The sequence below is a fragment of the Carassius carassius genome, chromosome 31, assembly GCF_963082965.1.
Source record: "Carassius carassius chromosome 31, fCarCar2.1, whole genome shotgun sequence".
NCBI lineage: Eukaryota > Metazoa > Chordata > Actinopteri > Cypriniformes > Cyprinidae > Carassius > Carassius carassius.
This window is the reverse complement of record NC_081785.1, coordinates 1,646,955-1,765,362: the sequence shown is the minus strand read 5'-3', so window position 1 is coordinate 1,765,362 and position 118,408 is coordinate 1,646,955. Positions and strand designations below refer to the sequence as shown.

Here is a 118,408-nt window from a genome sequence, read left to right as displayed (position 1 = left end):
TCTTAGGAAACATTTCTGTTTATTATTATCAGTGTTGAAAACAGACGTGCTGTTTCATATTTTGGGGAAACTTGTCATATAGGAAATATTGCTTACCCTAACTTTTGAATGGTAGTGCCATTCAAAAGTTTAGGATAAGCAATATTTCCTATTTTTATTTTCATACTTTTTTTAAAGGAAATGAATACTGTTATTCAGCGGGAAGTATTAAATTGATCAAAATATTATTTGTAAGATATTCATTATGCGACGAAGGATCTCCATTTCAAATAAATGCTGTTCATTAAACTTTCTATTCATCAGAGAAGCCTAGAATAGTTTTTGTGGTTTTTACAACAATTTCAACACTGATAATAATAAGAACCATTATTTATAATTGGGCACCAATAATAACTGATAATAACTGAGCAGCAAATCAGTATATTAGAATGATTTCTGAAGGATCATAAAGATTGGAGTAATGATGCTGAAAATACAGCTGCACATCACAGGAATAAATTACATTTTAAAATATATTCAATTAGAAAACAATTATGTTAAATTGTAATAATATTTCACAATATTACTGTTTTTACCGATTAAATAAATGCTTAAGATGAGCATATGAGACTTCTTAATTCTTCCACACTTTTGATTGGTCCTGAACAATAGCCCATCGCTAACAAACAAGTATCATCATCCTGATAAATGGAGCTTATGTGAAGAACAGTGTCTAGAATCCGTTTAACAATGTCAACATACCTCTCTGCCTAAAGTCCTGTCAGCAGTATTGACCCGTGGATTTATTGCAGTGATGACTATCATAAAAAGCTTGAAGCGACTGTATAGACCATGTGAGAGGATGGAATGTTATCCCGCTCAATCAATATTCCCAATAACCCTCCTTATTTGCATAATTAGGTCACATGACTCAAAATATAGCCTACTGTAAAGGGTGAATAAATACAGTAACAATGGCAATTTTATCAGTGTTTCATAAAAATAATACCTCAGTTACACTGATAAGAACTTTCACAATTATCACCAAGAATAATTTCACAACTTCATAACTCGCAGAAATAACTTTTACAATATATAACCATAAATCCAACAGACACACATTAAACCAGACAGAAGTATATCACACAGACAGTGTTTCAGGGGCAAACACTACTCACATTTACTTACTATATTATTAGTTATTATACCATCTTAGACTTTTGTTCATTCAAATCATCTGATTTGTTAGAATGTAAATATGTATTTATGAAAAACACATTTCTGTGCTATAAATCCCATAAATGACTGTTTATCTCTTGTCTGTAATACAAACTTTGTCATTTACATTTATTTTGCTTAGAAGCAACATTCACATGAAAAACCTTATCTGGTCTAACTAGTCAAAACAATATTACTGTTGTGGTACTTTTTTCTAAACTGTTTGCTTCAGTTCTTCAGTTCTACAGTACACAGTTGAGGGAATAACAGTTAAGATATATCTATCTTGTATTTTCATTGTATGTAGGGTGACCAATTTTATCATGGCTCAATGGGGGGGGGGGGGTATGTATATGTATATATATATATACATACTAACACACAGCTTTGTGTGTTTTTGACAATAAAGGTGCAACGAGAACTGACCGCAGAACTGGGATCGCACGGCCAAGACAGCGCTTCTGTGTCTGTCGTTCAGCGTGATTCTGCCTATCAATCCTACCTTTATTTACTGCAATCGTTTTCGTTTTTTTTTTTTTAGCTTCTAATAGGCATAGCTATCAAGTGTTTAAGCCATTGTATCTAGCTATCATAGCAAATTTCATCATGGCTGACAGTGTGCAACCGTCCCTTATCATAACATTGGTGTAAAAGCTTATCATATTAACAAAACACAACTGCGATTTCATGGATTAATAAATAACCCTTTCAACACCCAGGTATCCCTCCTGTTTTAAGTACACACTCTCAAACTAGGTCACAATGTAGTCTGTATTTTTCTCCGTTTACAGTATGCCACGAGAGAGGAAATGTATAATAGATAGGGGTGACCCCTTCTAGTGGTCAGTTGCAACGTTTAACTTTATCTGTTCAACTTTAAATTGTACATATATTAACATATGTATGCATGTTACAGCAATGTGGATGAGTATCTGACAGATGTGGGTTTAATGTATTAAAACTTTGGCTTTCCAGAAAAAATTGTCTCTGAGAAACTGAAGGAAATGAAAAAAGGTGTTGCAAGCATCCCCACTCTTTCTACTACTTCTTCTGATCACCAGAAATTTGGAAATACGGTACAAACATGATTTTTTTCAAAATAAGGCATTACACTAAATAGAGCTGAAATACGACAGTCCCGGGAAAAAATGGTCGTCTGGTCTCCATATTATATTTCATCAGCAACTTTTCCAACTCATTTAAAATGTTCATTTTCATTCAGTATGCAGGCACAATTTATTATTGTGTGCAAAACTTATTTCCAGCATTTAAGCGGAAGCTTAAGGTCAAAGCGAAGCTTTTGTTGTTTGAAAGAGACATTGTGTCCAAAGAAAATAAATTATGGTAAAAAATACAAAATGAAATGCATTGAACACCACAGAATGTCCCAGAATAGCTATCCCCCAGAAGTTAGTTTGAATATCAGTTTGGGGAATCAAGTTTTAAGGAAACAGACCCTTTCAACAGCAGGCTCATTCATTCACACTGGATTAACAAAAGGACCAACAGAAAAAAATGGATTTGCATTTTACCTTGCATGGCCTCATGATTTTTATGAATTGACAAACAACATTTTATGTACATTTTTTGTGCACTGTGCAAATTTTACGCCAAACCCCATGCAGATTTTAAGTTAATATTTCAATAATTTAACAATCTGTTGATGGCTTTCTGATGCTGGATGATGGTCACATGACAAGCAAATGACTCTGACTCTGATGGCAGTCAGTCTGACGGCACCCATTCACTGCAGCAAGCGATGGAAGGCTACATTTCTCCAAACATGTCGTGATTAAAGAAAAAGTGCAACATGCAAACAGCGTCATGCTGTTTTACAATGCAAATCTATCGGAGAGTAATGAAACTCGAACTCTAATCTCATTGAAGTGCACACTGTATGCTGTTACACTGTAGCATCATCTGCTTTGACTACATTGCATTTTTTTTTGTAATAAACGTAATTAAATTTCTTTCTACTTAAAATTTTTACATGTAATTCAATGTGACAAGTTTTTACTAACAATTTCTGTGTAAATTATTTCAATTTCTTTTTTTATTGTACTTTAGAATACATAAGGCAAATTAAAATTTTTTTTTAATCGCATATTAATCAGAATCATTGAGGTTGAACCATAAAGGCTCTCATCTTTGGTTGCTGTATGTTTAAGTAAAAAGTGCACATGCTCAAGTCAGCATCATGTTTTGCTAATGGATGGATAGATAGACAGGGAGACAGATGGATGTTGCACAGCTTCCACTTGTGTAGCAATTCGAGGAACCAACCACAAATGTATATTTTAATTTTAAAAGTGAAGTGGACATTTACGGCCTTTGCTCATTGGCGCCATCTGCTGGACAAACGTAGGAATAGCAAACAAAAATGCTTCTTTAATGCACTTTTATTAATACATATGCAATATAAAATAAAAAATAAGTATATCTTATACAACTTATTTTTAATTATATATTACTTATAATATATTAATATAAATGCATGTATATGCACGTGTGTCAATTTAGAAGCATATTCATTTTGCATCTTAATTGTACTAAATGTGAAACCTGTCAAGAACGTATCCAGGACATATATCACCCAATAAATACATAAGTAAATAAATGTTTTGATTATATCACTAATTTCATTACAATTAAGCAAATATGTAATATATAATTTTCTTCCCAAAATTCCCATTACAGTACTGTGAAAAGAAGAAAAATATTATTTTGATAATGTTGATTATTCTTAATGTCTTAACGCAGAAGTTAATGTTTTAGAGTTCTACTTATGTTCAGAGTTGTGAGATTCACCCAGAAAAGCCGAAGCACATGATGCACACATTTTTTTTTTATTACAAAAATTGATTCGCTGAACATTCTCTTTGTCATTTGGATTTGCACTTTACATCTTTACAGATAATGTTGTAAAAATATTTTCTTTGGTTTTATATACAGCAGCTAAACATACAAAACAATACCAATGTGACAGAAATATACAGTCCATTACAAATCTTTACACCTAGACAAACCTTTTCCTTCAAAATAATCACAGACATGCATCTCTGTAATTAGCATTACTAGTAACATATTTACAATACTTAGTGTGGAAGATAACCCGTTCTTGGTGAGTTTGCTATACGGAAGTCTCGTGCTCCACAGGAGAAACCGCATTTGATGGGAGAAATGTTTCCGTCTCTTCCTCAGTTCCAGCATCCTCCGTTACGTTTCCATTTATTTCTTTATGGTCATCGATCTGCTAGAAGCAGTTTTAGCTACATTAAAATGACCCAAAGCAACAATGCATCTTCGTGTAAAGCCATGAGACCATCTTACCGTGTGCTCGGGAGGAGACGTACAGCAAGCGCTCGGCTTCACAAGCTTGTGCACAAGAGATTGTGCCGTTCTCATCACAGGATACACTGTGCCAGACGCCACATCGTCTCCTTTTGTTGGGCCTTGGACGAATTTGTAGGAAAAAAAAAAACAGCTGCAAGTTCACTGGTTGTTGTGTTTTACATGCTGCTAACAGTGTATGTTTTGGAAGCTTGTTTCTAGCACAGAATAGAAACATCACTTCTGAGAATTGTGGGATTAATAATCAGAATTGATAGATTAAAAAGTGGCAGAAACAAGAGTGCATGTATTTTGTGTTCTATTTCAGTTAGTTGCCAAAGAAACATTTATACATTAAGTTTTTTATCCAATATTTATATTTTCTATCAGCTTCATCTCAACATTTTACAATAGGGTTTTTTATTGTTAACATTAATCCCATTAGTTAACATGCACAAATAATTAATAATATTTCTACAGCATTTAATAATATTACCCAATGTTAATTTCAACATTTACTAATACGTTAACTAAAAAATTAAATGTCTTTTTTGTAAACATTAATGCACGAACAATCAACAACTATATTTTAAATTTTAACATCAATCAATATTAATAAATGCTTGAGAATATATATATATATATATATATATATATATATATATATATATATATATATAGCTCAATGTAAGTTCATTTATGTTAGCTAATGCATCTGCTAATGTTAACAAATGGAGCTTTATTGTAAAGTATTAACTGCTTTTTTTTTTATTAACGTGAAGCACTATTTAATAGATTTTCTTGCTGAGCCATTGCAAGTCCAACTGTGTTTTCTGGCTCCTTTCTTCAGTGTAAGTGTATCGCCCCTCTCTCTAATAAGAAAGCAGTGTCTCGTTCTTCAGGTCAATGTCTGGTACCAGTCATGAAGCTGATGAGGAGTCCGATGAGCACCACGGTGGAGGAGTTGAGCGCGCTGTACCACATGTATGACAGAGAATATAACCCATTCAGCCCAACAGGTCTGCTGGAAGATGAGGAAAAGCATTTCATTATTTCCCTAAATATATACAGTACAACGCATGCTGGTACTGATCTACAAGTCACCTGGCCGCATCTATGACAGTGATGTTTCCAGAGACGGCTGGTACAGTGTTAGTAGAGTTGAGTGGAAGAACTTGTACAGAACTGGGCATCCGAGACAAAAAGCCACCAATGCCAACCCAGAAAGACATGATCAGACCTGCGGCAAGTCCTATTACAGCGCCCTGAGAGGAAAAAATACAAGTAAATAAAATGTCCTTATTTATGTGGGTGGACTGATGGATGGATGGATGGACAGGAGGAACTTACGATGCTATTTGCACATGGGAAGAAGATGCCAAGACAAAACAGACCGAGCAGCGGCCCACCAACCATCCCGAAGATACTGAGAGCTGCCTTAAAGTGAAATACAACATTCTTAAAATAAAGGTTAGAAAAGGGGGTTCCTTAAAAGAAGGGTTCATCCAAAAATTAAAATGTACTCACCTTCAGGCCATCCAATAGGAACAGATTTGGAGAAATGTAGCATAATTTGCTCACCAGTGGATCCTCTGCCGTGAATGGGTGCCATCAGAATGAGAGTCCAAACAGCTGATAAAAACATCACAGTAATCCAAACCGGTCCAGTCCACCAGTTAAAATAAAAAGGAGCGTGTTTGTAAAAAAACAAATCCTTCATTAAGGTGTTTCGACTTTAAACAGTCCTTTCTGGTCAAAATACAAGTCCAAAAAAAGTCCATTCCCTTTCATCCTCTCACATCAAAATCCACTGGCATATTTGTTTAGAACTGTTTAGGTTTATGAACGGGGCTTGATTTGTGCATATTTCTCACCTGATTCAGATTAGATTACTTTTTCACTGGAGAACACAATACTATGGATTATAGACTCTTCTGGACTAGAACAGTTTGAAGCTAAAACTTCTTAATAATGGATTTCTTACAAACACACAGCTTTTAGCTTCTCAAGGCATTAACTGATGGACCGGAGTGGTGTAGATTATTGTGTTTTTATCAGTTGTTTAGACCCTCATTCTGACGGCATCCATTCACTGCAGAGGATCCACTGGTGAGCAAGTGATGCAATGCTACATTGAGGGCTAGAACATTTCTTAACATAAGTCGATTACTGCTATAAACTTGCTTATAAAAGCATGCACGCTTACCTGAAGAACTGAACTGTTCATCAAATGGACGACGTAAGCCATAGCCACACATATAATCCCATATGATAGAGCTGGATGAGGAACAGAGGCATGCATTATAAATATGCTCACTGAGAGCTTCATTTGATCTCTTTGAGTAGAGGGAAAATCAGATGAAACATATTCTCTAATGTGCATCAGTGGGGAGACGGAAACCATTTCAAATGAAGAGATAGTGTCTGACCCAGGATCTTTGACAGCAGTGTGGCTCTGGCCTCAGTCATTGAGTAATGGGGTTTGATCAGATCCACCATCGTCACCGTGGCCAATGAGTTAAAAGCTGAGGATATTGTACTGTAAAATAAGGAGGAGATACAAATAAATATATTTCTATATTTTTATTGCATATCTCTTTTAGACCTGAGTTTATTATAGAGACTAAAATAGCAGATTTGCATGAATTCAAAATTCGGTCAGTGAGGTTTATTTTTATTCATTTCACTTTTATTCTGTAAGGATGAATTAAATGATCAGAAGTGACAGTGAAGACATTTATTGAAAACGTTTCAAAAGATTTCTATTTCGCTTAAATGTTGTTCTTTTGAGCTTTCAATTCACGAAAACAAACAAAAAAACTGAAAAAAAATAATAATTAATTATCGTTTTTACAAAAATATGAAGCAGTTCACTTTTCAAAATTGATAATCATAAGAAATGTTTCTTGAGCAGCTAATCAGAATATTAGAAGGATTTCTGAAGGATCATGTGACACTGAAGACTGGAGTAATGATGCTGAAAATACAGCATTACAACAGAACAATAAATTACTGTACATATTAACATATTCAAAGAGAAAACAGTCATTTAAATTATAATAGTATTTTACAGTATTACTGTTTTTACTGTATTATTGATTTAATAAATGCAGCCTTTGTTAGCAGACGAGACTTCTTTCAAAAGCATTTAAATATATATATATATATACACAAATATAAATAATGAGCTTATTCTCATTGGAGACTGTCATCAGATTCCTACTATAATACAGTCATTATTCAATTCAAATTTGTATTTGTCACATACATAACCGTACATAATACGATATGCAGTGAAATGTTTTTACAACCACTTGATTAAAAATAAATAAAAATAATTAAAAAAATAAATTACGGGTATAAATTAAAAAAAAGAAAAGGAGGTAAACTAGAATGTATATAAACTAGAATGTATATATATACACAATAGCTACAAAGTTAAATTATATTATATATATATATATATATACATACATACATACACACACACACACATATATACACACTAAAACGAAAAAGGAAGAACAAACATAACAAAACCAGTAAAATATAAAATAACATATGCAAAAAAAGAAAAAAGAAATTTGACTGAATATGATCTGTGAAATATGAGCGCTTCAAGCATCACGCTGTTACCTGAGAGATGCGCTGAACAAGCACGCCACAAACAGTCCAGGAAGTCCAGGGAAATTCTGTAACATGTCCATGACAAAGTAAAGCATCATCTGTGAAGTCAAAACACATCATATATCACTATTTATATCAGGGAGCCCCAAATGATCACATGTTTCTGCTGCTTCTAACCTGGTCTTTGGAGGTGATATACTGCTGTTCTAGAGGGCTGTTGTTACCATAGCAAGCGTACATGACCAGCCCCATCAGACAACTGAGCATTAGAGCCACCTGAAGACAGGGAAGCACCATATAGCAGGACCTGCTCAAGAACACAGGATGTTTCTGTGACGCATATTTCATCTGAGAGCCTTAGGGGTCTGTACATGAATGAAAGGAACACTTACATGATGGCTTCTCTCTCTGTGCGGGAGCTGAGGTACCTCTGAACCTGAGCCTGGTTCACTCCATACAGAGACAGCATCAGAAACACTCCTCCAACACCTAACGTCCAGAACGTGTGTCTCACCGTTGGGTCGGGATTCAGGCTGGATATGAGAAATGACTTTGAGAATCAGTACAATAGCATTCATGTCTGTAGCACAAACAGAACGGGAGGACTCACATGCATACATCTAATACTTAGGATTCTGGATCTATTTAGTTTCAATGATGTCTAAAAAAAATTTAAATCTCACAATTCTGACTTTTTTTCAGGTAATTCTAAGGAGAAAGATTATAAACTCAGATATAAACTCAGAATTGCAAGGGTTAAATTTGACATTTTGAGAAGAAAATCTTGAATTATGAGAGATAATCTCAGAACTGTGATATGAAAAGTTACAATTACTTTAATTTTTTTATACAGTGGGAAAAACAAGCTTTACTTTTTTTTTCAATTGCATGTTTTACACCTCACAAGTTTTATATCTCAAGTTAATGTCTTGCAACTGCCAGAACAAAAGTAGGAATTGTAAGATATAAACCCAAAACTGGGAGGAAAAACGTGAGTTTGCACTGCTGAGGCAGTCTAATTAAATTTGGCTAAATGTAGAAATTTCTCAAGGTCAAAACTTGGTACAAAAAAAAGCAAGCAGTCATTTAATAAAGGGATTTACAAAGTCAAAAAATATAAGAACTGACAATTATAAATTATTTTTTAATGATGCAAGTTAACACAAAGATATTAATTAAATAAATGTAAAACATTTACAACTTTTATAATAATTCTAGTTTCATCAAAATCATTACATTAACATCACATTTATTTTATTCTATTGACAAAAAAATCTGCATAAGGTTTATCCACTTAGGAACAATATTTATTGTGAAAAGTGGTATATAAATAAAGATTTTATTTTTTCTTACATTAATTGTGGCTAGAAAAAAAAAAGGCGTAATCTACTTAACATAAGTCATTATTTTCTAATGAAATGTTTTAATTATTTGCCGTTGGCTTAGTTCAAAAACACAATAAAACCATCTATTGTGATCATTTGGTCTAAATATTTTTTCTCATACTATATAAAGTCCATTTATAGTATATCTAAATAAACAACTGCCTAACCTCAAAAAGGTGTTCATTATTATATTTGGGGTCCTTGGCTTCAAACCATTTGAAAACCCTTGGTTTCAATAGATGGTGGTTAGATGTGCTGGCTACCAGCTGCTATACCATTTACACCATTAAAAGAGAACATACTCAATCCCTGAGATGCGTCCACCATCCCTGACTTTCACCCAGGCATCTGACAGACCACCAGCCTGATGGATGCCCACAATGATGACGGCAAGCTGACCAGTAAACATCACTACTGTCTGGAAAACATCGGTCCAGACCACTGCCTTCAGCCCGCCCTGCAAAAACATGCAAAAATAACTTTGACACATTGAAAACAAAAGTAACCAATCAACATGCAATGACATTTGCAGCCCTGTATATCCTGACATGAAATGATAGTCTATTTTTGCATGTGTTTTCAGCATGTTTTGAATCATTTATGATACAGGCTTTTATGGCCCATAAGCTATGATAAAATTAAAACATGGAACTCACACTAGGCCTAAACTGAAAAAAAAAATTTAATTTGATGCAGATGCTAATATATGTGGACAAAAAGATTAAATCATGTTGATCATTTAGATGCCCTACATATTTGCATGTCAAATATGATACAGTGGGCTTTGTAAGGTTAGTGGTTAACATTAGACGTTGTCATCCGAAAAGAAATGTTTAAGATGCAAAGCAAGCTGAAGTTTACAAAGACAAACACATTAAGACCAGATGCATGTAATCTGTAAAGTAAGCAACCTTTAACCACTGAAAATCCTCTTACCAGTGCTGTATAAAGCGTGCACACTAACCCAGTCGCCAATACTGCTCCCCATAAATGAAAACCAGTAACTAGAGACAGACATATGTTATTAGTTACAACAGGCAGTTATATTTGTGTTCATGCATTAATAATGTTAATTATGACTATATATATTTGTAACATTACCTGCATTCAATGCAAGAGCAGGTGTATAGATGCCAACACCCATATAAATGACCTGCAAAAAGGAACCACACAGGAACTCTCTCCATGCAATGCATTAAAAATGCAAAAATACAAATTTATTTCACAACAGAAAGGCTGGAACTTACCATCTGAAAAATAAAAGTAACAGTGCCACAAATTCGGACGGCTTTACAGAAGCGCAGCTCCAAATACTGTGAAGTTAATGAGACATGAACATGTTTAATTAAGTAATCAATGACAAAAGAAAACATTAATGGTGAAATAGTAGTGCCGCGATGTTAAACTATTACAGAAACTAAAGGTTCTAAGGTTTTTGTTTTTTGCAGCAATGCCATAGAAATGTTTTTTGTTCTCCAAAGAACCAGTCAGTGAACCATTTCTTAAAGGAAAAGTTAATAACATTATCTGAATATTTACTGCCCCACAGGCCATCCAAGATGTAGAGGAGTTTGTTTTTTCATCAGAACAGATTTTGAGACATCACTTGCTCACCATTGGATCATCTGCAGTGAATGGGTGCCATCAGAATTAGAGTCCAAACAGCTGATAAAAACATCACCAATAATTCACAAGTAATCCACAGCACTCCAAACCATCAAGTGAATATCTGCATGTTTGTAAGAAACAAATCAATCATTAAGATGTTTTTATCTTCAACCTTTGCTTCTGTCTAAAATACAAGTTCATAATACAATAATAAAGCTGTTAAAAAAATCCATCCCCTGTTGTCTCTCACATCAAAATCCACCCACATATTAGTTTAGATATGTTTTGGTTTGTAAACGGTGCTTGAGCTGTGCATATTTCGCTCCTGATTCAGACAAGATGACTTCTTCACTGGAGAAAACAATATTATGGATAAAGAACTTGTATTTTAGCAAGAAGAAACAGTTTGAAGATGGATTATTGTGATGTTCAGCTGTTTGGACTTTCCTTCTGACGGCACCCATTCACTGCATAGGATCCATTGGTGAGCAAGTGATGGAAAGCTACATTTTCTGTTCTGATTTCTCATCTACATCTGGGATGGCCTGAGGGTGAGCCAATTTTTCATTTTTGGGTGAACTATTCCTTGAAAATAACTTTTGTTTTCTAAGTGTAAAGAACATTTTTGTAATCTTAAAGTTCTTCCTAATAAAGAACTGGAAATATTCCACTGACATTCTTAAGTTCTTAATGGAACCACTGATGCCAATAAAGAACCAAGAGGGTCTTTAGATGATATGCAATATTTTGAAAGGATGTATACCTGGTAAACACTCGTGAGATGCAGTCTGTAGAACAAAGGAATGAAAATATGGGCTGGTATCAGGAGACCCAGAATATAAGAGCAGCCAATAAACCAGTACTGCGTGCCATTGGCGTAAACCTCAGCCGGTGTGCCAATGATGGCCACGGCCGACTGGAAAGTGGCCATGAGAGACAGAGAGAGTGGCAGGCACTTCATACTCCTGTCTGCATACAGGAACTCTTGCGTGGTGCTCTGGCGTCCTCCGGTGAAGGCGTAGTACAGCCCGATGGCCATGGAGGCCACCAACAGCAATGCAAATATCACATAATCAATAATAGTGAAGTACTTCTGCCCCGTGGGATCCATACTGAGACTGCAGGCATGAAGCGTGATATTAGAGTCTCCACTGCGTGCTCAGGACAAAGGTCAAAGCCATTGATCTGCAAATCTGACGACCTGAAACATGTCACAAATGATATAAGATCATATACTTAATCAATCAGCTTACGATTCCATGTTGTACTGGTATAGAAATAAAAATTCACCCAATCTATTTTCCAAATGCATGTTATAGGTCTGATTTCTGAATGATTCAAACTTTCATTTTTGACATTTTTAAAGTGGGTCTTTGAGTGAAAATATCAGGCTTCTCTTTGGTGACATTAGTAGGACCTTTCCAATCATTTAGTCCACTTGAAGTTGGTATAGAATAACAATTTGGAGGTATCCAAGCGTTTAGTTTGCTTAAAACTCTCTTTTTGCCTCTTAAAACATTTTTGAGGGACACGCCCACTTCGTAACATCCAACCAATAACTGAGATATATATATATATACACACACACACACACACACACTACCATGATATTAGCATCTATTTTTCTGCTGCAGGACTGCAATGGGTTAATCAGGGATGGTGAATGCTAAACCATATCATATATGGTGAATGATATGTAAAAATTGACAGCCTGAATGCACTTTAAGTTGCTTTGGATAAAAGCGTCTGCGAAAATGCATAAATTTAATTTAATTTAAACCACGAGGCACTTCAGGGTTAACAGTTTCTGGCTATTTGCAGACGCAACTGGATTTCGGTTTCAACTTTACCCCAAATGCATGGACCAGAACCATAATTTATTTAAAACATGTTCACATTTGCTCACTGATTTACCAAGTTATCCTTATAACAGTTGTCTGTGCAATTTCACTTCCTTGTTTTTGTGTGTTAGTTGCTGAACGCATGCTGTGTTTCTCAGCGTTCATACAGTGGACAGTGTTTCTCATTATAAAAAGCACATGCAGTGTGTGTTTCATGTTTGCTCGTTCTTACCTAAAGCAATCAGATCAGCTGGAGCTCAAAACACTTCATGTGTGTGATCCGGGGGCCACACAGTGACTGTCAGAGTCTCCTTCCTCCCAGCGTTAGAGCTGCCATCACGCCTGAAGGTTACTGAGCCCCTTTATCAGACACACTGTGTGTGCACTTCACAGTTTACAATCTTATGATGATCACTGATAGTTATCTTGTTTACCAGCACACATACGCAGCTGTTTTTTTCTCTACACGTATTTTTGGATGAATATTAGATTAATATTAAATAAATTAATTAATACCCGTATTCCAATAAAAATGCAACCACGTGGGGAGAAAATAGAGCGATAAAAGCAATAGTAGCACAGATTAGATTACGTGGCTGCGCAAACAGTGCGCAGCGATGATGCGCTACAGCACTGTTGTGTTAAACTTCCGAGGTCGCGCAGGACACAATAGCGCGCCAGATTTCGATTTTCGAACGTTCTATTTACAAAGAAGCAAATAAGCTACATTTAAAAATTCCCGCGTCAGGAATAAAGTCATGGACGGCCAGATTGAAACTACGGATCAAGGTAATCATATGATAATCTGCTACCAACTAAACGTGTCGAATATGTCAGAACGTTTAGAAACTTTTCAACGTCTTCTGTTTAGACACACAAAATTTATTCTGTTATTCTACCATTTTCTAGTGGTCTAAAAAAATTTACGTGTTGACGTGTTTGTCTGCATGTAATACATATTCTAGACATTTTATACAACTCAACTCTATTTTTTTGTAATTTTATTGTCATTACATGGCTCATTAGAATGAATATATATTCTCCCAATATCTTTAAATTTTTTTTTTACAAAGTTACACTGACAGAATAAACAGTTGGACAGTCCATGAGGAAATGTCGACAACAGAGTAAATATAATAAAGTGCACACAACGTTAATTTCCTATACGGATATAATAATATAGTAGAACTACAGTAACGTTATACAGTCAAACTATCCCTTGCTTTACAATCAATTCAGTTTATCCAGTTCATAAAGAATAAATAAATAGTTAAATTGTTTATGCAGCAGACATACATGACTTCTATAGAATTTTTCATAATAACCCATGAATATGAGATCTAATGTTAGTCACAGTAACAAGCTATTGAAAAATGAATATCTTTACAAAATGTTTTATTATTATTTTTATTAATGAAGTTTTGATTACTTTTCGATTATTTCACAATGTGAAAATGAGTCGCTGTGTCCACACATTTGGTAGTATAAGTGTATTTTCACATTCTCTGTATTTCTATGTTCTGTGATGTGTCAGGTGTTCTGGGTCACCTGATGGCTTTAGAGAGGGAAGGTATGGGACCGCAGGACCAGGATGAGTCTCAGAGGTTAGAGATGCTCAAGGTCAGAGCCGTGACCCTCCGTGCCCAAAGAGATCAACTCAGACATCAGGCAGACGCTGTCAAGGTGAGCTTTCTCATTGACATGAAAATATCAAAATCCAGTGTCTTTATATAGGTGCATAGTAGCATTCTATTCAGAATTCTTACTCTAAATATGTATGAGCTTTTATTATCTGCTTATTCACATTGCATGGGAGATCCTCAAAGTTAAAATCAGCAAAGATCTTCCTTTGGATGATGCGGATGCTGCAGGCGGCTACGTTGATCTACAGAAGTCTTTGTTAACAGCTTGGAGAATGCAGTTGAAAGACCTTCAGCGTGCTCATCACTTAATTGGTAATTCTGTAATAGCTAAATCATATTGAGTTCATGACTAGCTGTTGCCTGATCGATTGTGCTATCTTTCTCAGGTGGCTATGATTTGGTGGAGTGTAAGGAAGGGAAAAGCGTGTGTGTGTCTTTTCACACAGCCTTTGAGGGTGTGTATTTGGAGACGTATAACATGGAGCTGGACCTGACGCGCACCGTGCAGATCTCTCGCCATAACATCCCCCCGTCATTCCCTCTCGAGAGTATTGCCAAACAGATCCTGCAGAAAGACCTTAAGGCCTTCCTGCAAACCCTCAGCCAGAAACTCAACGCTTTAGCTGGTCGCAGACAGCAGGTCTGCCTCCTCAAGGTATTCAGGCTTCCTGCATTTACTGTAAATATTACACTGCAGATATTTGATCAAAAATACACAAAAAATAATGATGTGAAATATTATTACAATAACCTTTCTATTAGAATATATTTTCAAATATAAGTGATTACTGTGATGCATATGATACTTCCTCGTCTTTGCCGCAGGAGCTGGTTGGTTCGGTGGAGGTGATGGAGAGCAATCAGCTGTGCAGTATTCTTGTGCTTATGTGTACAGCACAAGGCGAGACTCCCAAAGCTGTTCTGTGCACACTGGAGTACGGAGATCTCACACAATGTCTGCCGACACGGGTTAGCATCGAGTGTGAAGGTACGGCATATCACAGTTGAACTGATCCTAGATAAGTTCCATTCCTCGTTTACTATTTCTCATTTAGAAAAGAACGTTCCTTTATCTCAAACAGTAAAGCAAGGAGCTTGCAACAGCAAGGTCATGAGTTAAATTTCCAGGGAGTGCAAAACCTGACGAAAAGTGTATAGCTTGAATGCAAAATAAGTCAATTGGGTAAAATAGATGTGAATATAACAGAACAAATTAATAAGAATGAATTAAAGCTCTGTCATCATTTACTCAACCTAATTTTGTTCCAAACCTGTAACTTTGGTTAATCTAAGAAACACAAATTAAAGTATTTTGAATGAAATCTGAGAGGTTCTGTCCCTCCAAAAAAAAGACATCAAGTGTTTTCTATTCCTTTATGTAAAGGTCAGAAAGACATCATAAAAGGTATCCATTTGAATCAAGTGGTTTAATCCAATGGCTTTATATAATGTGGTGGTTTGCAATGCTTCCTGTGGTTTAATTTTATGACCTTTTTAGATCTTCTATGTATTGGGTACCTGGACCTTTTTTCTCTTTGTTTAAAATATCTTAATTTTCTAGTTTTTATTTTTTTATTTTTGAGTGAATTATCCCTTAAATATGAATTTCTTTTTTCAGTTAAATCACTCATTAAGTGGCTGGAATGAAGTGTGAGATTACAAAGCATTTTTATCGTCTGTATTTCAGTTACATTGTGCTGTAACTATTAAAAAATGTGGGGAAAATATGAATTAAGTTCATAAAATCCTGGTAATTGTTACTGTTTGTCATTTTAATGCATGTGTTCTTCCTGATGTTCATTTGAAAATGAGGACAACAGTGTAATCCAAGCAGGCACTTGATTTTTCTTTTATTTTGAAGATTTGAAATAGGAAAAATAATTCGTATCAAATTCATTTGGGTTTATTTGCATTTGTTCTTGTAGATAAAACCCTTTCAGAATCTCCACAGTGGAAGAAAAACCAGTCGTTGCTCCTGGAGTCTCCAGCTCATACAGCTCTCCTGACCATGAGGAGGATGGAAAGCATCGCTTAACCAATGTGACAAAATGAACTCCATGTAAATAATGTCCTGTTACAGTGCAGTTCAAACCTGAGAGATGCACAGCTTTACATTCAGAGGTAGATTAACACGTAACTTAAGAGAACTGAGGAAACAAACAACTATTTAACATGAATCATCAGTTCAGAGTTCTCTTAATGGCACACAAATGTTCATACATACATTGTCAAATGCTCTATAGAGTTGAGAAAGCTCCTGATTTTCTGTTGTAGCTTTTCTCTCTGCAGTTGTTTCAGTCTTTCTTTATACCGTCGATAATACTCTTTCTGATACATCAGCTCTTTCTGAGAGATGCTGTCGATCAACGCCAGGTCTTTCAGCTGTAGAATGGAAAGCTGACCGTTTTCCGAAGCTTTGAGTTTCTCTGTGACTATCCTAGATGAAGAAGAATCGCCTCGCTTGACAGAGAATGATGCTGATTTAGCAAACCTGTGTTCTTCGTCATCCTCCTCACACGTTTTCACTGAGGATAGAGGTCTGAAAGCTGGAGCGGATTTTGTAAATCGTGTCTCGTGTGCATCGTTTGTCATCCTGACCTCTGATATGGCTCTCATTGTTTTGTTAATGGTTGCGTGCGGTTCACAAACCCTTAAATGAAGCAGCCGTTTCTGCTCTTTTAGCACTAGCTCTTGCTCCTGCTCCAGCAGCCTGAGGTTGAGTCTGTATTTAGCGCTGATGTTGTGTAGTTTCCACTGAAGATGGACGTCCTCTTTGTGGTTCAGCTGTCTTACGTCCATGAGACGGCAAGACTTGGGTCTCTTAATGCTTAGCTGTGTTGACATTTTGAGATGTTTCCTGAAAACAAATCAATGGAACAGACAATCAGCTTTTGGATAAGCGCGCAGATGTAGATTGTTCAAAGCTCAATTTATTTTAAAAACACACAAGGCTGCTCATATACTTACATGCATACAGTGGAGTCCAAAAGTCTTCAAAGCTTTAGCCGTTTAGACCTCAGTGAATGTTATTATATATATATATACACAAATTTATGTACAATGTATAATAAAGGTAAATTTAATGTACCTGAAACTGCTGCGTATGGTTTGTTGTTTTAAGAATCTGCTGCTATGACACTTAAACATATAAACAATGTCTTTCGTTCCGTCCCGTTTCAAGGTTTTGAATTTCAAAGTAATTTGGTCACATGATCACTATTGTGAATCTAATAACAAAGTAAAGATGGAAGGTTGAACTCTTCAGAATTTTTAGTAGCTCCCAACTCCTTTGCATTTCTATTTTTATGAAAATGTATTCTAGCAAGATTTCACATTTGAGTAGTTTGGTGTCTCTAATCTCTGCATATACTACAGCTATGCACGACAGTTGTTTGTTTGTAAGTGTTTTGTTGTATTTTTATTTATTTTATTGTATTTATTACAATTACCCACTGTGTTCCTTGTCTGCGTTTGGATGAAATTATTATTGTTGTTGTTACAAATCAGTATTATATAATATCCTTTAGCCAAGCAATTTGGAGAATGGATAGATAAAGTTAGAATACTTTATGGTATTAAGTAATGTTTTTAAGAATTTTCTACAATTAGTTCACCCTGTAATTTAGCTGTTTCCGAGATCCCAACAGATTATGTCAAGATGCACATTATTTTTAATGCATTATTGCAGTTATTTCTGCTGTAGAAGTATTACAACTACAAAACCATAAATTAATATAGGATCTTCTTCAAACTGTCTTAAGAATTTTCAGATTGTTTTGTTCTTACTGTAAAATGTGGTTCTGTTATGCAAATAATGGTATTTTGTATGGTTGACATGGTATTTTAGGGGAGAGGTACTGTACTATTGCATTTTTTCCAGTTTTTCATTTCAACGCAGTTTATGAGCAGTTCATGCGAATATTCACATCAAAACTTCATGTGATTCATTGAGGTGAGGTTAATTTAAAACTACTCTAATATGAGTTTATTGTTTTCTTTCGTAGGTAGAGTTAAATTTTTGACACATCAACAAGAAAGTGTCCTAATTTAATTAAAGTATCCGTGTTCTCCGACAACAAAACAAAGATTAAAGTCGATTATATGTCATAATTTGTGTCAGTACTTACAAACAAGCTGATCTATTCTGTTATAGATCGTTTTCATTATCATTAACCTCATATGTGCGTTGAAATTGCGCATAAAACCAAACGCTAAAGCAAGTCGCTGGTTTCAGTGCATGAGTGTCTCAGGTCAAGTTCCATTGTTATGTTGCAATACAGTGTTTTTTTCTGATGTGAAGCTTCGTTTCAATTTCTTGTTTCTTTAGCTCTAATTTTAGGTTTTAAAAGTAAAGCTGATGTCCTGTTTGTGTTCGATCACATTTAAGTGTCAAAGCAACAAATGCACAAAGACAGAACAGTAAGTAAAACAAATTATGTCTTAATGAATTATTGTATCTAATGTTCACAGTTTTATAATCAAATGAATCAAAAGTCCATTTTGTATTTATAATCACATTTCTAAACTACTGCAGGGGGAAAACGACAACAAAATGAAAATTGGAACTAGGAAGCATGGCAAACAGATTGTATTTCTTCTCATTTTTTAGTCAATGCAGGCAGTGTGTGTTGATGAATCAGGCAAACTGGATGTGAAACATATTCCTCGGCCTGAAGCCAAAGATGGGCAACTCCTCATCAGAGTCGCTGCAACTGCTTTAAACAGAGCTGACCTGCTTCAGGTAAACCATAAAATCTTGCCAATGATTGTGTCATTAATTTGAACCCAACTGACAGCTCGTAGTAATTGACAGAAAAGGGGTGTTTACCCTCCTCCTCCTGGAGAGAGTGAGATCTTGGGTCTGGAAGCCAGCGGTGTGATCGCTGACATCGGTCCTGGGGTCAAAGGGAGATGGATACTGGGAAGTGAAGTAATGGCTTTACTTGGAGGAGGGGGCTATGCAGAATATGTAGCTGTTCCAGAAGAACTCGTCATGCCTGTCCCATCACCCCTCACTCTTTATCAAGCCGCAGCTCTTCCTGAGGCCTGGCTGACTGCCTACCAACTTTTGCACTTCATAGGTAGCATTTATCTTTAAATGTGACTTTTTAACCAGAAATTAAAATTAGCTGCAAAGTTACTCGCCCCTCAGGCCATCCAAGATGAAGAAAATTTTGTGAAATTTAGCATTACATCACTTGCTCACCAATGAATGTGAATGGGTGCCGTCAGAATGAGAGTCCAAACATTTGATAAAACGTCTTGAGAAGTGAAAAGCTGTGTGTTTGTAAGAAGACATTTAGTTTTGACTTTAAGACATTCCTTCCAGCTAAAAGATGAGTCCTCTATCTATAATATTCTCCATTGAAAAAATAATCTAGTCTGAATCTGGAGAAAAATTTTCAAAAACTATGCACCGTTTGCAAACAAAAACAGTCTGAAACAAATATGTTGGTGGATTTTAATGTGAGAGCACAACAAGGGGTGGACTTTTTAGCTGGTGGAAGCAATATTATGGATTATAGACTTGTACTCTGGACAGAGCCAAAGGGTTATAGTTAAAACATCTTAATGATGGTTTTGTTTCTTACAAACACACACCCAGCTTTTGGCTTCAGAAGATGTTAATTGATGGACTGGAGATGTGTGTGTTGCTTGTAGAACATTGTGATTTATTTATTTATAAATTAACTCTTTTTCTGACGGCACCCATTCACTTTCACTGTGTGGCTACATTTCTCTAAATCTGTTCTGATTAAGAAACAAACACCTCTTGATTGGCCTGAGGGTGAGTACATTTTCAGCAAACTTTCATTTTCGGGTCACCTATTCCTTTAAATGTTCAAATGCATTTTAAGACCATTATATTTCTATAAGCTGATTTCTTTTACAGCCAAAGTGAAGCCGAATGAGACCGTATTGATTCATGCTGGAGCGAGTGGAATCGGTACTGCTGCCATTCAGCTGGTTCGCTTGAGTCGTGCGATTCCAGTAGTAACGGCAGGGAGTCCTGAAAAGCTCAGATTTGCAGAGCAGATGGGAGCAGCTACAGGAATCAATTACAAAGAAGAGGATTTTTCAGAAAAAATGCTGCAGTTTACTGAAGGTTAGTATATTAAGTGTTCTGAATGTGTTTATTCAACATTAAAAAGAACACATTTAAATGAAAGTGTGTGTGTGTGTGTGTGTGTGTGTGTGTGTGCAGGCAAGGGAGTTGATATAATTCTGGACTGTGTCGGTGGATCTTTTTGGGAGAAGAACATTTGTAGCCTTGCAATAGATGGACGATGGGTGCTTTATGGCATGTTGGGAGGTAAAACAGCAGATGGGGACTTGCTTGGCAAGCTTTTGAGGAAGAGAGGCCACCTCCTTTGCAGTCTCCTTAGATCCAGAAGTTTACAGGTCAGACTCAATAATACTACTGTAGTTATTTCAGATTGCATTGTTTCTTCATAAATTTACCAAAAAATAAAGATACTGCCATTATATAATCAAACCTCATGTCACTCCAAAACCCTTATGCTGTTTTTTTTTCTTTCTTTTTTTCTTTTGCCTGTTTCAACTCTTTTGATGATGTATAATGTTAATTTTGAAGCATTACGTGTTATGCACTTTGCATTTATGATTATTTTTTATTTATCTAGTATAAAGCAGAGCTGGTCCGGAGTTTCACGGAGCAGGTTTTGCCGCACTTCCAGTCAGCAGATCCTCCCTTGCAGCCTGTGATAGACAGCATGTTCAACATGGAGGATGTTGAAATGGCTCATCGACGTATGGAGGCCAACCAAAATATTGGGAAAATAATTCTTAAAATTGGTGTGAAATTGGAGTGAAATCATCGTTGTGTGGTTATCCCCATTTACAAAATCTATTCATGTTAAATGTTTCTTTAAAAAAAAAAGATTTCACATAAATAAATACCTTAAAGACGTTTATGAGCAGGAAACCTAATTTTGTGCATTACTTTAAACTTCTGTCTAATTGAATGTTTTATGAATCATATCCATGGTTTATGATAGTTGGGAAAATATCTAAATAGTCTTACAATTTGGCTACAAATGAGGGCTATGGTATATCATTTATATTTTAATAAACATTTTACAATAACTTGGATTGCGTGGTTAACATATGACCTTTAAATTAAAGGAGCTGAGTATCATTTTTGTAAATCTTTGATTACTATTATTCATGTGGTTAATTTTATTATTTTTATTCGGTTGTTATTGATACTTTCTAAAAAGTTTGCTTAAGTAGTTTGAAACGCCCGGTTATTTTAACGTTTTTTATTGGTTATGAGTTAACATTAAGGAAAATTTTAATTTTATGATTTTGCAAACATTCTTGTAACATTTTTATATGTTTTGATAACACGATAACAGCCACCCAGAACACCCTAGCAACCACCTAACAACAACTCATAACACCCTAACAACCGTCTTAAAACACACAGTAAGCACCATTCATAATTTCTTCAGGAAATGTACAGTAGTTTTTATGTTTTTTAACATGAAAAAAAGTACTTCAGAAAAAAACGTTTCATGTATTATATATAAAGAACGTTTTTGTGCTAACATTTTGAGAAGATTATTAAAGAGCAGATAACTTTGAACGAACTTTTTTTTAACGCTGTAAGAACATTTGTTCATAATGTTGAGAGAACGTTAGCCAGTGTTCTGAGAACGTTTCGAACGAGGTGCGCCGGATTATAAAGCAGATCCCGCGCTGCTCTCTGACACTCAGCTTTCGTACTCGACGTAGGAGAAAGTTTATTTCCTACTTCCTGGTCTAAACTCTGCTCAAGATCGATGACTCCACTTCACTTCACCGCCGTTTAAAAGCTGTAAATAGTAGTAAAAATGAATACACGCTTAACTTTATTAAAACTCGACTTCAGCTTCTTTTCATAAACGGTAAGTGATTGATTTAATTGATTATCATTAGTTCATTATTAGTTCTCTGTCAGGAGATGATCTCAACAAGCCTGAGCTCAAATCAGCGCCAGTCTACTGAAAAGAAAAATATAAAATGCTTTAGTAATGTAGTTCTCTATACTTAATATATTTTTAAATGGATAAGGAAATGGAATCATTTTTGTTTTAGTTGTGTTTTTTCAATGTACTGTATGCACATATAGCCCTATTCGGACTCCTAGGTCATAGTCTACATGTCATTGTTATTATTACTTAATGTCTTTTAATCAGCTAGTGCTTTGTTGATTTATTAGTGGATGTTTAATTTTAGGTGTTTATTTTGCTTTGATATTTTAATTAATGCAGTGGCATTCATTTTTTAATAAGGCATAAGTGTCCAAATACATTCATATAAGAATAAAAACATATTTTGACTATAAGAAAGGATGGCTTAACGACTATTTTCATCTTCAATCTCTAGTATTTTTAGCAGAATTTAACGATGACAGATTCAAGCCGACCTCAACGCAAGCTTTCCCGAGCTGGAGAGAGTTTATACCAGACATTAGGCTTGGAGAAAGGAGCTTCATCTGTCGATATTAAGAAAGCATACAGGTATTCTGGTTAATAGTTTATGTTCATCAGGTAATCACAAATGCAACTTCCCTCTAAAGGCTTTGTTTTATAAATCCCCACCATAAGAAAACTGGCACTGAAGTATCACCCAGACAAGAACCCCAACAACCCCGAAGCAGCAGACAAGTTTAAAGAGATCAACAATGCCAACACCATCCTCAACGACGAAACCAAACGACAGATCTATGACGAATATGGCTCTATGGGCCTCTACGCCGCGGACCAGTTCGGAGAGGAGGGCGTTAAATACTACTTCCTCATGTCCAAATGCTGGTTTAAAGTGAGTAGTTTGTGTGTATGTTTCTTATTTGTTTTTATTTCTACTTTTACTGTATATAAAATGTAAATAATAAAAGTCATGGCATGGTGAAATGTACACCACAATACCATTGCATCTTGAAAAAAAATCCTAATATTATCTTGAAATCAAGATTAGGCATCAGAATCATTCATACATATTCAAATCAGATGAGAATTGAAGAAATAGTTATAATCTGGTTTAGAGGGAGACAGCAATCATGTCTTTGTGCAGTCTTTGCTGCTGATTACGCAACAATACAAGAGTTCTTCACCTTACAAATGGTTGTTTAAAGCAAAAATGTGTTAGAAACCAGTACTAGATTTCATTCAGCAAATGTGATGACGAGTGGTGTAATCTCAGTTGTTTTCTATTTTTCGGTTCAGGCGCTCCTGGGATTGGGAATGATCTTCACATGTTGCTGCTGCTTATGCTGCTGTTGCTGCTGTTGTGGTAAATGTGGCGTTTCGGAGAGCGAAGACAATGGCCACTATGTGGATCCAGATGTGCTGGAGGCAGAGATGTCAGAGGAGCAGAACAGAGGTGAGGAGCAGGAGCTGTGGAGACTGCAAACACAAGCTTACCAGATATAAAGAACAGAGCAATGTAAATCATGCAATTCACTGTATTTTTTGTGATTTACAGGCAATGACACAGTAATAATAGGACAGCCTATTCCCAGTCCTGCACCTGGAAATTCAGGTGAACAACATATGTATTATGAATGGATAGATAGATAGTACAGTAAGGGGTCAGTAAGATTTTTTCTAATACTTTTATTCAGCAAGGACACATTAAATTGATCAAAAGTAAAGGTAAAGACATTTGAAAATTCAGTTTGCATCACAGGAATAAATTGCATTTGAAATTAAATTAAAATAGAAAAGCGTTATTTTAAATTGAAATATATTTTACACAATATTACTGTTTTTATCAGTACATTTACTGTATTTTTAATAAAATTCATGCAGCCTTGGTGAGCAGAACCCCCAAATGTTAGTGTATAAAAATAATGGATTTATCATATAAATAGTGCAATTCATCAATTATCAAACACTTATTGGTCACTGAAGTAACTCTTCTTATTTGGTTTTCTATTGCTTAACTATGACTTTCTTTGTGTTGTTTTACAGAAAGCTCTGTGATTGTAGGAATACCTATTCCTAAAAACTCAGGTGAATATCAGCACCAGTTTTTAGCAATAGCACATAATATTCTGTGATGTGATGTACTTTTAGGAAACAAAATGGCATTCAATTTCAGATTCTGAGTTTGGTTATTTTGCTGTGTTGTCGTGCAGATGAAGACACTTCTGTACTGATCACTCCAGATGTACATGAGGCGCATGAATAGAGCAAACAACAACCTCCAGACTTGTTAAGGAGACTGAATCTTCCCTGTTTCTGGTTGCTGTGGATGGAAATGAGGACAGTGCTCTAGAAATGTGTTTGAGCATCAGTGGTTTGTATTACACAGTGCCTGTGCGGTTTGTTGCTCATTTGACCTCCACATATAATGCTATTTTTGTTTACATCATTTTATAATTGCGTTTTGGTTGCTTGAATGTCTCATGACTTTTATTGCAGAGACACTTTATATTGTAATGCTTCATTGATGCGCCATTTAAAGCAGCTGTATGTAGTTTTGTGTATTTTTTTCAACTTTGGAACCCCCCTACAGTTGAGTGAGTTGTAAATATATCACGGTCCTGCAGTGAGTCACTGTATACAGTACATGCATTTGTTGCTGTCATAAAACATTTCATCAATTTCGCAACATTTCGTACCAACTTAAACAGATGTTTGGAAAGAAACAATAGCCGGAATGATTTGGAAACTGATATTTCAAGCTAAAAATGTACATTCAGTTGCTTTAAATGACTTTTAGAGTACAATCAAACATATCTTGCACAAAAAAAGTCAACCTGAAGTAATACCATAAAAATGTTCTGTTTATATAACAACACCAGATTCATTGATTTGCTTGATTTAATATATTTAACTCCTACACTGTGTAAATGTTAAACCGTGCTTTTACAGTGAAACCTAATAAATGCATTTTGTGCTTGTTACATCAGTAATTCTTAAGAACATAAAGTTGTTATTGTTAATACTGTATTTGTACAATGTGAAGTCATTAAGGCTCCAATACATAATAGGGAATAAGTCTTTTCTTATCTGTCTATGCACATAAACATGTATGGTTTAGTTTGGAACCGTTACAAGCAAACCTAATTTGGTATTATGTCGATTTTTTTTTAAGATTCAAGCGAATGTATAAATAATGAACATTATGATCATTAAGGTAGGGGTTCAGAGTTTAAAAGGACCACTGAAATCATGTCTCACTGGTGATAAAGCAGGTGAATGTTTTGTTTATTGTGGTAATATTACACAGCCTCAGGGATGGTTTTGTCTGAGTTTCTGTGTGTATAAAAACTTTGTTTATAATGGAAATTTTATGATTTCTATGTGGAATAATGAGAGATGAATAAATAGTCAATTATTGCATCTACTCAAGCTTTTAATGTGAGTTTCTTTATGTGAATCTGTACAGCAGTGACATTTCTCTATATGCAAGCAAAACAAAATATGCTTTAATAATGTCTTGCAAACGTAATTTCTGAATGTTCAAAAAGTTTATTCTCGGTAATGTGAATGTTAGATAAAAAGGGGATTTTCAATTTAATTTTGCAAACATTATGGAAATGTTGCTTTTGGAAGTTGTCTAGACCATCTATAACTAGTAACATTTAAAAAAAAAACATTAGTAAATGTACATGCTGAAATGATTCAGAGAAACGTTCCATGGATAATGTTTAAATAGTGTCTTTGTGCTAACGTTTTGATTGCACTTTTAGAGACCAGATAACTTTAAACAAACATTTTGTGAACTTTACTTGAAGAACGTTTGTTAAAAAATGACCTTGCCTGTTCTGAGAAGTTTCCCTGTTAGCTGTGATGTCACGTGCAAATGTGAGCATCTGTTTTCCAAACCCTCCAGTTTTTTCTTTTCTTTATCGCTAGCTTTGCAGTGTGACCTTGACGAAATCTAAACATGGTTTCACTGCACCAACACATTTTTCTGACACGTTATAACAGCAGCGTGTCAAACAGCATATGGCTTTAGTCCAACGGCAAAATTGAAATTTCATATAAGTTTATCTAGAAACCGTTTACATTTTTTTTGACTTGCTCAGTCCTGTTAATACAAGCAGGATTTATTGAAATAATTTTTTGGTAATTGTCTCCATGATGAACTTGGAGGACAAGACCTTGAAGGACTCGCTAGAACTTCTGGGGTACGTCTCTCATATTCAGTTAATCAATCGGACTTGTTTGAAGTGTTTGATCTAGATTTCTTCATTCTGTTTCTTTTAGTCTTCTGGATAATTCAGAGGAGGAATGCCTCAGCCCTCAGTTTGAGTGTAAACATGACACTCGAGCGTTTCATTGTCACAGTCTGAAAGAAACACACTTGAAGCAGCAGGGCAAAACACAGGCCCGGAGGAAGTTACTCATCACGTGTGCTTTGTGCTTGATCTTCTTGATCGGAGAAGTCATTGGTGAGAAGAAAAGGACATGCTATGTTTAAAGGACCTAATGTATAACCTGCTGATGGACATGAACTCACTGTTACCTTTAGATGCATTTAAGACTTATGTGTTGATGTTCTGCTCTTGCAGGTGGTTACGCTGCTCACAGTCTCACTATTATGACCGATGCTGCACATCTTCTCACTGACCTTGGCAGTATTTCGATCAGTCTCTTTTCATTGTGGATTTCCTCTAGGCCACCATCCAAACATCTGACCTTTGGATGGCATCGATCAGGTGTGTTTATTTATATGCACGTGCAAAGAAATGCTAACCACGGCTGCATTTATTTGATTGTAAATACAGTAAAAACTGTTTTGTGAATTGAAAAACTGAATTGTTTTCTATTTGAATATTTTTTCAAATATAATTTATTTCTGTGATGCACAGCTGAATTTTCAGCATCATTACTCCAGTCTTCAGAGTCACATGATTCTTCAGAAATCCTTCTAATATGCTGATTTTCTGCTAAAGAAACTTTTTTTATTACTAATAGTGTTTTTACTGCTTGGTATTTTTGTGGAAACTGTGCTATTTTTTTTCTTCTGCTGAATAGAAAGTTCTCAAGAGCAACATTTATTCGAAATATAAATCTTTTGTAACATTAGAAGTGTCTTTACTGTCACTTGTGATCAATTTAATGCAACCTTGCTCAATAAAAGTATTTTTTTCTTAATTCAAAATGAAAGTTTCTACAGATATGAAGCAGGACAACTTTGTTTTCAACATTGATGATAATCAGAAATGTTTCATGAGCAGCAAATCAGCGTATTATTAAAATGATTTCTAAAGGATCATGTGACAGTAATAGCTACTGAAAATTAAAAAAAATAAATTACATTTTAAAATATATTCACATAAAACAGTTCTTTAAATTGTAGTAATATTTCATAAAATCACTTTTATACAATAATTGCAGCCACTTCTCTCAAAAACACTAACAATCTTAATGATTCCAAACTTTTGCCTCATGACTATTCCATCTGCTCCACGGTGTTTCTGTCATTCGTTTTGTCCAGAGGTTTTAGGGGCTCTTCTGTCTGTTCTGTCCATCTGGACAGTGACGGTGGTTCTTGTTCTCTTTGCCGTTCAGAGGCTCATCAGTGATGATTATGAGATACACAGTGATATCATGATGATCACAGCTGCATGCGCTGTATTGCTCAACATCTTGTGAGTGATGCTGTTTGATTTATTTCGTTAGTAGTGTTTGTTGGCATCTTCTTGTACAGTGTTTTCACGTGTGTTTCCATCAGTTTGGCATTCATTCTCCATCCATCTCCGGTCCGTCACTCTCACAGTCACAGTCTCTCAGAAGAGCACAGTAACACCAGCGTGAGGGCCACTTTCATTCACGTGCTGGGAGATTTACTGCAGAGTTTAGGTGTGCTGCTGGCTGCCACCATCATCTACTTCAGGGTTTGTACTTTACCATTATTGACATACAAAAGTACTTTCACACGTGTGAATGTGAGTCATCAGATCAAGTGTCTCAAATGCTGCAGGATGTTTTCACTTCAACATTATTTTTCTTCTTCATTTGTGCTTGAATCAACTTGTTCTGGTAACTTTTAGAGGATGTATGAATTCAGTGCACCTCAAGTCCACACAGATGTAGATCATCAGTAAATTTTAGCTTGATCATTAACTAAAAAAATGTCAAATATACGTCACTTGTTTTTATATTTCATTATTTAATGCAGAGGTTTCCAAACTTTTTTCGGTCAAACTTCTTTAACCTAAATATTTATGTTAATATTTCAATCATTTTAAAACCACATTCACATGTCCATGGCTCTCTGTTGTTGGTTAATAGCTACATGACATGGAGGTAAACATACAAAATATTTCATCTTTATTGGCATGTTTTATTTATTTATTTATTTTTATTTTACATTTTTATTACTTTTATTAGCTTTTCAACACTTTGGAAAACTGTGTAAGCCAATTTCCATAATAAATTAAAGTAATTGCATCTTTTTAATCTGCATAAACCTTTATTTCTCGCAATTGTGATTGTTTTTCCCCTCTCAGAATTCATGTAACAAACTTGCAAACTATTGATAGAAACTCCTTTATTCATTGATTTTATTATTATTATTTACCTTCATTACCTTTTATTTTTTAACCTTATTATTTATTCAGAGGTGGAAAAGCTGGCCTTTTTTTAAACCACTGTATATGCAATAAAACATAAAATACATGCATAACTTTTGTTCCTCTGTCTAAACAGCCTGAATGGAAAATAGCAGATCCTATTTGTACTTTTCTGTTTTCGTTATTTGTTTTTGGAACAACATTCACCATCCTGAAAGACGTTGTGGTGTTGACACCCGTGTGGTGTTGACTTTGACACTGTGAAAGATGTTCTCCTGTCAGTGTGTGGAGTCAAATCGACACACAGTCTGCACATGTGGGCTCTCACCGCAAGCGAAACCCAGCTCTCTGTGCACGTGGTCATAGGTAGGTCAAAATACACATTCAAATGCACACACAAATAGCATTGGGAGACCAGCCTTTGTTTTTTTTTTTATTTTTATTTTTATTACATTAACATTTAATCATTTAGCAGACGCTTTTATCCAAAGCTACTTACAAATGAGAACAATAGAAGCAGTCAGGTCAACAAGAGAACAACAACAGTATACAAGTGCCATGACAAGTCTCAGTCAGTCTAGTACAGAAAGCATAGCCAGGTTTTTTTTTTTTTTTCAAGAATATGATATACAAGAAATGAAAAGGTAAGTGCTGGTATTAGTTGGTTAAGTGCTGGCAAAAAAGATGAGTATTTAGATGTTTCTTGAAAATGAGTAAAGACTCAGCTGTACGAATAGAGATCAGGAGGTCATTCCACCAGCTCGGCACAGTCCAGGAAAAAGTCAGTGAGAGTGATTATGAACTTCTTTGGGATGGTACCACAAGGCGTTGTTCACTTGCAGAATGCAAACTTCTGGAGGGCACATAAGATTTAACCAGTGAGTTTAGGTATGTTGGTGCCGTGCCAGTAGTCGTCTTGTAGGCAAGCATCAGTACCTTGAATTTGATGCAAGCGGCTACTGGTAGCCAGTGTAACCTGATGAGGAGAGGAGTATTGTGACCTTTTTTTGGCTCATTGAAGACAACCCTCGCTGCTGAATTCTGGATCAATTGCAGAGGCTTGATAGTACATGCAGGAAAGCCCACCAGGAGAGCATTACAATAGTCCAGACTGGAGAGAAGAAAAGCTTAGACAAGAAGTTGGGTGGCTTACTCTGACAGGAAGGGTCTAATCCTCCTAATGTTGTATAAGGCAAATCTGCAGGACTGGGTCGTTGTAGCAATATGGTCTGTGAAGCTTAACTGATGATCCATCACAACTCCTGGGTTTCTGGCTGTCCTCGAAGGAGTTATGGTTGAAGAACCCAGCTGTATAGAGTAGTTGTGATGAAACGATGGGTTAGCTGGAACCACCAGCAGTTCTGTCTTAGTAAGGTTGAGCTGAAGGTGATGGTCATTCATCTAGCTAGAAATGTCACTCAGACTGAAAAGAAGAGTTGAGTGTCATCAGCGTAGCAGTGATAGGAAAAGCCATGCTTCTGAATGACAGATCCTAATGACATCATGTACTTTAGATGGAGAAGAGAAGTGGTCCAAGTACTAAGCCTTGAGGAACCCCAGTAGCAAGTTGTTGTGACTTAGAATCATCACCCCTCCAAGACACCCTGAAGGATCTATCTGATAGGCAGGACTTAAACCACAGGAGTGCGGTTCCAGTGATTCCCATCTTTCTGAGGGGTGGACAGGAGAATCTAGTGATTAACTGTGTCAAAAGCAGCAGACAGGTCCAGTAAGAGGAGTACTGAGGATTTTGAAGCTGCTCTTGCCAGTCGCAGAGCTTCAGTAACCGAGAGCAGAGCAGTCTCCGTTGAGTGGCCGCTTTTGAAGCCAGATTGGTTGCTGTCCAGGAGGTTGTTCTGTACAAGGAACATAGAGAGCTGGTTGAACACAGATCACTCAGCACACTACAAGTCTGTAGTTTTCTAGAAGCGCTGGATTTAGAGATGGTTTCTTAAGCAGTGGGCTTACCCGAGCCTGCTTATATGTTGAGGGAAATGTTCCTGAGTGAAAAGAGGTGTTGATAATGTAAATAAGTAAAGATATGACTGAAGAAGAAATCGCTTGAAGGAGGTGAGTGCGGATCGGATCAAGTGTAAAAGTAGTAGGATGAATGGACAGGAGAAGTTTGGAAACGTGCGTATCTGAGAGTGGAGAGAAGGAGGAGAGAGAGTGGGCATTAGTTGTTGTGAAGGTATCCTCAGTCTTTGGTGTGGAGAATTGATCACTGATGGTTCTTGTCTTATTTGTGAAGAAAACTGCAAAGTCAGCTGTAAGAGTCGATGGAGGAGGAGGTGGAAGCGGATAAAGAAGAGAAGAGAAAGTTTTGAAGAGTGTGTGAGCGTCACAACAGTTGTTAATTTTGTAAAGTAATAATGTTTGTATGTGTGATGCCCCCTAAAGTGTTATCACATTTGTGGTAGTTACTGTAATTTTATAATTTGTTTTTGAATATTTGTTCAGTGGTATTGAACCTGGTTCCACCATCTTTGCACTAAAATATTTTATATAGAGGTCAGGAGTAATTGTGGAGTCTGCCAGCAGGGGGCAGTGTGGCGCTTATTGTGCTCCAGGGGGGCTTTACGTCAGTTTGCTCCGCTTTGCAGTTTTTCTCCACAAATGTGAACATAATAATGCTATAAAAGTAATAACTGAATAGGCCTACAGTATATGGTCACATATTTATTTTTGTAATTTGATCTGTTTGCCATTTCCAATTGTCACAATTGTTTACTTAGTGTTATTTTGGTGAATTGTATCAAAACCAGTTGGGGTCAGTTTCACTGTAAACATCATCATAATTAATAATAAAATACATGGAACCCACAGTTACAAAAATGTGTTGTTTTAAAAATGTATTGCCACGGAACTAGTAAATTGTGTTCCCTTTCATAGGTCACTTCGATGCTGCGGTGACGTCACCGCGTACGGGAACACCTTCGGTGTGACGAATGTCTGAAGCCCTATACCATCCCGCCAATCCTATTGGCCAAATAGCGCGTGGCACCGCCCATGCATGTGTACGCATATATATACCTGGTGCCGCGCGCCATTTACCTCAGATTTCATTCCTGCAGTACGAAGCGAATCTTCTGTGCCCTATTGTCTCGCGTTCAACAGCGATCATCACAAGCAGTATTCTCCTCTCCGCGGACGCGATGAGTTTCAGAAAGTGCAAAGAGCCGTGTACCAGGTACATCGTCAAGGGGGACACTCATGACAGGTGCGTAGTTTGCCTACATCACGCACAGGCGGCGCTTAGCGGCCTTTCTTCATGCCCCCACTGCGATGGCCTGCGGCTCAGAGTGCTGCGCTCTAGGGTAGATGTGTTCTCCGATGTCGCCGTGTCTAACCCCCGCCACATCACTTCTGCGACTGCTGAGGCACCCCACGAGGTGATAGCTTGGGGTGACACGTGTGACATGGATCTTGAGGACAGCTCAGCGCTGAAATTTTCTCCACATCGCTCGCTCTCCCCTACCCTAGTGCATAGGAAAACCTTTATTGACCCTGTCATCTTTTCCTGTGAGGATTTACGGCCCACACCGGAGGCATGTACTGCCATCTCCTTCGGTTGTGACCGCCATGATGACGACGTTCTATCCACCGCGGCCTCGGGGTCTGAGGACTTCGCGGCCGACACGAGCCCTCTCCCTCCTAGTGGACAGGAGAGGCTTGTTTCCCCCTCCTACAGTGAGCTGTTGGACGTGGTTTCCCGTGCGGTGGGTACATTGGGGCTGGAATGGGAGGTTGAGAAGGCCGAGGCCCAACCTTCTTCGAAGCTGGACGACCGTTTTTTGACTAGTCGCACACCTGCGCAGCCCCGGAGGCCTCTACCCTTTTTCCCGGACCTCCACCAGGAGGATTCGAGGTCCTGGAAACAGCCGTTTTTGGCACGGATCACGAACGCTGCAGCTGCGGATTTCGCCACCATTTCTGATATGGCGGACCATGGCTATGCAGCGATACCGCCGGTGGAAGAGACTCTCGCCGAGCAAGTCCCCCCCCCCTCCTTCCCTCGAAGGCGTGTCGAGTCACGTCCAGTTTAGTGGGGAAATCCTACATGGCCGCTGGCCAAGCGGCTGCTTCGCTCCATTCTATGGCGGTCCTCCAGGCCTACCAAGCGGAACTGTTAAAAGGATTGGATGAAGGGGAGGGTATTACACCTGAAGCGGTAAAAGAACTACGGTGGGCAACTGATTTGGCGCTTCGTGCTACCAAACATACTGCTCGAGCAATGGGCCGTTCCATGGCTGGTCTGATTACGGTTGAGCGCCACCTCTGGCTTAATCTCACTGACATAAAGGAGAAGGATAAATCTTTTCTTATGGATGCCCCTCTCGCGCGATGACAGCAAAGCTTTCTCTCCCGCGCGCTCCGTCGATTGCATCATGCGTACAGCACTTCAGAGCGGGTCACGCTGTAACAGTGAGAATGTGCCCTTAGACTGTTAGGTCTAATGGCGGCGCCGCTTCCCGTAGTTCATCTGGGTTTGCTTCACATGCGCCCATTTCAGTGGTGGACGAAACGACAGAATATTTCACCCCGTTGTCTTCCGCATCGAACGATCTCGGTGACACGGAGGTGTGTGATGTTGTTAAAACGGTGGACGTCAGCCAAATTTCTCCGCACCGGGGTTCGGCTGGGGATTTGTGCTTCCCGAGAGACTGTCACTGGTCTTTCTGCTGAGACCACTGAGACTATACTAAACTCTAGGGCAGCTTCTACGAGACGCCTATATGCTTTCAAGTGGAAACTGTTTATGACTTGGTGCGAAACTCATAATGTGGATCCAGTTTACTGCCCACTGGCTTCAGTACTGGAGTTTCTTCAGGACCGTTTTTCGGATGGAGTGACACCAGCCACCATGAAGGTGTATGTGGCGGCTATTTCGGCTTACCACGAGTATATAGGTGGTGTCTCAGTGGGTCGTCATCCACTGGTTTCTCGCTTCATACAGGGTGCGCGACGGCTGAGACCTTTCCGCCCTATGCGAGGTACTGCATGGGATTTATCCATTGTGTTGCTTGGTTTGTCAGGGCATCCGTTTGAGCCCCTGGAGACTTTAACGGATAAAATCCTGACTCTGAAGACACTTCTTCTCATGGCTTTATCCTCCCTCAAAAGAGTTGGGGATTTGCAGGCTCTCTCTGTCTCACCCTCATGGAGTTTGCACCGGGCTCTGTGAAAGTGTTGTTGCGACCTAGGCCTAATTACCTTTTATCAGGTCTTACAGTCTGGATGTGAGGATGGCTCCTGGCTCCCGGGTTCTCTCCGCTTGAGTAGATGCTTCCTTGGATCCCAGCTGTCAGGTACGTCAGGCGTTATGGTATAGCGTTCCCATACGTGGTGACGTTACCGCAGCATCGAAGTGACCTATGAAAGGGAACGTCTCGGTTACGTATGTAACCTTGGTTCCCTGAATAGGGAACGAGATGCTGCGGTTCTGGCCGTGCCATACCTTGATAGCTTTCTTCTTCTTCTTCACTCATGAAATCTGAGGTAAATGGCGCGTGGCACCAGGTATATATATGCGTACGCATGCATGGGTGGTGCCACACGCTATTTGGTCAATAGGATTGGCGGGATGGTATAGGGCTTCAGACATTCGTCACACCGAAGGTGTTCCCTGCGGGTGTCGCTGTTGGACAGTGTTTTCTCTACTTCCTGTTGGCCTTCTGTAGCAAATTGTAGCTCCGTGTAGCTGTTTTTATTTTATTTTTTTCTCTAGAATCTTTATCTTACTATCACTCTCTGTTTTTTAAAGTGGTAAAATATAACTTAATTCACACCATATTTCTGATATTATCGATCAATCTTATCAGATTAACTTTGATCGTTCACTTTTATTTTATTTCCGTGAGTGCAGTACACCTGCAAAGCGTTAGCACTCGTTAGCTTGTCATTAGCGTCTTCATTCGAACCTATCGCTGTTTTCTTTTCTCCTCTCCCTCGCTCCAGTTTTTCACAAGTTCATCAAACAACCGCAGTAAGAATTTTCATCAAGCACGGTGAGTAATGGCTTCTCCTATCATTGTTTCTTGCACCTCTTGCCACATGTACAGTTTATCTATCTCTGTCGCTGATGAGGGATTCACATGTGATAAATGCAGGGAAATAGTTAGGCTGACAGAGAAGATTTCAGAATTAGAGACACGCATCCAAGCTTTAATTGAGGATAGTAAAAATGTTAGGGCTCTAGATACGGCTTTGGATGCGTCTAGCTCAGGGATTCCTGTACATTGTTCGGTTCCGGAAACAGAGCCCCAGCAGCAGGGCAACTGGGTGACGGTGAGGCAGCGTAGTCGTGGGTCAAAACACCGCTCTTCTGTTCCGATCAAAACATTAAACAGGTTCTCCCCACTCAGTGATGCACCCACTGAGAAACCTGATGAAAGTGCTCTAGTTATTGGTGATTCTATTGTACGGAACGTGAATATAGAGACACCAGCCACCATAGTCAAATGTTTACCGGGAGCCAGAGCGCCTGACATCTTGGCAAATTTAAAAGTGCTGGCTAATGCTAAACGTAAATACAGTTAGATTGTTATTCATGCCGGCGCTAATGATGTTCGACTTCGCCAGTCGGAGATCACTAAAAATAACATTAAAGAGGTGTGTGAACTTGCAAGCACGATGTCAGACACTGTAATATGCTCTGGTCCCCTCCCTGCTTACCGTGGTGATGAGATGCATAGCAGATTGTCATCACTCAATGGCTGGATGTCTAAGTGGTGCCCACAGAATAACATAGGTTTCATAGACAATTGGACGAGCTTTTGGGGCAGACCTGACCTGTTTAAAAGAGATGGTCTTCATCCCTCCTGGGGTGGCGCCACTCTTCTCTCTAGAAATATGGCAAATAGTCTTAGTGTTTATACTTGACTAACTGGGGCCCAGGTCAGGAAGCAGACAGACTGGCTAAACCGACCGTCTGCTAGCTGCCTCCCGTCACAGAGGTCAGTTAATTCTCAGCACATAAAGACTTTTTCACCTAGATATCACACTATAGAGACTGTGTCTGTTCCCCGAACTAGAAAAAACAAAAAACGTCCAAACCAGGTTAAGATTAACAATTTAATTGAGGTTCAACAAATAAAAAACAGAAGCAATATGGATAAACAAATGATAAAGCTTGGCTTATTGAATATCAGATCCCTTTCTACGAAAACACTTTTTGTAAATAATATGATCACTGATCATAATATAGATGTACTCTGTTTGACAGAAACCTGGCTAAAACCTGATGATTACATTATTTTAAATGAGTCCACCCCCCAAGATTACTGTTATAAACATGAGCCACGTCTAAAAGGCAAAGGTGGAGGTGTTGCTTCAATTTATAACAACGTTTTCAGGATTTCTCAGAGGGCAGGCTACAAGTATAACTCGTTTGAAGTAATGGTACTTCATATAACATTATCCAAAGAAACAAATGTTAATGATAAATCCCCTGTTATGTTTGTACTGGCTACTGTATACAGGCCACCAGGGCACCATACAGACTTTATTAAAGAGTTTGGTGATTTTACATCTGAGTTAGTTCTGGCTGCAGATAAAGTTTTAATAGTTGGTGATTTTAATATCCATGTTGATAATGAAAACGATGCATTGGGATCAGCATTTATAGACATTCTGAACTCTATTGGTGTTAGACAACACGTTTTAGGACCTACTCATTGTCGAAATCATACTCTAGATTTAATACTGTCACATGGAATTGATGTTGATGGTGTTGAAATTATTCAGCCAAGTGATGATATCTCAGATCATTATTTAGTTCTTTGCAAAATTCATATAGCCAAATTTGTAAATTCTACTTCTTGTTACAAGTATGGAAGAACCATCACTTCTAACACAAAAGACTGCTTTTTAAGTTATCTTCCTGATGTATCCAAATTCCTTAGCATATCCAAAACCTCAGAACAACTTGATGATGTAACAGAAACTATGGACTCTCTCTTTTCTAGCACTTTAAATAAAGTTGCTCCTTTACGCTTAAGGAAGGTTAAGGAAAACAGTTTGACACCATGGTATAATGAGCATACTCGCACCCTAAAGAGAGCAGCCCGAAAAATGGAGCGCAGCTGGAGGAAAACAAAACTAGAGGTATTTCGTATTGCTTGGCGGGAAAGTAACATATCCTACAGAAAAGCATTAAAAACTGCTAGATCCGATTACTTTTCTTCTCTTTTAGAAGAAAACAAACATAACCCCAGGTATTTATTCAATACAGTGGCTAAATTAACGAAAAATAAAGCCTCAACAAGTGTTGACATTTCCCAACACCACAGCAGTAATGAGTTTATGAACTACTTTACTTCTAAAATCGATACTATTAGAGATAAAATTGCAGCCATTCAGCCGTCAGCTACAGTATCACATCAGACAGTGCACTATAGACCCCCGAGGAACAGTTCCACTCATTCTCTACCATAGGAGAGGAAGAATTGTATAAACTTGTTAAATCATCTAAACCAACAACATGTATGTTAGACCCTATACCATCTAAGCTCCTGAAAGAGGTGCTTCCAGAAGTCATAGATCCTCTTCTGACTATTATTAATTCCTCATTGTCATTAGGACATGTCCCCAAAACCTTCAAACTGGCTGTTATTAAGCCTCTCATCAAAAAACCACAACTTGACCCCAAAGAACTAGTTAATTATAGACCAATCTCGAATCTCCCTTTTCTGTCCAAGATACTAGAAAAGGTGGTATCCACACAATTATATTCCTTCTTAGAGAAAAATGGTATATGTGAGGATTTCCAGTCAGGATTTAGACCGTATCATAGTACTGAGACTGCTCTTCTTAGAGTTACAAATGATCTGCTCTTATCATCTGATCGTGGGTGTATCTCTCTATTAGTTTTATTGGATCTTAGTGCTGCGTTTGACACAATTGACCACAACATTCTTTTGCATAGACTTGAATACTTTGTTGGCATCAGTGGAAGTGCATTAGCATGGTTTAAATCGTACTTATATGACCTGCCATCAGTTCGTAGCAGTGAATGAAGATGTATCCTATCGATCACAAGTGCAGTATGGAGTACCTCAAGGCTCAGTACTAGGGCCGCTACTCTTCACGCTTTATATGTTACCCTTGGGAGATATCATCAGGAAACATGGTGTTAGCTTTCACTGTTATGCTGATGATACTCAGCTCTATATTTCTTCGCAGCCCGGTGAAACACACCAATTTGAAAAACTAATGGATTGCATAGTCGATATAAAAAACTGGATGACGAGTAATTTCTTACTGCTAAATTCTGAAAAAACAGAGGTGTTAATTATAGGACCTAAAAACTCTGCTTGTAATAACCTAGAACACTGTCTAAGACTTGATGGTTGCTCTGTCAATTCTTCGTCATCAGGAACCTAGGTGTGCTACTTGATCGCAATCTTTCCTTAGAAAGCCACGTTTCTAGCATTTGTAAAACTGCATTTTTCCATCTCAAAAATATATCTAAATTACGGCCTATGCTCTCAATGTCAAATGCAGAAATGTTAATCCATGCATTTATGACCTCAAGGTTAGATTATTGTAATGCTTTATTGGGTGGTTGTTCTGCACGCTTAGTAAACAAACTACAGCTAGTCCAAAATGCAGCAGCAAGAGTTCTTACTAGAACCAGGAAGTATGACCATATTAGCCCGGTCCTGTCAACACTGCACTGGCTCCCTATCAAGCATTGCATAGATTTTAAAATATTGCTTATTACTTATAAAGCCCTGAATGGTTTAGCACCTCAGTATTTGAATGAGCTCCTTTTACATTATAATCCTCTACGTCCACTACGTTCTCAAAACTCAGGCAATTTGATAATACCTAGAATATCAAAATCAACTGCAGGCGGCAGATCCTTTTCCTATTTGGCACCCAAACTCTGGAATAACCTACCTAACATTGTTCGGGAGGCAGACACACTCTTGCAGTTTAAATCTAGATTAAAGACCCATCTCTTTAACCTGGTATACACATAACATACTAATATGCTTTTATTATCCAAATCCGTTAAAGGATTTTTAGGCTGCATTAATTAGGTAAACCGGAACCGGAAACACTTCCCATAACAATCTATGTACTTGCTACATCATTAGAAGAATGGCATCTACGCTAATATTTGTCTGTTTCTCTCTTGTTCCGAGGTCACCGTGGCCACCAGATCCAGTCTGTGTCCAGATCAGAGGGTCACTGCAGTCACCCAGATCCAGTACGTATCCAGACCAGATGCTGGATCAGCACCTAGAAAGGACATCTACATCCCTGAAAGACAGCGGAGACCAGGACAACTAGAGCCCCAGATACAGATCCCCTGTAAAGACCTTGTCTCAGAGGAGCACCAGGACAAGACCACAGGAAACAGATGATTCTTCTGCACAATCTGACTTTGCTGCAGCCTGGAATTGAACTACTGGTTTCGTCTGGTCAGAGGAGAACTGGCCCCCCAACTGAGCCTGGTTTCTCCCAAGGTTTTTTTCTCCATTCTGTCACCGATGGAGTTTCGGTTCCTTGCCGCTGTCGCCTCTGGCTTGCTTAGTTGGGGACACTTCATCTACAGCGATATCGTTGACTTGATTGCAAATAAATGCACAGACACTATTTAACTGAACAGAGATGACATAACTGAATCCAATGATGAACTGCCTTTAACTATCATTTTTGCATTATTGACACTGTTTTCCTAATGAATGTTGTTCAGTTGCTTTGACGCAATGTATTTTGTTTAAAGCGCTATATAAATAAAGGTGACATTGACATTGACATTCCCATACGTGGTGACGTCACCGCAGCATCTCGTTCCCTATTCAGGGTACCAAGGTTACATATGTAACCGAGGTGTTTTCTAATATCAGAAATCTTTTAACCCAAATGAATACTTTATTTTCTAGATGAGCAAACCACAGACCATGCTGAAAGACATGACCAGACTACTCCAGACAGAATACAGATTCAGCAATAACTCCATTCAGACTGAGACACACACAGATGTCATGGCTGATTGCTTACAGTGCCAGAACCTGATGGATTAACATATGATTTTAGCTTCTCATATTAATCTACGCAGGTTAATTCAAGAAGTCACATACAAGTTATAAGACATACAACAAGCAGCGGTAGGTCTGGCATACTCTTTGAATGAATATATGAATGTAAACCTAAGAACACGTATTACAGTTTTCCTAAGGCACACGTTTTGTCATAAAGCATGACAATGACATGATTATGAAGTGTTCATAAAGTAATGTTTTTTTGACATTTGTCAATATATTTATTAAACAATGTGGTCAAAATTTAAAGGAACACTGACGAAAATAATTGTTTCAAACCCAACATACATAATAATGCACTGATAAAGTGCAGTAATCTTCACACTTTTAACATAGATAATTGAAAATAAGCATGACCTCCTTTAAACAAAAATGACATATAGATGCATTTGTATCTTGATCACAATTTCTGCACAACAAAACAACTTGGCTCAAAAAAGAGGACCCTTTTAATGTCAAGCTTTGATAAATATTTTCAATTTGGGGAAGAGGTGCAGGGCATTCTGGGTAGTGACCTCTATGACCTTCTCCAAGGGAACACCTTTGATTTTCGCAATATATTCGGCACCGATGCTGATGTTCTTAGGTACATTCCTCACCTAGAGTAAAACCACAGATGTAAGTACACTTCAGAAACATTGGATCATTTATGTAATCCACCGTACCTGCTTTTCAGGCCCGAGCGCAGGAGCATCCGTCTCTAAACACATGCTCTCCAGAGGAACCTGCTTCACCAGCTTCTGCTTCTTGTGAAAGGTGGACAAACATGTGATGCGTGACTAGATTCTGCACAGGTATACAAATTTGTTGGTTGACAATGATTGTGTCATTTATATATATATATATATATATATATATATATATATTTATATTTATATATATTTATATATATATATACAGTACAGACCAGAAGTTTGGACACACCTTCTCATTCAAAGAGTTTTCTTTATTTTCATGACTATGAAAATTGTAGATTCACACTGAAGGCATCAAGGGCTATTTGACCAAGAAGGAGAGTGATGGGGTGCTGCGCCAGATGACCTGGCCTACACAGTCACCGGACCTGAACCCAATCGAGATGGTTTAGGGGTGAGCTGGACCGCAGACAGAAGGCAAAAGGGCCAACAAGTGCTAAGCATCTCTCGGGGAACTCCTTCAAGATTGTTGGAAGACCATTTCAGGTGACTACCTCTTGAAGCTCATCAAGAGAATGCCAAGAGTGTGCAAAGCAGTAATCAAAGCAAAAGGTGGCTACTTTGAAGAACCTACAATATGACATTTTCAGTTGTTTCACACTTTTTTGTTATGTATATAATTCCATATATAATTCCACATGTGTTAATTCATGTTCATTTTGATGCCTTCAGTGTGAATCTACAATTTTCATAGTCATAAAAATAAAGAAAACTCTTTGAATGAGAAGGTGTGTCCAAACTTTTGGTCTGTACTGTATATATATATATATATATTTGTGTGCACTAATTAACAGAACTATGAATTTGGTTGAGAGAGTGTCTGAAGTAGAAGAGTTTTTATATGATATTATGGTTTATTCCTGATTTGTAGTATGTCTATTAGTAGAGCACATACTGTAAACAGACCTAAACGTAGGTTAGGTTTACCTGATCGCTTCTGATAATGGATGGAGGTATTGAAAAAAAATAACCAGCTTTCACACCCTCCATCGCAACCGAAGGTCTTCCGTCAAATGCATGAAGAAGTGCATTCTCTACACCTGAAAAAAGAATGCCATGATTGTAAAGAGCAACCAATTTATGCAACAATGCATTGTTTTGTTATGCATACCCAACTCCTTCAGAAGATGGATGGTTGGTCGTCCAGCAGATCTTGAGTGAACATTCCTAATAGACCAAAAACAGTGCTATGTGAAAGACCATGACATTATTAGCACAAAAACACACATCTAGAAGAGCGACACGTACAGAGGCAGATTTAACAGTTTTGCCATTTCAGCCTGTCGAATGAGCACCTGTCTCTGACCATCTTTCCCAGCATCATTGTTGACTACACGTGGCGTGAAATCCAGGCCAACCTGTATGTGATGATACACAAAACACCATAACACTAATCATTTGGACTCTCATTCTGACAGCAGAGGATGCATTGGTGAGCAAGTAATGCAATAAACTATTCCTATCTACTACATAAGTCTATTCTCTATCTATAACCCACAAATAACAACTAGTTAGACACATAATATATTTCTAACCTCACCAATAGCCACAATGTGCTCTTTGTATTTCTCGATCAGTGGTAATGCTGCATCTAAATCCTGCAGGGTAGAAAAGAAGGAAACAGTGTCAGGTGTATGACAGTAAATCAAATCATTTTGTCTTTATATGCACATATTTCAGACCTCGGGTAAGGCACTCCTGGGTTGTGCTGGATCTTGGACAGGATGAACTCCAAGACATGGCATGACGAATCCTGGGAACCTTTAAAACATTAAAGCCGCTTTATATAGAGTTTGCTAAAAAAGATATGCTGTAGTAAGAGATCAGATATACCTTTGTGAGAGCTGTATGATTTTCTCAAATTCACCAGCGTGCTCTGCTACTGCAAGAAGGGAAACAAGCCCAGCCTAAAAATGCAACAATATTATTGCACTCTTAATATGACAACATCCTAAAAGAGAATACAGACTAACAGAGCTACCTTTTTAGACTCCTGAATGACATCATCAATGTCCTAAAATATAAAACACAATCATTAAGGAACTCCTAACACAGTTGCATAGTATTATTGAATGAACCTTCCACCTTTTTCTCTTACGGTGTCAAAATCCTCGGCAGATATATGACAGTGACAATCGATATATCCTTGCATGGGTTTATAGTTTTAAGATCGTTCACAACAACTAAACAGATCGGAAGACATGTAAAAAGCGTAACCGGATTTGACGGCATACCACAAAGGGGAAGGTTTATATCATAAATATTAATTAGGTCATCCAGCGTTCCACGCCGTTCAGCCAATCGTGATTTAGAACTACTCAGCGAACGTGCAACGTAATTAATATTCATAAGCCTTCGCCGTGGAGGCGTTCATGCTGGTTTGTTTCCCGTTTCCAGTATGTGGAAGCGCCGGCAGTTTATGTATTTCAGGTTTTTTGTGTTCGTTATTTTTTGTCATTTGGCAGGTGTGCAACCAATCACGTGTTGTGTTTATGTAGCTAACAACATCATGTGATCTGAAACATCCCTCTTATGACGACTGTGATAGAATAAGGGACAGTAGCAGCACAATGCATCTGTGGAGTGTTGTCCCCCTTTGTTTACTGTTGATTGACAACTCTGTTGGTCAATATGAGCCTACGTGGGAATCAATTGATTCAAGACCTCTCCCGGAATGGTTCGATCAAGCCAAATTCGGCATATTCATTCACTGGGGAGTGTTTTCAGTTCCCAGCTATGGCAGTGAATGGTTCTGGTAAGTCAGGAAAAAAGCAATTTTTTTTTTACAACATGCTGTTAATCACCTTTAACCTTTTAAGACTAAAAAAAGATGGATTCATTGATGAGGCATGGCATAGGCCTACACAACATGCTGTATTAGGCTATATAAAGACTAATAAGTTACAGAAAGTTAAGCAAACACTGAAGAATCAAAATAAAAGTAAAATAAAAGACAGCGTCCATAACGTGAGGTAAACAGCAAAGATAAGCTTTTCAAAATGAAAACAAAACAAAAAGAGAAGTACAACTAAACTTGCTACTGGTTACAGTGCTTGCATGAGATTTTATGCCTTAAACAACGCTCACAAAATTTAGTCGGTCGTACTTTGGACACCTGCAATTAATGGTAAATATAACCAAAACAGGTTATTATTTTTTTTATTTGGATAATAAAATAAATATAAGGAAAACTCGCTCACTCAATTTTGTAATATTCTTTAATTTTGTATGTTAGCACTGCACAAAAACCGTCGCAATGTGCATTAGTGGGATTTATACGTTCGCCTGATGGCCTGGTCACACTGCACTTTTCGTTCCATTGACTTCCATTCATACGCATGCGAATGCGTCAGACCGGAAACGCAAGCTCATGCGAAACATAAAAGTAAAAGATATGGACACAGCGACCCCATTGGATTCAACGGAGACAAATGAAGTCAATTAGAAGCACGCACTTCCTGGGGGTCGGGCGTACTGCGCAGACTCAAACTGAGCTTGATGACATAGGTGTCACGTGAGCAACCTGTAAGTCTTCTAATCGCTGTGCCAAGAGAAATCTGAATCAGCCACCGAATCTTCCAGAGAAGGCAAGCGTGAACAGGAGCAAATTTTGGTAAGTATTCTGATTAATTATCTCCCTTGACTTTATGCCTCCACGTCCCCACGATTACCTCATAGACAGTAAAAGATTGTCTGCAAGCTTCTCCTCCTGTCTATACGGTAATTTCTCTACTGTGCGACAGAGAGTCGCTGGTTATGACGCAATCGTTTTTTACAAAAACTGCTTCTACGGGACCATTACGTAAGATACAAGGTAATGGAGCCTTTTATACACTTTCGTGTTTCTTTAGAAATAATTAATGGACAAATGGAGTCTTTAAACGCCTCAGATGTAAAGTTATTCGCTGTCAAAGTGACGCCAAAATGAATGGGAGTCAATGGAATGCTAACAGGAGGTGGGGGTCCGCTGGAACATTTGAATGAGGACGTTTTATAATTTTTATTGCTTAGGGTGTATATATTTATATAGAGAGAGCGCGGAGTCCGAAATAAATAATTTTGCACCTTTAAAGTCTAGTGTGACCGCCCCTGACTCCACTTCGCGAGCCTCCGCTGACTGTGCACGCAACTTCCTAAAAGGACTAGGCTTATGGAGGGCCAAAGGGGTCAAAAACATTTGAATTTTAACGTTTCAACACGTTAAATAAAAACGCCCTTGACCCTTTTGGCCTTCCATAGGCTTTTATACTTGTCGCGTTCACCGCTTTAGTGGCCGTTCACATATCGCGTCTTTTGCGCGCTCAAGTTAGTTATTTCCAATGTAGGCGCGCGGTATGCGTGCTCATAATGGAAGCAACGCGGTGCGACGCGCTCATTTTTTCCAGGCGCTTCTGCATCGAGTTAAAAACATCTCAACTTTTCAGAATGTTGCAAGCGCACCGCAGGTCATGTGACAAGAACTAACCAATCAGCTTCATCCTTTACCGTAACAACGATGAAAGGTCAGCCAAGATGAAGGAACAGCTGATCATAGTTGTATATGGATTGCCAATTTGAAATAAATTTAGTAGCAGAGCTAATGCAAGCGATTTTTAGTGCTGCAAACCCATTTATCCTTTGCTGAAATTTCCGCGTCTTCATGGAGAGAGCACGTCATGGTTGCTTAGCAACGGCAGACGCCTCAGGGGCGCAACTGCCCGAGCGCTTTGGAAAGAAGGAAAAAGCTGCACGCCTTTCCACGCGTTTTTAGGCGCGATTTGTCAACGGCCCCTTATACAGTCTGTGGTTCACCGTTGTACTATTCTTTGAGACAACAGGGGGCGAGGAGTAGTTGTCCTCTAAAACCATCGGGAATCACCGTTACTGGTACAAGATTTCTCGCGTGATGAATGAGTTGATGAATTAATCATTTCTTTACGTACAAACTGATTAAATTAATCTTAAGCTCTTATTTCACATCAAATCCAGGACAACTTTAAGCAAATAGTGTATAAATAGTATCTAAATGAATTCTATTTCTACTTTTATACAATAGAAATAAAAAGTACTTAAATTAAAAAGACTGTGAAAAACTATTCAAAACAACAACAAAACACAACAATTATGCAATGTTTTCCTGCAAAAAGTACTTGATGGAGTTTAAACTTCACATTTAAATTGTTTTTTTTTTACACAGATGCCGGTGTTCTGGTTTAACTGGTTACCCTGTTATCTGGTGACCAACTTCCTGGTTCAGGTCTCCGCTCCAGATGTGATGAAACGACCAAAGCAGATTCGCAGATTCTGATTGCACAAACTGACGTGATATTAAGTGTCTAATAATCGCAGACTTGCTCATTGCATGATTTTAATATTCTTGTAAAGATTACAATTTATTGGTATGATCACCCGTAGCGGCTGAAGTAAGTAGGATAAACAAACAAATAAAAATAAAGTAAGTCTGTGTTAATTAAAATAACAGCATATAGCATTACTTTATATTATATATTTGCAAGTAGAAAATAACGTTTATATTTCATAATATTTTAAAAAGTAATTGGCTAGTCTCAATTAGGGTACAAAGTATTGCATTTATATACAGATTTTTTATTACAGAATAAAGTTAATATTTCAGATACTTGTATAATCAAATAAAATACCATCTAGTGAACGCAGATAACAAGTTAACACGTTTATAAAGTATGTTTATACGCAGCATTTCAGCTAGCATAATCTTATACATTTACACTTAATTTAAAAAAAGTCATGTTTCCAAAGTAATGCTACGAGAAAATAATGGCAACATTTCCTTGATTCAGCCAGAATCAGATGATTCCTGAAACCAGGAAGTTGGTCACCAGATAACACGGTAAGCAGTTAAACCGTAACACCTGCACAAACGTGCATGTTTTGCTAGAATCGCCCTGAACTATGAGAGACCATTCAGGACATTATTCAAATAAATACAGACATTATTCAAATAAATAAAGACATTATTCAAATATATAAGGTCAAGGTATGTTTCTATTTATATATTTGAGGTTACTTGTACTTCATAGTTTTGTTTTCAAACAGGTGGTACTGGCAGGGCCGGAAATTCCCGTCTTATGTGAAGTTTATGGAGCAGAATTACCCACCCGACTTTACCTACGAAAACTTTGCTCCTCAGTTCCGGGCTGAATTCTTTGATCCTAAAGAGTGGGTTGACATTTTTGCCTCGTCTGGAGCCAAATATATTGTCCTCACAACCAAACATCATGAAGGTTTGCACCGACTGCAGTTTATTTCATTTTTTCACATCTGTCAACCATAATTAGTTTACATAGTTACACTGTAATAATTGTTTAAAGAAAATACTGTAAAAATTCCACAGAAAAAAACATAAGATAGTTTAACATATACAGAGTAAAGGGTAAAACAGTAAATAGTTTAACATTGAATTCTATGTAATTTTACTCTAAAATGCTGTCACTTTCTAGTTTTTTATACTTATTGACATGCCAAGGAGTCATCTCAGGACAATCAAATAAATTATATAGAAAATATATAGAGAGAAGATGCATCATTTTTGTCATGAATGCACAATAATATATATATCTATATAATATATACAATATATATATATAGGATCATGTGACAGTGAAGACTGGAGTAATGATGCTGAAATTTCAGTATTACATCACAGGAATAAATTATATTTTACAATATATTCCCATGAACAACACATTTTAAATTGTAATAATATTTCACAATATTACATTTCTTCTGTATTTTTGATCAAATAAATACAGCATTGATGAGCATTAGGGACTCATAAAAATCTCACTAATCCCAAGCAGTGTATATATAACCCAAACATGGTTTTGTAAGATTCACCCACAAATTCACCCTCAGGGTTTACACTATGGGGCTCGAAGAACTCATGGATGTGGAACGCAGTGGATGTCGGGCCGAGGCGGGATCTGGTGGATGATATTGCCACTGCTCTGCGGGCACACAGTGATTTGCGTCTGGGTCTCTACCACTCTTTATTTGAGTGGTTTAACCCTCTGTTCAAAGCTGATGCTGACAAGTCCTTCAAAACCAGTGTGTTTCCTACGACAAAGTCCCTGCCAGAACTATACGAGATTATCAACAAGTACAAACCTGAGTTGCTGTGGTCTGATGGTGATGGAGATGCGCCCGCCTCTTACTGGAACAGCACAGGGTTCCTCGCCTGGCTTTATAACGAGAGGTAAGGCCACATAAACAGAAGTGTCGTTCACAGTTACACAGCGAGGTTGAAACTGAGAAACTTACAAACAGAGAAAAATATCCAATTCAAAGTCTGTTTCATTCCTTTAACTCATTGCTATTCTGGTTTAATTGTGACCCTTGTGTTCAATACAGCCCATAGACTATAAACGTAACATTTTTTAAGAGGATTTCATTGTACTAGTTGATATTCAGCTCTAAATTATGCACCATTATTTCTATATAAAATAATGCAAAAATGATTTATTATTACTGTTTAAGTTAAAAATAGGTAGCAAAGGTATTTAAATTCTGTTGCATTGAAAGCAAGCAAGAAAGAAAATCATGTAATACGATGGTATAACCTCTAGATGCTTGTATGGCCTTATTCAATACATATATGAAATTCTATAATTACTTAGGTTTAGGTTTTTGGATATATAGACATTATCAAAGACTACGTCATCCTTTCTATAAGACACTAACATAGATTTCACATTAATTTCCCATTTTATTTTTAGACCATGTAGCCTTTAAAAAAAAAATGTTGTATCCATATAGCAAGTGCCACAAAAGTCAACAAGTTTAATACTATTTTGATGATTATCACATTATATAACATTGTCCTGTTTTAAAATGATCACCAGAGCGTGGCCTCAGAAAAATCAGTCACTGATAAAACATCTACTATAAAACCAGGTTGTTTTGTGATGTACATAAACTAAAAGTATCCTGCTTTGTAAAGTTGCTAGATAATGAATATAATCTTAGATATTGGAAACTGGTTACATAATGGAAATTTCTAAGTGAAGGTGGCTAATGTGTGTTTTCAGCCCTGTGCGTGACACTGTTGTGACCAACGACCGCTGGGGATATGGCACTATATGTAATCATGGCGGATATTACACCTGCTCAGATCGCTACAACCCCGGACACCTGCTGAAGCACAAGTGGGAGAACTGCATGTCCATGGACAAGAAGTCATGGGGGTTCAGGAGAGAAGCCAAATTGAGCGACTACCTGACCATTGAGGAGCTGATAGCAGTGAGTTTACTTTTACATTCATTCAGACGCTTGTGTCTTACTTGATCTACCGTACCTTTTCATTTTTAATGCCTGGATGCTGATATTTCAGCATCATAACTCCAGTCTTCATTGTCACATGATCCTTGAGAAATCAATCTAATATACTGATTTGCTGCAGTATAACATATGCTGAAAATAGTTGTTCTGCTTAATATTTGAAACCGTTTCAGGACTCTTTGATGAATAGTTCCTCTTTGAGTACCATTACAAATGTTAGTATATACTGTCACATCTCTGAATAAAAGGCTCTTACTGAGCCTAAACCTTTGAACAATAGTGTAAGCAAAATCTGAGCATTGAGAAGTCCTCTGCTTGTCTTCCAGACTCTTGTTGAGACCGTGTCCTGCGGCGGGAATTTGTTGTTGAATGTGGGTCCCACACACGACGGCCGAATCATGCCCATCTTTGAGGAGCGTCTGCGACAGATGGGCCAGTGGCTCAAGGTCAACGGAGAGGCCATTTACAACAGCAGCGCATGGAGAGTTCAGAACGACACTGTCACTCCTGGAGTCTGGTCAGTTATATTATCATGTACACACTGAGCAAAGGTCTGTTTGCCAAAGCCTTGTTTCATTTCATACTTTTATCTTTTTCCCCTTTATTTGCTTTTTAATGAAAGCATGGTTTTGTTTTGTCATAACAGGTATACGAGGAATCAGAAGAACGCAATCTATGCTATTTTCCTTTCATGGCCCGCTGATGGCTATATTGTTCTGAGCGACCCAGTTGTATCACCATCTAAGACGCAGGTAATGTATACTGTAGATATAAAAAAGAACCAAAATTAAACAATTGATTGTTCGCTAAGCTCCTACCTTTAAATCTTAGCAACCAACCCTACCTTAATCACAGTTTTTTTAAGTAATCATTACTTCTATTCAGCAAGGATGCATTAAAATAATCGAAAGTGACAGTAAAGACATTATGTAGAATAAATGCAGTTCCTTTGAACTTTCTCTGCATTAAATAATTGTGAAAAACTGTTTATTTTGACATTTTGAACCAGCACAACTGTTTTAACATTGATAATAATCAGAAATGTTTCTTAAGCAGCAAATCCGCATATTAGAATTATTTCTGAAAGATCATGTGACACTGGAGTAATGATGCTAAAAAATTCAGCTTTGATCGCAGGAATAAATTATATTTTAACATAAATGACGATAGAATATAAGTTATTTTAAATTCTAATAATATTTGACAATATAACTGTTTTAATGCATTGTTGAGCATAATATAATTATTTCAAAAACAGTAGAAAATCTTCCCATCCCTTATTTTTAAGGGAAGTATGAGTTTGAGAAGTGTATGTCCCGATTCTGATTCTTCAGAACTGATTTATGCAGATGTTTCAGGACAATCACACTACTACTTTGTTTCAAAACTAATTTCCAAATCAGGTGGTGCTGCTTGGATATCAGTCCCTCTCGTGGGAGTCCATGAAACCCACTGGTCTAAAGGTTCATCTGCCCCAGCTGGACCCCAGTCAGATTCCCTGCTCCTGGGCTTGGACCCTGCAACTGACTGGTGCGGAGTAGCCAGAAGATGGCGCCACAGTTAACTGTTGCCTTTAGGAATAATGAAAAACATGACTGTACTATGGGTTTTTGTTATCCACACATTTTACATTTAACTAACCCCTGTGATGAAAATCAAGTTTTTAACATTGTGTCTATCTTTGTCTATCTGGTGATTTTCCTATGCTTAAAGACAAACCATGTGCAAATTCAGCTGTCAAAAACATTGCTCAGCATTTTTGATGTACCAAAAACCCAGTTTGAAACCACCCGTTTTCTAAGTCACAAACATGTAATCAGTCTCATCAACCTGTGGGACAGGGCTTTTCATGTTGTTGTCTCCACTGCTCATAAGTTTCTATTTACAGTGTAGACAATCACAGACATATCAGTTTATTTCATGATTGCAACAGCCAATCAGAGGCCTTTAAATAGGTCAGAATCCACTCACCCTTCAAAACACCAGAGTTTTGTCCAGTACTGAGTTCTGCATGCCCCAAATCTGCTCAATATTACAAAATAGTAGACGAAATGTAATTAAAGGAATAGTTCACCCAAAAATGAAAATTCTGTCATTAACTACTCACCCTCATGTCGTTCCAGACCCGTAGCTAAATAAAATGATGGTTGAACCACTGATGTCACATTTAAACAATGTCCTTACTGCATCTCTGGGCTTTGAATGTGGTAGTTCCCTTGCTGTCTATGCAGAGTCAGAAAGCTCTCGGATTTCATCAAAAATATCTTCATTTGTGTTCTGAAGGTGACTGAAGGCCTTACGGGTTTGGAACGACATGAGGTTGATTAATTAATGACAGAATTTTTATTTTTTGGTGAACTCAACCTCTAAGAAATTAATTATGCAATTAGCTCATCACAATTTTGTGATTGTGATGAACTAAGATGAGTGACAGGATTTTAGTGATTATAAGGGAAACGCTATTTGCTTTATTATCCATTCATAATATAAACATTTACTCAGATTCATTTTGGAAGCAGCAATGAATGACCGCTATAAACTTTAATACAAGATGACCACTGTCTTCGTGTTGTGTTTACTACAGAGTTTACTTGTGAGCTGCTGAGTGGAGGTGGAGACTCATTAGCATATTCATTATCCATGAATACTAAATGAGTTAAGGGTATAGAGTTACATTCAAGCCATTTTAGTATGTACTGAAACAATGTTTTTGCAGCACCTATTTTTTATGCTGTTACATTTAGAATTTCTAAATCAACACTTTTTTTATTATCATTAATGATATTTAGAATCGAAAATACACTGGCAAATGAAGCACCATAAACATGCACTATATAAAAAAATAAATAAATGAAAACTGAGGTCTTAATCTGAAGCCAGCTGTCTTTTGAAATCAAAATTTTCTTATTATGAGAGGAATTGATTTTTTTGTTTTGTTGCATAATTCTTTTTTTTTTTAATTAATAAACCGATTGTTGTTGTTATCATCACAGTGTCTGGTTGTAAATCCTTTTTTATATTCCAGAACATCCATAAAAACAGGTGAGCAAAATATTAAAAAAATTATCTAATATTTTATCGTACAATATCTTATATAAAACACTTAAAGATGATTATTTATTATTCCTTGAAAAATAATATATTCATATTTTGATTATTATGTATTAAGATTTTATAAATATTAACTTTTATTTATTGTCTGTTTTGTTTAGGTTTTAATCTTTTTTTTTTGCTTTTTATTTTAGTTCATTAGGGAGTTTTCTTTTTAGTTTTAAATAATAATAAAAAAGTTTTTTCAGTTTTAGTTGCAATACTTCAACTTTATCTTTTTGTATTTTCATTTCTATAAAATTTAATGTATTTTATATATTTTATTTCAGCTTTATTTAAATATAAAAAAACTTTTAAATAGTTTTTGTTAACAGCAGTTACCAGCATGGGATCTTACTTAACTAGCTAATGTTCATTTGAATAGAGCAGTGTGTGGCAGCCTGAGCTACCCATAATGCTCTGCTCATGGCCGTCTTTGGAACCGGAGAGCATCACATGCTGCATTCAGACACACGTGCCACTGCTCCCATATCAGAAACTCCCTATCTGAGTTATTCAGGCCATCTGTGCCAAGAATAGTCCTGCACTGTTTATGAACATCACAGCCGTTTTGACTCACTCTGCTGGGGGAAAAATTCACTTAGCAATACAATGTTCCTCATACATGTGAGATTCCCTTTTTGGTTCTGTTTTCCATCTTCCATCATGTTTTCCAAATGCAAGTGTGTGTGTGTTTTGGCAGGTGTCTGGAGTGGGGTGAGCCTGCCGCTGGGAGGTAAAGTAGGAAGGACCTTTGGGCTGCCAGAGCCAATCTTCCATTACGTGTAGTACAACAGAATGAGGGGGTCTGCGAGGGGATTTCGTCCTGCTTTCTGCATGTACACTACATGTACTGCACTCTCAGAATCTCAACATGTATCTTATTACTCCTAAACAGAACATATTAGTACCTTAAAGATACATATTAGTATTTTAAAAGTACGTATTTGTATACCTTTCGAAAGGGTCCCACCCCAGTGACACGATTAGATGCAGTGTCATTATTAGATTTTTAGAAAAGTCAATCTGGTTGCTAAACAAATCGTATAATGTGACATAACAGGGAATGCATTATGCATTATTTTTAAAGTTAAACCTTACATAAAAAAAAAAAAAATTGTTTAGTCTATAATTATACTGACCTTCAATATTTATTTGTTTAATTCCGTTTGTTAGTTGAAAAAAAAAAATATATATATATATAATTTTTGTTTAGCTTGAATTACTAAAATAACTAAAACTAAATAAACTAAAACGAATGAATAAAAACAATATAGACATTTAAAAAAAAACTAAAACTACAAAAAATTACAAAACTCACAACAAAACATACAAATAAAAATCAAATATAAAATTGTAACAAAAGCTGTCTATCTAAATCAATGATATTAAAATAAAACTGATATAAGCTGTTGCAGAAATATGGCAAGAAATTTAATTTGATTTCAAGTAGAAAAAAGTGTGAATGTTCCTGTAAAGTGCATGTTATTAAAATGTATAACATGAATCCATCTTATTTCTATTTTAGTTCCTCACTCCATTCTGATATATAAGAAGAACATTTCCAATCAAGTCCTGATATTTACAGAAATATCCTGCCTCATTGGAATTATGCCAAATTACTACATTAAAACAGATCATTATGAGTGTTTTGCAGATTTCCGTTTCCTTCAGATGTACAGAAGATACAGCTCTGTACTGTATATAGGCTCTAAATTAATGTCATGGCCGTTAAGACAGGCAGACCTTCAACAAATCACAGGATGGCAGACAGTTAAACCACGGCTGTCGCTGTCTGTGAGCTGAATAAAGATAATCAATAAAAATTCAGCTAAACTCATATAAGCCTTTCTGTTGTTCAATTCAATTCAAGTTTATTTGTATAGCGCTTTTTCATTTTATTTTAAAATTAGCTAGAGTTAGTAAAGATAATTGAAGTAAGTTTCACAAGGAAATTTCACATTTAATTCAGTGTTACTTGCCATTTCTAATTACAGTATTTGTGAAACTTACTATTTCGGAATAAATCTGCAATTAGTAATCACAACTTAAAATTCAGCATTAGAAAAATAAGTGTTCATACTTGACTTTAAATTATAAGTTCAGTTAAATTTTGTTTATTTTAAACTTTATTTAGTTTAATATTAAGTTATTTAAACAAATTTTAAGTCATAACTAATTTCAGTATATTGCTGAAATGTTGGGGTTAGTGAATGTAACATGTCGGAATAAGCATTTGTTTTATGAATGTCTCATTCCACTCAGCTGTGGAAAGTCATGTTGATTTTATTGTTAGCTTATTATTGATGAATGTACAACTTTCCCCTCGTGGATTAGGAACTGGGCAAAATGTTTTATTCAGAGGCCCAAACTGAGTGAAAATCATGCAATCTGTTGCAGATGCTGATAACTTAATGGAGAAAAAGTGATATCTTTATAACACTATAGCAGACTACTTATATAAAATGCATATAATCTGTCCCTCTTATATCTCCAATAATTTGTCTTAGTAAGATAATATTTAAATGCTTAGTTTTATGATTAAAACATATAATGCAATGCAATACAATGATAATAGAGAGACGAAGAAAGAAATGTTCCTCAAAAGCCTGATGATTAAATCCAATACCCACACTTGAACAGGATTTTCCTAAAATATGAAGTTATTTTGAAGTTGATTCAGTCCAGTAAGTGTTCATCTTGAAATATTACTAACAACATAAAAGTTATCCTTACGTTTACTTTATAAAAATCAAGCAAAAAGACACGTGAACCATGAGCTGAAGGTGGATGCTTTTACAGTTTACTAAAAAGCCTTTTACTTGCTTAAAAAAGTGTGAGCCATCAATCAGACGACAGAAGGCATGTAGTAAATTGTGAACAGCAGGTTTGAGATAGACTTTAACAGCCTTAACATTTTTCTGCATATGCAAGCACTACATTATCTTCAGAAAATATATCAATCTAGTTTAATATTCATACTTTATGTTGAGGAAGTGCTAATAAATCCCCACAGCAGGGCTCTGCGCACACATTGAGCAGTGTGGCACGCTGCAGGTGTGATATTCTAAATAATGTCCTTGCTTTCTTATGTCTGTGTTCATTTCCATCTCAGATTCCCTTCGGCTTTCCCTCCCTTCCTCTGCGCTGGGATCGTGGCGCTCCAGAGTGAGCAGAAATCTATTTCTGTCCCTGAGTATATTCCTCTCCGGCTGCTGCTGTTGCCAGCAGCGTGTTGTCACAGTGATGGACATCAGCCCTCAGCCAATCAACACTCACATGTTTATACCAAGAAACATGATCATTTTCCACTTACTTCATACTGCTCTAGTGAGTGAGTAAGGGGCTATAGCTGTGCCTAATGGAGAGAAGTCAGTGTAAAATGGGAGTTTTGGCAGTCACACACTGAGGATGGGACCTGCACTGTTTAACCTGACCTGAAGGAGAGCAGTGCCTTTGAATGAGAAGATCTGGCCAGGTCAGAGAGTTTGAACTAAATTATGATCTGAACATAGTAATGTAATGGCAGGGGTATGGCGTTTCATCCTGGCATGTGGTTAGGATTGGCCTCGAATATCTCTGTCATAGTTTAATATTTAAGCCAACATTTTGCCCATAATTGTGCTTAACTGACCAACATTTAGCAATTCTGAGACTATTACACTCTTAAAATTAAGAGTTCTTTATTGGAATGGTTGTTCCATGAAGAACATTTAAAGGGATAGTTCATTCTGTCATCGTTTACTCACTATCGAATGAATTTCTTTCTTTTGTTGAAAACAAAAGAAGATATTTGGAAGAATTCAGTAACAATATAGTTGCTGGCCATTGACCTCCATAGTATTGAAATAAAAACTAATTCAATGGCTACCAGCAACTGTTTGGTTACCAACATTTTTCAAAATATCTAATTTATCTACAGTATATCTAAATGATGGTTAAATGTTCACTTTTGGGTGAAATATCCCTTTAACATCCATGGAACCTTCCCATTCTTCAAAAGGTTCTTTAGATTAGGGGGAAAAAAGTTATTCCAAGAATGTTTAACTGAAAGGTTTTTTGGGGAATGCAAAAAAGGTTCTACTGTAGGATTGATTTAGGATTAAAACTTTTTCTTTTTAAACATTTAGTATAAACCAAAACTGTCTGAAATCTACCAACCGCCTTGGATTTTTTGTTCATATGAAGTTTTGGTGTATATATATATATATATATATATATATAGACTAATATATATATTAGTCACTGGAGTTGGCATTGGTCAACAGAGCTTGTATGGGTATGTTTTGATATGCATTAACTCTATCCAGACATGTTCTAATGCTTCTGATCGTGATGTACTGTATGTAGTCCTAGTGATTCTAGTCTGTCTCACACACTTGAACTGAAGCTCATTCATCGTTAGTTTTCACTGTGAAATAGCACTTAGCATTTGTTGCCATGGTGATCAGAGAACACTGTTCATCTAACACTGAGAAACTCAAGGCGTTTATTTTAAAACTGAAGCTTGTGACCTTCTCTAGTCGGAGAAAGAGTGGGAAGATGCACAGTGAGAACTGAAACGTACCGTCGTTGCTTTGCAGAAGTAGAACGCCCAAAAATCCTGCCATTTGCTCCAAACCTGTAAAACAAACCAAAATCACCATTCATAACTGGAGTCTATATGGCTTGTGCACTATACACTGAGAAACATTTGGTGTAGATACTATTTTCATTCAGAAATTGATAAACTTCACTAATAATTACAAAGAATCTGTAAGTAATACATAAAATTCAAAATAGCATTTTCTTTTAAAACATACTACAATAATCTCTGTTTTATTTACAACTTTGAAAAATAATTTTACAGAGTACAGTAGACTGAAAACAAAAATGTGGTGTAGAAACAATTTTCACTCAGAAATTGCCAGTAAATTTCAGAAATAATTAGAGAATCTTCAAGAAGTACACTGAATTAAACATTAAATGCTGACGTACTGAAACAGCATTTTCTTTTAAAACGTACTACAATAATCTTTGTGTTATTAAATTCAAAAATTAGATTTTATACTGTACACTGAAAGCAAAAATTTGCACAGATTGCTTGTAAAATTCACAATTAAATATAAAAAAAATGAAAAACGCAAGTAGCACATTAAATTAAAAGTTAAACTTTGAAGTGGAAATATTATTTTAATATATAGCAGCATACAGGTTTGGAACTACATGGAACTCACTGAATAAATAATCAAATAAAAATAAAGTTTTCATTTTGGGATAAACAATCCTTTTAAATATCTTTTTTTCTGCAGTAAATGGAGTAAAACCATAAAAAATGTGCTTTATATCAAACTTCACACATTACCTGGTAAAGGATGCATGTGATTATTCCTGATTCCCATCTGTTGTGGGCAGTGATTGTGTGTAAGGGCCTCTAGCAGAGCATGTGATGTCACAGGTGCAGGAGGGTTACTTGAAGATGCCTGTTGGCCTGTTGAATACCCACTTATGTGAGACAAAGAACATGAAACGCAGCAGGAATAGTCGTTTGGTTGCCATGGGAATATTTCTTATTTCTACACAGCACATGCGTGGTGAGTGGCATTTACAGTATAATTTCCAGATCAAGGCTATTTGCATATGGTACACGTTTAGTGCCATTATCAAACTTTTCTAATAGGAATCTGCACATACTTGATGATGATTAGTCAGTTAATCAGAGGATATTACATTTTTCAAATATGTAAATATCATGGTGTGCAAAATAAGTTATATATATATATATATATATATATATATATATATAAAGAATATGTTTATTTAACAAGAATGCATTAAATTGTTCAAAAGTGACTAGTAAAGATATTTATACTGTTACATAAGATTTCTATTTCAAATAAATGCTGTTCTTCCAAATTTTCTATTCATCAAAGAATCCCGGAAAGAAAAGAAAAAAAATCATTGTTTACACAAAAATATTAAGCAGCACAGCTGTTTTCATCATTGATAATAAATATAAATGTTTTTTAAGCAGAAGATCAGAATATTAGAATGACTTCTGAAGGATCATGTAACACTGAAGACTGGAGGAATGATAAACAATCGGGAATAAAACATTTTTAAACAAATAATTGCAGGCTTGGTGAACATTTGAAATGTCTTCAAAAACATTAAACATTTGCATAACTACTCCCAACGTTTGTCTTAGTACTGTATATGAACACCTTTGATCTTCAGCGTAACTAATAGGCCAGTTTAACTAACATACTGGCATAGGTAACGAGCCCAACAATGCAAACTAATGGTACAGTAAACATAGGGGTCAATCCACTGGTTCATGACTCCCAGAACAGACTCTGACATGCACAGTATATATATATATATATATATATAGAGAGAGAGAGAGAGAGAGAGAGCGAGCACAAGGCACTGCAGCTTTCTGTATTCTGCATTAAGTATACTGTGGAACAGCCCTGAAATGGCTGATCCTCCACAAGCATCAAAGGTCAAGTCTCTCTCGTCTCTATAAATATGATGGTCTGTCCCAGAGGGGGCTCCATACCGCTGCTCAGCTTTTCCACTGTCTAAGCCACAGGAGTTTGCTGACCAGTGGAAATCTCCACATTTGCATGTGATTTGATAGCGTGCAAACGTTCCTCCTCCGCTGGCTGCTCGTGTCACTATGATGCATTACTGCATTCTGTGAAAGTAAATAAAGTGATCTCCAGGACTGCTTCTGTACTAGAACATATCTGATAAACTTGACGTCTACACAGCTTTCCTGACTCAGCAAAATATCATTATTCAAGAGTGGTAGTTGCCCATGTGAAACATGCTACACTATTGCTAGGGTGTCTCTTAAGGGTTTTACTTGAGATTTAAGCATATTTATGTGTTGTTGCTTGCGTTGATATAGCATGGTTTCCTCTTTCAATGCAAATATGGGATATGGGATTTTTTTGCCTTGTTTTGTTCTCTATTGGAAGGCAATTACACAGTGCAAAGTAGGATTTCTTAGCAAGTATTTTATCATGTCACTCTACAAATATCAATAAATTACATTCTTAAATCAAGAAATGTACTTCTTAAGTACATGCATTTTGATTTAAGAATGTAGATATTTGTACTGAACAAAAGTGAAAAATACTACGTGAGAAAAAGTCATTTGTTTTGCAATGTATCAAGGCTCAAGATTTAAAGGATCATTCATGTTTTTAGCTTAAAATCACTCAATTTTGATATTGTGTTTCAGAAAAATAATTTTGCTTCAAAATTAAGTGGGTTTTCCAAAATTATGTAACGGTTTTGTAACATTTAATCAATTAATTTAATCAATTTAATTCAATTAACATTTGAATTGTGTTTAACCTTAAAAAACCTTTAAAAAAGATAAATATTTGCCAATGGGGTTTGAAAAATAAACCTAATTCAAAGGGAAAGCAAACATTTTTCTTACCCCACTGGAAGATATTTCCCCCCTTGATTTAAGCTTAAACTAATTTTAAATTTTTTAATATCTTATGTCATATGTGCTTCTTAATAAATGCATCTTGATTTAAGAATGTGATATTTGTACTGGAAAACAAGACAAATTAACAGAGGAATTAACTTTGTTTTTTTTTTTGGTAATGTAAGTCAATTATAATGATTCAAGATGTGAGGAATCAAAATAAGTTTCTTGCCAAAATGTAATACTTAGGTTTTGGGGTTTGATCAAATCACCAGCACTGAGCAACATGAGCAATAGTGATAGTGACACTGGCTTGCTTTTGTAAAAGGGCTCTAATGTTACTTTACTACAACACAAAGACCGAATCTGTAGTATATTATGTTATCTGACCCCCTCCACTCCTCTAATGCATCACACCCTGTTGTCTTCCCCCACTGTAACTTAAGATGATAGTCACAGCAGGTCAAATATTTTTAGTGGTGTAAATTTAATTGTGCTGAAGGTTCAAGGTTACAGACCAATCGAGAAGTATAGGATTTACCACCCTGAGCGGGGCTTGATATATGTATGCCTGCACTTAACCAACTAACACTAGCACTTTTCCTTTTCTTGTCTTTTAATTAAAAAAAAAAAAAAAAAAAAAAAAAAAAAAAAAAAAAAAAAAAAACAATGTGCGTTCTATACTAGACTAACTGAGACTTGTCATGGCACTTGTATACTGTTGTTGTTCTCTTGTTGACCTGACTGCTTCTATTGTTCTCATTTGTAAGTCGCTTTGGATAAAAGCGTCTGCTAAATGATTAAATGTTAATGTAAATGTAAATGTATACAGTATGTATATTTCTACCATAATTTACAAATATTTAAAGACAGAGCTACTGCGAGCTCTGGGATTGTTAATCGATGGTATATGCTTATGCTGAAGGCAACTAATTTTTTTAATAATCAATAAACAGCTTAATTCCTGGTGAAAAATGACATGACCAATGACTCTGCAAAGAAATCTCCATCGATCAGATAAATACGACCACTTCCATGAAGAACTGTGTATGACAAGCTCTCAAATCACAAAACAAAACCAAATCTATAATACATTGTTTTAATATAAAATCAACATCTTTAAATCCATTATTTTATATTTCACCATTATTTGTTTTTTATTCTGTCATTTGCAATGCTTTATGGGATTGTATTTCTTCTCCTTATTACAGCTGAATTTTCAGCCTCAAATTAAAGTTTATGCTGTGGATCTCCTCGTTGGATTGATTCGTGGCTTATAACTCAAACAAACACTTTTTAAAAATTCCTATGGGAAAAAAGAATAGGAAAAATACTCCTGGAAACCAGCGCTGCTGAAAAACTTTGTTCTGTGATAATGTGCATCACTGAATGTTATGACTTTATGGTGCTTTTAAGATGCTGCTGATTTAACACAGTCACGAGCTACATGACTTAATATGTCATCTATCAGGACTTTCAATCCCAGTTGCATGTAGTGCTGTGTTTATATTAGCATTCTACTTACTATTTCTGCTATATTTTGCAATTCTTTACATATCTTGAATTTTTTATTTCAGTGCAGTTTAGGATTAATGCTTTATTCTATGCTAAACCTTCTGGATTCCAATTCCTTTTCAAGCAGCATGGCCATTCACTACTTCTTGCGCTGATGCTTAAGTGGCCTCAAATGTGGGCCGTTGCATAACCCTTCACTGGGCCCCTTTTCTATTTTTGTTCCTGGATACGCGTCTCAGTGAGGTATTTTCTGTGGTGACTCGCTTACATCTGTAGCTCTTCTAATGTACTCTCATTGAGCAAGACATGGTTGACTGTTGAGACCAATTCCTGCACATTTGTCTTTTCTTTAAGGTGATGTACATTATTACTGGAAGCAGGAATTATGAGAACATCTGCATTTGACTGGAGACATTGGACAAGGCTGAATTTGGACACCAGGTTTGTGGATTGATGGCAATCACTGTTGTTGTATGTCTTATTTGGACTCAAAAGCAGATGACTCGTCAAAGTCAGTCCTTGACTGCTCTGCTTTTTTGAAGCATGATAAGCTCTTTTATAGACATTTTGTTCCTGCTGTAGTTTTAGGACACAACACTGCTGTATTTCATGAGAAGCCAGGCATCCTGCTGGGAAGTGATGCCAAGGGGGGCTGATATATGACGTAATGACATTCTCTTGAGTCTGGTCATATTTTCCCACCTTTGGCTTTGACATGTTGTGCCAGTTGTTGTTGTTGTAGATGCATTAATGCAGATGCATGTCTGATCATCTAAAGGATGATCGAAGGTCAAACTTGGACACTTGCAGACTTTCGCTGCTGTTCTTAAATGATGAAATAGCATCAAGTTACAGATTTGATGCGATTATTGACTTGTATCTGAATACTGACACATTTAACTTATCAGCCCAGTTTTTAAAGGTGCTTTTAGCCTCTTTTTAGCAGATTTATCCACCATATCTCTCCTCCAATGTGTTGAGGACAATGCAGGATTGAGATTGACCTTGAAAAAAGCACAATGATTGCTCTGTTTTATCATTCCTACATCAGCTCTCTCCTCTGTTCACTATCTCCTGACAGACAGGCTGTTTAGACACTAACTCGACCCGTGGGAAACATTTGACTTCATTGTAGACCATATCAAGATTCGGTTTTAGACTTTATAGCCTGGCAGAGCTTGATATTTCTTCTCTGATTGCTTGCAGAGTTTGAATGTCCTAGTTAAGAGGTTTGAACCAGATAACCTTATGTAACCTCATTATACAAACTCTGATGTATGCAGATGGTAATTATTTTTGCACATCTTTTCAAAGAGTGTAGGCAGAGGTGGTGTAAGTAGGAATATTATCTGTTTAATATCGTGGCACTATACCTGTTGACTTATTTGACCAACAAAATGTAAACTTTAAAGTAATTTGGTCAGAAATTTGTATTGCATAATGGATGAAGATTTATTGGTTTATTCGTTGGTTCATTTACTAGTCTTTAGTCTTAAGTCTTCAGTGCCATATTCTTAATCTTCTACAATATATCTTCTGAATCTCAAACACTTGCATCCATCATTACATCAAACATTTTCAAAACAGATTTTCCCTAGCCAGTATGAAATCATTCAGAAGAATTTGTTTTGTAACTTTTTTTAATGCACTAAAAAAAAAAAAAAATTGCCTTATTGCTTTTCTGAAGATGAAATAAGATTCAATAACTTGGGGTCAATAAGTTATTTCAATGTTTTTGAATAAAGTCTTAAATGCTCACCAAAGATGCTTTTACTTAATCATAAACACAATAAAACTGAAATATTATTACAATTTAAAATAACCTGATCTATCTTAATATATATTTAAAAATGTGATTTATTCTGGTCATGGCAAAATTAATTTTCAGCATCATTAGTCCAGTCTTCAGTCTCACATGATCTTTCAGAAATCATTGTAATATGCCAATCTGGTGCTAAAGAAACTTTTTTAAAAATTATTATTATTATTATCAGTGTTGGAAACTGTTGTGCTATTAGTATTTTTGTGAAAATTATAATAAGAGATTTCAGGATTATTTGATGAATAGAAAGTTCAAAAGAACAACATTTATTTGAAATTTAAGTGTTTTGTAACATTATAAATGTATTACTGTCACTATTTTAATACATTTCATGCATCCTTGCTGAATAAAAGTATTAGTTTCTTTCAAAACAATTTACTGACCTCAAACTTTTGAATGGTAGTCTATATTATTCAGTCGATCTTCATTCATATTTCAGGATTAGCGCTTTGTTATCTTAGTTTTTTAAATGTTTTTATTTCAAATGCAAGAGTTTCCTTCGAATAGAAAAAAACAACATTCCAAATACAGATTAAAGTGCAGAATGATTGATGGTGTCACAGAGCAAAATTACATTATCCCCACCTGTGTATTGTTGTACTTGTAGTTTGGTTAATTCTCTAATGGAGGAATTCCTGACCTTACAGTTTGAGACGACCTTCACATCAATCACAAACCTCAGAAAGATAGAGATGATGCTGGCAGACTGCCTTCAGAAACACTCTACTCAGGGCATGGTGAGTTTATGGGCCAATTTGGCTTGAAAATGACTTTTGTACTTAAATAACTGTACCAGAATTGTATTACTCTTCGAGTTATTCTTCGAGTTATTCTATACTCAAAACATTTGAATTTATTTACTGAAAACATGTTTTTTTTTCTGTTTGCAGACAATTTGGATTTGGTGCCCAGGTTTAAATGCATATAGAGATGGAGACCATTTTTAAACAACTTGACTGAACATGCTCTTGAACGTATGGAAATTATTATTTCACCATTTTGAAAATGATGCTCTTGGACTGACTGCTGTACAATCACGGGGAACTGTTTAAAGCACTGAAGGATTATTAATCCACGTTAAAAAAGGAACTTTCATCGAAGCAAGATGATGTTCATTGTGTTAAAACTAAAGGTAATGTAGCAACTGTAGATAGCAAATCCTTATCATGGAGGCTGCTAAAACCTCAGGTGAAGCGCAACGTCCCAAACAGATTATCAGTTTCAAAGATGACGAAAAACATGTGCCATCTGAGATGACCCAAAGAGGCCAATCCTCTGGCTCAGAGGACAAAATAACACTTGCGGAGCAACCCCAGACCCCAGCTGTAAGTCCATCTCCTGGTGTGGAGCCACAGGTCCTTGTTTCAGAAAATATTCTTACCTCAAAATCTAGAGAACAGTGTCATATCCAGCTCAGGAGGAAGAACATTCCTCTCCCAAACAAACGATATCTTCAATCGGAAAATGAGCTGCTGTCAGAGGGCCTTCTCAAAAAGGAGCAGAAGTTGGTTAAGACTGGGAAGTATATATGCCAGTATTGTGGGAGAGCTTGTGCCAAACCCAGTGTACTAAAGAAGCACATCCGTTCTCATACTGGCGAACGACCATATCCATGTATTCCTTGTGGTTTCTCATTTAAAACTAAGAGTAACCTGTACAAACACAGAAAATCTAACACCCATGCAGTAAAAGCAGGACTGGTTTTATTTTCAGGACAAGACAGCAAGCATATTGATGAAGAGTTGGTGGTAGCAGAAGGTGAAATGCATTCTGATGCTGAGCAGAGCAGTGACACTGATGAAGAAGTTGTGGAGGACTTGCCCTTAGATACCACAAGCCATATCAAAGAAACAGAGGGTTTTGTGCAAGAAAAAGGGGGTGTATTGGCAAAAAAGGAAGCCGATGTTTCTGCTCAAACTTCACTCAAAAAGGAAACAGGGTCATCAGGAAAAGTATCTTTATGGCAATTCCGGGAAATGATGGCACCTGCTGCTATTGCTCAGGTGGACCAGATGGTTGAGTTTTCTACCATCAAACAAAGACTGGCACTTCGTCTTTCGGAGAAGAAACATCAAGACTCTGATCAGTCTCTTTCTCTGCCCAGTTCATACAGTAAAGGAAGCACTGATTCTGGATACTTCTCGCGTTCTGAGAGTGCTGAGCAACAGTTGAACCAGTCGAACGCAAGTGCCAAATCATATCAAGAAATTATGTTCGGGAAATGTTATAGGGCAACAACCAGGCCAAAGCAATCAATCACTGTACAAACCTGCATGACAGACATAAATGAAGCCACATCTAGCTTTATGATTACACTGAACAAAGGCATAATGCCCGTTGACGCAGACTCCTCCATTCACAGAAGCAAGAAAGACATAGTCCGATCAATAAAAATTAATTCAGAGTCCTTCCAAGAGGAAGGTTACCAAGAATGTCAAATCCATAGCGCTGACCTTCTGGAAACTGCTTCAGAGAGTAGTGTATTATTGCGCAGTAATTCTCTTCCAACCTCATCTAATTCGAATCTGAATACACCACAAGGGCTAAGAAGCAGTAACTCATTTGATGAGAGAGTGACAAGTGCTGATGTCACCTACCGGGGCACAATGGGTATGAGAAGACTAATGCGGCAAGCTGCGTTTGAGCACTCAGCTAACGAAGGACACACAGAATCAGATTGCTACACTCATCTGGCCTGTAGCTTAAAATCAGACTTAAAAATTCATAGTGTAGATGATTCCAAATTGGGTGCTGAAAATTATCAAGAAACTGAGTCGTGTTCCAGTTTTCCAAGCCATTTATCAGAAATTTCCACAAGGAAACGAAGAAAAGACAAAAATGTCTTGGAGGAAGATGACTTTCATGTGCAAGACAAGCCTTCTGGATACTCAGAGGACACTGAGACAAAGCCAACTACTTTAGATACTGCCTTTTCTGACACTGAGAGAAGGACGGGCAGCAATGTTATCTCTGTCATACAGCACACAAATTCACTAAACTGGCTAAACTCTTCAGAAAAGTCAATTGATGTTAGATCACATCCCTTAGACAAAATTGCCATTTACAGATTCATGGAAAAGGAACACAGCATAGAGGCTCACAGAACAGAAGGAGCAGACTGGCAACAGGGATGCAGTGGTTTCCGTCACCAAAAGCTTCACATGACTAAGCAGCAAACATCTCAGTCTACTATCCAAGTTCCAGAGATCAGAGTAACCGTGGAGCCTGACAGACCGGAAAAACTTCCGGAAGTAGGGGTCAAGCAAAGGGAAAAGCATACTGAAGAGTTCCAGTGGCCGCAGAGGAGTGAGACCCTATCACAGTTTCCAATGGAGAAACTACCACCCAAAAAGAAACGTTTGAGATTAGCAGAGATGGAATGTTCTTCTGGGGAATCTAGTTTTGAATCCGCTTGCACAAGTCTTTCCAGAAGCCCAAGTCAAGATAGCAATTTGTCTCACAGCTCAAGTTTTTCCCAGTCCCTCGACAGAGAGGAAAACATTAACCTTGTGTCACAATCCAACCCAGATGAGTTTAATAAGCCTTTGGAGTTCTTATCTGTACCAGGAAGTTCACAGAGTCATCACCGAGAGATGAGACGTTCTGCTTCAGAGCAGACACCTTATAATTTACCTTCAGTGGTTCCAGAATTTCGAAGCAAGTCTTTTGATTATGGTTGTCTTTCTCCATCTACATCTCGGCAAGAGGAGGTTAAAGAGCGTAGAAGGGCCTTCTTGGTTAGGCAGGCATCATTAAGTGGTGAACCTGAGATGCAAGGCAGCACAGTCTCAGATGAAATGAGCAAGAGAACAACCTCTCCAAGCAAACCGTTTACACCTGAGGGATCCATCGAGAAAATGAGGTACACTTTGATTTCTGGTGGTCCTTCTCCCCAACACAAACAATATAGCCCAGTCCAATCCTCATCTCAGTATGCTAAACCCAATGTTTGCAATGTTTATGATATGGATAGCATATTGCTTTTTATTAAAAAAGAACCTGAAGAATCCAGGGTAACTGAATCTTATATTAGCTTAAGAAAACCCCAGCAAGATTGCTCCCAGAGTTTAGGCAATGTTTTGTCAACGATAGCAGTTCTTTCGCAAGCTCAGCAAGCATTAGCCAGTCAAAGTACGTCCAGTTTGCTAGTTCCTGTAAGAATTCAGATGCAAGTACCATCTTACGGGAACGTAACGTATACTAGTATATCTCATATTCTGGATTCTCAAACACAGAATCCTATCTCTTACATAGATCAAGCCTCCTGTCAAAGTCTTGCCATTGTCATGCAACAAAATAACGTAGGTTGTGAACTATCTCCAATATCAGGGCACCCTAGCCGACTACTGCGCAGCCCTCAGGCATCACCAGCAAAGCTAAAAACAGGGATACCTCTATCATTAACCTCCAAAACCATCTCAACTACAGAGGCCCCCAGTGGTGGAGCAAACAAACGCACGCTCTCACCTGCAAGTAGCATTGAACTTTTAACTGAAGTGAAGCAGCAGAAACGAGTCAAAGATGAGAAAATTTATGGCCAGATTGTTGAAGAGCTTAGTGCTGTGGAGTTAGGAAATCTTGACGCTGAAAAAGAAAGTCCCAAGAAAGCTTTCAATTCAGAAAGCACTTCAGAGCCATGTAAGCCCACTGAGGAGGTAGATATGGATGAGCCCAGCCGAGACTTTTACAGCAATCCAGAGTTATCTCCTGCCAGATTTCCTCAAGATGCTGCTATAATGGAGCAAAAACCAACACCTGAACACATAATGGCTAGTAATCATCCTGGTTCTAGTATAGGTGCAGTGCCCTCAGCAATCACTGGTGCTTTACTGTTCTCCAAGTTTCCAGGTCTTCACACTACTACTTGTGTGAGCTGGTGCTATCTCAACTCCACTAAGCCAAATAGCACCCAAACAGCTGCAAATATCTCAGAGTATGCCTCATGGTTTGTGAAATGTCATAACCCTAACCCACTCGATCTTAGCACTGGGATGTTTCTTGCTCTTTTCCGATCCAAACAGAGCAGGCAGAATGCTATTTATTCAATCGCTAGCATGTATCAACCTGGACTACTTATGACCTCTACCCCCCGGAGACCGAAGCAAGAACAGGTATGTTATCTGTTGTTGGTTTTTGCTGATTTGCCTATTGCTGCTGTGCTATATGTACCTGTATGTTGATGCCATTGTTATTTAGCCATCTGTTCCATAAGGTCTGTTGTATTATTGCAGGTTACACTGGACTACAGAGAGGAAGATACAAAACAGGCCGTGAGGCTAAGAGACATTAGCCAGAGGTGCAAATCTTTACGAGAGGATGCTGCATCCACTATACGGCAAGTAGAACCAGTGCGTGTGAAGATTTTTGAAGGAGGGTATGTATATGTACTTTGATAATGCTGATGTTCATATGTGACTGTAGTAACGCATCATAATGGATTGTTGTGGTTGTTTATTTCTATCAGTTATAAGTCTAATGAGGAATATGTGTACGTGAGAGGACGTGGCCGGGGAAAGTATATATGTGAAGAGTGTGGCATTCGTTGTAAGAAGCCAAGCATGCTCAAGAAACACATACGGACGCACACAGATGTGAGACCCTACATCTGCAAGTGCTGCCACTTTGCTTTCAAAACTAAAGGTTGGTTTTACCATATTTACCTTCAAGCATGATTACAAAAGATTGGGATAGAAAAATAACCCCTGTGTTTTTTAGGGAATCTCACCAAGCATATGAAGTCAAAAGCTCACATGAAAAAATGCCTTGAACTTGGAGTATCACCCACAGCCATGGACAATACAGAGGATAATGGTAGGAACATTACTACTTATGCAACACTGGGCAGTAGCATAGCTAATACAAGTAGTAAGGCGTTAAGTGTAACTACATTTATTAGTAGCAAGGTGTTAGCATCCCTATACAGGTCCTTCTCAAAAAATTAGCATATTGTGATAAAGTTCATTATTTTCCATAATGTAATGATAAAAATTAAACTTTCATATATTTTAGATTCATTGCACACCAACTGAAATATTTCAGGTCTTTTATTGTTTTAATACTGATGATTTTGGCATACAGCTCATGAAAACCCAAAATTCCTATCTAAAAAAATTAGCATATCATGAAAAGGTTCTCTAAACGAGCTATTAACCTAATCATCTGAATCAACTAATTAACTCTAAACACCTGCAAAAGATTCCTGAGGCTTTTAAAAACTCCCAGCCTGGTTCATTACTCAAAACCGCAATCATGGGTAAGCCTGCTGACCTGACTGCTGTCCAGAAGGCCATCATTGACACCCTCAAGCGAGAGGGTAAGACACAGAAATAAATTTCTGAATGAATAGGCTGTTCCCAGAGTGCTGTATCAAGGCACCTCAGTGGGAAGTCTGTGTGAAGGAAAAAGTGTGGCAAAAAACGCTGCACAACGAGAAGAGGTGCCCGGATCCTGAGGAAGATTGTGGAGAAGGACCGATTCCAGACCTTGGGGGACCTGCGGAAGCAGTGGACTGAGTCTGGAGTAGAAACATCCAGAGCCACCGTGCACAGGCGTGTGCAGGAAATGGGCTACAGAGAAGCAGCACTGGACTGTTGCTCAGTGGTCCAAAGTACTTTTTTCGGATGAAAGCAAATTTTGCATGTCATTCGGAAATCAAGGTGCCAGAGTCTGGAGGAAGACTGGGGAGAAGGAAATGCCAAAATGCCTGAAGTCCAGTGTCAAGTACCCACAGTCAGTGATGGTCTGGGGTGCCATGTCAGCTGCTGGTGTTGGTCCACTGTGTTTTATCAAGGGCAGGGTCAATGCAGCTAGTTATCCGGAGATTTTGGAGCACTTCATGCTTCCATCTGCTGAAAAGCTTTATGGAGATGAAGATTTCGTTTTTCAGCACGACCTGGCACCTGCTCACAGTGCCAAAACCACTGGTAAATGGTTTACTGACCATGGTATTACTGTGCTCAATTGGCCTGCCAACTCTCCTGACCTGAACCCCATAGAGAATCTGTGGGATATTGTGAAGAGAAAGTTGAAAGACGCAAGGCCCAACACTCTGGATGAGCTTAAGGCCGCTATCGAAGCATCCAGGGCCTCCATAACACCTCAGCAGTGCCACAGGCTGATTGCCTCCATGCCACGCCGCATTGAAGCAGTCATTTCTGCAAAAGGATTCCCGACCAAGTATTGAGTGCATAACTGAACATAATTATTTGAAGGTTGACTTTCTTTGTATTAAAAACACTTTTCTTTTATTGGTCGGATGAAATATGCTAATTTTTTGAGATCATCAGTATTAAAACAATAAAAGACCTGAAATATTTCAGTTGGTGTGCAATGAATCTAAAATATATGAAAGTTTAATTTTTATCAGTACATTATGGAAAATAATGAACTTTATCACAATATGCTAATATTTTGAGAAGGACCTGTATACAGTATTTAAAAAATGTGTAGGAAATCATTTTATTAAGTAAATGCTTTTTTTATTAAAGAAAACTACTATTTTTTTCTGCAGATGTAAAAGATTAAAGTGGTCGCATGATATTGATAAAAATAACATTATTTTGTGTATTTGGTGTAGAGCAATGTGTTTATGCGGTTTAAGTTTCAAAAAACACATTATTTTCCACATAATGTACATTATTGTTGCTCTTCTATGCCCTGCCTTTCTGAAACGCATAGATTTTTACAAAGCTCATCATTCTGAAAAGCGAGGTGTACGCTGATTGGCCAGCTATCTAGTGCATTGTGATTGGCTGAATACCTCAAGCATGTGACAGAAATATTATGCCCCTTACCATACTGTGATGCTGTGTGTCCTGGCGCGACAAGACAAAAACAATAAAACCAATTATAAACGAGGAATTTGTTGCATCCAGTGGGGACATAAGTATGGATTATAATGACTTATACTGTCTTTTTATGCATTGCATATTGTGCTGCATAAACATAAAACCATGTCTGCATTTGTGATCAGAGAAACGACAAACAAGCGCAGACACTCACATTTGAATCATCAGTGGCAAATTCTTTAAATATGAAAACATACTTATAGACTGTGAGACAGAAGAGCCAGACTGTCCTTGCAAAGTTGAACTGCCCCACTTTATAGAAACAGACACCGGCATTGTAGGCTACTCTCACAAGAAGCAGTCCTTCTCCTCCGCAAAATGCGCTGCACACATCTGAATATTTGGGTTGAACTGTTCCGGAATAGTGTTGTAGATACAACTTAACCACTAGTTGTGGTTTCTAGTTGTGACCTTTTTTGGAAGGCCAAACAAAGTAGTTTATCTTTCACAACGAAACACACAGCGTCTCCACAACATGGCGCCAGCGGTAACAGCGAGAACTGAAGTTACACCTTCTGTCTTTGCTTTAATATTTGGGCGGCGTTATGCAGATCGTGATGTGGAGGTGTGTTAGAACGAGCCATTTTAGGTAGGAGTGGTGGACTCTTGTATAAAGAATATATCTTTGGATTTTAGACTTTAGTCTTTGCAAGTTTACAGAACTTCTTTATGCACCAAGAGCTTGAAACACTCTAAAGAGAAAGGAAAAATTTAAATCACATCATTTGAACCCTTTAAACATTAGAACAATACACTAATTAATTTTTTTTTTCTTTCTTACTGCCTGTGTAGATGACACGCAGAAGTCCTTAGGCATCATGCCAGTGGAAACAACTGTTAAACATCAGTTCTCAGATGCGGAAGATTCTGATGGCGTTGATGAGGATGAACAAGATGATGATGAAGATGATGAATGTGATGGTGATTCTACACCAAAAACATTGTCCAGAAGCACAAGTCCTCAGTCCTATACAGTCAACAAGCTATGTCTGTCTGGCTGTCTCCCTAAACACTTTGACCCAAGCCGCAATCAACCCAAGGAACAGCTTGGAGTTTCTTCTCCAAGTACTGATGATGATCTGACCTTTGATCTGTCAAGTAGTTCTTCTGAGCCTTGCCCACCTCAGCTGCTGACGCCTTGCTGGGATTCACCTGGCCAGAGGTACATGTCCCCAAAAGGGGATCTCTCACCACAACATCACCTTTTGTCAAGCCGTGATTCATCTCCTTTACTAGCCATATCTCCAAGGAGAGATCTGAGCATCAGAGGGGATTTTTCACCTATCCGGCAGCTGTCACCTGTAAGACCTACAGGTTTGTACCCATCGAGGCAACGAACACAGTCTCCATTGGGTCGACAAAAAGGGGTGCTCAGGGCCGTGTCCCCACGGAGGGGGTCTTATCAGCACAGGACCCTCATGGATCAGGGAAGGAGTGTGAGATTTCAAGCTACTCCCTTTCGACCAGTCATCGGAGTGCGCTTAGACACTGATATGGTATGCCTTTAAATGTACATTTATGCATTTGGTTGATGCTGTTATCCAATACGACACATAATGCATTCAAGGTACACAATCAAGTCTTGCTTTCCCTTGGAATTTAACCCATGATCTTGGCATTGCTCTACTGATACTGATTGAGCTACAGGAAGGAAGGAACACATTGCATTTTATCCATTGCTTTTGGAGACAAAAGTGTACCTCATCAAATGTAAAATATTAACTGTTAATATATGCCATGGTCATTATACGCTTTCTTTGTATAGAATAAAATCTGCATAAAGAATATAATGCCAGAATTTTAGGATAAATTATTGCTATACAGCCAATTCTGGTGCCAAGCCTTAATGGCATGACAGTATAAATCCTTTTTTAAAAGTTCACACCAAATCTACACCAAGTCTGATGACTTTATTTAATTATCTGAAAATAGTTTACATACCACAATTCAGTCAGCATCAAGAACAACATTAATTTTTAATTTTTAACATTTTTAATTTTTTCAGGATCAAGGGGATACTCCTCAGAATCTGTATGTTCCTTACGGCCTATGCAGCAGACAAGATCTGTCCACATCCCTGCAGCCAGACATCTTCAGCCATTTGCCTTTGCACTCTCAAGGACAGGTGCAAACACCTGTTCCGATGAACCCTATTGGGGGGATAAGAATTCCCACCATATCAACATCTGGTGCTGCTGGGGAGAGAAATTTGCTCCCATCAATTCCACAGGGGAACATATTAGAAACAGGAAGTTCCGGCCAGACCTCAACCTCTGGAGTGGCCTACAGTGGAGGAATAGCAACCTCTTCCACTGGCCTTCCTAGCAAAGACGATGAGAAGGAGGAGAGTGTCTACATCTGTGTAAAAGCTATTGCATCCCTCAGTATTACATCTAAAGATGCAGCTGAGAAACTGCCTAAAAGCTGACTTTGTAAGCACTATATAATCGTATTCAGAAGTAAATCTTAAATTCAAGCTCAGACCAGAAATATATTTTATGCACTTATTCAGTGGTTGCATTCAACATACATTACGTGGGTTCTTGTGTTGCACTGGAGGTAGCAAACTTCTGTACTCAAGGGGGCGATAGAGTTACCTTTAAGTGTCTTTGTCATTAACCCGTATGTGTTATTATTCAGGTAGCTGCTGTAAACATGCCAAGTTTAACAAACTTGAACGAACTTGCTCAGTAGTTGACCCTTAGCGCCCCCTTGCAGTCTGAGATTGCGGAAGGCAAAGATGCACTAAATCAAACTTGCTTAGATGTGTTTTTGTCATCTGACCAAGGAGTTTTGGAAACATAGGCAGAAACGTTATACATAGAATATGCAAAACATCTTGCATTTATGGTCAATGCATATGCCATATTCTCCTGCCATATCAGTTACAACTATGAACATGTACAAGCTGCATATATGCAACAATACATGCAAGAAAATTATATCAATATTTAGTGAAAACTATAATTCTGAGTTTCACAGGACTGAAAGTGCATCATTACGTCCCAATTATAATACAAAATACCAGTCGCCGTTCTTACTGAAATCGTCTTTGACTTTTGCTTGTGCCTTTTAAGAAGATGTTTGCATATCCGTTGATGAGAGAAGGTCATTCGATGTACCCTGTTCATGCACTTAACAATAGTGGTGGTCATTAAGTTGAACTAATATGAAGTACCGTGGTTGCTTTTTGAGATTGCAATTATTATTTACGTTAAAGTTTGCATTAAGCTGTGTTATGACATTGCATTGTATGCTGTTGTATATTTTTGCTGGCACCTTTATAACTTAATTGCATTAAGTGCGTTCAAGATTATGAACCCAAATTTGTTGATAAATTCTTTAAACAGTTTAAACCTTCTCCACCGTATAGTATTTTTCTAATGTATCATACCTCGCCTCCTTTATTTAATTTTTAGATTTTTCTGCACTTAAGCAAATAAGTGTCATTAGAAGGCATTTTTAATAGAATAGATCTGCATATAACATCATATTATTATGTAAAAAGCGGTAAGTATTGTGCATTAAGATGACTATTCGAAGCACTTTCTAGCGAGCTGATAGACTGAATGCCGTGTCATCAATATTGAAGCTCTTTTAAATGAATTTTCATTGAATTAATCATATGGCACAACATTCCAGTCACTGTTAAGTCAATTATATGTGCACTTATACATACGTGTTCATACACACATATACGCACATACATATTTACACAAATACACACATCGCTATCCTGTACTGTAATTACTTTTGAAGAGTGGCTTGTGTTGAAGTAAACAAAAATGAATTGTATATAGATGAAGGGATAGTTGCTTTTTCAGGTTTTTCTTGCCATCAGATGAAAGGGTCTTGTCTGGTGAACCTGTCTGATTGTTTGAATGTATGAATTTTTAGCTTAAGTCATTTTAAATGTCTTTAAAGAAGGTATAAGTGCTATCTCATATTAAACATACGTATATCATATGAAGTAGCAGGCAGTTTATGGTATTTATATTAATAGTCTGAGTATTTAAAAATGCTGAGATGAAGTTAAACTGAGTTTATACTGAAGGAACTTTCATATCATGTTTACAGTATTACATATTAAAGATTTTGAGGTATCTAGGTTGAATTTATGGCATTTTAGAAATGACAACTGTTATTTATCTTATGGACTGATCATCATTTATAGAAGTTCATGAATATTTCTTTTGTTTTGCCCATAAAGGCAGCTGATTTCTTCTTATTTGTTTGTTTTTGTTTTACTCTGATTACAAGATGTCCTTTAGAAAAAGAAAAAAATAAATAAATTAAAGTTCTATTATAAAAACTTGTGGACAGTGTTCTTATCTCAAAATGAAATATGCATATTAATAATAAACAAACCAGAGAAATAAGTAAATATATTTTCATCTCTAATGTTTTTAAAAATCCAGATTTTTTTTGTACTTCTTTACCATATACTTTAGCACATTATCATATACTTCTTTTTTGCATTATTTTATATGTTTCTAATAAGAAATTCTATAATAAGCATAATTTTAATTGGATATTTAATATTTGTAATGAAACATACATCTACAGTAATACACAAGACAGTAATGTTTCATTAAAAAAGCATTACAAGGCAAGTCATTGATTATTTTAGAGAATAAGTCAAATGAAAAGTAGATTATTATTGTGCAAAATATTTACAAACACTTATTTTTGCCTCTCACAGTGTTTCATTCACAGTAAAGTAAAATATAGTAAAAACTCCTGGATGGAAGGCATGCGATCATGCAGTTTGATTATATGAAAAATGTACACATTTCTTTACATTTGCATTCTTTTGTGTGCTATTTTTAAGCTGGTCATTGATGTGTTAAATAGCCCAGCCTTCTGCAGAGGATTTCAAAAATCTCAGCCATACACAAAATCATGGTGATAATGGTGAAAATGTACATTGCACTGAGGAAGATGGTCTTTTCAAAGTGCTCAGGTACCATACACTTGGTGAAGTTGAATGTCTTGTCCAGTGAACTGGCATCACAGAAGTACAGCGAATGAACCAGGAATCCAAAGAGACGGCTCTGGAGCCAGAATGCAGCCACCTCCAGGACGATCCGTAGCAGAACAGAAATGATGTAGAACACTGTGTATGTTGGTCGTTCCAGAATATCCTCTTGATCTATGTTTTTATATGCCGCATACAGATGGAATACGGCCCCTGGAACAAGAACCGTCACTAGCTGCAGGGCCCAAAATACCTGCCAAAACAAAAAAGCTTTCTTCTATTAATATTTCGTAAGGAAGGGCTATTTTTGTAAACAGCAATAACAAATAAATAGATTCTTTTAAAATTGTTATTTTTCAAATCTTAACTTAAACTTTTAACCCTCTCAGGCTCAAATTAAGTTTTAGTAACTTAGTAACTTTAGTAACCGTTAGTAAAGTTTTTAGTACTCCAGATACATAAAATATGTATCTGGAGTAATAAGGTTTTTAGTTTTTAACTGTTGCAAATCAGCAACGCCTGCCTTGAGAGGGTTAAATGTGTCATGATTTCCATAAAAATTTTAGAAGTGAAAAAGTGAAAGTGACCAGTGGCCAAGTATATGTTAACCCATACTTCTTTTTTTTTTAGGTATTTAATTGTTTTTCAAAATTTAGTTTAAAATAAAACAATAATAAGATTGTACAAATAATTGAGGCCAATAGAAAATATGAATTATGAAATTACAACATATAAACTGTATGTGACAACTAGCCCCATTCTGACATTTATGTAAAATCCTGTTTTAAGAACACCATTCTATCTTTTTTTTTTACTCGAATCTTTAGTTCTTATGAAAAACTTGTAAAATCTGACACTCAGTTAACGCTTTCCATTTGTATTACTTAACTTAAGATGTTTTTACAACTTTACCTGCGGTGTTACAGGTCTGAACTGATTGTAACAGAAGAGGTTGAGCTCCCTCCTGTCGGGGTCACAGCTGAAATGAAGGGCCTCATTTCCGTAAACAGCAAATCCCAGAACGCCCAGGAAGAACATGCGCACGGAGCCGAAAAACAGGGTGTGGAACTGACCAATCACAGTCGGAGGCCGAAGCTAGAATAAAGAATATGAATCAAACAAGATAAAACAACATAGGTACGTCAGAACATACATAAAACAATATTATTTAAAGCAACCGCATACTTTTTTAATCCTCAAAATATCAGTTTCAAAGAATCATAAAGCGAATATTAATATATATATATATTACCTGATCTGGGGTCGATTTAATGCATTTGTTTGTGTACATTTTTAATGACATAATAAAAAGGAAGAGCAGTCTCTGATTATCCACACATACACATATTTTAAATATACCAGTTGCATTTAATAGATTATACTTTCAATAAAATCTTTACAATGAGTTTGTAAAAGTAGTTTTTATTTATGTTTATTGCATTTACAGAGTTTTGACCAGCAGGCGTTACTAGCGTTTAAATACAAAAATACACCGAAATGCACAAAACTACATAGTACAGTTGCTTTATGACCACCATCAAACCTAACTGGTGAAATCAGATGTTCACTAAAACGTTATAAAAATATCTGTTGACAAGTTTGTCACTAGACTGAAGTACCCATTAAAACAAAATATATTAAAATGCAGAAAACCTAATAATGTGATTCTTGATTTTGCCACAAAAATAATGAAACCTTCTGAAAAAATCAATCAAATAAAAACGAAACGGACACACACTTGTCTTACTTACACATCCCTCATAGAAGTTCTTGATGTAGTTTAAGGACATGGTAATTTCTTTTTTCTTTAAGTTGGATTACTCTGTAAGGCCTGGCCTTCATTTCAGACCTGTTGCCTTCTGCTCTAACGCAGCTGCTCCTGTTGACCTGTGCTGCATATTTCCCTTTCACCTGCTCTACCTTCCTCCATTTACCCACGATGTACAGAGAGACAACAAAAAGGAAAAAACAAAAGGACTGGACATGTGGTTCACACATTATCCCCATTCAACTACATCAGCAGAAAAAAATCATTGATGGCATTTGAGGCATAAAGGGGGAACTAAACAACAAACGTAAGGCTTAAAGTGAAACGAAAGAAACAACATAAACATAGGAATAAACAAATGCAGCAGCTAATGTTTTCAAAACAAGCTTGTGAATGTTTTTAAAATAGGCCTATCATTTATGAATCTTCTGAAGTTGCATGCATGTACAAACATGCATGTATAAATACAGTTATTTTTGCATGTAGCATTTTCAAGTTCAGTGGAAATGCAATAAATAAACAAAAAATAAATATATATTGAATTTAATTCTATTTTGTAAACTTACCAGCCTGAGCCCAAGTGGACAGTTTGTCCTCATTTAATCAGGCATAAAGCAAGACCTCATGGGAAGCAATGGTCTGTCTCTGCGTGGTCAAATTTGATGAAATCACTAATGGAAGATCAGCATTTCCCAAGTGGCTTTCATACTCGATCCAGTGCAATTCCATGCAAACTGAGGGTCAAACTGTGCGATCCTGAAACCTGCTGCTCTGAGAGCCGATCTCTGTCGATAGAGCCTTTTCACACAGAGATTAATGTAGGCTTGGTCAGAATATCTGTGCTGCTCAGAGCATTGGTTAGAGCTGCAGTGAACTGTATAATGAACAAGTTTTTAAGGAGATGTTGGAGTTTTTTTGCTAACTGTGCATGCATACTTTCCAAATTATTTGGAATTTAATTGTTACTTTACTTTAAAATGTTACATTATTTCATCATAATTAAGCACGTTACTGCAAAATAGTTTTTTTTTTATCAGCATCAACTGAAAGTATAATACCAAACCATGCTGCCTGATTCTTTTTATACAATTTTTATAATATTATTATATGTTTTTATAACATGACAATAATGGAAAATGGTAAGAAAATATGCTTAGTTGTCATGCAACAAATCCCACAACACAAAAAAATCAATCAATCAATCAATCAATAAACATTATGTAAACATTAGGTAGATTTCTTACCGTAAATATATAAAACTTTAATTTTTGATTAGTAAAATGCATTGCTAAGAATTCAAACGTGATTTAAACGTGATTTTCTTAATATTTAGATTTTTTTGCACCCTCAGATTACAGATTTTCAAATAGTTATATATAAATATTGTCCGATCACAACAAACCATACATCAGTGGAAACCAGTCAGCTTTCAGACAATCTCACTTCAGAAATCTCAATTTTGAAAAATGTTCACATATGACCAGTTTGTTGTCCAGGGTCATATATATATATATATATAATGAATTGAAATATGACATGATCTTGACATTTCATGAGATTCGCAATTGCATATTATAATCTAATTTACGATCAGCATAAATTTTAAGTTATAATTAAATATATATTACTGTAGTTGTTGTTAAAACGGGGGAAAATACAAAACATCTGTAAATGCTGAAAAACACATTTTATACAATTACTACTAATCTCACAATGCAAAAAAATAAAAAATAAATAAAATAAAAATAATACCCACAATAGACCTGGAGTTCTTGACATTTGATGAGATTTACAATTTCCTATTATAATATTCACATTCTAAAATGCTCTAGCTTGTTTTGAAACATTTACATTTTTTATTTTGCTTTTTCATATCTACAGATTTCACAACAATCAAACAGTGTTTGACAGAATTCATGCAGATATTCTCAATCTGCAGAACATGACTTGAATCTCGTCCCTCCTGATTATTCTGAGGTCTGCTGTGTCTGTCCGGTCAGCCGCTCTGAGAGCTTCTGCTCCTCTCACTCACTCCTCCGTCTGGTAAGTGTTTCCTCACGCCTCCTCCTAAACTTTGCTTAAAAATGTTAATGTTTCACTGTATTCATATATATATATTTTTTTTTTATGTGAAGTGGTTTGAATGCATTTTTGATTGTCATAGGTAAATATATATCAATGTGTTGAAAAGCTTGTTTCAGTGTAACAGCACATGTGCTTAGGCTCAGTTTCTGTGTTAAAGTCTTGTGTGTCTGATGAATCCTTGTAAATATCAGTGCAAGAGCAAATGGAAACACATTCAAATTCATGAAGGTTCAGTGTAGCTCAACTGGAAGACAGAAAAAAAATTGATTTAGCATTTTTTAAATTATTATTATTTTTATTAAATGTGCAATGCAGTTTCACAACGTCTTGTAAACACTCATGAATGCTGACATGCTGGGGAATAAACAGACAAGTTGACCATATTAAGAGTCTATTGAAATAGACTCCAGGCCATGAACAGGTGCCTTGTGCTGTTCTTGTGAAAGGGGGAGTTATCAGCCCGGACAGAGCGGCTAAATATAACCAGATGAACAGGTCAAACAAAGAGACAGAGGATAAACAACCCCAAACAGCTTTGTACAATAATTAAGAGCAAATACATTTACTGTAAAGCAGTCATTACACATCTTGATCTGATCTGACTGTGTGCACTTTTAAACATATAACGTATGGGTGATTTGTCAAGTGATTCTAAGAACTTTTAAAGATTCCTTTAAAGCTTTAGTTTAAAGTAGTTTTAAATTATTTACAATGATACAATCATTGAAATTCTACTTCACAATATATTTGGGTACACTCTTAAAAACAAAGGTGCTTAAATGGTTCTTCACAGCGATGCCATTTTTGGTTCCACAAAGAACCATTCATGCTATTACTTGTTTCAGAATGTTCAGATTCACATTCAAAAGTAACATTCTCATAATCTTTCCAAATTTATAAAATGGAATGTTCGTTAACATTTGCATAACTCACAAAAAAAAGAAGAAAAAAACAAAGAACAGAACTTTGTTTAGATTATTCAGAGAACATTTAGAAATAATGTTTTCATAACTTAACGGAATGTTAAAAACACTCTTAAAACATATTTTTATTAACTGGGATCATGCCAAACATTTTTGTCCTTTCTCTGAAGCAGATTTGATCAGAATGGAGAGTTGTTCCCCGTCTGTAAACAGTGACACCAAGGCTGAAGTGACCCATGACCTCACCGAGGATCTGAGTCAGCAGCTGGAGGATATCATCAGCACATATCAGGTGAGTGAACAGCCAGGTGAGGCTGAGGATGTTGAAGAAGAGGCCGTCCCAGACAAGAACAAAGAACAGAAAATGGAGAAGAAGATGCTTAAAGGCCTCGGTGAGTCGCATGAAAGATATTTAACCCTATTTGTTACTCTATGTGAAGTGTGTACAAATGCATAGTTTGTTTCTTCATAACAACAGATTTGAAGAAATGTAACATTGCATCACCTGCTCACCAATGGATGCTCTGCAGTGAATGGGTGCCGTCAGAATGCAGCTTTTGGCTTTACAACTGATAGAATGGAGTGTTGTGGATTATTGTGATGTTTTTATCAGCTGTTTGGACTCTCATTCTGACGGCACCCATTCACTGCAGAGCATCTGTTGATGAGCAAGGGATGCAATGCTACATTTCTCCAAATCTGATGAAGAAACAAACTCATAGTCTGAGGGTGAGTAAATCTTCAGCATGTTTTATTTTTGAGTGGACTAAATGTACTCATAAATAATTACATTTAAGTACTCAGAGGCTGTGTTTTTTGGCTTCGTGCAGAATCTTGAAAAAGTGTTCAAGCACAGAGACCTGCAGCAGACATTATTGGAGACAAAACTCACACAGGCCAACATGATGCTCAAAGAAGCTGAGGAGAGACACAAGCTGGAGAAGGAACATGTTAGTGAAACATCTAAAGATTTCATTTAATAAAATATAGTTTTATTGCACAAATTATCTTTCTGCTAGTGTGAGTCCAGTAAAATCTAAACAATGCATTAATGCCACTTTTGAACTAAGTGTACTGTTGTTTTCTAGGACTGTTTACTTACTTCTGATCTATATTTATTCTCCAGTTACTGAAGCAGACTGCAGAGGCCAAAATAAAGGTTAAACTTCTGAAAGAACAAGAGACTGACATGAAGGCTCAGGTAAATTTACACCAGATAATCTCTATTGTTTTCTTAAATCATGTATGTTCAGAAATGAACAGATTTCTTTTCTTTTAGCTTGCTGTATATTCTGAGAAGTTTGACGAATTCCAAGAAACGATGTCTAAGAGCCACAATGTGTACGCCAGCTTCAAACAGGACATGGACAAGGTGTGTGTCTTTGAAATATTTTAATATTCTCTTCAAATCTTTTGATACTTTCCTCCAGCATAATCATATTATTAAAGCTTTTGCACATACTATTCATAAATGTTGATGTTAAGTCCAATGTCATAACTTGTTTACAATCTCACATTAAATGCATCAATGTTTTTGGCTATTAAAGGGTTAATTTCTAGCATGTTTAGTCAGGGTTATTATTGATTACTAAGACTAAAACTATTGAAAAAAATGTTGTTAACTGAAATAAATCTGAAAACAAATTTGCTGAAAATCCTAAACTAATAGAAAATTAGAAATGCTGCTTTGGCAACTTTTAAGTTTAAACTGAAGTTTAAGATGAAGCATTAAAATTACTAACTGGAAAACTAAAACTGAAACTAAACTAAAAATAAAACTGAAATAAAAATAAATGAAACCCAAATAAAGAAAGAAATCAAACCCTTTCTGTCATTTGAAAAAAAAAAAATCTGAATTCTGTTAATTTAAATAAACAAACTGAAATAAATCTAAAATGGTTTAGGTGAAAAACTTAAAACTAAACACAAATTAGCAATGTTGCTTAAGTTTAAGCTGAAGCACTAAAATTACTAAATGGAAATGTATACAACTAAAACTAAACTATAACTGAATTAAAATTGAATTAAACCTATAAACAGTCATAAAATAAAAGACAATTCAATATATTAATACAACATATGATAGTACATAAGAAATAATAAAAACAAACAAATAAAAACATCACTAAGCAGACTGCTGTATGTCTGCTGTACATGTTGAGATGTTGGTTTGTCTTTCAGATGGCAAAGAAGATGAAAAAGTTGGAGAAGGAGGGAACGGCCTGGAAATCCCGTTTTGATGGCTGTAATAAAGCTCTCATTGATATGGTTGCAGATGTAAGTTGCTCAGTTCATATCCCATATATCAATATTGTAGAATATAGTGAACTATCAGGTACTCCAAATAACCTTTTAGTTCTTAAAAGAACCCTTTTTTAACCATTTATTAATCTAAAGAAACTTTTCCACTGTAAAAAAAAAAAACCTTTTGTGCAACGGAAATGTTCCATGGATATTAAAGGTTCTTCATGGAACCAAAGACACAAACAAGGAACCTTAATTTTTAAGAATTAACTTGTTAACTAGTTGTACAGTGAGCATCAAGAAAATGAATCTTCACCCAGATAGTATTGCTGAGTCTTTATAGTAGATACAGATTAATATGATCAAGATGTTCTCATCTAGAAAGCGCTGAAGGAGAAGGAGTTTGAACTTATCGCCCTGAAGACCCAGAAACAGGAGAATCTGTGTAGAGCGCTTCAGGATGAGAGGAAAACCCTGTATGAGAAGCTCCACGGGTCCCAACAGCCTAGAGCCCAAAACTCAGTTGCTACTGAGGCTATTAATACTGAGGAAACTACAGAAGAACCTAACAGGAAGTAACAATCTCAACAGAAGCAGTCATTTAAGATCCAAATGCCCCCATTGAACTGAGCTGTCAGTCTCCCGCAGATGCGACACTGCTGACCAAAGAGCTCACCATCCTGAAAGCAGAGAATGCTCAGATACAGGAGCTTGCCACAGCGTTCACCATCCACCGCCACATGTCTCCAGAGGCCTGCGAGGACTCGAACAGCTGCGTTGAGACCGCAGACGACGCTCAGGTTGAGCAACAGGTCAACACGGAGTTCAACTTCACAAAAGAGACGGTCACAGACACACTGTTTGAAGAACATCAAGAGCTCAGAGACAAAGACATGCAGGCGGTGGATTAGACAGACTAATCTCAATGACATTTTGTCACATTCACAAATAAAGTAGATCCATAATGCTTGTTTTGTGCTTTGACATCATTCATTCATGTGGTGTTACTGTATTTTAAGATGCATGTCATTATACATGGTGTGAGGTTAGACAAAAAACAATTATTGCACGGTTCATACATTTACTTTACTGCAACTGTTGGAAAGTATAGATACTGTACGTAATCATTTATCGGCTCTTTATTTTTGATATAATTACTGAAGCTAAAGCCAACCGTTTATTTCCATATAATTTCATTCATATTTTTGTGAGACTGTCCTTCACATTGGCAGATGAGAACCTGTGGACATAAGTGACTATATTAAGAAACTCATGTGAAGTACAGATTATGTTACAAAAACTGGTAACAAAGTATTAGGGCCAAAGCAAATGTATAAAAATTAACCATTCATGTATAAGCATGTTATATTCAAAGTGCATCAAAAAAACGAGTGGCATTTAGGCTACTATCATGACATAAATGCATTCCAGAATTGAGTTTGACGTAACATTTTTGTTTACAGCTTTGGGAGAAAATAATGTTTTATTGTGTTAATATTTTGGCCTTGGAGTTTCTGGGATATGCATTATTTTTCACTTTATTATAAAGACGCCTTACCATGCGCGTAATTTGCACGGGGGTTACGGGGGTCATGACCCCCCCAAAAATCAGATCCAGCTAATATAACCCCCCCAATATAATCACATCATTCAGATTAAAATAGATATGAAATATTCAGAATGAATACTTTTGTTCATTTTCTTTATTAATTTCATTTGCCAGCAAGAAAGATAGTATCATATTTTAAATAATCTGTAATGTACCCCCCGCCCACCGCACAGATTTGGTATTACCAAAGTCTCTGGTATTACCCAACCCGCTTTCTGTACCAAGTTTGTTCACTATTTTGCGCAGTCGATGGGATGAATGGTTGGAGAAAGCTGACGGAAAGATGAAAAGGACACTGAAAGGCAGCCAGACAACGATTTTTCATTGTTTGTCGACACCAGCCAAAAAAAAAGAAAAAAGAAAAAAAAAAGAAAAACGAAAAATCCTGACCAAACGGAGGTACCCTTAAGTTAGCTGTTAAGTTAGCTCAGCGTTTCTCAAAGTGTGGGGAATAGAAACATGACAAACAGGTTTTGTGCCCATCTTTTTAATTCCGTTATTTATTGACCATACACTCAAAACAAAGACACATTTAAATGTAAGCCTTGACGTTACTTAACCTCTTCACACGTAAGTTTAAAAGTATTTCAAGGCTACCGTTATTGATCGTAGTATCGCTTTATGGTTCCCATGGAGACGCGCCATTCATTGCTTGTCACACCGTAGCCACAATAGCGCTGAATGACTGATGATCTGCTTTTATTTCCTTTTTTATTCAAAATTTCACAAATGTGTTAGCTATAGCAGGATATATCTGATATTCCGATTGTCAAATATGTGCAAGTGGATGTGTTTTGTTGTTCAAACACCTTTATAACGATCGCATTACTTGAGCTGTATGCGCAACGTATTTTAGGTATCTATCTTAAATACCTAAAAAAATACGTACATTATTAGGAATTTACCACCTCTGGTTCAATTTGAGATTATTTTTATTTTTGTTTGTTTGTTTGTTTTTTTGTTGTTCTTTTTGCATGGATTTTGCAAAGTGTCAAAATGAATCAAAGCACAACTAGGTTAATGTTAGTCCACACTTGTATTGATGTTATCAGAGGCTAAATGCAAACACAATTATTATTATTTTTTAATCTAATTTTGAGTCTTATTTCATGCAAAGTGATAATATAATTGCACTTTCATTTTCTTTATTTGAAAATTTTTAATGCTGTTATTTGATGTTAAGTTTTTAAAATGTGATGTTAATAAAATACATTTTAACAGTTAAACTTAAAGCCTAGTTTATTAACATTTTGTTGGGGTGATTGGGGACAGGTGGGGCTCGAAACCCTTTCCTACCTCTGAAGTGGGGAATGGCAGAAAAGTTTGAGAAACACTGAGTTAGCTGATGATTTGTTTTGTTGACTGGAGTTGGCTGGCTAGATGTTCGTTTGCCAGTGTCCTATGAGGTAAAGCCAGAGGGTGCCAGGGACTGTGTAGAACCAATGTCACTGAATTGTAACTGCTGTTTGCTCCAATACAGTCACCCGTTTTGGGGGGGATTGCATAATTAAATTATGCAAATTAGCATGTTACCTTTTACACAAGAAATAATACAATAAATTAATAAATAAATAAATATGCCGCGAGTTTAACCCCCCCAATGGTAGACCCAAAGTTACGCCCTTGCGCCTTACTAAAGCTGTTACTTGTTTAGTACATAAATTAACATCAGACCAGAACTCTTAATCAGCAGGTCATTTGAAAAGAAAATACTTTTTTTGATTGCAAAATTGTTTTATATTGCATTCATGCATTTGCCAGACACTTTTATCCAATGCAACTTGTACTGCATGCAAGTTATACATTTTATCAGTTCATGCATTTTTATGGGAACCAAATTAATGGTCTTGGAGTTGCCAGCAATATGCACTACTGTCTGAGCTACAAGAATGTTTTTTCTTGATGTATTTCCTTTTTTCGAAACAGTTATCAAAGTCTTTGGATCAAACAACAGGAATTTTGCCTCCGTTATGTCCCATACTCTGTTCTCATTTGGTTTGGTGCTCCTTCCTGCTTCGGCGTATTACATTCCTTCATGGAAAAACCTACAGATGGCAATGACTCTACCAACATTCATCTTTCTGATCTATCACTGGTAATTGCTTGCATTGGAACTATAACATATTTATGAGTGATTCTTAATCTAATTTGAAATGAAGGTTCTCTTTAGTTATTCTACATAAGTTATTGGTATCTGTATATGTGATTCTATCATATATCATTTGCTGGATATGGCAGACATTAATGTTGTAACGGTTATTCCAGAGTCTCCAGATGGTCACAGTCACAAAGGAAGACAAAAGAAGCTGTAAACATTGTTGAGAGGATTGCCAAGTGTAATAAAACATCACTTCCGGAAGACTTTCAAGAGGTCATTTGACTTAGACTATATATATTTATCAAATTCATTGTTGTAATATAACCAGTGTTTCTTTAAGAAAATACTGTTTCAGTTTTCTAAATCAAAATTTCACATTTATTTTAGTGCTATTTTTGTTTTTGTAATTTATTGTGAAATTTACTAGCAATTTATCAGTGAAAATTGTATATTTGTATAGCCAATATATAAAACTATGGCTTTGATCATAGATTATAAGTGCTTGTTTTACATTTCTTAGATCACGATAAAGGTGGACAGTCCAAGCAGAAGTCCAGAGCCTCTGATCTTCATGGCAGTGCAGAACCATCTATTTCTGGTCCATCAAGACCATCAGAAACCTTTAGAAATCAGCACACAATCACACATGAAACAAGAGAAAGGACGTCCTCTAGTGGACAGACCAAGGTACTTAAAGAAGCAGCGAGATCTGAGCAAAATAGAACAGCCTTGCAAGCCCAATGCATTCCAGTTTATCCAGCATTGGACACAGAAATGGACTCTGGAAGGTCCCGACAACCACCCAGTCCGTAACTCTATAACAGCCGAAACGAATGGATGTCCCATACTTACCTCAAGCCAGCAGTTTTTTATTTAGTACATTTCACCAAGCTGTGGAGACCCAAATTTTGTCTCAAGCACATCATTGGTATCAAAAAAAGAGCAATGCATCACCGCCTCAAAGACCACAGCCAATGGCAAAGAAAAAACAGTTGTCTTCCAATCATCCGTGCAGACATTGCAAATTAGCTCAGCCTTGCAACTTCTAAGTGCGAACCCTCAGCAGAAAGGGCCCTACAAGAACAAAAGGCAAGACTACTGACCTGCTGAAACAGAAAGTGCAGCACAGCATAGAGGAGAGTGAACGACGGCACATATATAAATCATTTAGTGTGAAAAGACTGAAACAGCTTACCAGCAAAAGGATGGCCCCTTTACACAAGAAGACAGTTTGAAAGTTTCTGTATGATATTTCATAATCAATTACTGTTTAATATTATCTCAGACTTGATCAATTTCTCTAACATTGATATATGGAACTGCAGATGGAGTCAAATGTGGATCTACAGAATACAACAAAAGCTCATCTAGGTTAGTCTCAACTATAAATGATGAATTCACTATTTTTCACACAGTGTCAATAATACACTGTTGAAATGTATAAATGGTGGAAACAGAGTGATGTTGTAGTGACTTTACCAGAGATATTTAGATGATAGGAAACTGTTAAATAAATACATACACTGGAAATAAATTATTCTTTATTGTTTGATGTAACATTAGTCATAAACATCTGCATCATAAAAACAAATGCTTCTTATTTTACACCTTATTTTGTTGATAAAACTGCACCACCATTTGTTCCTGCTCTCTGGTTTCAATGGACCCTCGGCGTATGCTTCTTATCTCATTAATCGCATCGATTCCGGTGATTTTCCTGCTCTTCACCAGGTAACAGGCGAGCATCGTCCCTGTTCGCCCAAAACCAAGCAAACAGTGCACCGCAACAGCCTGCCGAAGACAAACACTTCAACAAAGACGTGCTTAAAGAGTTACACTATAATGTGACATCCTCCAGCGGTTAAAGCATAAAGTACGTTTTACTTGCGGAAGAACATTGTTTTACGCAAGTCGTGCTTCGGCTCCGCTATTCAGCGCGGATGAATCTAATGTCTTTGTAAACATATAGTTACAGACAGGGGCGTCACTGGGCCCTTTTTAGGGGGGCTTCAGCTTCTGCCCAGCCCCCCTAAAAAAATATTTGATTAATACATTTTTGATCGCTTCAGTCCCCTTTAAAAAAAACTCATTTGAAACGGCGGCAAGCTGCGTCAAGTTTCGGCTCATCCCCCTATCTGAGTCTGCTTGGAGTTAGCGCATTTTTCAATCTTCAGTGGCGCCGAGCAGAGCGAACATCAGAGATTACAAGGTGTGTCGTGAGTGCATTTATTGATAGATTGCTATGATATTACATCTGCATCGGTGCAGTTCTTTGTCATAAATGCATTGCAGTTTACATAATGTAATGTTACTGGAGCATTGGGAGCAACACGGGACGGCTCGGTTTCTCATCCAATATCAATACGTTTCGCTGCGTTCACCTTCAGCCCTATAGTGTGATAGTTGTTTTTTATTCCTACAAAAATGAAGCGATTAACACCCATGAAAACATACTTTAGAAAACGATCATGATTTATTTTATTTATTTACTTTTTAAACTTTAAAACATATTATTTTGTATTTTGGCATTACATTATGCTGCCATGCACATAAATGATTAAAGACACACATCATTGTCTGAAAGCACTAGATGGCCCAGAGAGAGAACATCATTATTATTTTGGAGTTTTTTTGTTTTATATGAATAAATATAGTTTTGTATTAAGTAATAATGAATCAGGAGGAGTGTACATATATATTAGAGTAAGAGTAGAAGGGATTTGTGATTTTCTTTTAAGTACTTGATTTATAGAAGTGGCAAATTGATAATTCATGTTGTTATTTTTAATAAATAGAAATAAATATAGAACAGATTAATCATATTGCCAATAGACAGTTACATTAATACACGTTTAGCTGGTTAGTTAAATGATTTGAAATTAGATTTTCACGGGGTGACTTGGTGAATAACCAACCGTATTGTTGATTACAAAGGCTAAAAAGCTTAAAAAATAAAATAATTTATATTTCATTGTTGATGGACTTAGTTACCTAGCTTTCCTGGTAGCTTTGTCTGAGAAAATGATTCATAAATCAACCTATCAGTTGACCCTATGTTTACTTTCTTCACTGACAGACAAAAATAAAAAGCCTATATCAGTCAAAGCTCAGCTTTACGAGGGAAAAGACAGAGCAAGATAAAAACCAAGAGAAAAAGAGTGTGATGCTGATGAGGTGAGAAAAAAACAGGTGCCTGCACATGGTTTTAAAGCTATTGTCATCCAATTTTTTTGGCCTTCAAAACATCTTAAAATGCACATATGTAGATCAGAGAAATCAAAATTTTCTCGGGGGAGCATGCCCCTGAACCCCCCTAAATACCTCACATTCGGTACCTCAGTGATTATAAAACTGTGCCATATGCATGTTACTGGATGAATGAATGAAACTAGTTAATAATGAGCATTAGAGCATAAACTAATTATTATTATTTTTATTTACATCATTCCCTCATTGGGGGCTGAGCCCCCCTAAAATGAAAATCCTAGAATCGCCCCTGGTTACAGATGATAGTTTAACAGTGCTAATATAACAGACATCAAAACTCTACGAAAATATGTCTTAAGAGCAGGTAAGTGGTGTTGTTGCTTTGACTTTTTGTTTTAGAATAACGTTACAAATGTTGCAACTAGAAAGATCCCTATTATTTTCCGACAAAGATGGAAACTATAACTGTTTGTAAACAGACCTAAGTAGTAAATGGTTTAGAGATTCGTTTGGTTGCCTACATAAACATTGTGTTGCGAAGCCAGTGTACAGAAAATGTGAAGCAAACTATGTTGGTTCGTGTTTTATTACGGTTAACTGTAGCTTTCACTTTTTGCTTTCAGCTTGAGGTTTAATCGCTTCAAGATCGCATACTTTCACTGCATATACTATCTGCCTGACCTTTTTTTTTATTAATTAATTATTATTTTTTTATATTAACTAATCAGATATGACATTAACAAGCATGAAGGAATTATGAAAGTATGCAATTTCCCAGGATATCCATCCTGAAGACTGAAAAATACTGCAACTTGCCATAGTGACTTAAGGTAAGGTAAAAATACAGATATGATGTACTCTCTCATTATTTAAAAATAGTTCATTTTTGAACACAAAACCATTATTTATATGGTTCATGGATTTTTTTTCCTGAAACGTTTTATTTGGATATTTGTCTAACATGTTTTAAATGTTAGAACGTTTAAAGAACAATCAAAAGTAACATTCCCATAATCCCACATGGAAAGAACCTATATGTGGATATATGTGCATATATGAAACCTATATGCAGTGTATATGCACATATATGCTGCATATATGCACATATATGATAATATATATGCTGCATATATGCGCAAATATGCTGCATATATGCCGTATATATGCATATATATGCCACATATAGGCAAAATTGAGGTGCATATATGTGCATATACAGGAAATATAGGTCTCCTGTATTGCTTCTTCATATCCACATATAAGCCCTATACATAAAAGATATGTCTTCTATATAGCTAATGGCAGGATCTGGTCATTTTGTAGCTCATATCTCATTTTTGACTGTCATACATGATGCCTAGCTCATATTTTTTGTTTTGTACTATTTGATTGATCTTGAGTAAATAAATAATGTACATTTCTACATTTTGGACTTTTATTTATGTTGCCTAGCAGCTAAGGATTTTAATTGTACTATTATAGGTGAACATATAGGGGCATATATACGTGCATGTATGTACCTATATAGGTATATGTATGCACATATATATGTGTACATATATGTACACATATGTGTAAATATATGTGTATATATTAAATTAAAATTAAATAAAATTTTAATTTAATATGTGTATATATATATATATATATATATGTGTGTACATATATATGTACATATATGTGTACATATATATCTGTGCATATATGTACATATATATGTGTGCATATATGTATGGTAAAAATATACATATATGTACATATAATATAGGAAAACGGCCAATTTTATATATTTCACATATATTAAAAACCTATATCAAAACCTATATTGAAACATGTTTATATAGTTTTTTTCCATGTGGGATAGCTGCAAAATGATCAAATAGAATGTTCCCCTAATGGTTGCATAACCAAGAAAAACAAAATGAAAAAGTAAAAGAAATACTGGAGAGCATTCGGCCTCAACGTTTTCATAATTTAATGGGAAAGTTAGCAAAACATATTAAAACAAAACTGTTAGCTGCGATTATGTAACTTTAATTAATGTTTGAAAAAACAAAGATATGCATAATTAAATGGCCTGTTTTACCTGTCCTCTAGCATTGGCCTCCTCCACTATGGACAGGAATCTGTTGATCTGATCAAACGTTGGCGCGCAGAAGTCGTGAATCCTGATGTGATGAAGGGTCAGGTCAGGACAGGTGTCATGGTAAGGAGGTTTGCGCTCGCTCAGGGTCACCAGATGTTTAATGCCGTTGTTCAGCAGATACTGATAGTGAGCCGTCATTCGAGGCATTGCCAGGCCTGCAACCTTACCAGGATCCACCCAGGAGAAGTTTGAAGGTTGTGCCGAAGCCATAGTTTTCTCTGTTGTATAAAAAAATTTTTTTTTTACCTCTAAACAAATGCATCTTTGCAACATTAAGGAAAAACTCAAATATACTTTAAATTTAAAGTTACAATTTTTTTCACTAACCCCCACCCAAAATACAAAAAGTAAATCAAAATATTAATAAAAAAAGCATTTAAATAATACTAATGAGTCTCTTAAGTAAAAAACAAAACAAAAGATGTAATACAAGCATGACCTTAAATAATATTGTATTATATGGTGCAATTTTACAATGCAAATTTAAACTTCAAATATCATTGTATTTTATAATTTAATTTCACAGTCCATCATTATGCTTAAAAATTGTTATATTATAGTGCAACCACAAACAATATTGGATTGCATATTGTATTTTATATCATAACATTTTGTTTGTGGTCTACATTGTATCATTCTACATTGTGGTTGTGGGGTAAATTAATCAAATACTTTGACTGCAAACACAGTTTGTTCTGTACCTTGTTTAGTCCAATGTTTACTCGGCGTGATCCATATCAGCTCTAAATGGTTCTTTTCTGAAGACCCTGATAATCACACCCTGATCTATATATTATTATGATCTATATATTATTATTTTAGCTATAGATTAAATGCAATCTTTAGAACACAGGCACATGTTGTTCAGGCGGAACTGAAGCAGCTGTCGAGTTTTACCATTGGGCGGCACCCGTTACTAACTAATCACTGCAGTCTGCTTCATGGAGTCTTTACCTGTAGAGGGCGCACAAAGGCCATAAACCCGCAATTTTCCATTAAAACACGGGGAAATCTGAGCAAGAGTTTTGCTTTAGTGCAAACAGCCTTTGAATTAAAAATTAAACATTTTAAACATAGAAACTGAAACTACTTGCAGCTGATATATGGATACAATTTCGATGCAATATTTTCTTTGTAAAATTATCAAATAAAGTACGTTTTACTTTAATCATAAACGACTGCGGTTAGCCCATCTCTAGTTAAGTAACGCTTACCACGTGACAGACTTTGCCGTCTGGAAAATACTGTTACACCTTATAAATGACGCAGGAACACTTTTAAGTAATTGAATTAGAAATCATATCGAAGAGTTAAAACATGAGAATCTACTTTTAGACTAGTAGTACCTGACAACATCGCTTTTTGATAGCTGCTAATTGCTAGTTGCGGTGTATTTATGTGGTTTAACGCTGTTTCCACCAGGACTGCAAGGACGATCGCATCAGAAAAGGTTTATTAGCAGTGATACAGTGCACTAAAACACAATAAATACGTGTAAATGTACAAAAAAAAAGTTAGCATTAAAATTTGCGTAAATAAGCATGTCAGGATGGCCGAGCGGTCTAAGGCGCTGCGTTCAGGTCGCAGTCTCCTCTGGAGGCGTGGGTTCGAATCCCACTTCTGACAAGTACATCTTTTTTGTTTTTGACAACTTTTTGTAATATTGTTAATTGCTTTAAATAAATAAAGTTTCAAGGTTAATTAAATGTATATATGTACTTTGTTTGATATTTTTTTCATTAAATTTAATACACCAATGGAAATGTGTTTTGTTATTATTAGTTATTTAGTAGTTGTTGTATTAATTTTTATTCTGATTAAGCATGTTATTTGTAGTTGTATTCATATTTATTTTAAGCATGTTATTAGTTGTAATTTTGTTGATATTAAATCAGATTTTTTTTTAAGGTTACATTCATTCAAGACCCCTTCAAATCTGTCATTTCTAATTAAAAAAGGATGCAAAAATAGTCATTATTATGCTGAAAAATGTCTGTGACAAATGACAAAGTGCAAATTATCTTTTTATAGGAATACGTTCTATTGTTGCAATGTACTGATGAAATGTTTACTAAAGTACAAATAAAACAGCAATAATTCTCTTTTTTACAATTATGCCAACATAACATTAATGTATATTAAATAAATTAAATTTATATAAGTTTTCAAAAAAAAAAAAAAAAAAATTAAAAGGGAAATAAAAGGAAAATAAATGTAGAAATCCAAAAGCATCTCAATTTGTTTTTTTTATTTATTTTACAATTATGCTTACAGAACAGTAATGAATATTAAACTAAGTTTTCAAACAATAAATTAAAAAGGTAAAAGTAAAAGTGAAATAGGATTAAAAAAAGTTAAAGTAAATAAAGTTAAATAAAATAATGTTAAACACAAATATTAACAATAGTGAACTATATTTAAACAACTATATACACACAACAATAAATAAAAATATACAGTGTATACATTATTTGGGAACAGTTCTCCGCATTTCCTCTAACCACTGTTCTTTTGTAACGTTCTCAGTCTGTGGACAGTACACCTTGCCCCTGTACTGGTTATGTCCCGTTGCACTGGTTTTGAATTGTCCACACTTCCTGCAAGTGTTTGCCTTGTAGGGTCTCTTGGGCATGGTTTGTGGATTGGCAGCTGGTTGTAAATTGTTGCTCTGCACAACTGTAGGCTGTAACAGTGGCATCCTATGGACAGCTCACAGTCTTTGAACCATTTGCAGACCCTGGAACACTGGCACACCCTGAAACATCGGCAAAAATATGGTTTTCTGGTATTAAAAAAATTTGTACAAGTTTAATAATTCGTACAGAATGAAACGTGAAATGTGTCTTCATAGAATACTTTATAGATTATGCCATTACTTACAGAGGACAGTACTGCTTGGTATTTAGGCACTAGACACTGTTGCGCTTGGCTGGTCTTCAACCTGAGAAGGTCTCCTGGCCACACTAAGATTTGGCTTTGCTGCAGCAATGTGAGAGCCAGTAAATCTTGGTTTGGTAAACCAAAAATGTGAGAAGACAGAATGTGTTATAATAGCAAGAATTACTATTTATATTAATATTACTATTTTAAGTAAATGCAGGTTTTTAAAAACATTCTTTCTGAATAGAAGTGTCATCCATAAGAGGAATGATTTATTAGTAGTATTGACTCTTGAAATTACTACAAAGTATTTGCATGATGGAATAATTGTTAATATGTGTACAGTTAATAATAGCCAGCGTCTATGTGGAATGTTACCTGAGATTGAGAATGAAAGATAATGTTGCTTTAACACATGAGAAGTATTGAGAGAGATGCCATGAGGGACATGAGTCTAGCTCAGTGACCTTCAACCCAGGCAGAGCTCAGTTAGCTCTGAGAGAGAGGAAGAGGACAATCCAAGAGTAAAGCCCAGAGATGAAAGAGAGAAAGCAGACAGGTTACATTCTACATTTATCCTTGACCATGTGACTTAAACCAAATCTGAGATATTCAAACTGACCATTCAAGACAACATGTGCCCCCACTGTACAAGAGGGGTGACAATTAGTAGGTCAGCCAGCATCTCATCGCATTCTTGCTTTTTCTTTTTTTCTTCTTCTTACGTTCTGAACTTTCTTGAATTTTAATTGAGCTCATACTTAAGTGGTATTATTAAAAAAGTTAAATAGTAATTCTTACCATTGAAAATTGTGGTGCAACTCTTGCTTCCACAGGTGCAGTAGACTAGGGGCAGGGGCAGAGGCTGGGGGTCAGGCTGACTCTGCTCCATGGCCTTCTTTGCTGTTTCAGCAGCATGAGGTTCTTCCACCACCCTTTGTGCGGGTCCAGTAGAGGCTTAAGACGACCAAAAACAAAACAAAACACTTTAATAGATAATTCAGAAAGAAACCTTTTCAGTATATATACTAATAAAAAAAATACTACATTAATGTTACCTTTGGAGTTTGAAAACCACAGATGCATTTCAGCACACCTCCAAGCAAGGTTGTTTGGCCACGAGACAGCATCTGACATTTCTCTATCTGTAAGCATTATAACAAATATAATGCACAATACAAGTGAGTCCCTTAAGAGAGCATAAAATACTTCATTAAATTAATATATTTATTCATTCATTGATTAATTTCTAGGACACAAGTCACATTTATCTTATATATAATGTTACAACTAGTATCTCTGTTTAGAGGAGAAAGATACAAGAGAGGGACATTTCTCAAAATACCTGCAACATTACATACATGTCTATAAACAATTATTACAGACTCTGGTTTACACTGTTGTTAGCCATAACATAACACAGCCATCACATTACATCATTCAAATGAATGGGACCAGGTAAATGTTTGTTCTGAAGCCTGATGTGTTGTTCTCTTATGCAAATACATTAAACAAAGATACTAATAATGTTCGATTATGATTATTATTATTTTTATTTCTCTATCATGCAAAGGTAACAAACACTCACCCTCTGATAAATCTCGTACCACTTTTTATGTCGAACTACGCGACAATGACCCCGGTCATAGGTCACGAACTTCAGTAATTAACCTTTTTTTACCTCTGACACGCCCCCTGAGGATGATGTCATTCTTTCGTACAACTTCGGCACGGTTCGGCAACTTGATTGACACCTGACTAGAAGAGCTGACCCCTCCACCTAGTGGTGATACGCGGAAACGTGCCGTCGACATCCCCCTGCTCTCTGATTGGCCAAATGTCACGAATGTCAAGAGAATGTTATGAATTGCGCTTTTTGATTGGCTGGAAATGTTAAGGCGCTTCGACGCGATTGGTCCAAATGTCATAGCGCTTCGATGCGATTGGCTGCGCAGTTCGACATTGCTCAACTATCCTTCGTCAGCTAGCGCTCAGGTCGCAGTCTCCTCTGGAGGCGTGGGTTCGAATCCCACTTCTGACATATACATCTTTTTTGATTTTGGTAAAACAACTAGAACCTGTGTTAAGTTCATATTTTGAGTCTGCAGTCACGAAATTCTTGCATAAACCTACAGTTATACCATGGAATATCGTTTGTAGGCTAGAAATCGGTTGCAGCTGTCTGTTGTCATAGATCGCAAACATTGACCAAGCATGCAAGTAAGCAAGTTTAGTAACAGCTTACTGATTGTACTATTGCAACATAAAGCATGCATATGTGCACATTGATGCAATGAGTCATTTGTCATTTGACAACCGTATAGAATATGTCTCTTTGAATAATAAAATATATTGTTGTAAATGTTATCATAGTGTAAAAAAAAAAAGTAGTCGTGACACTTTAAATAAAATCACTCATTAACCAACCAAACAAGCCAAACCTATAGTGCTCGCAAGTGGAAACAAATGCAAATTTGCTAGCAGCATTTTCTATGCTGTAATTGGTCAAATGTCATTTCTTGAATCACTATGATCTCTGATGATTGGCTGCAGCTTTTAGGAATCTATGCATATTTCTGAATGGTTATTATTGGCAGATCATCTGGATGCTGCATCGGATTTTCAATTAATTGGCAAAGTTGTCTCAAAGATTTGACGTTATTAAAATATTTGTTCAAAGTTATCTGGTCTTTAACAATATTTGCATCCAAAATGACGCTCATACACGATGTACTCAACTGTGTAGTGTATGAATTTTATAAGGTTATTTTGTTATTCGTAATCTGATTTAAATAGCCCATCCCCATCCGCTACATAATTCCAGCTGCAAGAGTTGAGTGAATAAAATGTTTTGGAAAAGTGCATAATCTGGGTATATAAAGTTCACTCTTTCTTGTTGGAATTTTCACTTTTTGGAATTTGATCTATTAATACTCTGAAACGTCATAGAATAGTGCACAAGTATGCAAACTATCTAATGCTCTCATAACATTATTTATACGTATTTTATGAACGTTTTTCCTGAAACACTTTAGATGGACTTTTTTTTTTATGTCACTTGTTTCAAAACGTTCAGAGAACATTCAAAAGTAACATTCCCCTTAATGTTTGCTGGTAGCCTTTAACGTCCATAGTATGAAAAAAGAATACTATGGAAGTCTTTGGCTAGCAGCAACTCATTGGTTACCAGCATTCTTCAAAGCATCCTCTTTTGTCTTCAACAGAAAAAATAAATCATACAAGTTTGTAGCAAGATGAGGGTAAGTAAATGATGACAACATTTTTATTTTTGTATGAACTATATCTTTAACATTCTCACAACCGAGAAAACATGTTTTTTTAATACTGGATGACGTTTTGAAAATTTCGACAACAATCAGAAGTAATATTTCATAACATTCTTCCAACATGTTGGTTGAGTATCACTGCTGATGAAAAGGGATTCTGTAAAGTCAGATCCATTGTGAGTTTAATCACTTGTGAATGTGAGTGTTCGATAATCACTGAGAAACCAGCTGTTTTATTACAAATGAAATGTGATACAAAATCATATAATACACAGGATATCAGATGCAGGTAAAGCAAAGCGCATTACACTCTTTTTACAACTAAATAAAGCAAAGATGTGTTTTAATATACATATAGCTGCCAAGTCTACAGTAAGGAATAAATTTATCCATCTTCTAACTTGGAATATAGTCCAGTGGACTCTGTAGGAAAGGAAGTGTCTTCAGAGGACAATTGATTTCCTGCATTGACTCACTGCACATGTAATTTAAGGATGCTTTCACCTCCGTGGACCTGTCACATGTTAAAGAATGAAGGCTTATGGGTTGTTTTAGTGGTGTAACAGGGCATTCAGGTGTCACAGTCACATGATCTTGCTCAGGAACCCTGGAGAACTGCCACATTTGTGTGTCTTCATGCTGGCGATGTGTCTTCATGTGGGCATTTCGACTTTTCACCTTCAAAAACACCCTGTGGGATGAAGTAATCGTGAATCAGACCGCAACCACTGTGATTCATAACTGTATGAAGATGTTTCTGTGTTTGACTCAGTACGTGACTTACTTTCCACACTCTGTGCAGGGAAAGATGACGGCTGAATCAGTGTCTCCGCTGGTGGTGCTGTTGGAGGGAGAACTTCTCACAGAAGACGAACCCAAAGGCAGGGTCAGCGTGGACGCTCTGTTTTCGGCTGGAGAGCTACAGAGCAGCCGGAGATTATTCTGGGTCCATGTTTCTTCATTCATCTGCTGTGAGAAACATGGTCATTTTACCCAGAAACAAATGTTCTGTAATTACTTACTAGTTAGTTACATACTCATAAGTTGCAAAATGGCAAAGTAAACACCATAAATCTACCATCTATGCACCTCATGCACTATATTCCAATTTTTCTGAGATCTTATGATAGCTTGGCACGAGTAACAGACTAACATTGTAATTTGTATAAATGTATTTGGTTTTGGAGCTTGAGTCTTGGAAGTCATTATATGAAAAAGTACACTTTAGAATACCTTTAAAATTAGTACTTATTACAGAAATATTATATATAAAAAAAGCTAAATTTGAGTGTGAACTGATTGTAATGTTTAGACACTTATTGCATGTTTTTTTTGTAATTACAGTAAATTAAAATGCTTTATAGGTAAAATGGTAATAAGTGCAAGAGTTGAAAAGAGTTTTTGACCCACTTAAGAACAACTTACGAACAACTTTATTTGTAATTCTTATAATTAGATAAATTGTCTTTGATGCATGGTTAAAGTATAAATACTGACAAGCTTTTATAGTAAAGTAAATATATATTTTAAAGTAATTTCTATTGAAATTATATTTGCAGTAAACATATTTGTAATGATAAAATTGCAAGTTAACTTTAAATGTAATATTAAATAACACACTAGAGTTAAAATTATAATCAAGTGACAAAATATTATTAGAACCCAGTAATTTGGAATGTACTTTAAGTTTAACTGTTCATTTGACATTATTATAAAGTGCACACCTTTAAGTGTACTTAAGAAACAGTGTGTTAAGAAACAGTTATGAAAGTGGCTCTTTAAGTACACTTAAGTGGCCTTTTATGTCATTTATATTATCTGCAAGTATAGTTTTTTATAAGTACATTACAAGTACATAAGGGCCGTAATGGTACAAAAAAAATGATGTTTCAGTAGGTTGTTTTGATTTCATGGTTTGGTACAGTTTCAGAACAGTAGGAGGACAAACTAAAATTATAAAATGATATTAATAAAACTAAAAAACATAAAATTGATTACTGAACAAATGGCTCTTTCTTTAAATACATTTTATTAAAATTAAAATGTACTTAGGGATAAAAATCTACTCTGGATTCTGCTCTAAACCTTTACATTACAACAAGGTTAAAATTAAAAACAGAGCCTATACCTTGAGAACTTATTTTTATTTAATAATCAACACTCAAATAAAAAAAAAAATGATGACTTCCTGAGGTAAATTAAATGCAATGTGACATTTTTTTTACAAGCTATTTTACTGACTTCTTTCTGTAGTCGAAACACTGTTTGAGTGATTACGTGAGGAAAGAGATGTTCATTCATGTTTATTTCACATTAAAACTAGTAGAAAAGATGAAGAAATGATCGCACTGCCGTTTGAACTGAGGTGTTTATACAGCGATCTGTCACACCACATCAAAGAGAGCTAAAACCTCATTTATTGTTTGAATTTCCTAAAAAAAGGAAATAGTTTGAAATGAGACTCAAAAGTAGCAATATACAAAACTGGAAGTTTCCAATGAAGGTCCACTCATGCAGTGGTTAATTAAACTAACATGGTATTTGTTTGGTACACATGAATACCGAACCGAAAAGACCAGTACTGAAAAGTTTCGGTACGAAACCCCAAATATATAACAACATAACATTGCATTTGACAGAATGCAGATGCAGTATAGAGCCTTTTTGAGAGAAAAGGTGTGAGTGTACTAGTAAATGACAGGAAGTGGAGAAAGCATCTAGAGGTTTCAGTATATACACCAGCTCACAGATACTCACTGAGTTTGACACTTCACAGGCGAACACGGTGCTTGAGTTTTCTGATATTTCAGTCTCCCTGGTTTTGCTGTCGGCTTCTTTTTTCGTTTCTGTGGTGTTGTTTATCGCCCAGTCTCCCTAATTGATGAAATATATAGGTTGTGCATTAAAAAAATATTTGAAAGTCACAATATAATGTAATGTAAAGTATGTGCACATCTAAATCACCCATCAATTCAACTTTAAGGTGTCTTAATTGTGTCAATACTGGTGGGCGAAAGCAGTGGCTTGAGATTCAGAGACATTCAGATATAACTGGATCTCACCCGCAGGTCTTGAACAGGTGCAGACAGAGCTGTGCTGACTCTCGTACCCAAACGCAAACGCTTTTTCCATGTGTAATAGTACTCAACACACTGAGAAACTGACTTTGTCTTGACCTAAATAATAAAAGAACACATTCTCACAGTCACCAAACCACAGGGTCACAAATGAGTGCTAATGTATTCACAGAACGCATAAGATTCTATTTATACAGGGATTCTGCAGGTCTTAAAAAGGTCTTAATTCACTCTTACAAAAACTAAGACCTTAAAAAAAAGATAATAATTCAGAGCATAAATGTATCACTCAAACACAACTGAAAAAAAAAAAAATCTTCCTCAGTTTTCCTTGACAAATATCTAAAGCTCCATACATCTAGATGCATTTACTTGAAATGCAAATTAAACAGATGAAGTGTTTTTTTTTAATTTTCTAATTTGAATTAAGCTGATTTTTCTGAGCCCACTGGCAGATTTTTGGTCATCAACTCACTTTATTTTGACCAGTTTCTCAGAAAACATGCTTCTCAAGTAAATGTATCTTGATTTTAGAATCTTTGTGCACTGAAAAACAAGACAAAAATACTGATGAAGAACATCACTTCTTTTTGTGTTGTGTTATCTGTAAAAGTTATTTCCAGTGCATTAACAGACTTATTCAAGACTTAAGGTATTTCTTTATAAAATGAATGAAAAGTAATGGAAATCTGTTTTGAAGTGTTGCTAAACAATACATTTACATTTAGAGAACATATTGGCGCATTGTGTTCCATTCAATTTAGTCCTTATCTCCTTGGTCTTGAAAGTCTTAAACGTACAGTGGATTCATGAAACCTGCACAAGCCCTTTAATATTAATTGACCACATATACCATTTTCTGGACAAAATAGAAGTCCTTGTTATGAATTAAAAGGGCTTTGTTCAGCTGCCGTTTTTCCTGAAGCGTCCATCTGTCTGATCCTGGTTGATAAGAGAAGAAGAAATGCTGTAATGTGGTTCATTCAGTATTTCAAGTATTTAGGGCCAGATTTACTAAACGGAGTAGATGAGTAAACACAAAAAATCGCCAATAGGAGTGGAAAGTTCTGCAGCTGATCTAGTGACATTGCATAGATTAAAGGACACAGATGCAGCCAGATCGTTTCCATAATGACCAGCGCAATCTACCAAGAGTGGTGCAAATTACCATGTGGTTTAAGACAATTTTGGGTGGGCAAAATGGCACAAATACCAGTAAACTGACTAGCACAAACCTCAGGAAATCATGTTGCATGATTCATTTAGGTACTCTCCTCACTCCTCTCCTAAATTTTGTGTCTGAAAGGGTAACTCCTACAAATGCATATGCAATAAGGTCAGCCACAAAAATGACTGTTCATGCCTTTTCAGTGCTAATCTTTCACTGCGCTTCTTCAGTAAATTCTGACAATAGTCAGGTTTGCGCTGGTGCAAGCTGTTAGTAAATATGGCCCTTGATTTATATTCTTCTATATATAATTTAATACTTCCTCAGGAAGGAATACTTAACATATGAGAATACCACAGTAGAAAGAGAAACAAAAATAGTCTTACACACCTGCGTAATGATAGTCTGTTTTGGGGCTGTATGTGTTTCTCAGCGTTGTTGGCAAGAGAAGCTTTTCAAGTGTATTCTGGAACATGATAGTTATTTTAATGCTTTTTAGAGAACTAGGGTTAGTGATAATAAGAAACATACTGACCATAATATCTCCTCTGCACTCAAAAAGACAGTGGAGGACATATTCTGTGTTTGCTCCGCCGCCTGGCAGCACACTAGAGCATGCCATTTTCAGAAGATTGTCCACTAAAAGGGGAAAAAGTCAACAGTAGTCAGATAATGGTGTTTATTTTTCCTAAATGTGCACAAAAATAAATTACCCATCTGTTTTGTTCGCCTGCACTGAAAACAATTGTTGTCTAAACAATTTTGTCTCAGAAATATGTAAAGAAATTTCACCCAGAAGAAAATCTGCAAGTAACACATTGAATTAAAAACTTGAAATTTGTAATTATTATTATTTATTTTTTTGCCAAATGTACTCCAATAATTTTTCTAAAAACAACAACAACAAACAAAAAACATTTCCAGTGTAGTTAAATGAATTACTTGATTTAAATGATTTTAGAATGTTTTGCGTTGCATCATGCCTATTGTAAAATCACCCCACGTCTCCTAGTTGCTGCACTTAACTCAATTTGATTTTGGTGAAAATGTGATTTTAATTACCTTTCTGCTGGTTAACATCGGTATCCAGGTCTTTGTTGGGCAACCACAGAAGAACAGCGTTATGGGTATCTTCCTCTGTGAGGGTTTGACTCTTAATGTCTGGGATCTTTGCTTGAAATTCCTCGCCAATGTTAATCCGACTATAAAGAACACATAAAATGTAGTTATTGATTATTAATTAAATTTATAGTCAAACATTGTTTAATTATTTAATAAATCAAGTAAGCAATTGATAGTAAAATGATTTGCAGTAACAGATTGTTTTGCTGGTGTATCTGAAAGGTGAAGAGTGTAATGTTTTGATCTTGAAACACTTTAATGAAAATGAAACCTTAGATCATGTGGTTATAATAAGGGAAAATAGAGTGAATAAACTAACTGTTAAAAAAAAATAATGGGAGGGGAAAGTGTATTTCAATGCTTTTTCATTCGCTGGAAAAACGTTTGCTTTCTCCCATAAATAAATAAATAATTGGTTAAAGTTTTTTGTGAACACAACCTTTTTCAAGCAAATGCAAACTTTCTCGGGAGAACACAAAAGTTTCGCGATTTAAAAAAAAAAATCAAAATATACATTTTTATTTCATTTCATATTTTTTTTTTCAATATGATAGAGACTTGAGAAGGGACTTTTTTGACTTTGGCCAATAAACAACTACCTAGCAACACCATACCAACTGCATAGCACCCTGGCAACAACCCACAACACCACAACCCTGCAACTTTAGAAAATATAACACCTAGTCTAATTCGTTTTTGCTAGTGACATTGAATTTACACACAAAGCTTTAATTAAAAAACATTAAAATGCTTACGGTGTTACATTAATCGCTCTCTCTCTTGAAGTCTCACCACAGTCATTCATATCACCTGTTGGATAATGCATATTATAATGAGAAAAAATACATCTACTGTAACAATGCATCTAAAGTACAAATTACTCTTTAATCATCACTATTTAAGTCTTTAGATAGCATGCCAGTAAATTTGACTGCATTAAAGGGATAGTTCACCCAAAAATGAAAGTTCTGTCATCATTTACTCACCCTCATGTTCCATGAGTTGCTTTCTTATGTACATAAAAGAAGATATTTTGAAAATCTTTTATGTTCAACATAAGAAAGGAACTCATAAAGGTTTGGAACGACATGAGGGTGAATAAATGAAGACAGAACTTTCATTTTTGTGTGAACTTTCCCTTTAAGTGAGCTCCGTCTGCAGCAGACTTGATAAAGACGCTCTTGCCTTTTCCATTGATGGAGCTGAAGAGGCCTGATCCCAGACGTACAGGGTTGAGCATAGGTGGAGGGGTGTAGTGCGTGCCGTTCCCAATGCTGCTCGCCGTCCTGAGCTGACTGTGGAAGAGTGTGGCACCTCTGGACTCCTGACTGGTGCTGGCCGGAGGAATCATCAGTGGGACCAGACAGCGACGGTACCGCTTTTTCACCACTTTTGGTGCACATTCTCCATCCGAAACAGATCTCTTTATCTAGAATGTGTTATGTGGGGTGTAAGGTTCAGATTTATTCATGTATGTCCATTCCAAATGAATCAGTTAAAGGATAGTTCACTTAAAAATTAAACCTGAAAACAACTCTTAATTTCTTCTCAATGGCTGAATGGCTTCCATCAACAGTTTGGTTACCAACATTCTTCAAAATATTTTATTTTGTGTTCAACAGAAGAAACAAACTCATACAGGTTTGGAAAATTTTCATCTTTGGGTGAACTATCCCTTTAAGAAACACAAACATAATTTCTAATCATAATGTATACATTTTAAAATTAAAATATTTTGACGTGACCAAATTAGGTAGATCCAGAGATATTCCACGAAGGTTAAACAAAACAATAGCAGATCTTAGCATGCTAAATGATAAGTCTGTTCAAATTATTCACCACAATAGTAACCTACTGTAATTGAAATATTTATATATACCAACATAATTGAACTTTAAACTCTAATAATTCTCTCCTGTTTCTCATCTTGCTCAAAAACACACACACACTCAAAAAATACTTAATTTCAGCATTTTTACTCTCCCCATTACATCCCTTTCAAAATGTGCAATTTTACTTGTCAAAATCAAAAATCATTACTGAATGTTTGTTTTGTTTACATGCAAATTTGTGCATTTTAGAGGATTACATTAACTGATAGCAAATAAATCAATTTACAGTTCTTTTTTTAATGGAATATTGCAGTGTTAATTGTAAATTATTTATCAAAAAGGTGACATAAGGATCAAGTTTACATTTAAAAGCCATTTTAAGCATCAGTTAAATTCTCAGAATGCTGAAGTGATGTTTCAGATCTTCATGTTAAAGCTTTTAATTTTATAAAGCGCTGTTAAAAATAACTACATGAATGCCAGAAACTCACACAGGAAGGGTGGTTTCGTACAGACGGGAGGGGTGACTGTGCACCAGTCTTAATTAAACCATTTTGTTCATCATCTTTCTGGTGGCACAGAAGGCTGAGCATGAGTTGTGTTGGGGTCTGGTAGTCCTTGACAGGTACTGACACAGGTAAGATGATGGGGTTGCTTTGAGCAGCTTCAGACGGATGAATGTGTCCGTCTCTCTGTTAAAACAAAGAAAGAAATATGAAGCAAGGGTGAAAAAAAAAAACACCTCACTGATGGTTAAAATGAGGGTTCGTACCATTTTGAGGGATGTGGGGTGTGTCCGCAGTCCTCCATGTGAGCGCATGTGACCGTTCAGAGCCGGGAGACTTTTGAACTCCCTGTTACAAACGGTGCATCTCATCTTTGCATGCGATCCATCCTCTCTCAAAAACCCAGGTTCTGCTCTACAGAAATCCAAATCCACATACTATATTAAATATAAATAATATGAGTGCAGCATTGAGTTTTTTGTTCCTTTCCAGAGTTACCTTTTTTTTTTTTTGCACACTAGGGGACTAAAGATGTCATGTTCAAAACTGAAAAACAATTGCGGTACAACAATAAAAAAAAATAAAAAAAAATACTAAGAGCCTTAAGTAACACTAGTGAAATTTTGACTAATAACAATTGAATAACAAAACCTCAGGTTTCATAATTCTCAGTATCACCAGAGTACAAAATTAATAACTCTGAATAATCAATTCATTGTAAATGATAATGAATTACTTTAAGTAGATCCAACCTTAACAAGTCCTTGTACTGTTGTCTCCAACTTTCAGTCACAAAATGTAACTATACAATTAATTGTAACACCCAGTTCTTTTTATAAAGTAGGATCTGTAAGCATGTCAAACTTTTTTTGAATACATATTGTATACTCGCATAACATCTAAACATCTAACTCATCAAGAAACATCTAAAGACTCATCTTTTTCGCCAGCACTTAACCAACTAATACTAGCACTTTTCCTTCTTTTCTTGTCTTTTCATTTATTAAATAAAAATAAAAAAAGACCTGGCTATGTGTTCTGTACTAGACTAACTGAGACTTGTCATGGCACTTGTATACTGTAGGTGTTCTCTTGTTGACCTGACTGCTTCTATTGTTCTCGTTTGTAAGTCGCTTTGGATAAAAGCGTCTGCTAAATGATTAAATGTTAATGTAAACATTCTATATAGCAAATATCACCTGCTTGATTGTTTATAATTGTTGAAAAATGTGAACTTTATTATCGACCATAACTAATTTGCTAAATGTGATTAGAAGGCATGAATATATGGTGTTATAAACAGTAGCATTAAAATTTTCTGTAAAGCTGCTTTGAAATATGTATTTAGAACATACTCTATACAAATACATTTGCTTCGTTTAAATGGATAGATGTGAGGTTAGAGTCAAACCTGAAATGAGGTGAAATGGCTTCATCTTGAATATCTGGCGAAGGAGTCTGCAAGGTATTTGTGAGAAAGGCTTAACATAAATGCAAATGACTCTAAAATGAACTAATAATATAAAAATACAGTACCTGTGACCACTGAGGTGCATGTGCAGTGTGATGATGAAAAATATCCCCCCTCATAGTCATCTGTGGAAGAGTTTTACAGACCCCTGAGCTCCTGTTTTGGCAAAGCGGGCTGCAGAGGTCTTCAATTCGGTGAGGGAAGTTAAAAGCAGATTGGTCTTCTTTGGGACTCGAGAACACGGGTGTGTTGGGTGCCGAGTGACGAGCATCGCTAAACATGTTGTTTTGTTTTGAAGGGATTGATTGCACGTTATCTTGCATGAGGTAAGGATTGCCGGGTTGGGAAAGCGAACGAAGATTCTGTTGGTCTTGGTAATGGAAGATCTGCTGCTCCGGGATTTTGAAATCTTGACGGGGGTCGTATGTTGGCGATTGAGCAGATTCTTGAGAGTCCAGGTGAGTTTTATGTGCAAACATCCCTTTTTGTTGTTGATTCAAGGCCATCGGATATTGCATTGGGTGGCTTTGATAGCCATACCAAGAGCTCTGAGGTTTTTGGAGGCTCCTGTTTACCTGCTCCATGTTGTTTAATTTCTGTTTGTGTTGCTGGTATCCATAGTGAAACTGTTGCTGGTTTTGGTAAAGGCTGTGCAATGAGTTTTGGCTTTCTGAAGGATGGAAGCCGGTCTGATCGCATTGACCTTGAATGACCATTTGGTTAAAAACTGGAGATTCCAAAGGTTGTCTGTCTGATCCATCTGGGAGACTTTTAGGCAGGTGCAAAAGCCCAGAAATGTGATTTTCTAAATGCTTATCATCTGTCCTGTTACTATCATCAAAAAGAAGTTGCATGTTTTGCATAGAGAAGGCCTTTGAGAACGAGTCCAACCTTTGAGGATGAGAAGCACTGCCATTGTCTTTGCAAGTCAGTGATGAGTTATTTTGAGACGTGATGTTAAACGGGTAGATTCGAGAGGTTTCGGGTAGTTCTTCAAGAGAAGAAGATCCCCATGATGATGTCCTTCCAAACTGATTATATTCCCAAGTCCCGCCGCTGTTCGGCATCTCAAGCAATGGAGAAAGTTCATGTCCTGGAGTGCCAGGAGATGTTAGCTGTTCGTGGTTGAGTCGAGGAGACACTGGAGATGACTGGATCGAGCTCACGTTTGGTACACCATAGTGAGGTGCACCCAATGAGCTTGGGCTGTGCTGGAACAAATAGGTCCCATTGGCGTGGTTGGTGAACTGATTCGTCTCGTACAGGTTTTCTGTCATCTTTAGAGAGACTAAAGTGCCACTTCCGTACCGTTAAACTAATGGTTTGAGGGCACGTGAACACATGCTGGTTTCAATGTAACTATGAAAGACATCAAATGTTTCTCATCATTCGTTCATTGCACGAGTTGTTGTCTTCACACATTCAGCTCTCAGCAGATTTCAATAATTGTTTTTTCCTATAAAACAAGACAGAGCATGTTGTTATATTTGCTAAAAATGTCAAAGAGAAACATTTTAAGAATAACCTGCATTTAATTATGCACAAGATGCTGCCATTCAAATGTTGCAAGGATGCATTAAATTAAATGCAATTAAATTTGGCAGCAAATACATTTATAATGTTACAAAAGCTTTCTATTACAAATAAATGCTTCTGTTGAACTTTCTATTCCTCCTAAAAACATATCACCATTCCCACAGAAATATTTAGCAGCATGACTATTTAAATCATTGATAATAAATATAAATAAACAACCTTTTTCAAAACGGATAATAATCAGAAATGTTTCTTGAGCAGCAAATTTAGCATATTAGAATGATTTCTGAAAGATCATGTGGCACTGAAGACTGGAGTAATGATGCTGAAAATTCAACTGCGCATCACAGAAATAAATTACATTTTAAAATCCATTCAATTAAAAAAACAGACATTTTAAGTGCTAATAAGTTTTCTAAATATTATTGTTTTTACTGTATTTTTAATCACACAAGGTTTGGTGAGCATAAGAGATTTCGTTCAAAACTTTTTAAAAGTCTTCCTAACCCCAAACTTTTAAATGATAGTGTTTCATGTTAAAAAATAAAATAGATTGTTCACAGTTTATTTGCACTTGTCATGGCCTAGATCGTGTCTAAGATTAATTTGTCCATTTTTCATACAGAAAGGAATCTGTCTTTAGCAAAATAATAATATCTTATTTTTTCCACCCGCAGCAGATACAGTAAATTCACACCATGACTCAGTCTGAAGCTTCCTCTCACATCTAGAATATGAAGTTCAGACGCCATCTTATCACTTCCTGTCACATGGTCTGCTTAGAACGGAGTTTGATCTGTATCTAAGCTCTTTGAAAGATGCTGCTGTCCTAAAAATCTTTTTCATGCAGAAACATGTTCACATAAATTCAGCGCATGTTGAATTTAATATATCTCAAATCAAAACTATGATGATTAAACGCATTAAAAACGTACTTGCAAAAACTTTGACGTTTCTGAGGTTTGTTTTACAAAACAATATGCACAAATGTGTGGAATAACACATGCATGTACTTTTAACCATGTGCGCTTTAGAAAGGCCAGGTGTTGAGTGTGTTGTTTGAAGAAAGTCTGCAGGCAGATCATTGGTTCAATTCTCTGAATCAGATTAACACAGCACCTCAGTGTCAAAGGCTCAAGTGCGCTTTGCGGTTTCGAAAGTTTCCATCTTCACTTTAGTCTGTTTGCTGAGTGTGTGAAGCCGTCAGACTCTGACCAGTGAGTGGAACAAGGCAACTGTTAGACCTTTAGAAATAAACTTAAAAGCCATGAATGTGTAGCAACAAACACAACTGAAAGATCTGTAGTCTCTTGAAAAAAGACTCTACTGAGGCACAACATCAACTCATCTGTTTAAAAAAAAAACAAAAAACGAATCTATTAATTAACCTTTGAGTTAGTGCCAATTACATTTGCGTTTGTTCATTTAGCAGAGGCTTTTATCCAAAGTGACTTACAAATGAGGAAAATGACTTCTGCTCACTTTTTTTTTTTACTTGGTGTAACACATTCAACCTGATTGCATAAAGGTGTCAAATATGAGGTTGTTGCTTTTTTGGATTCAGTAGTGGAACAGTATCTCACGTTTACTGTGGCACAGTTACAGTAGTTACATCTGTTGATTTACTAATTAGTCTTTAGTTTTAAATCCAGTTGGAATTTGTTCTCTGTCAAATTGTTGTAGTGGAATGTTGGAATTTATCACGATGTTGACAATTCTAAAACGGTATCAAATTCAAATAGCTCAAAAGTGACAGTTGTTGTTGCCTTAAGTTTCACATGAAATTATCAATGTCTTTTCTCATTTATCCTAACATTTGCATTTTTATTAATAGAATAAAATACTTATGAACTGAACAACATTTCTAATTAGACATTTTCATATTGTAATAATCTGTGTTTGCATGAAATTTACAATGCGTCAACACTTGTGCGCGACCAGGCTCAAAAATGAGATGACAAAAATAATGTTTTTATGCCAGATATGACTGTTATTTGTTCATTTCAACATTAGTTGAGTAACTCGTTGAGTTGCTTCTCAACGGTTTCATTTGCGAGCTCTGAACTTTGTCCACTCTTGAGGTAAACCCAGCTTACCTAGTTCTCATAACAGTACAGTTGGCTATTAAAAACACGTCGTGTCTTTTCAGTAACAACCACTTTTAGAAACTGCAGCTTGTATATATGGCTCAACAGAGACTTGTTACCATGTCATTCTGCGCAATGGTTGAGTTCTTAAAACCATATCTGTACATATAACGCAATCAAAGCTTGCAATACCAATCCGCAACCCCACTGAGGTCAATGCATGCAAGATCATATGGACTGACAGTATTACTTTTTTTATCCAGTTTGTTATCCGTTTTTAAAATGGTCTTGACATCTTTAGAAGATGCACATTCTGCATGTATTTTAGTTATTAAAAAGTATGATAAAGACAAATACTAATGCTTACCTTCCTCGTTTCTTTATGTCCGTAATACTCTTTTTTAGTAAAGGTTGCTCTCCCAAATTGACCCATCAAGATGCTGTGAATGCTATATAAGACGCTCTGAGTATCATAGAAAACATAGAGCAATCCAACTGCACCACAGATCAAAAAACAATAACTCAAAGGCACATCAGAAATAGGAAGTTCAGTTCATACTGCTGACTAAGGAATTATGCCTGTGTCCTCTTAAAGCTACGGCAAGTGTCTAAAGGCCTGAGAGAGTTCAAGGAAGTTCAGGAAATGTCATCTTTCTCTTTAAGCCGAGTGACTTCCGGGGTTTAACCACAAGCTATTTTCTCAACCTGCCATTATTTGTCTCATACATTTATTAAATGTTAACTGAAGGAGGATAAAAAGAGAGTTTTCAGTATTACATTTTGAATGGAAATCTGCCTTAAAATGGTCAGATTCTCTGGTCCCTAGTGGCATTGTTATTATACATTGATATAAATGCAATGTGCATCTTTGAATCTAATCAAATGTAAATTATGGTTGCCTTATTCTTGTTTTAGCATGTATCGTCAGCTTGGCCACAATTCTGCTTTCAGACATGATTAAAAAGGTCATGTTTCTGTGAATGTGTGCTGTGGTGAATGCATACTGGCAGAGATTTGCTGCTGTCAACAGTTTCATAGTGAATAATGGTACGGTATGATACTCATTGTCTCCTTTAAAGCAATAGTTCTCCCAAAAATTTAAATTTGCTGAAATGTACTCAATCCATCCAAGATGTAGATGAGTTTGTTTCTACATGGGAACAGATTTGGAGAAATTGCATCACTTCCTCACCAGTGGATGCTCTGCAGTGAATGGGTGCCATCAGAATGAGAGTCCAAACAGTTGATAAAAACATCACAATAATCCACAAGTTATCCACACCACTCCAGTCCATCAGCTAATGTCTTGTAAAGTTAAAGGCTTTGTGTTTGTTAGAAACAAATCTATCATTAGATCCATCACTTCCATCTAAAATACAAAATATCCCATCCAAAATATAGCTTTCTTTAGCGAGAAAGTTGTCCCGCCTGAATCAGTTGATAAACATGCACAGATCAAGCACCGTTTACAATTTTTAACTACTCTAAACAAATATGTTGGTGGATTTTGATGTGAGAGTACAACAATTGATGGACATTTTCAACTGTTTGAAGGCGATTATGGACTCCTTTTTTATCCAGAAGCAGCGGCTTACAATTAAAGCTTATTATTTATGGATAAAAAAATAAATAAATTGGTGTTTTACAAACACACAGCTTTTCGCTTCACAAGACTGATTGACTGGAGTGGTGTGGATTACTTGTGGATTATTGTGATGTTTTTATCAGCTGTTTGGACTCTCATTCTGACGGCACCCATTCACTGCAGAGCATCCATTGATGAGACAGTGAAGGAATGACACATTTCTCAAAATCTGATGAAGAAACAAACTCATCGTCTTGGATGGCCTGAGGGAGAGTAGATTTGAATTTCATTCTTTTAATTTCTAAGAATTATGTGTGCTTTAAATGTGAATAAATCATTTTATGTATAACTGAATACCAATTTTATATTTCTGTTTTCTTATGTTTATGATTATTTTAGTCCGGTTGTTGTCCATAGAAGAGAAGACTTGCAGTGCCATTTTACTAATCTCCATATCAAACTAGTAAATTAAAATTATACAATGCATTTAAAGTCTTTAGATAAATACCAGCCACATCCGTTTGTCACTGATCGTAAATATGATGTCAGGGGAATCTAGCCTTAGTTATATATAGGCGAGAATCATTTTTGTTATACAGAAAAGTTGTTGCATTAATTAAACAGATACTGACTGCGTGCATGCATGCATGAGAATTTTCTAATATTAATCAGAATTAGGTCATATTATGGTTATGGTTGCAATCTGTAATAAAGTGCAAATTATGTGCATGCAAACATGGTCACTTTTTAATTCACAATTAGCTATAAGTGTCATTAGTTCTTAGCTATTTCTGTCTTGTCGTGTTTTCTAATGTTTTTAATTATGTTTGAATTAAAAATCAATTTATTGTGCAGCACCAAACTTTTTACCTAAGATTCCAAAACTAGGCCTCTTTTAATAATAATAATAATAATAATAATAATAATAATAATAATAATAAAAACTTTTCAAAGTGTTCAACTTAGAAATAATGAAACACTTTACTTGCAGTGGGGTTTTCATCATCAGCATTTTATCTGATCATAAAGTTGCACCTGTTAACATGAAACTTGTGTTTCCATCTGCAGTTAAATGTACAAACTGATGCAGTTTAGTGCAAATTATGAGTTTAAATATAGGAAATAGTCAATCATAACTAATTATATATTAAATTAAAGGAAGAAATTTTCAGAATTTGCAGAATTATTTCAGAATACTGAAGAGGTAAGAAGCAAAGGTTATAAAATTATATTTTTTATGAGCCTAAAGGAGATTTATTTCAAGATACTTGCATAATCTGCTTCCCTTTTGTGCGTCATTAAATTTAGCTTTGGAGGTTTACAAAAACTGCCGTAGAAATAAAAAGTACTTGCCTTTTTAGAAAGTGAAAGGAGACGTGCTGAAGTTCTATATAAAGTTCATGCTTCATCTTTCAGCTGAATGATCCAGTGATCACATGACACACACACACACACACACACACACACACACGCTGCCATCAGCTCTAAAAAGTTTTTTGTTTCCAAATAGCAGTTCAGTTTTCAAGAGCTGAAATCCATATGTAAAGCTTTAATTTGATGAAGAGATTAGTGAACATCAGCAGTGCCCTCTGCTGTAAAACACACTTCCGTATGATCAACATCCTCTAAACACAGTTTCAGTATGACACATTGACACCTTTTCTGATTAAAACCACCAAACTTTAACATAAGAGTTCGTTTGTTTTTACTTAATACAAAATAAGTGTTGTTATTGTTTTTATTATTTTCCTTTTTCAGGAAAATAATCATAATAATAGAAGAAATCTATATATTAACATATTAGTATATTCATTATATTAATTTCTTCAATTTACATTTCAAACAGTTCTCACATACAACACAACATTTTATAGTATATTATATTATAATATATTACTGAATTTTAGACAATCTATTATTTGTATTATTATTTTGTGTTTAGAACTGTGCAAAATATGTACATTTAGGAAATTAATATAATTAACATAATATTAATAATAGATATTTCCTCCTCACATGTAACTCAATTAAAAATCAGATTTCAGTAGAAGAAACTTTTTTTCTAAACAGAAGAGATGTTATACCTGTCACGGCAGGGTTCCAATGAGGCACGGAGATAGAACCAATTGCGAGTAAGTCTTTTATTAAGGGGTAATCCAAACAGCATAAACAGTCCAGGCAGGGGTCAATAGGAAACATCCATCCAAAACATAAACTAAACAAGAAGACAAGGCAAGGGCACGAACTGACGGACATGAATAAACAACCTCAACATTAAACAAGGACTCCGTCCCACAGACTCAGACAGACCGGGTATAAATACACAGAAGGATTATGAGGGAACAGGAGACAGGTGGGGAACAATCAATTACTAACAAGGAGGAAGGTGACCAAATAAGGGAACAGGAAGTGATAAGGTGACAGACACCGTGAGAAAGGGGGACATCTAGTGGAAACCCAGGGACACAACCCAGACACTGTGACAGTACCCCCCCTCTACGGAGCGGCTCCCAGACGCTCCACGACAGACACAAAACAGAGACCAGGAGGGAGGCGGACAGGTGGAGGCTCAGGGGGAGGGACGGAGGGCCAGAAAAAAAAATCATGGGGAACAGATACCAGAAGTGTAGACACAAAACAGAGAGACCAGGAGGGAGGAGGACCGGAGGAGGTTCAGGGGGAGGGACGGAGGGCCAGGCTCACAGAGAGGAACAGGGACAGGAGTGAACACAAAAACAAAAAACAACATGAAGCCCCTCCAGGGCGGGGCAGAAGACCACCACGTCCTTGTGGACGAAGCCAGAGTCCTCCAGGGCGGAGCGGAAGACCCCCACAACCGTGTGGTCAGGGCGGAAGGCCCCCAGGGCGGAGCAGAAGACCACCACAGCCATGTGGTCAGGACCAGAGCCCCCCAAGGCGGAGCAGACCTCCGTGCGGCTGGATCAATGGGACAACAAAACTCTGGTAATCCCCTGGTGTCCTTACTGGACTCCAGAAGATTGGTGCTGGCCTGACACTGCTCATGAAGATAATTGGTGACTTGCATTTGCTCATGAAGATCATTGGTGACTTGCCTTTGTTCATGAAGATCAGAGGTGACTTGCCCTTGTTCATGAAGATCACCGGTGACTTGACTCAGTCCTTGAAGATCACCGGTGACTTGACTCAGTCCTTGAAGATCACCGGTGACTTGACTTGACTCTGAAAGGTCAATGGTGACTAGCCCTGACTCAGGAGGATCCGCGGTGACTAGCCCTGACTCAGGAGGATCCGCGGTGACTAGCCCTGACTCAGGAGGATCCGCGGTGACTAGCCCTGACTCAGGAGGATCCGCGGTGACTAGCCCTGACTCTGGAGGATCCGCGGTGACTAGCCCTGACTCTGGAGGATCCGCGGTGACTAGCCCTGACTCTGGAGGATCCGCGGTGACTAGCCCTGACTCTGGAGGATCCGCGGTGACTAGCCCTGACTCTGGAGGATCCGCGGTGACTAGCCCTGACTCTGGAGGATCCGCGGTGACTAGCCCTGACTCTGGAGGATCAGCGGTGACTAGCCCTGACTCTGGAGGATCAGCGGTGACTAGCCCTGACTCTGGAGGATCAGCGGTGACTAGCCCTGACTCTGGAGGATCAGCGGTGACTAGCCCTGACTCTGGAGGATCAGCGGTGACTAGCCCTGACTCTGGAGGATCAGCGGTGACTAGCCCTGACTCTGGAGGATCAGCGGTGACTAGCCCTGACTCTGGAGGATCAGCGGTGACTAGCCCTGACTCTGGAGAGTTCACTGGCACCTGACTCGACTCTGGAGAGTTCACTGGCACCTGACTCGACTCTGGAGAGTTCACTGGCACCTGACTCGACTCTGGAGAGTTCACTGGCACCTGACTCGACTCTGGAGAGTTCACTGGCACCTGACTCGACTCTGGAGAGTTCACTGGCACCTGACTCGATTCCGGAGAGTTCACTGGCACCTGACTCGATTCCGGAGGGTCAACTGGCACCTGACTCGATTCCGGAGGGTCAACTGGCACCTGACTCGATTCCGGAGGGTCAACTGGCACCTGACTCGATTCCGGAGGGTCAACTGGCACCTGACTCGATTCCGGAGGGTCAACTGGCACCTGACTCGATTCCGGAGGGTCAACTGGCACCTGACTCGACTCCGGAGGGTCAACTGGCACCTGACTCGACTCCGGAGGGTCAACTGGCACCTGACTCGACTCCGGAGGGTCAACTGGCACCTGACTCGACTCCGGAGGGTCAACTGGCACCTGACTCGACTCCGGAGGGTCAACTGGCACCTGACTCGACTCCGGAGGGTCAACTGGAACCTGACTAGACTCCGGAGGGTCAACTGAGACTCTCATCCTGTGCAACGGCGCTGGGCAAGCAGCCATCTTGGGCCATGACTCTGGACAGGCGGCCCTCTTGTACTGTGGTGCTGGGCTGGCGGCCATCTTGTACTGTGGCGCTGAACCGGTGGCCAATTTGGGCATTGGCGCTGGGCTGGCGGCCATCCTGTACTGTGGCGCTGGACCAGTGGCCAATCTGGGCATTGGCGCTGGGTTAGCGGCCATCTTGTGCTGTGGCGCTGGACTGACGGCCATCTTGTGCTGTGGCGCTAGGCTGACGGCCATCTGGTGCTGTGGCGCTAGGCTGACGGCCATCTTGGGTTGTGGAGCTGAACCGGTGGCCAATTTGGGCATTGGCGCTGGGCTGGCGGCCATCTTGGGCTGTGGTGCTGGAACGGTGGCCAATTTGGGTATTGGCGCTGGGTTAGCGGCCACCTTGTGCTGTGGTGCTGGACCGGTGGCCAATTTGGGCTGTGGCGCTGAACCGGTGGCCAATTTGGGCATTGGCGCTGGGCTGGCGGCCATCTTGGGCTGTGGCGCTGGAAAAGTGGCCAATTTGGGCATTGGCGCTGGGTTAGCGGCCATCTTGTGCTGTGGCGCTTGGCTGTTAGCCATCCTGGGCAGTGGTGCTGGACTGGTGGCCATCTTGGGTTGTGGCGCTTGGCTGGTTGCCATCCTGGGCAGTGGTGCTGGGCTGACGACCACCCCGCCGGAAGAGACCGAAGTGGCTGGGGCATCCCACCGAAGCCGATGCTGCAGGTAGCGCACGAATTCCCAGAATTCCAGTGTCTCTAACTGCGCCATCTCCTCATGAGACACTGGATCATCCAGCCCGCCATTGAAATAGTCCTTGAGGGCCGCATCGTTGTAGCCCATGCCCTCGGCCAGGGACCAGAACACCTGAGCCAGGGCACCCACTTCATTGCCCTCTTGGCGGAGGGCGATCAACCGAAGGTACTTGGTTCGCCGCTCCGCCATCTTGGCTGGGGAACGGAAAAATGACATACCGCTGGTTCCTAGTGTGACGGAGTCCTTCTGTCACGGCAGGGATCCAATGAGGCACGGAGATAGAACCAATTGCGAGTAAGTCTTTTATTAAGGGGTAATCCAAACAGCATAAACAGTCCAGGCAGGGGTCAATAGGAAACATCCATCCAAAACATAAACTAAACAAGAAGACAAGGCAAGGGCACGAACTGACGGACATGAATAAACAACCTCAACATTAAACAAGGACTCCGTCCCACAGACTCAGACAGACCGGGTATAAATACACAGAAGGATAATGAGGGAACAGGAGACAGGTGGGGAACAATCAATTACTAACAAGGAGGAAGGTGACCAAATAAGGGAACAGGAAGTGATAAGGTGACAGACACCGTGAGAAAGGGGGACATCTAGTGGAAACCCAGGGACACAACCCAGACACTGTGACAATACCAGGGTTAAGTGTAGATAAGAATGCATGTCTTAGCTGGCCACAATTATAATAAAAGATTGAAAAACAATTTTTAAGGACAATTATGAAGAAAAG

General features: G+C 36.9%; 11 protein-coding genes, 1 non-coding gene and 1 pseudogene across 17 annotated transcripts; 8 read left to right on the top strand and 5 right to left on the bottom strand.

Annotated features, from left to right (window-relative positions):
- Positions 1–4,031: 4,031 nt before the first annotated feature.
- On the bottom strand, positions 4,032–12,374 carry slc5a6b (solute carrier family 5 member 6). Of its 4 annotated transcripts, none has more exons than XM_059518470.1 (15): positions 11,911–12,374; positions 10,787–10,852; positions 10,641–10,692; positions 10,476–10,543; positions 9,842–9,996; positions 8,547–8,687; positions 8,332–8,461; positions 8,164–8,219; positions 6,957–7,066; positions 6,734–6,804; positions 5,878–5,964; positions 5,632–5,792; positions 5,445–5,551; positions 4,528–4,649; positions 4,032–4,450 (listed from the first exon to the last, which is right to left on the bottom strand). In XM_059518470.1, the coding sequence occupies exons 1-15, from the start codon at positions 12,256–12,258 to the stop codon at positions 4,328–4,330; spliced, it is 1,797 nt and encodes a 598-aa protein (XP_059374453.1). In that variant the 5' UTR covers positions 12,259–12,374; the 3' UTR covers positions 4,032–4,327. The 4 variants fall into 4 exon arrangements, with proteins under 4 accessions (XP_059374453.1, XP_059374450.1, XP_059374451.1 ...); XM_059518467.1 differs by having other exon boundaries at positions 8,164–8,252; positions 11,911–12,373; XM_059518468.1 differs by having other exon boundaries at positions 4,032–4,447; positions 8,164–8,252; positions 11,911–12,373.
- Positions 12,375–13,179: 805 nt separating this feature from the next.
- On the top strand, positions 13,180–17,588 carry cenpo (centromere protein O). Of its 2 annotated transcripts, none has more exons than XM_059518465.1 (6): positions 13,180–13,336; positions 14,523–14,671; positions 14,805–14,943; positions 15,018–15,286; positions 15,457–15,619; positions 16,557–17,588. In XM_059518465.1, the coding sequence occupies exons 1-6, from the start codon at positions 13,258–13,260 to the stop codon at positions 16,664–16,666; spliced, it is 909 nt and encodes a 302-aa protein (XP_059374448.1). In that variant the 5' UTR covers positions 13,180–13,257; the 3' UTR covers positions 16,667–17,588. The 2 variants fall into 2 exon arrangements, with proteins under 2 accessions (XP_059374448.1, XP_059374449.1); XM_059518466.1 differs by lacking the exon at positions 13,180–13,336 and adding an exon at positions 13,600–13,777.
- Positions 17,589–18,819: 1,231 nt separating this feature from the next.
- On the top strand, positions 18,820–21,464 carry tp53i3 (tumor protein p53 inducible protein 3). Its single transcript, XM_059519517.1, has 6 exons — positions 18,820–19,050; positions 19,241–19,372; positions 19,445–19,712; positions 20,525–20,737; positions 20,837–21,033; positions 21,276–21,464. The coding sequence occupies exons 1-6, from the start codon at positions 19,033–19,035 to the stop codon at positions 21,462–21,464; spliced, it is 1,017 nt and encodes a 338-aa protein (XP_059375500.1). The 5' UTR covers positions 18,820–19,032.
- A 921-nt stretch (positions 21,465–22,385) lies between these two features.
- On the top strand, positions 22,386–25,764 carry LOC132111296 (dnaJ homolog subfamily C member 5-like). The gene is made up of 7 exons (XM_059518464.1): positions 22,386–22,541; positions 23,023–23,156; positions 23,244–23,457; positions 23,862–24,018; positions 24,121–24,177; positions 24,609–24,650; positions 24,776–25,764. The coding sequence occupies exons 2-7, from the start codon at positions 23,044–23,046 to the stop codon at positions 24,826–24,828; spliced, it is 636 nt and encodes a 211-aa protein (XP_059374447.1). The 5' UTR covers positions 22,386–22,541; positions 23,023–23,043; the 3' UTR covers positions 24,829–25,764.
- A 962-nt stretch (positions 25,765–26,726) lies between these two features.
- Positions 26,727–28,645, top strand: LOC132111882 (proton-coupled zinc antiporter SLC30A2-like). Its single transcript, XM_059519516.1, has 5 exons — positions 26,727–26,776; positions 26,856–27,040; positions 27,161–27,307; positions 28,090–28,243; positions 28,327–28,645. The coding sequence occupies exons 1-5, from the start codon at positions 26,727–26,729 to the stop codon at positions 28,643–28,645; spliced, it is 855 nt and encodes a 284-aa protein (XP_059375499.1).
- An 11,374-nt stretch (positions 28,646–40,019) lies between these two features.
- Positions 40,020–43,225, bottom strand: LOC132111295 (putative deoxyribonuclease TATDN3). Its single transcript, XM_059518463.1, has 11 exons — positions 43,015–43,225; positions 42,898–42,930; positions 42,750–42,823; positions 42,599–42,677; positions 42,452–42,514; positions 42,165–42,274; positions 42,028–42,083; positions 41,844–41,956; positions 40,887–40,967; positions 40,626–40,820; positions 40,020–40,578 (listed from the first exon to the last, which is right to left on the bottom strand). The coding sequence occupies exons 1-10, from the start codon at positions 43,066–43,068 to the stop codon at positions 40,677–40,679; spliced, it is 807 nt and encodes a 268-aa protein (XP_059374446.1). The 5' UTR covers positions 43,069–43,225; the 3' UTR covers positions 40,020–40,578; positions 40,626–40,676.
- A 106-nt stretch (positions 43,226–43,331) lies between these two features.
- Positions 43,332–52,062, top strand: fuca2 (alpha-L-fucosidase 2). The gene is made up of 7 exons (XM_059518461.1): positions 43,332–43,671; positions 46,971–47,158; positions 47,790–48,129; positions 48,962–49,172; positions 49,538–49,728; positions 49,858–49,963; positions 50,615–52,062. The coding sequence occupies exons 1-7, from the start codon at positions 43,487–43,489 to the stop codon at positions 50,750–50,752; spliced, it is 1,359 nt and encodes a 452-aa protein (XP_059374444.1). The 5' UTR covers positions 43,332–43,486; the 3' UTR covers positions 50,753–52,062.
- Positions 52,063–63,989: 11,927 nt separating this feature from the next.
- On the top strand, positions 63,990–75,217 carry hivep2b (HIVEP zinc finger 2b). Its single transcript, XM_059518460.1, has 6 exons — positions 63,990–68,178; positions 68,299–68,441; positions 68,532–68,707; positions 68,783–68,878; positions 71,707–72,410; positions 72,920–75,217. Exons 1-6 carry the CDS (start codon positions 64,234–64,236, stop codon positions 73,340–73,342), a joined length of 5,487 nt encoding a protein of 1,828 aa, XP_059374443.1. The 5' UTR covers positions 63,990–64,233; the 3' UTR covers positions 73,343–75,217.
- Positions 75,218–75,439: 222 nt separating this feature from the next.
- LOC132111291 (gap junction epsilon-1 protein) lies at positions 75,440–78,742 on the bottom strand. Of its 2 annotated transcripts, none has more exons than XM_059518458.1 (3): positions 78,227–78,742; positions 76,805–76,987; positions 75,440–76,145 (listed from the first exon to the last, which is right to left on the bottom strand). In XM_059518458.1, the coding sequence occupies exons 1-3, from the start codon at positions 78,257–78,259 to the stop codon at positions 75,750–75,752; spliced, it is 612 nt and encodes a 203-aa protein (XP_059374441.1). In that variant the 5' UTR covers positions 78,260–78,742; the 3' UTR covers positions 75,440–75,749. The 2 variants fall into 2 exon arrangements, with proteins under 2 accessions (XP_059374441.1, XP_059374440.1); XM_059518457.1 differs by lacking the exon at positions 78,227–78,742 and adding an exon at positions 77,644–78,194.
- A 2,110-nt stretch (positions 78,743–80,852) lies between these two features.
- Positions 80,853–83,859, top strand: LOC132111881 (beta-taxilin-like; annotated as a pseudogene).
- A 4,279-nt stretch (positions 83,860–88,138) lies between these two features.
- Positions 88,139–93,435, bottom strand: LOC132111292 (dual specificity protein phosphatase 23-like). The gene is made up of 3 exons (XM_059518459.1): positions 92,674–93,435; positions 91,913–92,190; positions 88,139–88,410 (listed from the first exon to the last, which is right to left on the bottom strand). The coding sequence occupies exons 2-3, from the start codon at positions 92,180–92,182 to the stop codon at positions 88,222–88,224; spliced, it is 459 nt and encodes a 152-aa protein (XP_059374442.1). The 5' UTR covers positions 92,183–92,190; positions 92,674–93,435; the 3' UTR covers positions 88,139–88,221.
- Positions 93,436–93,515: 80 nt separating this feature from the next.
- Positions 93,516–93,598, top strand: trnal-cag (transfer RNA leucine (anticodon CAG)). Its single transcript has one exon. It is a non-coding gene; the product is annotated as a tRNA-Leu (tRNA).
- Positions 93,599–98,366: 4,768 nt separating this feature from the next.
- On the bottom strand, positions 98,367–111,560 carry LOC132111880 (transcriptional-regulating factor 1-like). Its single transcript, XM_059519514.1, has 15 exons — positions 111,306–111,560; positions 107,381–108,771; positions 107,256–107,302; positions 106,111–106,258; positions 105,830–106,030; positions 104,640–104,935; positions 104,262–104,357; positions 103,447–103,586; positions 102,920–103,023; positions 102,775–102,850; positions 102,070–102,158; positions 101,202–101,315; positions 100,897–101,013; positions 98,924–99,108; positions 98,367–98,830 (listed from the first exon to the last, which is right to left on the bottom strand). Exons 2-15 carry the CDS (start codon positions 108,590–108,592, stop codon positions 98,536–98,538), a joined length of 3,120 nt encoding a protein of 1,039 aa, XP_059375497.1. The 5' UTR covers positions 108,593–108,771; positions 111,306–111,560; the 3' UTR covers positions 98,367–98,535.
- Positions 111,561–118,408: the final 6,848 nt, after the last annotated feature.

What these genes read in the sequence shown, in the direction of transcription:
- slc5a6b (XM_059518467.1), bottom strand. Translation starts at nt 12,258, where the DNA reads ATGGATCCCACGGGGCAGAAGTACTTCACTATTATTGATTATGTGATA. An exon ending in ACTGTCATAGATGCGGCCAG is followed by an intron (nt 5,552 to 5,631) that starts GTGACTTGTAGA and finishes CTCATCTTCCAG; the next exon opens with CAGACCTGTTGGGCTGAATG. An exon ending in CGTCTCCTCCCGAGCACACG is followed by an intron (nt 4,451 to 4,527) that starts GTAAGATGGTCT and finishes AACTGCTTCTAG; the next exon opens with CAGATCGATGACCATAAAGA.
- cenpo (XM_059518465.1), top strand. Translation starts at nt 13,258, where the DNA reads ATGTGTGTGATCCGGGGGCCACACAGTGACTGTCAGAGTCTCCTTCCT. An exon ending in AGCTGCCATCACGCCTGAAG is followed by an intron (nt 13,337 to 14,522) that starts GTTACTGAGCCC and finishes GTGATGTGTCAG; the next exon opens with GTGTTCTGGGTCACCTGATG. An exon ending in ATCAGGCAGACGCTGTCAAG is followed by an intron (nt 14,672 to 14,804) that starts GTGAGCTTTCTC and finishes ATTGCATGGGAG; the next exon opens with ATCCTCAAAGTTAAAATCAG.
- tp53i3 (XM_059519517.1), top strand. An exon ending in ACAGAGCTGACCTGCTTCAG is followed by an intron (nt 19,373 to 19,444) that starts GTAAACCATAAA and finishes AGTAATTGACAG; the next exon opens with AAAAGGGGTGTTTACCCTCC. An exon ending in CCAACTTTTGCACTTCATAG is followed by an intron (nt 19,713 to 20,524) that starts GTAGCATTTATC and finishes TTTCTTTTACAG; the next exon opens with CCAAAGTGAAGCCGAATGAG.
- LOC132111296 (XM_059518464.1), top strand. Translation starts at nt 23,044, where the DNA reads ATGACAGATTCAAGCCGACCTCAACGCAAGCTTTCCCGAGCTGGAGAG. An exon ending in TCCTGCACCTGGAAATTCAG is followed by an intron (nt 24,178 to 24,608) that starts GTGAACAACATA and finishes GTTGTTTTACAG; the next exon opens with AAAGCTCTGTGATTGTAGGA. An exon ending in ACCTATTCCTAAAAACTCAG is followed by an intron (nt 24,651 to 24,775) that starts GTGAATATCAGC and finishes GTTGTCGTGCAG; the next exon opens with ATGAAGACACTTCTGTACTG.
- LOC132111882 (XM_059519516.1), top strand. Translation starts at nt 26,727, where the DNA reads ATGATGAACTTGGAGGACAAGACCTTGAAGGACTCGCTAGAACTTCTG. An exon ending in GACTCGCTAGAACTTCTGGG is followed by an intron (nt 26,777 to 26,855) that starts GTACGTCTCTCA and finishes TGTTTCTTTTAG; the next exon opens with TCTTCTGGATAATTCAGAGG. An exon ending in CTTTGGATGGCATCGATCAG is followed by an intron (nt 27,308 to 28,089) that starts GTGTGTTTATTT and finishes CGTTTTGTCCAG; the next exon opens with AGGTTTTAGGGGCTCTTCTG.
- LOC132111295 (XM_059518463.1), bottom strand. Translation starts at nt 43,068, where the DNA reads ATGCAAGGATATATCGATTGTCACTGTCATATATCTGCCGAGGATTTT. An exon ending in TCATTCAGGAGTCTAAAAAG is followed by an intron (nt 42,824 to 42,897) that starts GTAGCTCTGTTA and finishes TTGCATTTTTAG; the next exon opens with GCTGGGCTTGTTTCCCTTCT. An exon ending in CCAGGAGTGCCTTACCCGAG is followed by an intron (nt 42,515 to 42,598) that starts GTCTGAAATATG and finishes TCTACCCTGCAG; the next exon opens with GATTTAGATGCAGCATTACC.
- fuca2 (XM_059518461.1), top strand. Translation starts at nt 43,487, where the DNA reads ATGCATCTGTGGAGTGTTGTCCCCCTTTGTTTACTGTTGATTGACAAC. An exon ending in TATGGCAGTGAATGGTTCTG is followed by an intron (nt 43,672 to 46,970) that starts GTAAGTCAGGAA and finishes GTTTTCAAACAG; the next exon opens with GTGGTACTGGCAGGGCCGGA. An exon ending in CCATTGAGGAGCTGATAGCA is followed by an intron (nt 49,173 to 49,537) that starts GTGAGTTTACTT and finishes CTTGTCTTCCAG; the next exon opens with ACTCTTGTTGAGACCGTGTC.
- hivep2b (XM_059518460.1), top strand. Translation starts at nt 64,234, where the DNA reads ATGGAGGCTGCTAAAACCTCAGGTGAAGCGCAACGTCCCAAACAGATT. An exon ending in GGAGACCGAAGCAAGAACAG is followed by an intron (nt 68,179 to 68,298) that starts GTATGTTATCTG and finishes GTATTATTGCAG; the next exon opens with GTTACACTGGACTACAGAGA. An exon ending in GTGAAGATTTTTGAAGGAGG is followed by an intron (nt 68,442 to 68,531) that starts GTATGTATATGT and finishes TATTTCTATCAG; the next exon opens with TTATAAGTCTAATGAGGAAT.
- LOC132111291 (XM_059518457.1), bottom strand. Translation starts at nt 77,682, where the DNA reads ATGTCCTTAAACTACATCAAGAACTTCTATGAGGGATGT. An exon ending in AGAACTTCTATGAGGGATGT is followed by an intron (nt 76,988 to 77,643) that starts GTAAGTAAGACA and finishes TCTTTATTCTAG; the next exon opens with CTTCGGCCTCCGACTGTGAT. An exon ending in TCAGACCTGTAACACCGCAG is followed by an intron (nt 76,146 to 76,804) that starts GTAAAGTTGTAA and finishes TTGTTTTGGCAG; the next exon opens with GTATTTTGGGCCCTGCAGCT.
- LOC132111292 (XM_059518459.1), bottom strand. Translation starts at nt 92,182, where the DNA reads ATGGCTTCGGCACAACCTTCAAACTTCTCCTGGGTGGATCCTGGTAAG. An exon ending in AGGCCAATGCTAGAGGACAG is followed by an intron (nt 88,411 to 91,912) that starts GTAAAACAGGCC and finishes TGTCTTCGGCAG; the next exon opens with GCTGTTGCGGTGCACTGTTT.
- LOC132111880 (XM_059519514.1), bottom strand. Translation starts at nt 108,592, where the DNA reads ATGACAGAAAACCTGTACGAGACGAATCAGTTCACCAACCACGCCAAT. An exon ending in ACCCCACATCCCTCAAAATG is followed by an intron (nt 106,031 to 106,110) that starts GTACGAACCCTC and finishes TTGTTTTAACAG; the next exon opens with AGAGACGGACACATTCATCC. An exon ending in AACAGACTATCATTACGCAG is followed by an intron (nt 102,159 to 102,774) that starts GTGTGTAAGACT and finishes CTTATCAACCAG; the next exon opens with GATCAGACAGATGGACGCTT.